Raw genomic sequence first — 141,758 nt, 5'->3', positions numbered from 1 at the left:
AGAAGATTGTGTCGTCCTGTGACTTTCCCGCGCAGAAACTGAAGTGAAGATAATGACCTCTTCTGAAGAGTCATCATGTTTTTTTAATCCTCCGTGTCCTCCTTGGCTACTAGCAACTGCGTAGAGCCAATTAAGATGAATGTAGTGGAGTAGAAAGCACAATATTTCTCTCTGAAATGTAGCGGAGTAGAAGTAGAAAGTGGCATGAAAAGACTCAAGTAAAGTAGAGTACCTCAAATTTGTACTTAAGTACAGTACTTGAGTAAATGTACTTAGTAACATTCCACCACTGCACGTGTCGATATGTTTCTAGACAGGACAGGGTCCGTCAACGAATGGAGAAGTTCCGTCAGACGCGGGAAACTAAGCGGGAGGAGAGGGAAAAGGAGAGGGCAGCAGGACGTAGCAAGCAGACTCGCATGGAGGACTTCTTTAGAGTTACCAGAAAGAGGGAGCAGGTGAGCAACAATCAGCTACAAAAATATACTTTTTATTTTGGGCCTTTTTAAAGACTATTAAATTGATTCAGATTTTGATTAATTGGAGGAAAGCTATAATTATTTAGTTAACAAAAATCTATTTAAAACTACCTTTTGAAATGTCTGGATCAATTATGATTTCAACTTCAGTTCAGCTTTCTATTTTCAGTTATGACCTGAAAAAAAAATCACTATTCATTTTTAGTACTTCCAAATGTGTGTGTGTGTCGTTGATTAGTCTGAACAGTTCTCTTTTCTTCCTCCAGACTGTGGAAGCTGCAGACTCTTCAAGCAGCAAAAGAAAGAGACCAAAGTCAAAATAAGGCTGCCACCATCTCCCGCTTGCTGCCTCCACCATCAAAGTTGGAAGTTTTCAACGCCTTTCCAAATATCTCAAACAATCATGAAAAAAACAGGCATCTTGCAAGACATTGACTTCAAGTCTTTGTTTCTGCATGGGAGAACTACCCCCCCACTGACTATACAATAATCTGATCTTGCCTTAACAGCAGTGTTTGCAACAATGCAGTTCTACCAGGAAAAGCAGAGCAGGCGATGGACGGCTATGAAAGAGAACAGTGGATCACTGTCAGGGAGGCCTTCTCTCCAGCCAGAACTGGAGACAGGGGATGTCTCATCAGTAGATATTCAATGAGCACCTGTTGTGTAAAGGGTGCCAAGGCATAGACCAAGGACTTGAATTTTAAAACATGCACCACAAAGTAGTATCATGTCAAAAAGAGATGGTGAGATGTTTAAATGAAGACATTTTTTTTTTATTATTATTTTTGAAATACTTGTAAATACAGTATACACTGTATGCTTTATATCAGGGATCTTCAACAGGGGGTCCTCAGAGTCAATGCAAGGGGGCCTCCAAATTATTGTTAATTTTATTTTATTTTTTTCAATGAATCCAACATATTATTAGCAAATATTAATTCCCACATGATAGGCTTACTGGCCTATGTAAGGTAGTCACTAAGGTAGCCATCCACAGATAGTTAATCCTGAGGATTTACTGTGCCACATGTATGTTTTAAAATGAAAACATTCATAAGGCTCAATTTTAATTTTAAACGCTTAGTATTCCATGCAAAAAATGTATGTATAAAGGCTTTAGGCTGCCCACTCAGTTTAATATGCAACTTCCTTTTATACAATATATGTAGTAGGGGGTCCCTGATCCATCTCTCTTTCAGTTAGGGGGTCCTTGGCTTTAAAAACGTTGAAGACCCCTGCTTTATATTTATTGGCATGTTTTAATTAAAATACTGTTGATGTGTATTTGTTTGTGTGATGTTCTTATGGGAAGTGTGATTGGGTAGTTTCGCTAGTGTTTTCATTGCACCATTTCTGTTTGAAATATTTCTGAATGAGTGCGTTATTCAGTGTACGAGGCATTATTCCAAACCAACAGATGGCGCCTGTGCTTGTGAAGCCGGTCTGTGTCACACAATGGCCGTGTAGAAGAAGTAGTTCGTCAGTCGCCCCAGTCTCCCCGGCAAGGAAGGTGTCTCCCCGGCCGCCGCCGCCGCCGCCACCGACAAGTTTACCCCGAAGACACCCGCCCTGTGCCGGGTCCCTTGAACAAACTTCTTCTCCTGTGATACCAGCCCGCTGTTTTCGGCCATGGCGACGAGTGCGAAGCGAAAGCAAGAGGAGACTCATTTGAAGATGCTCCGGGAAATGACTAGCCTGCCCGCGAATAGGAAATGCTTCGACTGTGACCAGCGCGGCCCGACCTATGTCAACATGACAGTGGGCTCCTTCGTCTGTACCACCTGCTCTGGGATCTTGTGAGTTTCCTTTTGGACGAAAGTATCATATTCATTGTTTTACAGTGTCCACAAGGCAAGGACAAAAGACGCCGCTGTCGGTCATGGATTTGCCCGGTCCTCAACTGACTTGCTGGTACTGTTAGCTTATTAGCTAGTGTTAAAGTCAGGACAGGTAACGTCGGTTCTGCCGTTGGTTTGGGTCGGGCAGTGTCGGCAGTTTGGTTTGTTTACAGCTTTACTTCAGTGTGAAAAGAAGTGGGGTTTAGGCAGAGTGTGAGGGGTGGTTTCAGTGACTTTAGTACCTGTGTGTGGTGTGGTCAGGTCAGGTTGCCTGTGTGGTCGTGCAAGGTTAGCACGCCCAACGTAAAAAAAATCATAATAGTCAAATATTTGATGACATCACGTCACATGTAAACCTCCTCTAGTTGAACTTTAGCTGGACCTCCGACACGGCATGTCGCAAACACACACACCTCTAGATAAGCAGGGGCAGGGTGGGTCTCTCTACTTGGGGAGTAGTTAAAAAGACGAAGTAGTACAGGGCAGTGGGTCCTTCCCCAGCTGCTGTCTGATGAAACCAGGTCTTCCTTCAGTCGTTATGAAATCATAACCAATATTAAGGCTATCGGTGGCGAGATGAAGCCTCATGAAGCATGGAAGCTTTCCAGCAAAGTGGTTCACAAAAGGGTTCATTTCTTTTCATTTGCTCACAATACCACCTATTGGTCAAAGGTTGTAAAACAGGCCGATATATTACAGATGTGTAATATCCATAGACAGTGTATATATACACTGTATCAGAAACGGGTTTTGACTGTTTGACTTAGAAATAAAAATTAAAAAAAAAAATCAATTTCCACGTAATCCATTTATATCAATATAGTGTGTATTTCCTGGTGGCATAATAAAAGTATCTAAATGAATTACAAATTCAACAACAACATAATTCATTACGCAACAGTTTCAGCCTTGAGTCTATGCGGAAGGGTCTGTATCAGCTTTGCCCCATCTGGACACTGCGGTTTTCTCCTCCGTCTTCTTTGCAAAAACTCTGAAATCACGGTCGAGTTGCAGTGAGCAGCAATTTTCAAATCCTGCCATCAATTCTGGAATGGATGGAGGCCTGGCCAGCCTCTCTGACTTGGCCACACCAGAACATTACATTGTTGGTTTTCAGCCATTCCTGTTGAAGATTGCATCAGGTTTTCCTCCAGGATGTGTCTTTAGTGTCTGACTTAACCCCTACAAGCCTTCCATGGCCTGCAGCAGCATCCCCAGAGCACGGCGCTGCCATCGCAAGCCTTAAAGGTGGTGATGGCTGGATGTGTTTTGCAATCATCTGACCAAAAAACCCGACGTCCCTTATGGCGAACACTTGCCCAGATGTCAAGGGATTTCTTTCTTTTTTCAACAGCGTTTTTGTCATTCTAACGAATCTGCCATAAAGCCGAAACTGGGGAAGCAGTAGTTGTTAACTGCAACATGTCTCCCATTTTCACAATAAAAGCTCATCCAGAATAGGCTCTTGGCCCTCTCGCGCAGACCCTCGTATATTGAGAACTGCCTGCTCGAGGCAAATTTACAGCCATTTCAAAAAAAGAGTACTTACTGTACTCTGAAATGTTTGTTGATTTTTTTTTTTTTTCCTTCAGTGTTGATAGTTGACCCTTGACAAATGTGATTTTGTGATATATAAACAAGCAATGATTCAATAATCTGGCCACAGATTTTTTTGTCGTCTTGATTTAGCTTTTGCCATAAAACTTACCAACCAGCTGTTGCAACTTCCAGCTATTCAAAGTATATTTAATCTATTGTCACTTGTCCCACCTACCGTTACACACAGGGGATTTCAATTTGGCTCATTATGTGACTTCTTAAAACAGTTGGCTGCTACGGTGTGACTTTTATGTTACAAACTGCAAAGACTTACGCAATTAGTTGTTTTGTGTTAGTACTTGGCTTGGATCAATTGGTAGAGATCTTTTTGAACTTTTATTACTCAAGTATGTTTTCTGTGGATCCATGTCAAAATGTTTTTTTTTTAATTAAATTCACTGTGATTCAAAACAATGAAGCATGAAGAAGTGAGTTTGAGTTCACAGCCTTTACTGACTCTATAAACATGTATAGTTATGATGTCATCTGCTATAAGTCTCTAATAACAGTGAGCACAATATCGGCAATTTCTAAGTAGGTCTGTCATTTCTAATCAAATGATATCAATTAAAATCATAAACATCTCTGATTTAACTTGTGCCTTTCATTTTGATTTTAAAGGTCCCATGAATGAAAATGTCACTTTATGAGGTTTTTTAACATTAATGTGAGTTCCCCCAGCCTGCCTATGGTCCCCCAGTGGCTAGAAATGGTGATAGGTGTAAACCGAGCCCTGGGTATCCTGCTCTGCCTTTGAGAAAATGAAAGCTCAGATGGGCCGATCTGGAATCTTCTCCTTATGAGGTCATAAGGAGCAAGGTTACCCCCCCTTTTCTGCTTTGCCCGCCCAGATAATTTGGCCCACCCATGAGAGAGAGACATCGTGGCTTTCAAATGAGCAAAGTGGCAGTTGGTCAAGGCCACACCCCCACTCTCCACCTTGCCCCCCCTGTCTCCTCCTCAATAGCTACAGACACAGAAATGGCACATACTAAGGAAAGCTCATTGTAGGACTGGCTCTAGTGGCTGTAATTCTGCACCAAGGCTGAATTTCAGGAAAGAGACTTCAGATACAGAATGAGGGGCCCCCCCCCTCTTTATAAAAAATACCTCCCATATAGGCCCACTAAGGTCTATATAAAAGAGACTTCAGATACAGTATTAGGGGACCACTAAGGGTCTATATAACAGAGACTTCAGATACAGTATTAGGGGACCACTAAGGTCTATATAGAAGAGACTTCAGATACAGTATTAGGGGACCACTAAGGTCTATATAGAAGAGACTTCAGATACAGTATTAGGGGACCACTAAGGTCTACATAACAGAGACTTCAGATACAGTATTAGGGGACCACTAAGGTCTATATAAAAGAGATTTCAGATACAGTATTAGGGGACCACTAAGGTCTATATAAAAGAGATTTCAGATACAGTATTAGGGGACCACTAAGGTCTATATAAAAGAGACTTCAGATACAGTATTAGGGGACCACTAAGGCCTATATAAAAGAGACTTCAGATACAGTATTAGGGGACCACTAAGGCCTATATAAAAGCATCCAAAGAGTCCCATGTCATGGGACCTTTTAAGAAATTAATATTTACAATAACATTCCCTAAGACTTAAACCAAAACTGTAAAGTCTGCGTTCTTCAATTAGAAATGTCTGACAAATGTTCATACTTGCTTACATAGTTTTTATTCCCGAAACATAAAATACACATACATGAAATAAGAAAATGTATCAATGCATCTGTGGTTGTACCTTGGTTAATATTTATACTTTTATTTACTGCATGTGTCCTGTTGTGTTTGTGTGTCTCTGTGTCAATTCTGCACTGTTTTTGTAATATTTGTTATCTGTATGCAGTATTTACGGTTTGTTAACTAAAATACCAATAAACGGGGGGGGGAAAAAGCTAAAAAATGTACCTCCTCCACCTACAGGCGAGGACTGAACCCCCACACAGAGTGAAGTCCATCTCTATGACCACATTCACACATCAGGAAATTGAGTTCCTACAGAAACACAGCAATGAGGTATCGGGCACACTTCACACCATAGGACTCGGCGCCATATTTCACATTGTTGATCAGTATTTTTATAGCCATTCTGGTTTTGATTCATCTTGGCATTTCCTGAACCCTGCATAGTCAACTTTATTGGCATTCCTCTCTCCCCACTTTTCTCTCCCATTTCTCGTCCTCCCCTCCCCCTACCCTTTTACTTCCTCTCACCTCTCTCCCGGCTTTGCCACCACCCCCACCTCAACCCCCTCTTACCTCCCACTCTCCTCATTCCTCTGCCCCCCCCTCTAGGTCTGTAAACACATCTGGTTGGGCCTCTATGACGACAGGACATTAGTTGTTCCAGATTTCCGAGAACCACTGAAAGTAAAAGAGTTCCTTCAGGAAAAATATGAAAAGAAAAGATGGTAACATAAACTTGTTGATTTTTTGCTTTGTTTGTTTGATATGTTTTGGGAAGAGTAAACCCTGTTGTCAGAAGATCACAAACCAAAATACTTATTTCAGTCCTTCACCCCTTGGATACACATAGTATAAATGGTTAGATAAACCAATGCTATAAAGTGCTATAAAGTCAATGGTGGTTCACCATATGTTTCAGTTTAATAGCATGCTCTTCCTTGTCACTTTCCTCTTTTGCATGCAGTGTTGGTGGAAAGAGAACAACTTTAAAAACTGCTTTATGAAGGAAGGTCCCATTCGATTTAAATACTTACCTTTAGCCCAATCACATAGATAATTACCCATTTGTTGTACTTGTGTAGTGCCCCAGTCAGTCAGGATCAGTTATAAAAGCCTTCCTTTTTATTTTATTTCTCTCTTTGTTGTTAATACTCTGCATTTGTGTTGGTGTTCTTTCCTGGATGCCTAGGTATGTTCCTCCAGAACAGGCAAGGGCAGTAGCTAGTGTCCAGGCCTCTGTGTCTGGCTCCTCAGCCAGCAGCACTGGTAGTACCCCAGAAGTGCAACCCCTCAAGACCCTGCAGCTCAACAAGACCCCACTGCGCCAGGTAACAGAAATGTTCTCTGAGGCTCTATTTGTCCGTTGGATAAGCGTCTACAATGTCTTTTGGAATTTGGATGGAGAAGAATTTTAACTCTTTAATTTGCGCGCCCACTGCCCAGTCTCCGGGGCTAGGTTGTTCCCAGGCTCACAGCGCTGCTCAGGAGAAGAAGTTTGACCTGCTCTCAGACCTGGGAGGAGACATCTTTGCCGCTCCACCCACTCAATCTTCCAGCTCTACCAACTTTGCCAACTTTGCACATTTTCCCAGCCAGTCAGGTAAGATAGCTATAGCTTCCTCTCAAAGGTCCCAAAAGGTCCAACATTTCACTCAGACACTCAATACACAGTAATAGAGATATTTAGCAGTGTGAAGCCTGGTATGTCATCATCCCATGCATTGCCCTGCCATTGTTTTTATTTCCACATTCATTGTTCATTTTTCCTTGTGTATGGCTGCAGCACCTCAGGGTAATTCAGATACCAACTTTGCCAACTTTGAGGCATTTGGAAACACTGCAATTCCATCCCATCTGAGCACGTCACCCCCCTCAAAGTCCTTTTCATCAGGTACCCCCCCTCCCCACCATTGTCTTTCCTCCACCCTATCCACACACACTCACCCTCATCTCAGTATTTTTCTTATTCGTTTCTTACCCACTGTGTCCACTGGGCAAGCCCTTTCTGTAATTACCTATAGATGCGTGGAGCACTGACGCTGATCATCACTACTGTTGAAAAAATTGGATGGAAGCACATTTCTCTTGGAAGATTTAAAAGGTTTTTAAACTAATGCTCAGCGCAGTGAGCTCTTAAGACATGCTACATTGTTAGCAATGTTAGAAAACACGCCGACACGTCCTTTCAATTTGAATTAATTTGACAAAAGTGCTGTGAAAGGAGACACCCATTGGACATTTAGCCCTAAACCTGTTACAAAATACCACGCTTTTCCCTGAATCTTTAGTTAAAGGAACACGCCGACTTATTGGGACTTATTGGCGCAACACCTAAAAAAAGCACCGTTGTTACTCTCTGCTCTGGGAACTATATTCTCAGAAGGCGAAGCACTGCTACTGCTGCTACTTGGGCGCAGTGATTTGCTCGCAGCGCCTGAGAAGCCCTGTGGTGAGGAGCAAAAAAAACCGAAGTAAAGCTTGTATCTCGCCAAGTAGCAGTGCTTTGCCTTCTGAGAATATAGTTCCCAGTATGTATACGGTTAGAAGACGGCTGTGTCTCATGTGACCTTGTTATTTGTACACGCTGTGACTCTACAAATCACAACATGTAAATAGGAAAAAGTTGGCGTTATTTTGTCACTTATTGGGAGCAGTAGGCTAGTTGGAGCCAGTTACCTCCAGGATCTGTGCTAAGCTAGGCTAGCGGTGGGTGCGTCAGACAGAGTTGCGACACGCACGGAGCTGAGAAGGGTATGTATGGACTGGCCCCAATAAGTCGGCATGTTCCTTTTAATTCTCTATTATTTGAGTGTGTGGTTGTGTATGCATGTGGCACTTGATTTGTGAGTATCTTATTTAAAATAAATCTTTTTTTTCCGAAAGGGGGAGGTGTGCCAATCCCGTCAATGTCTAGTGCCGTCCCTAACCAGTCCCAGACAGAGAGCCGCAGAGAGGATCGATACGCTGCTCTGGCTGAGTTGGACAATGAGCTCAGCTCCTCTGTTACCACAGCCAGCAATGTGCCAGGGTGAGAGACTGGCAGACACACACAGTAATAATAGCACTGCTAATAAATGTTTACCAGAAACTGTTAATTTCCTACACAGGGTGCCTCTGCAGACCTGGAAAGCCTACAAACACTGTATGAATACTACATGATTTGATTAATTAAGTGTGCAACGTGTGTTGTTGAATGATGTTCGTCACATGGTGAAATGGTGTAGTGGATCACTTAAACGTGGGGTATACTGGCCGCAGCCGACCTGTTGAGCGCCAGTGTGATGTCATGGGAGTGCCATAACTGCGCTTTGTAACTAGTTGTAGTCTGCTCCTGAACAGAGGTGGCGCTAATGAGGAAAGGCTACCGACTAGAAGAAGAAGAAAAAGGTAAACAACGGCAGAACTGGCAGCAGCATTGACGTCAATACTTCGATTTGATTCTATGACCTACTTCGCCAGACCAAGCCTTTCCTTCGCCATTAAAGAACTCCTCTTAACCCAGTAAGTTTACTGGGTTAAGAGGAGTTCTTTTATGACTTGCAGTCACTCTGAGAGTCCTGGCATCCGGTTGCCCTCGAGCTCGTTCATGCTTCCTGAAAAAAAGTCCTCCTGGCGCGCCAGCGAGATCTACATCATTTTGACGTCACATTGGCGCACGCCAGCTCAGCTAGGAGAATGCATACATTTGAATCCCAACTAAAATCTTCAAATCCATTTAACAGTTTCCTCTCAAATTTATGAGACCTCCTTTCACAGCTAAAGTGTTTGTTTAAAAAAAAAAAAACTATTACAGTATCGGTTCTACAGGTTAATTAATGCCTGTCATGCGTATTGCATGTGTTAAACGGATGTAACCGCATCTAATCAGGGCATTTTCTTCACAGGAACTTATTTGGACCAGTGCTTGGTTCATCGCCCGCCCAGAATCCACCTGTGTTACCCAGCATGCAGCCTGGCTTTGGAGGTGGTTATAGTGATTACCACTACAGTGATGCATACAGAATATTAATACATATTCAGACTAATTTTGCAACTTCCACCTGCATTTCATCTAGCCGTCCCATCCACAAATCCCTTCGTTGCTGCAGCCGTTGCCCCGGAGATGGCCACCAACCCTTTCCAGACCAATGGCAGAGCTCCAGCTGCGGGTGTGTGCACATTTACATTTTTGTGTATTTAATAAGACACATTTTTTAATTAAACATTGTTGTTACTTTGATGTAATTGCATTGCCAAGGAGCTTTGTGATTTGCCAACATATCTAGAGAGTGTGTGTGTGTGTGTGTTTGTGTTGTGTGTGTGTGTGTGTGTTTGTGTGTGCGTGCGTGTGCGTGCGTGCGCATGCATTTACACACATGCTGCGTGTGTCTCGTAGCCTCGTTTGGCACTGGCTCTATGAGCATGCCCGCCGGCTTTGGAAATGCATCTTCCTACTGCCTCCCGACCAGTTTCAGCGGAAACTTCCAGCAGCAATTCCCTGGCCAGGCTCCCATCCCTTACTCTCAGCCCGGCGCCTACCACCCTCAGTCTAATGGTTAGTGGCCTCCCACACCCCTCTGTCCTCTTACCCTGTTCCACCTGTGCAGTACCTTTCAGTGATTTAGGTCACGTGCAGCATTTTTTTCTTGGCATGAATTTTATGTTTCTTTGTCTACATGGTGGCCATCTGCTTTGGGAATTGTGTTTGTCTTGCTGAGGCTGCAGCACGTTAAAAGTGACTTGTCAGTGGCAGCTACTGCACAGTGATAAAAGGTTGCATTTAGGGTACAAAGCTTTAGGGTTTCTGCTCTGTGCATCACTCACAAGGCTCTGTTCACACCTTGAATGCAATCAAAACGCGCTGGGCTTGGCTCTTTTGTTGATTTTCTCCCCTCCTCTTCACAGTTTTAAGCCGCCTACACATGATACGTGATTTGCTCTCTGCGCACCGCTAGGTAGGGCGCAGAGAGCAAAGCATTAGAGAGCAAAGCGCAGCACAGGTAACGTCATCTAGGGTGGCAAGGAACCTATTTCCCATCACTGGGTAACGACGTGCTGTTATCTCATTGGTTGCACTTTCGAAAGGTCAGCGGCAACTAGGTCAGAGGTTGAAATAATTTGAATTTTGAGCGGAAATCAATGGAACGGCCAGCGCAAAGTTGTTTTGCCGCATATCATGTGTAGACGGCTTTAGTCCCTTAGTGCTTTTAAAAAATTAACTCATAATTTAGTTTAGTTTAAAAAGATAATTTATCTTTGACTCTTTATAGCCTCCTATTTTTGGCTGGTGTGTATATATAACAGTTGAAATGCAGTATATTACACATTGCTGCTGTTGGGGTTTTCCACCTCTGTGTCCCCCCTTTTGGGACAATGTGTCTGACTCCAAATAAAAGACCTACATATCCCTGCGTGTTCTTTAAATTGGAATTACATTGATCCTAAGCAAGAGCCAAATAAGACGATAAGATGAAGTCAAATACATTTGTTTAATCAGTCAAGCATCGGAGTTTCAATACACAGATCTGTGGGACAAGGCACGCAGAGACTAAGTTTCCCTAGCAACAGGCAAAAAGCCAGAGCCGGTCCACATATCTCTAGACTGTCAGACCTTGTGAGCCCCAATCTATTCTTCCCCTCATCTCTTATACTTTCTTTCTTGGGCCCCCTCTTCTTCTTCCGCACCGGGACTGCTATCTTCAAACAACACCTGCCAGGGTGGGGGCCACTGTATTATGTCTCCTCATTTGTTAGTATTACTTGTATGTACTTTGCTCCAGGCCACTGTGACCCTAACTGTCTTATACTTAGCACTTAAGCTAAACCATCTGTGCGTCAGAGTTTTCTTTGTTTGGGGAACCACCATCTCTATGACAGTACACTCTGTGCACTAAGCATACACCAAAACACACTTGGTCTCTTATGGAAACATTTTACATTCTAATTATATTTATCTGCAAATAGTAAGAACATTATTCTACACTGCTTAACTGCAGGAGAGAGCAGACAACCCTTTCCCTTTATCACCCCTAGGCCCTGCATTCCCAGTCTACGGACAGAACAAGCCCTCCATGACGCCCTTTGGGCAGCCCTTGGCTGGCCCTGGCATGTCCAATAACCCATTCATGGTGAGCATGCTTTGCCTTTTGGTTTCCCAGCTTTTGGGGTTAAAGAACGCAACAAAGGAGGTACTATGGGGGCTTTTATAAGTATTGGAAAACAATTGTTATGATTGATTTCATTGAAAACATTCCTGTTAATAACATTGATTTGAAGGGATAATCGTCTTAGAATGTTTTCTGTTGGTGTCTGACATCCATCCCTTTCTTATTCCAGGCGGGAGCCCCAGCCGGATCATTCCCTTCAGCGGGTTCAACCAACCCTTTCCTGTAGCACAACTCACAGTCCTTGCCACCAGAGGGCAGCATGCAGCACATATTCAACGCATCCCTTCCATCACGCAATTAGTGGCAGTACAGTCTTTTTTTTTTTTTTTAAACACTTTTTTTCATAAAAAGAAGTTTACAACACTATGAAGGAGTACAAATGACTATATTGGAGACTAAGGGACTGTTATGCGGAGAGAGAAAAAAAATGTACTGTTTGGACTATATACAATACATTATATGCTTTTCATTTTGTTTACAACTGTAAGCTCTGTGCATATCATAATATGTAATCACAATTAAGTACATGTTATGTATAACAAGGACTGAGTTGACAAGGGTGAGTATACACATACCTTGTTGAAAAAAAAAAAAAACACTACAAAGTGTCTAGGGGGTAAGGGTATAGACTTTAAGATTATTAACAGTGTTCCATCCAAATCCATGATCTCTGGTTTGAAGCAACCATGGTGATGCAGGTATTTCATTTTCAAAAGGGATTTCTTTTAGTTATTTCAGCATAATTGTGGCTATACTGACACTAAGGTGCAAAATGTCTTTTATTAACTTACAAGTTGCCTATAACCCAAAGCAACCAAACCCACATTTTTTTATTTTTTTTTTAAACTAAAGTAACATACCAAACAGGTGGCTGGGATACAGCATTGATCCTGGACTATTTGTTATCCTTTTAATAATATTGCCAATATTTGTGAAAATGTGAAAAGGGGCTAAATTTTGGTTTGAAACCAGGGACAGCTCCTAGAATATGAGGACTGCATAGACTTCAGATGTTTTATCCCACCAGGTAAAGGGACAAGCATACTAAAGCACAAACGGAGGAAAGAGACAAGAAATGCAGGCTAGAAGATGATTATTTCTACGTCCTGTTACCCTAACTAATCTATAACTATTGGAAAATTTGTTAAATATACTCTAAGTAACCTTTCTCCTGCTTTCAGATATTCACTATATTTAGGAAGGAAAGACTGTTAAGAAGGTTTTAGGGTTGTGGGTGTGACCCAAATTGGGTTGCGTCAAAACAAGTGAGGTAGTGATTGACATGGTTGTGGCGGGTGACTTATCCTCTTGACAGGGAATGACAGGTAATGACAGGTTTACCAGACCCTGCCTTTTAACACAAAATATTTATGAAATGTTAAGTTGTATTCACTACACTCCCTTGACATCTGTCCTTTTCTTTGCCCTCTGATGAAAAAGCTTATGGAGTGAAGATCAGGATAAGGAGAAATATTGATCTCCCTTCAGTTTCCTTTACATTATTATGGCAAGGAAAAGAACCGATTTAATTAAGGGATTATTACGTTACTTCATCAGCCTGGGACTCTGGAGAACTAGTGTCTCGATTGTGCCACCAATGACTAACAATGAATTTGACAATGTGTTTCTTGTCTTTACAAGAAGCGGTAAGGACATGTGTACATATATAAATATATGTATAAATAAATTAAAAGATTTTTAACTACAATTTTGTGTAACCATGTCTTTTGATTATTCCATCAGTGAGGTGACTAAATATGCTCAGTTGCCAGTTTATTAGGTACACTCAGTCAGGTAACACTAATTGAGACTAATACAGCTAAACAGCTGTGCTGTTCCTACCTTTGTGAAGGTTATAATAGTAATTTTGTTTGTTGAAGCTGATATGTTTTACTAGTTTCTTGTCCATTTAATTTCTGTCAGTGAGAGTAGATTGCATATTGGAAACATCTCACAACTAAACCACAAACTAATGTTAAAATATGGTTAAATAAACACCGAAACCCAACACTATAATTCCCATGAAGGTAGAATTTGTTGCAGGGCTGTTGTATTAGACTTTTAGCAAAGTGTAGTTGTAGGCAAATGAGGATATGCATTGTTGGGGTCCCATGCCCTGTTCGCCATTGTGTTCAACCCGTTTTCTTTCGTTTTCTTTGTCATTTGAATTTTGGTAAAACAAGCTAAAAAGAAATTCACCATGTAGCTAGCTATATATCTATGGTAGCTAGGTAGCTACTAGCTTGGAACTATAAAGCCATGGATGCGCCGTTGCCATGACAACACACCACTTTGACATGGCGTCCCTGTTACCAGACCTGTTGTTTGAAACTTCTGGACGCGGTCCTCCACCCAATACGAATTTTTATTCTTTCATAATCACCAAGTCAGATGTAAGTATTGATATTTTTTTCAACTGTCATAACTCTGGGTAACATTTAGTTCTCGTAATTTCTCTCGGCGTTGATAGCTTGAATTAGCTACCTATCGTTAACTTCACATTAACGTTAACGTTAGCTAAGTAGCGTAACAGTTACCTGCCACATACAACCGCATACAACCTGTATTAACGTTAGCTAGCGAACAATTTAACGGAATTTGCGTTATATAGCTATATAGTTCACGTGTTTCCCCTGTTCGTGTAACGTCAGTTCAGAAAATATTTTTAACTCCTCTTTGATAAACAGAAAATAAATGTACACTGGCAGAACGCAAAACTGAAATTTAGCTAGCTGACGTTAAATCAAAGTTTCGTTAACTGTAACGTTATTTTGCTGCTTATCATTAACATGAGAACCATAACTCACTAGCTCACTGTGTGAGGTGTAACGCTATATGAATAGCTATGTATAACTTAACAAACGTTACCATGAAAATTAAATATTTCTATGATAACTAGCTAGATAACGTTAGCTAGCTTGCTACATTTCCAAAACCGGTAGCTCAAATCAAGCAATCTGATTGGGTTATGGAGTCTGACTACCGAAGTGATGGAAGGACAGTGTCTGACTGTCCCGGGACAGTCATGGAGTCACAGGACAGTGTCTGGAAGTTACAGGACAGTGTACAGGACAGTGTCTGACTGTCCCGGGACAGTCATAGAGTCACAGGACAGTGTCTGACTGTCCCGGGACACCCTTCAGGACACTACTAACAGGACAGGACAGTTTTTGCTGCCACCGCTTCTCGTTTCTGTTCTACTTTTCTGTGGTGAGCTATTGCTTAATTTGACTGTTTCACAGTCCCTTTTTCTTTATAATATTACTGTATTATAGTGTTGAGGGTTAAACAAAAAATGCATTCAAGAAATAAGATTTGTGTTTTCATAGCTTGTGGTCAAAATATCCAACACCACACTGATCCTTTGAATGGTCACTTCCAGGTGATATGGAGATGGTGGAAGATATCCCCGAGAACTGTAGACAGGAACTCCAAACCTGGGGAGCTCAAGGAGTCTCACCAGGACTTCTTGGATGACAGTGTGCTGCAAAGTAAGGACTTATGACATAGGACATATTTAGGACTGTGCCTAGAGTTGAACACATCACACACGACTTAGCATGTTAACCTCTTAACTTGTAACTGGAGGGTAATAGACCTTTTTCAAGAACAATGTTTTTGACATGTCATAGCAGGAAAAGCAAAGGTGTAAATAAGGAAATTAATGATGGCTAAATTCCATTAAGCTGCTTCAGTTTCAGGGTCCTGGTATTGTGCATGCTGGCTCGCTGTCACATGCCTCAAGGAACACTTGAATGGAAGTCATTAATGTTATTACACTAATAACCCCCTGTGTTTTTTTGTCGATTCAAAATATCTGCTGTGAAATAGGCATATTAGTGAGTTTTCCTTTTCTCTCATCATACTTTATTCAACATACTGTAGTCAAGGCAAAAAGAGTGAGGGTTGACCTTTTCTTACTGCAGATATTTTGACTTGTCATAGCAGGACACATTACATTTGCTTATATACATTGCATATTTACAGTAAGGGCCAGCTTCTGTGGATATGTATGCATCATCTATGCTTCAATAAGCTTAGGCTTTGATAAAATATAGCATAATGCTTAGCATTGTCTGTCTACAGTAGACCTGTTCAGCAATGCATTATATAGTGCTTTATTAGGTATTTATCACATTTTATTCAGATTGTGTCTTGTGCATATTGTGTGTGAACAAATTGAATGTTTGAATATGGATGACAAGTAAAATAATGGGCTTCTTCCCAGGGGAGGTTGGTATGGTTTTCGGTGGTCGAATCTTGGAGTACATCAAGGCTTTGTGCCAAGGCCATTATGATTATCTAGAGCGCCTGTCCGACTCCTTACTTCTGCGGATAATAAATTATCTAGAACTAGAGGATGTGGGACAGCTTGGACGAACGTCACGCAGGTTCATGCAGGTGAGTTACAGAGAAATGTATCCTGAGATAAGAAACATTAAAGGTCCCATATTGTAAAAAGTGAGTTTTCATGTATCTTTTTATTGTAAAACAGATCGAGGGAATACATATTGTGAAAGTATCAAAACGCTTAAAGGTCCCATGGCATGAAAATGTCACTTTATGAGTTTTTTTAACATTAATATGAGTTCCCCCAGCCTGCCTGTGGCTAGAAATGGTGATAGGTGTAAACCGAGCCCTGGGTATCCTGCTCTGCCTTTGAGAAAATGATAGCTCAGATGGGCCAATCTGGAATCTTGCTCCTTATGAGGTCATAAGGGGGAAAGGTTACCTCTCCTTTCTCAGCTTTGCCCGCCCAGAGAATTTGGCCCACCCATGAGAGAGAGACATCATGGCTTTCAAACAAGCAAAGTGGCAGTTAGTCAAAGTCATTCCCCCCATGAATGTGAAAATTAGCATAATATGGAACCTTTAACTCCGTTATTTAAGATTTCACCATTGCTCATTTTGTCTTCTGTCCGCCTCTCATGTGAATTCATCATTATAAATATTAAATAATAATTTTTTAATAATTAAATTATTAAATCTAAAGGTATGTTCAATTCTTAGATTGTTTTAATACATTGGGAATTATATAAATGCAATGCAATCAGCTCTTATGTTTATTCTAATATTCCTTGTACTTCTATACTCCTCTCTGTTCCTCAGCTGTGTGGGTCAGAGGAGTTTTGGGAGCAGGTAGTGCAGCGGCGCTGCAACACAGTGTCGGCTGAGGTTGGATCTCTGGCGCTTGAGGTGGGCTGGCGCACCATCTTCTTCACCAACAAGCTGCAGCTGCAGAAGTTGATCAGCCGCAGGAGGCTGAAGACTGAGGAGCATCCAGAAGGACGGGCCCCTGAATCAGATACAGAGGGAGAGGAATCTCCTGATGAAAGCCCAGAGACAGAGCAGACATTCGGTTCTGAGGAGAAATCTCACCCTGCCATTATCTCCGTTGGCAATGATCCTGGTGCTGGCTTTGAGACCAGCTCTTACTGTGATGTCGACCCTGACCTTAACTCTGAACCGGAGGCTGGCTCTGATTCCAGTGTGTCTGAACCTTCCCAACTGTTTGAGGACACAAAGTGGGGTGGGAACGCCAGTGCAGAACAGGACACTGAGCAATAGTAGAGCAGAATGCCATACAGACAAGACACGGAGTTAATCCTTTTGTCTGATATTGCCGAAGTCCTGTGTTTCTGTTGTATTGATATGCCATTTTTACACATTCCTCAAACTAAAAGGAGTTGTGTATTGATTCTAATATTATCTTTTATTTGTCAAATATTAATTCTATTTTTTTTTTACGTTTGTTTGATATGATTTTTGAGTTGTCAATCCTCTACATTATATTTGGGGATATGTTCATTAGTATGTCCATTGTGCCATGACTTTTCTGACTTATACATTACCATACATTAATAACACGGACAAAAAAATACCACAGGACATTGTAGATCATATCTTTTGTTGATTGTAATATACAATATTGTAAGTTGTAGATGTAATCTACATTTAATTCTGCTGTCTGTGTCATTCATGAACTCACTCTGAATAAAACCTCAGTAACTACTTGCCACATTACGATGAGACTCAACTTTACTTGAGGGGACCCAAACATTGTAAATAGTGGTAAGATATTTTTGTTATAAGGTATGCTTAGTAACAAATCAATATGACACTTTAATTGGGTGGCTAAATAGTGAGTCATTGATATCTAGCAGTCTTCTCAAATAACATTATCTTGTTATTATTAAGTTTGACACTGATACATCTTTCCATTTTAATGTTTGTTTACCAGGTCAATGTATTTTTAACTGCTCCATCTCCTGTGAGATAGCGACGTGATATCAGCCGAGTCAGTCTGTTCTCCCATCAGCCATTGCAGAAGGGAGGTTCCTGTCATCCTTACAGGTACCCAAAGCTCCTTCATCTAGCTGCTTGTATGGAGGAGTAGCACTTTGAGACAGACAATTAAAAAAAGTAACGCTTTTAGGTTTTTAAATTCAAACGATATAAAGTTAGGATAAACACAATTTTTAGAACTGGTACAAAAATGTGTCAAGGCGAAAAGAAAAAAAATTGCTTTGTGAAAATATAAATAGAACTGTAATTTCTAAATTTAGTTGCAGTCATGGTGTCTATTTGACAAGGTCAAATTTGTCAGAGTTACATCAGGATCTGGATTCTGAGAGGACCATAGACTGTATATAAAACTAGCAGAGGACACAGATAATGTCTGTGAGTTTGATAGCATTAAGAGTGCAGTGCACACAGGAAAAACTAGGGGGCACAAGCTGCTAGTGCTAATGGTCCATCCTGTGCTCAGCTCATATTGACATCGTTAGTGTCTTTCCCTCTGCCTAGTCTTGCTTTGCTTTATGTTGGTAATGCTCTAAGTGTCTGCAAATATGTTAAGTGGAAGTGATTTTATTTATTTTTTTACTCTCCTTAATGATTTTAATTTCTGTTTATTAGATTAAAAACAAAAACAAAGTCTCGAAGTGAAGTGTATATAAAAATGCTAGAAAAGCATTGATTAAAAACATAAACAAAACTGGACTTTGACATTTCCCCCAGAAATACCTCAGAATTAGCCGGGACCTGTAACTGCACCTGTAACCGAAACCGTTTGAGCAAGGATTAGCAAGATGTGAGTAGCAGCCACCTGTGCTTCAGGCTTGCACTGCATCCAAAGGTGGAAGACGTTTTCCAGATTCCTTTATTTAAAGAACACGCTGAGATTTATTAAGATTAGACAAATTACGATACATACCCTTCTCATCTCCGTGCGTGCTGTAAAGCTGTCTGACGGCTCCAGCGGCATCAGCCCATCACAGAACATGCAGGTGAATGGTTCCAGTAATCCTACTGCTCCAAATAAGTGACAAAATAACGCCAACATGTTCTTATTTACATGTTGTGATTTGTAGAGTCACAGCGTGTACAAAAAACAATGTAACATGAGGCACAGCCATCTTCTAACCGGAAACAAACCGGAAACTATATTCTCAGGCGGAAGAATATAGTACTTGGGCGGAGTGATATGCTCGCAGCAAGCCTGTCTGAGAATATAGTTCCTGGTTTGTTTACAGTTAGAAGATGGCTGTGTCTCATGTTACGTTATTTTTTGTACACGCTGTGACTCTACAAATCACAACATGTAAATAGGAACATGTTGGCGTTATTTTGTCACAATTCGGAGCAGTAGGCTAGTTGGAACCAGTTACCTGCAGGATCTGTGCTGGGCTAAGCTAATGCTGGAGCACGCACGGAGATGAGAAGGGTATGTATCGACTTGTCTTACTCTGGGGGTTACGGTGAATAAGCTAAATTCCCAATAAGTCGGCGTATTCCTTTAAGTAAAGGTTCTAATACCACACTGTTGAAATACTCTGTTACAAGTAAAAGTCCTGCATTGAAAATATTACTTAGATAAAAGTAATCCAAATGGTTATGTCAATCAACTAAGTGTTTAATTGTCTAATCATTTCAGCTGGACTTATAATGTAATTTATAATAAAACATTGTTTTTTTTATAAAGAAAGAACGAGATCCAGGGTTCAAATGGGTATTATGGCGTCTCCCTGAGTCATCCGTGAGGAGCTCGGAGTAGAGCCGCTGCACCTTCGCGTCGAAAGGAGCCAGTTGAGGTGGTTCGGGCATCTGGTAAGGATGCCCCCTGGGCGCCTCCCTAGGGAGGTGTTCCCATTGACATATATCAAATGGACCAACAGAGCCCGTGGTTGCTCTGGACGGAGACCCATACTGTCTATGCGGAGACCAGTGAAGGATATTAGAAGCATTTTTCCGGTGAGCGCTGAGCGCTACTGCGCAGCCTCCAACTGAGAGACGACGTAAATGTGACGTGAGCAACCTGTCTGAAAGTGTGAAGTCTTCTGGTAGCTGTGCCAAGAGAAATCTCAATCATTCCCAATCTTGCAGAGACGGAGAGTGTATGTATATGTAAGCAGATAACATGGGCACAGGCTAATTATTGCTAACTAAAATGCTAGTTAACATTAGTAATTAAACCTAAACAGCTAACGTAAGTCGAAACTGCCTGCGAGCTTCTCCTGTACTATACAGTAATTCCTCTACTATGCGACAGTAAGTCGCTTGGTTATGACACAATCGTTAGCCTATTTTTACAAAAGCGTCTGCTACGGAACCATAACGTGAGATACAAGGTAATAAAGCCGTTTATACATTGACGTGTTTCTTTAGAAATAAACAATGGACAAATAGAGTCTTTAAACACTTCAGATGTAAAGTTATTCGCTGTCAAAGTGACGTCAAAATGAATGGCAATCAATGGAATGCTAATGGGAGGTGATCGTTTTGTAGCATTAAAATGGCACCATAGGAGGTTCGAGTTCTGAAGCGAACCTTACCCCCTTGGGTGTTCCAGGCACGTCTAGCTGGGAGGAGGCCTCGGGGAAGTCCTGGACTAGGTGGAGGGATTATATTTCCATCCTGGCCTGGGAACCCCTCGGGATCCCCCAGTCGGAGCTGGTTAATGTGGCTAAGGAAAGGGAAGTTTGGGGACGAAGATGGATGGATTTTATAAACTACATGTGCTTTGTGACCAAAAATCTTAAAGGGGAACTATGCAGTTTTTTTAAAACTTAATTTACCTTAAAGGTCCCATGGCATGAACATTTCACTTTATGAGGTTTTTTAACATTAATATACATTCCCCCAGCCTGCCTATGGTCCCCCAGTAGCTAGAAATGGTGATAGGTGTAAACCGAGCCCTGGGTATCCTGCTCTGCCTTTGAGAAAATGAAAGCTCAGATGGGAAGATCTGGAATCTTGCTCCTTATGAGGTCATAAGGAGCAAGGTTACCTCCCCTTTCTCTGCTTTGCCCGCCCAGACAATTTGGCCCACCCATCAGAGAGAGACATCATGGCTTTCAAACAAGCAAAATGGCAATTGGTCAAGGCCACACCCCCACCCTCCACCTTCCCCCTCTCTCCTCCTCAATAGCTACAGACACAGAAATGGCACATCCTAAGGAAAGCTCATTGTGGGACTGGCTCTAGTGGCTGTAATTCTGCACCAAGGCTGAATTTCGGGAAAGAGACTTCAGATACAGTATTGGGGGACCACTAAGGTCTATATAAAAGCATCCAAAGAGCACCATGTCATGGGACCTTTAACTGAACAGCTTCAGAGTCATTGGAATGGTTATATGACTTTTTATTCGGGTTGAATGGCGGTTGTCTCGCTCCCCCCTAGCGCCTGTGAGCGGAAAAACCACCCTCGCAACTTTGGGTTGGCTGAGCCGGCAAAATTCAATTCAATTCAATTTTATTTATAGTATCAAATCATAACAGAGTTATCTCAAGACACATTACAGATAGAGTAGGTCTAGACCACACTCTATAAATTCCAAAACCCCAACAATTACAGTAATTCCCTCAAGAGCAAGCATTAGCAGTGGCTATTGCGACAGTGGCAAGGAAAAACTCCCTTTTAATAAGAAACCTCGGCAGACCCAGACTCTTGGTAGGCGGTGTCTGACGGGGCCGGTTGGGGGTGTGATGAACAGTGGCAAATAATAGTCACATTAAAGATAATGGAATAGTGACTTCGTAGGTCATCGTGGAAGTTCATGTCAAATAAAATAGAAGCAGAAAGCTAGGAAAGCATTGTCGGAGGAACAGAGAAAGAAGAAACAGCAGAGCAGGGGGAGCTCTATAGAGAAACCTGCAAGCAAAAAAAGAAATGGCCAAAACTGCATAGCGCCCCTTTAATTTGTAAAGTAACTATTAACTAAAGCTGTACAGTAATGACAGTGGAATAAAATAACAATATTTCCCTTTTCCTGAAATGGAAGGAAGGAAGGAAAAAGTAAATGCCACAACCCCCACGACCCGCCGCTCGCCATCAGCCAAGACTGCTGCTGCCCCCTCACAGGCGAGGAGAACTAATCACTCAACGAAATCCAGACTGTTCACTGTCCTGGCTACCAAATGGTGGAATGAGCTCCCCATCGACATCAGAATGGCTGAAAGGCTACATATCTTCCGCCGAAGGAAAAAATGCTTGAACCTGCACTTTCATGTCTCTTTGTAGCTTTGCTTATTTAAAGCTAATGTACTTGCACTTACTACTTGTTGTCTCGAGTTTGAACCTTCACAGTTGAAAGCACTTAATTGTAAGTCGCTTTGGATAAAAGCGTCAGCTAAATGACATGTAAGATGTAAATGTACCTCAAATGTGTACTTAAGTAAATGTACTTAGTTACATTCCACCACTGACTGTATCTCCTTAAAAGGACATTTCAGCACTAATTCTGATTAAATGTAGTCTGTGCTGGTGACTCTCAAAATTCTTTCAGCTTTGCCTTGTGTCCAGAGAGCATATCTGTATGTTTAGAAGTTTCTCAAAATGCTTCTTCTACCTCTGAAAAATATCAAACAAACTGCTATGTAAATATATGGACAAGCAGTAATTGTGTAAATTGTAGATTTAGAAACTAGCAGTGTGAGTTATTTCATAATAATCATTTAAAAGATTTGAGATTGATGTGACATCTGAAGAAAATCTAGAAGGACCCACAATCGAGCTTTGAGGAACCTTTTTTCTGAGTCAAGCTCTTAGCAACAAGCTTGAGTATACAACCCAAAATAAGGCAACATATTAAGACAAAAATATGATAGAAGTGAAATGGGTAATGGGTTTAGACAACAACAAAAAAAAGATCACAGTAATGTTTTTAACAGTATAATCAATTCAATTTTATTTATAGTATCAAATCATAACAAGAGTTATCTCAGGACACTTTACAGATAGAGTAGGTCTAGACCACACTATAATTTACAAAGACCCAACAATTCCAGTAATTTCCCCAGAGCAAGCATTTAGTGTGACAGTGGTGAGGAAAAACTCCCTCTCAGGAAGAAACCTGGGACAGACCCAGGCTCTTGGTAGGCGGTGTCTGACGGTGCCGGTTGGGGTTATGATGAACAGTGGCAATAATAGTCACAATAAAGATAATGGAACAGTGACTACAAATGGTAGTCGTAGTAGTTCATGGCATAGCAGGGCACTGCAAGGTGTTACAGGATGTAGCATGGCACAGCAGAGCATAGTTTTTTTTTTTCCGTAGAGCATAGTTCATTGAAACGACGGTGAAGGCCGCTACTAGTGTACATTTTCTGTAATTGTTAAATACTGTTTTCTTTTAAAGCAGTACATACAGAAGTGAATCACAGAACACTACTTGATACTGGGCAATCATTTTTTAACTGCTAATGTAAGTTACGTATCAGTGCAATGCAGTTGATAGACCTGATCCTCTCTCTACAGGGATTGAATGATACAAAAAGTACATGTTTACTTCAAGATGTGACTGAGACAGGTGACAAATAGGGTGCCAAGACAAAGCTGGCAAGGGTCAAGTTTGGTTGACTTCTTGAACCAATTGTCTTGTTTTTAGTCCTACCACTGATTCTATATCAATGTTATGGGGCATTATTTGTGATAATATCAATAGCGAAATCATAAAATATGTGATAGCATAGACTGATGATTTAAAGTATCAGTCAAATCTTTGAATAATTGGTAATAAAAAAAAACTCCTTTTTAACAAATAATTTGTCTTTTTCCAGGTGTGTGCTGTTCAGGTGAAGAACACAGGCCAGATGTATGCCTGTAAGAAGTTGGATAAAAAGCGACTGAAGAAGAAGAAGGGTGAGAAGATGGCCCTGTTGGAGAAGCAGATCTTGGAGAAGGTTAACAGCCTGTTTCTGGTCAACTTGGCCTATGCCTATGACAATAAAAATGAATTTAGGGCTTAGTTGTAATAAAGGTCCTACATTTCATTAATAATGGTCTTAAAAAGTCTTAAATTTGACTTGGTAAAACTTGCAGAGACCCTGTGCTACTGCATAGCATCATATTAGTCTTCCTGCTTGTAGTGTTGGCATAGGGAGAGGCCATTAGAGGATGGAGCCAGACCGTGTAAAGACCACATAGTAAACCATGTGGGATGTTCTGTCCATCTTAACCTCTATCCTCAGGTCAGGCTAATCCTCCCATGGTTAAAGCAGCAGTCTGCTCAAAGATCATCTAAACATCTTATGCCACCTACAAATGATAGGCGGCAAAATTGCTTTGCGCTGGCCCTTCCATTGATTTCCTATTGGGAGAGGAACTATGCGCTGCACTACCCCTGGCGTCGAGCACCGCACTGATTTGCCGCTTTGCGCTGCGGTCAAAGTTCAAACTATTTCAATTTCGACCTAGTTGCCACTGACCTTTCGAAAGCGCAACCAATGAGATAATAGCTGTCGTTGCCTAGCAACGGGAAATAGCTTCCTTGCCACCCCTGATGACGTTAACCTGCGCTGCGCTTTGCTTTCTGCGCTTTGCTTTCTGCGCTTTGCTTTCTGCGCTTTGCTTTCTGCGATTTGCTTTCTGCGCCCTACCTAGCGGTACGCAGAGAGCAAATCACTTCTAATGTGTAGGCGGCTTAAAACAGAGTAGAGAAAACAAATCATAGAAATTCCTCTTATGTATGTGATGGGCCCTTAATGACAGTTACACAACTCAGCAGGTATCCCGAAGAATGACCTCTTTTCATCCACTCAGGAGGCTTAAGTGCTTTACTTACACTATGATCCATTTACAACGTGATTGACATTTGACATATTTGACATTTATGGTAGCTCCTCTTAACTGGCATGGCACCTGTATCTAAAACTAAAATTTTGAATTTCAAATTAGATTTAGGTTAAATATTAGTAAATAAGATGAAAGTTGGATTGCGATTATTATTACTAGTCGGTCCTTCCTCGATGTAACCCATCACTACTTTGTTTTTATTTTAGGATAAATCCAACCAAAATCAAAATTCCGCTGAGGAAATTGCGATCTAACTTGATTGATTACTGTGGTTTTTATTATTCCCAAAAACATTTATCCACTTCGACGCTTGTTGCTCTGTGTTGGTATTCCTGACCTGAAAAGGTCTGATTCTGGAGCTCCCTGACGGCAAGCAAAGCCCTTGATCTTGTGGAAGGCACTGAAAGCTTGAGACCATTTGAGAAAGGATGAGCTAATATTATCCAAGGTTTACCGTACTGAATTAGCCTGTATCACCACAGCGGCGTAACGTAGGGTTACTGCAAACAGCAGTCGGAAGGAAAGTGCCAATTCATCATATTACATGTGTTAAAATTAAGATCACTTCTGGTTTGTCTTAAGTGCTACAACAGTTAAAATGCAAATGTTAAATTAGTGTATATAGTGTGCATTACCGTATATATATATACAGGGTCCAAAATTTGCACCATCTACTAGCCAAATGCTGGTAAAATATGTAAGTGGCTGGTAGATTTGCTTCACTCACCAGCCAAAAAAATAAAAAGTAATCTATTGAGTGGCTAGTCAAATTTGAATATTCACTAGCCATTTGGCTGGTGGACAAATAAGTTAATTTTGGACCTGTGTATATATTTATGCCATCTAATACCAGAATTGTTATGAAATGGCAATACAGTTTATTGTATGTATGTTTTAGCTCAGTCCAAACAATACCTGTTTGCCTGAAATCTTTTGGCTTTCCTCTCTTGTGTGTGTAGTATCACTGAAGGTTACAGGTTATCACAGGTCCTCAGTTTAACCTCAGCTTGGTCACATGATTGAGGTCATACTCCTCAGGCTTTTTATAACTAATAGAAAGAAGCTCTGTTGCCACTTTGATCTGATCCTCTAAGTCTATGTGTTGTCTCTTTATTTTAACAACCACTGCTACCTGATACCTTTTACCTGGCGTTTGAAAGACGTGTACCATATGAATAGTGAAAATTATCGATTGTGGTTTTTGGGTAGGCCAAGTTAATTTTTCACTGCACTAGTTATTTGATCACTTGTGGTTGTAATTTCACTTACTGTGTCATTATTTACACTTCAGTGTACATTTCCAACACATTTGACGCTGAATATAACCTACAATCTGAAACAACATAATACACATTACAGGAGCAGGGAGAAAAAATATCTTATATTACCTCCAAACAAATAACATAAATGGTCTACCACATATCGTTTTCTAATGCTTTCAACAACCCTTTTGTGTATGTGTTTGCCTCTATGTACACATCAAAACCCACACATACTGTACACAACCAATGACAAAAACCTGTAGTACGTGCATACTGAGTTTTAAAATCTGTCTGCGCTCCAGCTCTCATGTAGCAAATAATCTTTTTGAAAAATACTTCACGTGGATGCTTTACTTTCAATGTCAAAAACATATAGCCAACAATATGTATGTTTAGTTATCTCTAATCAATATGTATATTAAACGACTCATTGTGATATCGCTCAGTTCAGTGATGTGTAAAATGGTATTTTGGATTACATTATAAATATGACATATAAATTGCCTCTTTGCTCTGCGCCCTACCTTGCGGTTTTGCTGCTTATCATGTCTAGGGTTAAAAATCTATTCATATTCTACAATGTTGTATTACGTAAATGGCCAACGAAACCTTCTGCTTCTTTTTGAGTCTTTTACTGTGTCTCGCCATTAAATGCATAGTCAAAGAACCCATTGGACCACTGTTAGAGACTACTGAACACCGTGAACAAATAGGGCTACAAAGCCTCTTAGGACAGAGCCCGCTTACGATTCCCTTTCTGTGCACAGCATCCTTGAATAGTCCACACAAAGATCCTTAAGCCAAAATCCCTCTCTGGTATTTAATTCTAAATGAGTAATTACTGGGTGTGTCTGTGTTCCTTAGGTTTGCAGGTAAGCTGGGTGAAGAAGCTCATTTGAACGCTGGCTTCGGAGCCTATTGCACTCTCAAACAGACGCGCACATTCTGAAAGACTGAGGGTATTCGTAGGGAGCCACTGAAGAACCCAGTCACTTAGGGGGACAGACCACATCCAGCTGCCAAGATGTGTGACATGGGGGGACTGGATAACCTGGTGGCCAACACGGCCTACCTAAAAGCCCAGGGTGGGGATGACAAGGAGATGAAAAAGCGCCGTCGCAGCTTGGCTCTCCCCAAGCCGGAGCAATGTGCTTCACTACGAGCTTCCCTTGACAAGGACTTTACATCGGTTTGTGAAAGGCAGCCTATTGGTAAAAAGATTTTCCGTGAATTCCTGGCAAATAAACCTGAGTATAAGCTTGCTGTCGATTTCCTGGATGAGCTGTATGACTGGGATCTGGCTGAAGGTGCAATAAAAGACAAGGCGCGCCAAAACATCCTCAACAAGTATTGCAAGGCCGACTCCAAGAGCTTCCTGTCCTTTCTTACTGACGAGCCTGCTGACAAATGCAAGAATGTGACAGATGCCACCTTTGAGGAGGTGATGAAAGGCAAAGTCCAGGATGGTGTACGAACGTATCTGCAGGGCAAACCCTTCACAGATTACCAGTCCAGCCCATTTTTTGATAAATTCCTCTCAGTTGGAAAGAGAAAAAAAAAACCAAAAAAAAAAAAAAAATTTTTAAGAATGGGAAAAAGGGGGGGGGAAAAAAAAAAAAAAAAAAAAACCCTTCTTTTTTTTTTTTTTTTTTTTTTTTTTTTTTGTCAGTGTCTTTCAAAAATATGTATTTCCATTGCATAAAAAGATAATATGCATTTTACATCTTTTGGGATTGTAATGATGGTGTTACAGTATTGAGTATTATGCTGCATGGTTAGTGTTCTAGTCTTAGGAAAACCCTTAACCCTACGGTATAGAGGTGTATTTGCTTTGAAGCATAAGAAAAGATATTGTAGGGCAAGGACCATACCTTAAATCATGAGGTCATGTTCCATACAGGCTCTTGGATTTTACAAAATCATGGCTCATGTTTCATAAAGTAACTAACACAAAGCCGCAATGCAGGAAGTAGTGGTCTTGCATTGATAGAACTAGCATCATTTAAATAACGTTTAATAGAAGCTCTTATTGAGATCAAGATCTCTTTTTCAATTCAGACATGAAAATAATAGTAGAACATGTTTGTTTTTTAAGTCAACAACTAAGAATATAAAATCATTTAACAGAAAACTGTTTCAAGATTGTCTGAAAAACAAACTGCTATGTAAATATATGGACAAGCAGTATTTGTGTAAATTGTAGATATAGAAAATGCAGTGAGTTATTTCGTAATAATCATTTAAAAGATTTGAGATTGATGTGACGTCTGTAGAAAATCCAGAAGGACCCACAATCGAGCCTTGAGGAACCTTTTTTCTGAGTCAAGTTCTTAGCAACAAGCTTGAGTATACAACCTAAAATAAGTTATATAATAAGTTTTCTTTTAAAGCAGCATGTACAGAAGTGAATCACAGAACACTACTTGATACTGGGCAATCATTTTTTAACTGCTAATGTAAGTTACTTGACCTTATCCTCTGTCTACAGGGAATGAATGATACAAAAAGTACATGTTTAGTTCAAGATGTGACTGAGACAGGTGACAAATAGGGTGCCAAGACAAAGCTGGCAAGGGTCAAGTTTGGTTGACTTCTTGAACCAATTGTCTTGTTTTTAGTCCTACCACTGATTCTATATCAATGTTATGGGGCATTATTTGTGATAATATCAATAGCGAAATCATAAAATATGTGATAGCATAGATTGGTAATAAAAAAACTCCTTTTTAACAAATTATGTCTTTTTCCAGGTGTGTGCTGTTCAGGTGAAGAACACAGGCCAGATGTATGCCTGTAAGAAGTTGGATAAAAAGCGACTGAAGAAGAAGAAGGGTGAGAAGATGGCCCTGTTGGAGAAGCAGATCTTGGAGAAGGTTAACAGCCTGTTTCTGGTTAACTTGGCCTATGCCTATGACAGCAAGACCCATCTGTGCCTTGTCATGACCCTGATGAATGGAGGAGACCTCAGATACCACATTTACCATATTGGCTATGATGGCAAGGGTGTGGACAAGGGCATTGAAATAAAGCGCATCATCCACTACACAGCGCAGATCTCCACCGGCCTTCTGCATCTGCACGAAATGAATATCGTATACCGTGACATGAAGCCGGAGAATGTGTTGCTGGATAGCCAAGGCCAGTGCAGACTTTCTGATTTAGGTCTGGCCATAGAGATGGAACCAACAAAGACCACCACCCAGATGGTGAGTAGATGTACACACAACAGTGATATTCTGCTTGAGAAGGCAAATTTCAGTTGGAAAAATACTAAAAAGAAGTGCACTAAGTACACAAAATTGCACTCTCAAAGCCATTAGGATGCCTTAAACACAAGAGCACCTAGCTGGATAATGTCAGCATTGATAATGGATATATCATAATAAGATGTTTACATCATGGTGAAAGATGTCTACCCTAAATGGCCATTTTATCTATTAGTCTTTGAAGTTGCATACACCAAAATGCAGGCAAAGACTCTCCCCTGATTGTGTTATGTGTATCTGATCTTTAAGGTTGGAGTTTAAGACCGCACATACTTACACACAAACCGCAACAGAAAGAAAATACAAAGAAACTGGTTGCTGGGTGATTTACATCTCCAGCCGGTCTATGTTCACTTATCTGAAGATGAGTTTGGAGCTAAGAATTGTCCTGAAGTCTTGTTGGGGTTTTTACTTTAAATCTGGACAGAGATTACGGGATTGCTTAAAGATCTGTGCAATGAGTCTCTGAATCTATTATGTAACTCATTTGATCCTTTAGCAGTCAGATTATAGCCTGGCCATTTATACGCCACCATTTTGTGTAGGGGCTATGTTAGAGACCTTGGAGATCCCATGCTTGTTAAAGTAGCAGTCAGTAAACGTAGGAGGGTTTCCCTCAGCAACTTGGTTGTAGAGAATTTCTGTGGAGTCGTTACTTCGAGAGTGTTGCCTCAGCTGTGCTACAGTTTCTTCCCATGACACTTTACAAAGCCTGTAAGTCTACTCGTTGCCTTGAGAAAGAGTAACACAGATATCATGTCAGCAATGACTTCAGTTTGATGTTACACCACATTGTGCTGCACATTTCTTGCATCGATCTGAGAATCACTCGACAACATGAAAAAGAAAAGGTTGTCAGTTACAGAACAACCCGATTGCCTGTCAGATCAATCCCTGAGGTGCTGACAAAAATGTATTATACAGATGGGACATGACTGCAAGCTAAAACAATTCACTAATAGAACAATCTAAGAATGACCCGGTGTACACAACACAAAATCTCCAATGTTTTTATCCCATTTTTGTCTCATAATACCTACAGTATATTTCAATAACCTACAGATGACCTAAAAAAAGATGATGGTAGCAAAGAGTAAGCTCTTAGTTCCATAAAAGTCCAGTAAGCTCATTATCTAGTATTCTGATGCTCCTCAGCCTGTCAAAGTGACTGAGCTAACCTCCTACAAGCAAGGCTGGCTTTGGTCCCCTAATCTTCTTAGTGGGCATTACACAAGTCTGTCCCTGATTAGATTGACAGACCCAGGTAAAAACCTACGCTGAATATGTTTAGACATGTTAGTTTGCAAACAAGTTGACTTTAACCCGGCTGACAAAGAGAGAGATCTGATCTTCACGACTAAAATCTGATTAATTGTGGTGATAATTCTGTAACCTGTATGATCATGGAAGAGTTTTGCCCTTTGGACTGACCAGAATGCACAGGTTCTTTATTTGTTTACAGATCCACACATTTCAGGGTGAACAGAACATAGTTACAAATTGCTGGAATTTAATAGATCTGTATGCAAGAGACATGGATGTAAGTTTTAAGAGGCATAAAGGTTGTGCATACAAACCTGCTTACGTTTGCTCAATGGAGATGTAGTATCTTGCTTCTGCTAATCAGTCAGAAGTCTTGTCACACTTGTTAAAGTAAAGGAAAGATCTTGAAGAACCATGTGTGTTTAGTGATCAAAATCTGGAACGCAAAGAGAAAGAAAAAGTGCTAAGAGCTTTTTTAATGACGCCGTGTCCGATGCCTACAGTACAACACTTCACCTCACCTGTAACCTATGGATCTCCTAAAAAAGATTTTTGTAACAGGACTTAGGCCTACTTGCAGTAGTAATAAGAGATCTCTCGGCTCCCTGCCAGTTTTCGGGGTGTGTGCAATAATTATACATTAGAGGCATGTTTATGTGTTGTGTGGATGTTACAGGAGGCTTATTCAGGAGGCTATAGCATCCAGAAATGGCCAGCCTTTATATAAGAGGCTGGACAACTCTGTCAGTGTGTAGACACACACGACGTTTGACAGGTAGTAAGCTTTGCATTAGGATTAGGGCTGCAGGTGAGGTCATACAGGGGGAGGGAGGGAGGGAAAGGCGAAAGTTACACAGGGAGAGAGAGAAAAGAGAAGACTAGAGTAAAGCTCTTAGTAACTCAGACTTATGTCACACTTGTCAATGGGGGACGTATGAAGGTTATGTCTCTCAGTTTTAAAGTTGTTCTTTACCAGTCTGTCCTAGTTTTCTGACTGACTGTTTACATTGCATGTCACTGTACTATCATCATTGCTACTACTCTCAGAGTAGAGAGCTGTCATATTAAAAAAAACACTATGCTTTTTTTTAAGTATAACATGTATTTAAAGGTTTTACAGATGTACCTCACATTAAACCCCCCTCCCCCCCTTACCTTATCCTTCTCTCTCTGTCCTCCAGGCTGGTACTGGAGCGTACATGGCCCCTGAGCTCCTGTCCAAAACTCCTTACAGGACATCAGTGGACTGGTGGGCCCTGGGCTGCAGTATCTACGAGATGGTGGCGGGCTACACACCTTTCAAAGGCCCGGAAAGCAAGAAGGAGAAGGTGGAGAAGGAGGAGGTACAGCGCCGCATTCTCAACGAGGAACCAAAGTGGGAGCACAAGTGCTTTGATGCTGTCACCAAGGACATCATCCAGCAGTTCCTCAAGAAGAAAATGGAGGAGCGCCTGGGCTTTAAGTAAGAGGCTCTTCTACCCTTTTAAGCCATAAACAAGCCATGGACTGTTTGTGTGTATGGCTTCACGCATTGGCTTAGTGAATCTGATTTCTTTTTTCAACATACTGTACTGTGACAATTTTGGGTGCCCAGATAGCTCAGTTGGTAGAGCGGGCGCCCCTATATATAGATGTTTACTCCTTGACACAGCGGCCCCAGGACTCGACTCTGACCTGCGGCCCTTTGCTGCATGTTATCCCCCCTCTCTATCCCCTTTCATTACTTCAGCTGTCCTGTCAATAAAGGCCTAAAAATGCCCGAAAAAGAATCTTAAAAAAATATATATATATATTCTTCAAAAATATATATACAGTATTTTTTTAATTCGATAGGTATTTACTGGCATTCCTGTGCAATGGATGTTAGGAAACTGAGATTGGAATAACTGCTAAGAATGAGCTGCTTCCCTGGTAGCTCACCTGGTTGAGTGTGTGCCCCATGTACCAAGGCACAGTCCTTGCTGCAGTGTCCTTGGTTCGATCCCAGCCCACGGCCTTTTCTGCATGTCGTACCTCCCTCTCTCTCCTCAGCTGTCAACTCTCCTTTCAGTTAAAGGTGCTGTAGGTAGGATTGTGAAGATCCAGGACTTATGCTGCGTTCGTGCATTCCTCGGAATAACAGGCACCGCCCCCCTGGTTACGTTGTTTTTCCGACTGGCAGCGTTCACATGGTCGGGATGCGCGTTCTTCTTCTTCTGTTATATTGGCGTTTGGCATAACAACTTTTTGCATGAATGCCACCAACGGTTGGCCGTAGCCTAGAGCATCAGGTGTGTGAAAACATGGAGGCCACAATAACAAAATATTTTCTGCTGTTTTGTTATGCGAGCATCCAAACAGCACATCGCCAGGTGTTTGTTTGTGTTATCTGCAGGACAACGAACGGGAAAAGACACGGATAATGTTTTTTTTTTATACATAGGCCTATTTATGAATAATTTGAAACATGTTATGTCTGTGTATGTTTCTTGGCAGAGGCATTTGTCCACAATAAACAGTTTATTTTCATTGAAATATGTTCAGGGAACCAAAGTCGCCTCCATCAAACGTCAGTTGTCAACAACGCGTCACCAACTGGGGAACTCGGTTAGCAAAATCCAGCCCGAGTTTCCCACCTCTGATTCCCACAGGAAGTTACGTGAATGGTGACGTTTTCACTCGGAAAAACGTTTTTCCGATGTCCATGAACGCACAGTAAGCCAAAAAATGTAAACATCGACAACTTCTCAGTCCCTCCCCCCCTTTCCGCTAAAGCCCAAAACGATCTCCTAAGCCCCTCCCCCCACAAGGGAGAATGAATGCGTGTGCATGAGCAGTGATTGACACGCAGTTAGACACCCCCCATGGCCCTGATTGGTGCATCTGAACAGGGAGCCAATTACAGGCTGGAGGTGGTGCCAGAGGAGCCGGAATTGTTTTAATGACCTGCTTTATGTAGTTCTACTGGAACATAGGGTCGGTTTCAGCAAATATGACAGAAAGTTAGTTTTATAAGGCTTACCTACTGCACCTTTAAAGGCAAAAAAAAAGCCCAAACATTTTCTTAAAAAGAAAAGAAAAAGAATGAACTGTTTGAGTAAAGGTGACAAAAACCTTAACTGTAACCGAAATGTTGCATGAATCCGCCACTCTGTTCTTGTTTTATTATATCTGACATTGTAGTTTTGAAAGTGTAATTTTTTTGCCTTCTCATTAGGAACAACCTGGAGGATCCCAGGAAGCACGAGTGGTTCAATAATATCAACTTCCCCCGTCTAGAGGCCGGGCTGGTGGATCCCCCGTGGGTGCCCAAGCCCAACGTCGTCTACGCCAAGGACACCGACGAGATCGCCGAGTTCTCCGATATCAAGGGCATCGTGCTTGACGCCAATGACGATAAATTCTTCAATGAGTTTAGCACAGGCGCCGTACCCATTCAGTGGCAGCACGAGATGATTGACACTGGACTGTTTGACGAGCTCAACGATCCCAACAGGAAAGAGGGCGGAGGAGGAGGTGGTGACGGAAAGTCCGGCACGTGTATATTGCTGTGAGTTTGATATCATGTACCAGTAATAGCACTCAATCACGTTTGTTTCCTCAGTCAGATGCACACCAACATTGATTTAAAAGATGGATCACGAAAGTGAAAGAAAGATATTACCATCCCTCTCTTTTAAGGATGCTCAAGGTTTAGAAATGCATCGCTTTCGAGGTGAGGTTCGGTAAAAATATGGAGGATGCGATGATGTATTTTTAGCAGCTTCTCTTGTTCTCATGTTGACTGCTAAGAGTCATTTTTGCAACCTTTTTATTAAGGATACTAGTGTTAGATTAGTAAATGAAAGGCCTTTGGGCCATAAAAACTATATCACTTTATGAAGAAACTGTCTAAAATCCAGTCCAGAGAAAATACTTTTTCTCACAGTGTTTGCAGTAGAATTTCCAGCTGAAGCAATGCCATTGCATTCGACATTGGGCGTCAAACAAATTGGAACAAACACATGGGAAGAAATATCTTTTAGTATCTTCTAGTGGATTGTGTGAAAGTTACAGCATTTTATAGCACTTCCCCCCCACCCTGTTACGCCATCACACAGCCACACTTTTTCTACAGTGAAAAGTGCTTTTTTTACAGCACGTGGCAGGGATAGTTTTAGTTTTTAATATTAAATGTTGTGATCCTAATCCTCATAGTTGAGTCTGATCACGGCATTTACGTCCAGGTGGTTTTCCTTCCGCCCAACATTTTAGTTTTATTAAAACTATATATATATATATATATATATATATATATATATATATATATATATATATATATATATATATATATAAAAGAGCAGTTGTATGTAATGTACATAAATAAATATATCTATGCACAGAAAGAAAAGCAAAGATGTAAGTCATCTTAAATTTAGAATTTATTTAAAAGAAAATAATACTGAACACCTCTTCACTGAGTCCTGTTGTTGGTGCTATGTGAGAAATGGAGGCAGTTTAGCCCTGGGATGCATTGGAGAAATATTGTATATGTTGTGATTGTTTTATGTGGACCCCAGGAAGAGTAGCTGCTACATAGTTAGCAGCTAATGGGGATCCGAATAAAGGAATGAGTGCAGAAACAGCAGGTGACTGCTGCATATAAAGGAGGAGGATTTAGGAGGAGTTTGACAATAAATTCCTGTACCAGGAATGTGCAGGTTGCCCTGTCCGCAGCCCTGAAACACTGTGATACTTCAGGGCTCTTTTAAAAAGGCTCCACTGTTGTGGTCATTAAGCTGAGTGAGTGTATAGACTTGGGTTAGTTCCAAAGAAAATCCTTGTTATTCTTGTTTACTTGTCTCAGGATAATTAACTGCTTAAGTTTTTAAATTTCCAAATCTTGGACAGAGTTGAGTTTTTACAGTTAATGTTAATAAGATATAAATATATATATATATATATATATATATATATATGATACACGTACTTGTAAATATAACATGAAAGGAATTGCAACTCTAGAAATGTCAGATGTAAAGCAGAAATTTCTCTGAATCTCGAATCATTTGAATAAATTAAAATATGTCTTTTAAAATGTGTCTTTTCTGTGATTATGAATATTTCTGTGTTTGTCTCGATATGTTTGTTGTAGTCTCGAGGCTTAGAAACACTTTAAAAGCACATCTACCATCAGAGAAAATGCCCCAAACTGTGCCATGTCATGCATGTTCTGTATATAACCACCACAGAGAGCGCTGCTGAGGGCTCTGGAGTAAAACCTAAAAATATAAACTGCATTAATCCCTTTCTGGATGCTGATTACAGCCAGGCTGTGCTCTAGGCCACTCCAAATTGGCAAGTTCAGCTCTTAGCTGGTAAGGCGATAACCAGCGTTATTTTTGCGCATTCTTTGCCTAAATCAGCTTCAAATCCCCTCAGGCACTGAAGCATCTCAATGGTACTGCCAAGTGACATGTCTGAGTAGAAATCAAAGCTACATTGTTCAGCTGAAAAATGTTATTTCACCACATTTTGACCTTTGATCTTTCTTTGGAGAAAGAATGCTGTATAAGTGAAATTAAAATACAATTAAAAACATCTGCTGATTGCTGTCAGTGCTGAAAAGTGAGCCAACTTAGTTGTAATAATAATAATAATAATAATAGTGGAAGATATTTTAAAACTATACATAACTTATCTTTTCAGCTCAGACTTTCAGTACTAGTGTCACTACCTGTTTACAGCATTCTGACTCAAGGACAGTATGAGTTTAGGAGGCACTAAGGTAGATTTGTGCTGCAGCTTAACCCTGAGATTATCTCCCATGTAGCAGGGCTTGGGTACAGACCACAGACTGTATATAATAGGTACAGACTGCTGCTGCTGCTGCTGCCTCAGGGCGCTGTGGGATCTGGACGGATGGACGTGCTGTGAAATTAGAGCAGACAGGAGTGATTCCACTTCTTCCAATACTGACCTGATATGTTCCGACTTGTACAGTCAACATAGTCTCTGTAGGTATAGTTACAGGTACAACCCTTCACACAATGATGACGCCTCTGGTGGCGACAATCCCTCTTGGTGCCCCCATGTATGAAAAAATGCAGCAGAATTGCCTTCTTGGATCCCCCTATGGTCAATGCCTGGTTTGCATCAAGAAAGGTGCCAGTACCCAAATTCAGCAGTTGCATGACATCAACATCGCATGTGTCTTGGATATATTTATATTTATACATATATCCTGTAGGGGTGACCGCAAATATTCGGTCTAAAGAATCCTGATTCAACTGCCAATCTCACAGTCAAATCGTCACAGTGTCTGACAATGTGGTAAAGATTTTACATAGACTTGCTTGGTTTCTCCCAATCAATCATGAGATATATATATATATATATATATATATATATATATATATATATAGACACACACTATCGGTCAAAAGTTTGGGGTCACTTCGGAATTTCCATTCCACTCCATTACAGACAGAATACCAGCTGAGCTCACTTGCATTGTTTTTCTTAATCAGGGCAGCAGTTTTCAGATTGCATTATGTGCTTACATAATTGCAAAAGGATTCTCGACTGTTATAGAAAGAAATGGCTGATCTTTAATGCAATATATACATTGCCCATTATCAGCAACCATTCATCCAATGAGAACACTTTTGCAATTATGTAAACACATAATGTAATCTGAAAACTGCTGCCCTGATTAAGAAAAACAATGCAAATGATCTCAGCTGGTATTCTGTCTGTAATGGAGTGCAATGGAAATTTCTAGTAGGTCCCCAAAGTTTTGACCGGTAGTATATATATATATATATATATATATATATATATATATATATATATATATATATACATATATACATACATACATACATACATACATCACACATATATATATATATTAAAATATATATATATATATATATATATATATATATATATATATATATACATACATACATACATACATACACATATATACATATATATATATATATATATATATATATATATATATATATATATACTGTATGTGTGTGTATATATATACAGTGCCTTGCGAAAGTATTCGGCCCCCTTGAACTTTTCGACCTTTTGCCACATTTCAGGCCTCAAACATAAAGATATAAAACTGTAATTTTTTGTGAAGAATCAACAACAAGTGGGTCCCAATTATGAAGTGGAACGAAATCCATTGGCTATTTCAAACTTTTTTAACAAATAAAAAACTGAAAAAAAAAGTGGGCGGCAAAATTATTCAGCCCCTTAAGTTAATACTTTGTAGCGCCACCTTTTGCGCGATTACAGCTGTAAGTCGCTTGGGGTATGTCTCTATCAGTTTTGCACATCGAGAGACTGACATTTTTGCCCATTCCTCCTTGCAAAACAGCTCGAGCTCAGTGAGGTTGGATGGAGAGCGTTTGTGAACAGCAGTTTTCCGTTCTTTCCACAGATTCTCGATTGGATTCAGGTCTGGACTTTGACTTGGCCATTCTAACACCTGGATATGTTTATTTGTGAACCATTCCATTGTAGATTTTGCTTTATGTTTTGGATCATTGTCTTGTTGGAAGACAAATCTCCGTCCCAGTCTCAGGTCTTTTGCAGACTCCATCAGGTTTTCTTCCAGAATGGTCCTGTATTTGGCTCCATCTATCTTCCCATCAATTTTAACCATCTTCCCTGTCCCTGCTGAAGAAAAGCAGGCCCAAACCATGATGCTGCCACCACCATGTTTGACAGTGGGGATGGTGTGTTCAGGGTGATGAGCTGTGTTGCTTTTACGCCAAACATAACGTTTTGCATTGTTGCCAAAAAGTTCGATTTTGGTTTCATCTGACCACAGCACCTTCTTCCACATGTTTGGTGTGTCTCCCAGGTGGCTTTTGGCAAACTTTAAACGACACTTTTATGGATATCTTTAAGAAATGGCTTTCTTCTTGCCACTCTTCCATAAAGGCCAGATTTGTGCAGTATACGACTGATTGTTGTCCTATGGACAGAGTCTCCCACCTCAGCTGTAGATCTCTGCAGTTCATCCAGAGTGATCATGGGCCTCTTGGCTGCATCTCTGATCAGTCTTCTCATTGTATGAGCTGAAAGTTTAGAGGGTGACGCGGGTCTTCGTAGATTTGTAGTGGTCTGATACTCCTTCCATTTCAATATTATCGCTTGCACAGTGCTCCTTGGGATGTTTAAAGCTTGGGAAATCTTTTTGTATCCAATCCGGCTTTAAACTTCTCCACAACAGTATCTCGGACCTGCCTGGTGTGTTCCTTGTTCTTCATGATGCTCTCTGCGCTTTACACGGACCTCTGAGACTATCACAGAGCAGGTGCATTTATACGGAGACTTGATTACACACAGCTGGATTCTATTTATCATCATTAGTCATTTAGGTCAACATTGGATCATTCAGAGATCCTCACTGAACTTCTGGAGAGAGTTTGCTGCACTGAAAGTAAAGGGGCTGAATAATTTTGCACGCCCACTTTTTCAGTTTTTTATTTGTTAAAAAAGTTTGAAATAGCCAATGAATTTCGTTCCACTTCATAATTGAGACCCACTTGTTGTTGATTCTTCACAAAAAATTACAGTTTTATATCTTTATGTTTGAGGCCTGAAATGTGGCAAAAGGTCGAAAAGTTCAAGGGGGCCGAATACTTTCGCAAGGCACTGTATACTGTATATATATATATATATATATATGTACTGGCTTGCACCTGACACAAGTCAGAACCAAAGGCTCACTATAGCCTACCCGGGCAACTCTTGGCATCTACCACCGAGCTCATTTCCCAGTGGCTGATCTGTGGAATCCAGTGGCACGTTTAATTATGTTCATTTGTAGATATCGATTTGTGTAGTTAGAAAAACAACAAGAGGCAGAAAAGGGAAATGTGAAATGCCTCACTGACCTCTTCAGTCTGCCGATGCCCAGTCCCTCTGCCATGCAGCACCGTGTTGGAGCCGCATATTCACAAGCAGCTTGCTCTGCCTGTCTTGTTTCTGACTCCCTCCTGTGGCTGCACATTTGTGCTACAGTTATGATGAGGATGTGACTGAGCACTTACTGATTGAGGGCTAATTATTACCAGGACACTCACTCTGTCTGCTCTCTCTCTCTGTCAAGTTAAAAACCCCATGGACAATTTGGAATTAGAATTCTTGTGTATTATGTAATTCTATTTTACATCCATATATTCATTTAAAAGGTATGTCGTTGTCCAACAGAAACCAGTGGTGGACACTAACAAGGGTGACTCAAATACTCAAATACTGTTCCTAACAGGGCTTTGAGGTACTTGCACTTCACTTGAGTATTTTTGCTACTTCATATTTCCACTCCATTACATTTCTGTGAAAGAACATGTACTTTTTACTTTACTACATTTATGTTTGGCTTGTTAATTTCTTACAAAAAGCAATGTTTAGTTAGGGCCCCATGTCATATTTCAGATGTCTATGAGTTGTTAGCAGTTTGACCAAAGAGTAATTCCCTCTCTAAACTCCTCACATGGTTTCATGTAAATAACTGTTTGAGCTCCAAAGAGGTCAAAGTAGACAATATTTCACAAGAAAGCAAATGTTTATTGGTTTTTCAGCTACAAAAGTAAAATGCTACTTTCACATTGATGCATCAGTATTATTAATTATTATCTGTCACAGGGCAAATCTTTCTAGTACTTTCCACGCTTGAAGACTATTTTGCTGATAATACTTGTAATTAGGGATGCACCGATCCAACTTTTTCAGTCCCGATACTGATGCCTGGGCTTTGTGTATCTGTCGGTACCCGATATCGACCCGATACCGTTGTTGAATTAATAATAAACTGTATACCTTCCTCCTCATACCTTCCTCACGCCATGTGGAAGAGACTAAAGGCACCAGACTTTCCTAACTAAACATTACTTTCCTAACTAAGACAAAATCACATAGATGGAATGTAATGTATTAAATTCTTATTTATTTGTACACTCAACTCTTCCAGCATGCGACACACGTGCGACAGAGGGGGAAAAAAAAACTAACAAAACTGGATCGGCCCGCGGATCTGTTCATTTTTCCAATCCCCGATCCGGCTATTTTGTCAATATCGGGACCAATATCCGGTCTTAATATCGGATCGGTGCACCCCTACCTGTAATATGGTGTAATTACTTACTATGTTTTTATTCTGAAGTAGGACTTTGTATGCAAGACTTTTACTGATGGTAAAGTAACTGATTATTACTGTCAAAAGCTACACATTAAACATTGTTTTAATAAAAAAAAAGAGGAGAAATGGTTGTTTTTCTTCAAAATCACTTTTATTCCACAATTTATTTCATCAGGTCTTAAGGCACCCTGAAGAGATGTTACAAGTTGGTCTTTCAAACGCGGGTTCCTTTCAAGACTGTGTAAACATAGCTTTGAATAAGATAATTTCCTGTAAATCTTTGCTTAAATTATTTCTTTACAGTGCACAGACATTGTGTTTTGTGACAAAAATACAGTGTGAATGAAGTAAATATGGTAGATAGTGTGTATATATATACATTGAAGAGTAATAGATTGGCAGACAATCAGATCAACAGGCTGAGAGAAGAGAGAAAACTTAACAATCTTTGAGACCCAGATAGATATACAGATCACGTAGAGATATACAGTTCAGAGTTACAGTGAACCTTTTTGTTTTTGCAGGGCCTCTCCGCCTTGTAAGCATTTTTTTTTTTTACACTGTACCTTCTTGTGTGTGTGTGTGTGTGTGTGTGTGTGTGTGTGTGTGTGTGTGTGTGTGTGTGTGTCACCTCAGCCAACATCACTACCCAGCCCAGCCCCCCTGCGAGGTGGAGCGAGACAACTGATCTTGTCCTGGAGGGCTCACCCACATGTTGGCTATTGCAGTGGAGAGGTGAGTAAACAGGAAGACGGACAGACAGACGGACATGCAGACAGACAGACAGAAAGCACAAGACTGGGTTGTGGCTACGCAGACCACAACACAAAGAACTATCTATAATTCCCTAAATATGGTAAGGATCACAACGTATTTATATGTAGAAAGGGACTTTGTAATTGACATTTCATATACAGGGATACAATGGCTATACTTGATTATCAAGGTACGTTCCTATGAAGTCTTTGTAATGTGATAATGTGAACTACTCTGGAGACGTGTTTGGAAATGTTCTACCTTCTCAATTACACTATACAGCAAGATAAAAATCCTCTCAACGCCAGCGATAATACAGTCGTTCATACAGTTTGCAGAGATGAGAATAAACACTCTTCCTGACAGCAGAAAGATCTAAAAAAAAAAAAACACATAAAAGTAGTATCCGCAATTACACAACAGCTCCAAATGGCTTGGTTGCAATAGCTATAAGTTATCTAATCACATCAATACTAAAAAAAAAAAAAAAAAAAAAAAAATCACATGTAATGATAAACTGAATGAAGAAGAATCAGTGCAACAGGTGAATGAAAGGATGGATGGGGTCCAGAGCGGAGCCTGTGTCTTGGATCTTTGACGAGATCAGGAAGGAAAGAAGGGTCAGAAAGTGTCAGCAAAGCAACATTCATATATCTGCATCTATCTGGCTCTCCTATCTACATCAAAACCGTTTTGGCCACATCCCAAAAAAAATACCGCCTTTTTGACGTATTGTGACACTTCCTTCCTCGTTAATTTCATTTTGAAAACATAAATCCTTAGCGAACGTGGGCAGCCTCTGCATCGGGTTGGCTTTTTTTTATTTATTTTTTTTTCCCACTGGCCGTCTTCTCCTTTACTCGACCACCTTGATCCTGAAGGTGACGCGGCCCAGGAACTTGTCCCGTTCGTCGTTGTTGCGCAGGTCGGTGCCCTCCACCCTGCACTCCACCGGCAGCTCCTTGTTGTAGTCCTCCTTGGTGAGCAGCAGCTTCACGGCCACCAGGGGCTGGACGTAAGACTCCTGGAGAAAGAGGAAAGAGACAGCTGTCTGTCAATAACACCAATACCGGCACCCCGGGAGAGGGTGTTAAGCAGACTCCATCTGACCAGGGTTTAAATACTTACATGGGCTTTCTTGCCGTAGTAGGGGAAATACATCTTATCAATGCGCCCCTCACTGGGGAAATACTGCATTTGAATCGGGGTGTCTCTCTGCACAGAAGAACGCGTGTTAGTCAGCGTGAATTTGACATGTAACGAAATGCATCTCATGTTAAATTTACGGAGGAGGATTAGGGCCACTGGTGAAAAATGTATTTGAGTTCTGACTTCATTCTCAGAATTCTGACTTTAAACTCTGAGTTTGAAGTCAGAATTCTGAGAATAAAGTCAGAATTCTGAACTCAAATACATTTTTCACCAGTGGCCCTAATCCTCTTCCGTATAAATTAGTAGCAAATGAGACTTTTTTTTTCCAAGATCACGAGACAGGACTTGAAAAAAAGGAAAAGCAATGGCCCTGTGTTTGTTAGTGAAGGGATTGAAATGAAGTAGAGAAAACATAACGTGTTTTTGCGCGGTAATCTGCAAATGGACATTTGTGGCTGAAAATAGCACCAGCTAGATTAAAATGACTTGGAAATGGCACTAGCATGGCTTTAGAGGCACCTGCATAATGACTTGTTACATAATAAAAAAAAATGTGTTAACACCCCTACTGGCCTTTTTCCTGATAATTTACATATATCATCTTACCCTAAAGCCGTCAGTGACAGCATGCAGAAAGAAATCGGACACAAAACAAACAAAAAGGAAAAAAATGAAAGATCAACAGAAAGAAAATATTGACACTGTTATGGTCATCAGGGCTTTTTTTTTTTTTTTTTTAAATGAAAGAAATAAAATAAAAAAATACACATACAAGCAAGTAGAACATGAGTATAATGTGAAGGAAAAAGTGTTTACTTTTACTGTGCAGTTGATGTAGGGATCCCCGCGAGGCTTCAGGCCAATGATCTATGAGGAGAGGGAAACAGGAGAGGTTGAGACTGTGTGGAAAGGCTGCTGCATTAGAAATTAATCGTTTATTTTGGGCGCTGTCGGCAAGCGAGTAAACGGATGGAGATGTGACGCTGCCTGGAATAAAAGGAATAAAAGGTTGAAATACAGACAAGTGAAAAGACAAAATTGTACATTTGTTAAAGGTGCTCTAAGCGATGGGACGCGGTTTTTTAGGCTACAACATTTTTAGTCACATACAGCAAACATCTCCCCACTGTCCACTAGCTGCCTGTCCCCTGAACACACTGTAAAAAAAACAACTGCGCCAACCTGCACCACCAAACATAACAAACAGAGTTCCAGCCAATAACCGACAAGTATGAGCTGGTTGAGCCATCACTGCAGCAGCGTTAGCACGTAGGCTACTTCCACAATGCGTATTCATGACTCAACGCTGTTTGTTATGTTTGGTGGTGCAGGTTGGCGCAGTTTGTTTGTGGTGCCGTTTGTGGAGCCTGGGCTGTCTACAGAGACCGTGGTTTTTTACAGTGTGTTCAGGGGACAGGCAGCTAGCAGGTAGTGAGGAGATGTTTGCTGTATGTGACAACAAATGTTGTAACCTAAAAAATGTATCACATCACTTAGAGCACCTTTAAGAGATTTTTTAAAGTGTATTTTAGTCATTTTCAGGTCAGTGAAAGTGTTACCCTGTTCATTTTCAGCAGTATGCAGGGCTTCCCCTCAGAATATCCAAAGTTGGTGTCAGAGAGTCCAGAGCAGAGACTCAGGAAGCCCCTCTTGAAGCGGCAAGCTTTCTTCGTCATGTCCTCGGTGTCATCCTGCATGAAATACTCCCCCCGGGGGCAGTCCTCGTTCTTCTCCTGCTCTGTATCATTATAACCTGAGAGAGAGAATCAGAATCAGAAAAGGTTTTATCGCCACAACAAGTACACTTAATGTGGAATTTGCCTTGGTGAAAGGTGCATAAACAAACAAAACAAACTAACATATTAAACATTAATATAACTACAGAAAAGCATATACAGTACAGGCCAAACATTTGGACACACCTTCTCATTCAATGAGTTTTCTTTATTTTCATGACTATTTACATTGTAAATTCTCACTGAAGGCATCAAAACTATGAATGAACACATATGGAATTATGTACTTAACAAAAAAGTGTGAAATAACTGAAAACATGTCTTATATTTTAGATTCCTCAAAGTAGCCACCCTGTGCTTTTTTGATAGCGCTGCAAACCCTTGGTGTTCTCTCAATGAGCTTCATGAGGTAGTCACCTGAAATGGTTTTCACTTCACAGGTGTGTCTTGTCAGGGTTAATTAGTGGAATTATTTCCCTTATTAATGGGGTTGGGACCATCAGTTGTGTTGTGCAGAAGTCAGGTTGATACACAGCCGACAGCCATATTGGACAACTGTTAGAATTCATATTATGGCAAGAACCAATCAGCTAAGTAAAGAGAAACGAGAGGCCATCATTACTTTCAGTAATATAGTCAGTCAGTCTGGAAAATTGCGAAAAACTTTGAATGTGTCCCCAAGTGCAGTCGCAAAAACCATCAAGCGCTACAACGAAACTGGCTCACATGAGGACCGCCCCAGGAAAGGAAGACCAAGAGTCACCTCTGCTGCTGAGGATAAGTTCATCCGAGTCACCAGCCTCAGAAATCGCAAGTTAACAGCAGCTCAGATTAGAGACCAGATGAATGCCACACAGAGTTCTAGCAGCAGACACATCTCTAGAACAACTGTTAAGAGGAGACTGCGTGAATCAGGCCTTCATGGTCAAATAGCTGCTAGGAAACCACTGCTAAGGAGAGGCAACAAGCAGAAGAGATTTGTTTGGGCCAAGAAACACAAGGAATGGACATTACACCAGTGGAAATCTGTGCTTTGGTCTGATGAGTCCAAATTTGAGATCTTTGGTTCCAACCGCCGTGTCTTTGTGTGACGCAGAAAAGGTGAACGGATGGATTCTACGTGCCTGGTTCCCATCCTGGAAGCATGGAGGAGGAGGTGTGATGGTGTGGGGGTGCTTTGCTGGTGACACTGTTGGGGATTTATTCAAAATTGAAGGCATACTGAACCAGCATGGCTACCACAGCATCCTGCAGCGACATGCCATCCCATCCGGTTTGCGTTTAGTTGGACCGTCATTTATTTTTCAACATGACAATGACCCCAAACACACCTCCAGGCTATGTAAGGGCTATTTGACCAAGAAGGAGAGTGATGGAGTGCTGCGCCAGATGACCTGGCCTCCACAGTCACCGGACCTGAACCCAATCGAGATGGTTTGGGGTGAGCTGGACCGCAGAGTGAAGGCAAAAGGGCCAACAAGTGCTAAGCATCTCTGGGAACTCCTTCAAGACTGTTGGAAAACCATTTCAGGTGACTACCTCTTGAAGCTCATCAAGAGAATGCCAAGAGTTTGCAAAGCAGTAATCAGAGCAAAGGGTGGCTACTTTGAAGAAACTAGAATATAAGACATGTTTTCGGTTATTTCACACTTTTTGTTAAGTACATAATTCCACGTGTTCATTCATAGTTTTGATGCCTTCAGTGAGAATCTACAATGTAAATAGAAAATAAAGGAAACACATTGAATGAGGAGGTGTGTCCAAACTTTTGGCCTGTACTGTATATATACATACAAAGTAAAGGAAAAAGAAAGAGAAAGGTGAACAGAAATTCATCCAGGTAAATGGAATGAATGATTGGGAAAAAGAACCAGGAGAAGGAGCACAGCATTTGTTCTAATACAGCCAGCTTTCAATCCGTTTAAAAGGGGTGTGCAAAAAAAATCGATTCACATTCGTATCGCGATCCAAACTCTACCGATTCATAGAATTCCACAAAAATGGAATATGTATTTTTTAAATTGTATGTCTACTGCAATCACATGGGAAAAGTAACTACATTTACATACTGTGTGTGTGAGAGAGAGAGAGGGGAGAATGACATGCAGCAAAGGGCCGCAGGTCGGAGTCGAACCCGGGCCCGCTGCGTCGAGGACTAAACCTCTATATATGGGCACCGACGCTACCAACTGAGCTATCCGGGCGCCCGTGAATCGTTTTTTTGAATCCAATCTCGAACCTAAAAATCGATATGAAATCGTGACATTTTCTGAATCGTGCACCCCATACCGTTTAAACATTAATTTCTCTTGGTTGTTTTTTTTTTTTTAGGGAGAAGTGCCCTTACTTCGCAGGAAGGTCTCCAGGTGCTGGACATACTTTGCATACTTCAGCGGGTCGGATTTGTTGAACGACATATCCAGTGCATTTGGACGAATCACCAACCCTGCAACAAAGATATCAAGTCAAGTCTACATTGAGTAAAATCGCAAATGACAGACAGACAGACAGGGGAAACTAATGCACCAAAGCCATCATCGGGGCTTGTCTCGAATTACAGCTGGACAGAAAGCATTTCCTAAACAAACAAGCTCCAGTGCTGACATCTCACAGGAAGAGACTTCAAAATGGATCGATACCAAACAGAGCTGTAATGTAGAACATTATTATGACAGCATCTCATTGGTGCCAGTATAAATAATGAATGCCCTAAAGAGAAGTGCTGCCAGTTTCAGTAGTTAAAAAGCCCCGTTCCCCCATATGTGCTGTTTTGCTAAGAGACACAAACCTGGATAGGGAACGCGGTCTCGGTACTTTGGCACGTAGTCGTCCAGAGTGAGCAGCATCACCCACATGGTCAGGGCGAACATACCGGCCAAGAAACAGTAGAAAACCAGGTAGAACAACAGGATGAGGGCTGGAGGGAGTTAAGAGGAACAGAATTAGAATGGAAAAGAGACATAATGAGAGACAAGAGCGGCCATGTATAATTAACTACGAGCTTTCGACCACACACGAGAACAAATGCCTTCTGTTGTTCCTCATCTGTGGGCTGAAGAAATTGTCATTTGAGTGTACGATCCCTTTGAGAGAAACCATTTTGGATAAAGGGGGGAAATGCTACTGTATATCGCTGCTCACAACTCGGAGGCCATTTTTCACTGGAGACCCCTCATATTCAAAATCATACCAGATTTAGGGCTGACACTGCTGTGCTGAAAGCATCTTTAGCCTCATTTAATGCACAATGCAGAGGGAAGAAGAGGAGCCACAGTTATGGTGAGGGGGGGAGATTACCAAAACACACTCAAATCTGTCTGGTCTCTCTCTGTGAAGTTATAAAGCACATGAACAATTTGGAATTCTTGTGTATTATGCAATTCCATTTTACTGCTATCTACTGTATATATATTCATTTAAATCACTTTACAAGTTAAGATTTTACATTCACATTCAAAAACATATATGTGCATTATTGAAGATTAAATCAGTGATTCCCAACCTTTTTGGCGCGTGGTTTCTTACAAAAAAAAGCATTGCTTAGTCAGGGCCCCGTGTCACATTTCAGATGTCTGGGAGTTGTAAGCGGTGCACAAAATGCACAAATCGGAGGCCATTTTTCACTAGAGAGCCCCTGAGTTTCAAATCACGCCACATTTAAGGTTAACACTGCAGTGCTGAAAGCACCTGAAAGCCTCATTTCATGCACAATGCACAATGCAGAGGGCTGAAAAACGAGCCACAGTTGTGGGGAACATCTGACTCAAAATGGTTCACCAGCATCCAGCTTGCACAGCACGAATGCCCTCTAAGTTGGTTGGGGGAAGAAAAAAAAAAGGGAAAAGGGATGGACCCCTCAGCTTCCTGTTGTACACCCCCCCCCCTTTCTGTCATTCCTCTCCAACAGTATCCCACAATGCACCTGCCCAGTGCGTGAAAGCGAGAGAAAGAGGAGAGAGGGAATCCCATTTGACCTTGACAGGCATGCTAATGTGGGCGGCCATGCAACTGCACTGGAGCATCCCACCGCACAGCAGCACAGCAGCACAGGGGCCCAGGCTAGCTGCTCTGTTACCACCTCGCTCTGGAAACAACTGGGCCCCCCGTCATTACATAAAATGTATGGCCTGATCAGTTATGGATATACAGCCCATGAATGCTGTAGCACACTCACATATGATTAGGTAATGATGGGGGGTGGTTTAAGTGCACTGTCAATACACAATCTCCTGATAATCCTTTTATTTATGCAGCTGATAAATATAAATACAAAAAACTAAATCTCTGCTGCTATGATGGCTCATCACCTTGCCTGGTTGGTTATTTCTGCCTATGCAGCAAAGAGACGTTGTGCACACCTTTGAAAGCATCATTCGTCTTGGTACAGGCTTCTCCTTTCCACCTTCACGTAGGCCTACGGTGGCTCCTCGACTAAGCCAATGTCAATATGGCAGTCATTTGAATTCATCCATGCACGGAAATATATACTAGGCTAATATATTCAAGAGACACACATCTTTTAATGATTTGAAAATGGTTAGCAGGGAGACACCAAATTGGGTCCGAGTCCCGTGGATGTACTGGTTCCCTAACGGGGGATCCTTACCCCAGTACTGCTCGACCCCCCCCCCCCCCCCCCCCCTTTTTTTGTGTTTTTTCTTTTTTCCAGCTGCCCCCCATGTTACTTCCGTATTGCTGATTTATCCTCGGTACTCGCCATGGTGAGAATTTTTTTTGGGGGGGTCCAAAAATGCGCGGTTTCTTCTTCCCTAACAAAATGCAGAAAGGATCAGCGGGCGATGGAATGAGGCGAAGAAGCCGGCGAGAGGAGTGGGCGGTGTAGAGAGAGAGAGAGAGAGAGAGAGAGAGAGAGAGAGAGAGAGAGAGAGAGAGAGAGAGAGAGAGAGGGAGAGGGAGAGCCGAAGGAGAGAGATGCTCTGCTGGAACAAAAAAAAAACGAGAAGGGGAAGGTGAGGAAAGAGAAGAAGAAGAAGAAAAAAAACCTGTGACGTCCACACAAGCCCCGCCGTGGCAGCTGATGCACTGCGACCAGATGGGTGTACATTGGCCAATGGCGGAGAGACGCACCGTTACGCGCACACATTATAAATAGAGCTCACACACACACACAATCATTTCGTATCATCAATTATATTATAATGGTTACATGCGTTTGGAAACATGCAGGCCGGGATCTCCATTTGAGCGTTATTAGAGTGTCTGCAGGCTGTGGGAGCCTTCAGCAAACGCAGGAAAAACGCAGAAATGGGCCATTTTTTCAGTGTTTCTGTGGAAAATATGGTTCTACTACAGGTATTCTTACAATTTGATGGTATCACAATACTATTATGTCATCCTGGTGTGTTCATAATGGTGTGATGCTCATCATCATCATGCATACCAGTCACCAAACCAATCCTAAAAGGCAAGAGTGCATTTCAACAGCAATGGCTGTAGCTACTGCTGCTCATCAACACACAAACACACACACACACACACACACACACACACACACACACACACACACACACACACACACACACACACACACACACACACACACACACACACACACACACACACACACACACACACATTAACGCCAGTGATCAGCCTATTTGAAGCCCATGAGGATGCTATGACTGGTTGAGCAAGATATTAGGAGCATTTGCCAATCCTTGTTGCTATGGCAATTAACCACTACTGAAACTGGAATGTGTTTGTGTGTGTGAGGAGAGAGAGAGAGAGAGAGAGAGAGAGAGAGAGAGAGAGAGAGAGAGAGAGAGAGAGAGAGAGAGAAGGCCGACATAATAGAGTGCATGATTGTAAACAGACGTGTCACAGTTAACAGAATATTTTTTTGTCCTGGGGACTAATGCAAAAATGCCATCTTACTCCACCATTATTCTATATTGATCCTAAATAAGCTTCACGTGCACAGAAAATATATTTCATTTGATGAGAGTCTCTCTGTTTTTGCCAGGGTGTACACATGTATGTCGTGCCAATGACTGACTGAGCTGAGAGAGAGGAGTTAGGTGCTTAAGCAGCAGGGGGAGAGGCTAAGACACTGACAAAAAAAAAAAAAAAAAAGGAAAAAAAGACAAAAGCTTAACTTCCAACCCCCTGACACTCCAGCAAACAATCCGAATGTGTCACAGAGACTGAGGAAGGAGAAGAGAGAGTTATATAATGACCCTTGATGCAGGGTTCAGCTCGGATGGGGGGAGGGGGACTGGAGTAGTGGTCGCATTGCATCTAGCTCCTGCTGTCAGATTGAATTTGTTGCAAGGCAGGGTCCACCACCACTCACACAATGCGGCACAAAGCACAATATCAGCACGCACACACACACACCCACACACACCCACAGAGAGCATTTTACTGATTAGGGTGAGAGTTGGCAGCACTGATTCATGTGCTAGACCTGTCTGTCGGACCCACTCTAGCACATTTTTCTCTGTGAATGCACCCCACTGCAAGCCAAGCCCACTGGCAAAAAAAACCCCAACCTGCCCATGTTGGAGTGAGGAAGCCTTTGGGTGCAGGAAGCAGGGGATTGATGCAGGAAAGCTATACTGTATGGATCTGCGTGATCTACACAAAACTTCTGTTCTTCCTCTGAGAGGACAAGCACACAATCCTCCCATTGTTTAGGAAAATCCCCCTTTTCCGTGCACTCAATTAGTGTCCCCTTCACCATACCAACACCATGGGCAGGAAAACACACTCCATTTGTTCTCAGTCACTCCATCCCGCAAGCTACCATAGCAACCCCTCACAGTGAGGTTTGGTCACATCAATGCGAAGCGATCCCTACACTCGCCCAAACAGCCTGCGTTTCTGATGATTCCCCCGAGGACGAGACAAGGCAAGACATTTCCCCAGAGTCCATCAGTCCTTTAGGCAGCATCTGTTCACTCACCGTGTCGGTGACACCTATGTACGCATGAGACACTCACAACACCACACTACAAGCAACTGCTGATCATTTACAGTTTTTGTCTTTTTTTATTCTAGCTCTTTCACATCTTACAAAGTACTTGACATTTTAATGCAATTTGGTAACAACATGTACGATCACACAAATGCATAATTTGTTATTTCACAGCAGCTTGGGAGGACATCTGCCATTCAAGAACTCAATCAAGTACAAGTGTTAGAAATATAATGTATTTACGATCTGAGGTATTCATGTTTGCATTATGCATAGTGTCACTTTGCACAACATACCTTTTTTTTTTTTTTTTTTTTTTAAATAAATTGATATTACAATATTGGGAAAGGCAAAAACATAATACCCAGCAAGTAGAATACATCTAGAATAGGATTCACGGTTGACATTTTAGTCATTTGTTAGCATTTCATCGTTGTATTTGTAACTTTGTCATCAGAGTTCATCAAGTCGTGTAAAAAAAAAAAGAAAAACATTTTCATGTGACATCAACGTGGCGGTCTCCCCACGGAACAATTCAACAATAAACACTAACTAACAATGGATACACAACAGATTGACAAGAAATACACATTCTAATTATGTTTCAGGCCAGTTCAGTTAATATGTATATCCCTGATCCACTTGTTCCACAGAGCATGCTCCATAGCAAAATGTGAGATTTATGTGTCAGCTGATTTTTATTTATTTATGACAGCTATTACAGCAAGGCTAAATGTTTAAATTCCCAACACATACCGATAAAAATCCTTCTCACGGTCAACTTCAACAAACAATCTTTTCCAAATAATTCCCAATGGAGATGTGCACAGAGCAAAGCCTATACAATTAGTTTTTGTTCCATTCACATTTAAACCAGTTTAAAGATATGTTTAAGTAACTGTGTGAAGTGTGCAGCTAGAACAGGATTATAAAAATGAAGCTGCTCCAGATTACCAAAAGGCAACATGTGTGAATGAATGAAATCTAGAAAAAACAGGCACGTATAAAAAGGCAAATATTAAACAGCGTTTGCTGAATGCCTGACACAACGAAAGCTTCTTCCTATTTAGAGCTTTCCGAGTCTTGAGGCGTCATGAAAAGAAGGTTCAAGCGTCTATTGCTTTTGTCCTCACAGAGTACCATGTGCAAATCTGATATCAATGATTTCAATCCTTCTTACCATGGTTGCTATGGTGGTTTATAAATTAAAAAAATTAGTCATTAGCGCCCCCATGTGGGAAAATGTGCAAATATTATCCAAGCCAGATAAAGTACTGGAATATGAAGAGGCACCAGTGGCTTAGGATGTGGAATGAATAATGGATAAGGTTGCTCTGGCGTGAAGAAAGAAGGTGTAGTAACTTCAGTATGAGGCAGCAACAGAGGCTGGGAATGTGGCCGACGGGCGGCGCTATGGCCTGGATCTCACCTGTACTGGACCTTTCCCCACAACCTTCAGCTGTGTTTCTTTTTACAGTAGGACAACAACAAAAAATGCTGTTATTTCCCCTCAAAAGACTAAGTGGCTGCTGTTAAAAGGTTGGGCAGCACACCAAGTCACCATCACCAAATCATTTACGTATCATTTCTGTGTATCATTTAAAGGAACACGCCGACTTCCTGGGACTGTGTCTTATTCACCGTGTCCCCCAGAGTTAGATAAGTCCATACATACCCTTCTCATCTCCGTGCGTGTCGTAACTCTGTCTGACACACCCACCGCTAGCCTAGCTTAGCACAGATCCTGGAGGTAACCGGCTCCATCTAGCCTACTGCTCCCAATAAGTGACAAAATAACGCCAACTATTCTCCACAGAAGGTGAAGTACTGCTACTTGGGTGGAGTGATTTGCTCGCAGCACTTGAGAAGCCCCGTGGTGAGGAGCAGAGAGTTGCTTTTCAGCAGTGCTTCGCCTTCTGAGAATATAGTTCCCAGTATGTATACGGTTAGAAGATGGCTGTGTGTCATGTGACCTTGTTATTTGTACACGCTGTGACTCTACAAATCACAACATGTAAATAGGAAAATGTTGGTGTTATTTTGTCACTTATTGGGAGCAGTAGGCTAGTTGGAGCCGGTTACCTCCGGGATCTGTGCTAAGCTAGGCTAGCGGTGGGTGCGTCAGACAGAGTTAGGACATGCACGTAGATGAGAAGGGTATGTATGGACTTATCTAACTCTGGGGGACACGGTGAATAAGACACAGTCCCAATAAGTTGGCGTGCTCCTTTAAGATTTACCCTTAAATGAGTTTAGACACAGCTGATCGTTGTTATATCTTAAATCTAGGGCTTTACCGAATGGAATTTACATTCAAACAGTCCCTCCAGAAAAACGCGATTATGCGATCGCATAATTCAATGCATAATCAGCCAAAGTCAGCATATTTATGCGGGGGCCGCATTTTTTCAAATATGCTGCGCTTTCGCCGCATAAATTGCCGATTTTCGCGCATTATTTCATAATTCCTGCATTTTCGTTGCAAAAAAGTCACATATATCTTAGCAGAAAGTTGAAAAATGTTGTGTTTACTTCACACAAGAGCAGCCATTTTCCCCTGCTGCCATGGGAACGTTAGGAAGTAACTTAATTACGCGACATGAACATCATCAAAAAGCAGGGTGTTGGGGGAATCACTTTTTTTTCTCTTTTTCATCAAACCGCAGTTTTCGCAAGTTCCAGCAATTTCATCGCATAAAATTGCATAAATATCCCGCATATTCCAAGAAAACGTGCTGCACAATCAAGGATTTTTGACCGCAACAATCACAAAAAAACTCTTTTTTTCTGGAAGGACTGATTCAAAGCTTCTACTGAGGTTTTCGAATGAAGCTTCGAATGGCAGTGGTCGTATTTTGTGACGTCATCACCCTACATTTCTTTTTGAATAAGATAATTTGTTGGAATAAATGTCTTTTTTTTTTTTTTATTAAATCAACTAATGAATAAAGCTCGTTAGTTTTGTCAACGTACACTCATGTAGGCAGCAGGCTAATCCAATAAGGGCATAAAAATAGCAACATTATGCTAAGACAGAAACAACGCGTTATTGGAAACAATCCTACGCAGCCACCACAGGAATCTAATTCTACAAATATGTTTAATAATAATATTAATTCATAATATTATGAATGGAGCTAAATTAGTATCTGCAACTGTGGAAAAATACTGTGTTTAAACAGAATGAGTAGACATGCACAAAATGAAAGCTGCGCAGTTGATTTAGAATTTGAATGTCAACGTTATGAATGAAGCTTCGAACTATTCGGTATAGCCCTACTTACAACATTATTTTCTTCAAAAAACCATCTGCTTTAGTCTAGCCCTTGATCTCCTTGTGTGTGCACCCCGTATCAAGGCTTATACCAATTCATGGAGCGTTGGATAGCTCTCTCCCAGCTCTGGAGGACAGGGATGTATTCCTGACTGGGGCTGTGAGCACCGCTTTTTGGGGTTCCTTTGGGCAAGAAGGCCTCGTCGGTGGTCTGCAGCTTCTTCAGCTCTTCCTTGGTCTTCCAGAAGCCTGCAGTGACAGTGGAGGACAGTGGGAGATAACAAGAAGTCCTATGAATGCAGAATGAAGCAGTGTGAGTGATATAAATGAGTCTATGCAGCCAAACAAACTGCTCATCAATGGCTGAAAGTGGTTAAGAACTTCTACGTATCACCCAACACAAAAGAACTTCTCAAACACGTGCTTCACATTAATATTATCATCTGCACCACCTGCTTCTGGCATGTTATATAACGACAAGAACACATTCATCTTCCAGGTTTGATTTGATTAAGCACCGACTAATGTATAACAATCTAATTACATAACGTGCATAATTAAATGGAAAACCGGTTACATAACAAAGAGCAGCATTTCATTTGGCTTCTTGCCAGTGCCAGGATTAAAAATAGGACTTTTGATCAGAACTTTTGAAATGCAACTCAATGTCATCATGCCCGAGCGTTGTGATATTTTTAGAGAGAAAATCAAAGGGCCATATTGAAGGTACAGAGTAACATTAAACTGCTTTTCTTTTTCTTTGTGCTGAGCAGCCTCTCTTAAGACACAGCTTCACAAGGCTCACTGTTATAACCCAAAAGAACTGCAAAATGTTTGGAATTTTGATAAGCATACAGCCTAATGTACATGTGGTGGCGGGAGTGCCTGCATACCCACTCCGAGTCCAGCGACGAAAGCAGCCCCTAGACACGACATTTCGCAGTTTTGGGGTCTGGCTACCTTTCTGCCAAACAGGTTTGCAGTCAGCTGCATGACAAAGTCGTTGGAGGAAACGCCGCCATCCACCCTGAGACAGAAAGAAAAAAAAAAAAAAAAAAAAAAAGGGGGAAAAGTGGTGGAGGAAAACCGCACCTGATCTTTGTGATGGGAATGTTTTCTCTCAGCATCGTGTCATAAAGCTGCTTGTTCCTGCAAAGAATAAGACAAGTACAAGGAGACAATGAGTATGTTTACATGCACACTGATATTCCACTAATATTCCGATATTCTCGAATTTGATATCATGTAAACAGCATATTCAGTTTAGATACTCAGAATAAGGTTTTTTTCCGAATATAGCATTTTCCCGGTTAAGACGTGCGATATGCCGGTGTTGTTCTGGTTTTAGAAGCATTCTTTGAACATGTATAGAGCGCATTCAGAATCTGTGTCTCAATCAGGGTTTTTACTGTAGTTTGGGACGCTTTACAGCCTCTTGCCTGTTTACAGCTTACCGCCAGCTCTGCGCGTTGCTCTGGTTGTTGGACACAAACCAACAGTTTAGGGCTGCGGTAGAGATGCATGACCAAAAGAAAAGCTCACATCTCTGGTCAGAAGGAGAAACCCAGCTACTTTTATTATTTTTGGGGCATTTTAGGCCTTTATTTGTATAGGACAGCTGAAGTCATGAAAGGGGAGAGAGAGAGAGGGAATGACATGCAGCAAAGGGGCCGCAGGTCGGAGTCCAAACGTGTCGAGGAGAAAACCTCTATATATGGGCGCACGCTCTACAAGGTGAGCTACCCAGGCGCCCAGCTACTTTTGAATATTATATAAGTCTTGGATGTTTTTGGATATGCGCAAACATTGATACGGCGACCTTTTCAAGAAGCTGGTTGAAGAAATGAAAGAGGGATGCTGTGTTCGCACGGTCAAACAAGTCCACCGCCGGTGGAAAACTTTGAAAAAAAATCCTATTTTGCACGGCTGCGTGTAAACGAGAATATTAGTGGAATATTCACTTTTATTGGTCTAACGGCTTAGTCAAAATATTGTCTTTTTTTTTTTTTAAATAGAGGCCAAAAACTGAATATTATGTGCATGTAAACATAAGTCACTATCAGTTTGGCATGAATAAGAAAAGAAGGTCGAACAGAAACTCTCTCTTCAATATGACTCACCTGAAGGCGACAGACTCCAGAATGGCCCGGACCAGATGGCTTTTAGTGGTGGTAGGTTTGAGGCCCATGAGGGAGGCGCAAGCTTTGGGATCATTCAGAGGAGCCTTTGGTTAAATGAATACACAAACTTGTCAAATGTCTATTAAGTGAAAAACAGACCTGGTACAACAAAATCTCATGTCTTTTGCATTCAAGCGAAACCTGACAGCCTCTAGTCAGCAAGAGTGCAGCTTTACTGTTTTACATGGTTACTGTATGTAGCCTTTAAATATAAACCATTCCATTTGGTAATCACATGCATATAAAACTATGAACATCCAAGACACACACTTACAAAGGCCAGTTCACAATGGAGGGCAGAGAAGAAAAAAAAAAAGAGACACATAACCATGTTACACAGAGACAAAATAATAATTAAAAAAAGTAAATCCATACCTATATTGGTTAAAAACTATCGGTGCCAGAGAGAATACACTTATTGTTTTGCTTTGGGTCAATACAGTTATGTACATCTGTGTCATCAAAGTAAACAGATTTTTCTACCTGCAGACCACTGAAGGAAGGAACGAAACACACTCCATCTGAGTCGCTGACACTGCAGGCCATGCTGCTGGTGTCCCGGACGTCGGAGAAGAGCTCTGCAACAACAACACGCAGGTTTCACACACGCCCTCTGAATCTGTCAGTCGCTAACATGGGTAACGTTCAATGACTCCATTATTGTGTTTTTAATGTAACCTAACAAAACATTTCAGCCACAATTTCTGGCTAATAAGATGAAAAAGAAATAATCATCAGAGCTACTGTATACTACTCATTGCTCACCCAGCTCCTGTGCCCATTTGATGGCAGTGCCTGTGTCTGCTGCGTTGCCCTCCGCCAGATACACCACCTCTGAGCCGATCTTCCAACCCACCAGAGGATACAGACCTACAAAGAACAAACACTGGCGTGTAATAGTGTATGGACAAATCTTCACGCATGTGTATTGTTACATCATGATGCACCGGTTGGTTTCTATTGGCCACCGGGCTGGGGTGGGTGTGCCTTATCTGCGTCACATAGCTGAAAAGCGGCATGTTGCGGTGGTACAGCTCAGTGAGAGACTGCTGAAGAAGAGGATTGGGTTTTCTGACTTTTAGGGACGTTTCCCCACCGACTGTACGGAGACGGCAACAACAGGAACGCTGATACGGAAAGCTGACCAATCAGAGCAGACTGGGGTTTTATCAGGAGGGGGCAGGAGACAGGCGCTCCTACAGTGCGTCTCCGACAGAGGGTGAATGAAGGTGCAGCAGCCATGGGCAGTATGAGAAAGATGAAGTGTTTTTTGAACATTAAAGGATGTAAACATGTTTTAGCAGTAGAAAACAAAATACAAGTGAGAACCTGACAATGCTATATAATAGGTGCCCTTTAAGTCTGCATTTTCAAAGTCTAACAAATTGACTGCCAACTGAGTGTCAACGCTGTTTGACACCGCACCGACTGACGAGTGAAGGGAACGGGCTGCACAGCATCGAAGCTGAGGACACGTCGGGCCGAAGGACGCCAGGTAGGCCCTCTCACCCAGGGGTCTGCAACGGTTTTTTAAGCCAAGGACCCATTAACTGAAAGAGAGATGGAGCTGGGACACACCGAATTACATATATTTTATCAAATGAAGTTGCATATTAAACTGGGCCTACAATAACTTGTAGAGCGGCCTAAAGCCTTTATACATACCTTTTTTTGTATAGAATACTAAGCTATTCAAATAGCCTACTAATTGTTGGCATGATTTTGTAAATCATGTTTTAATGTTAAACATACATTAGTGACTACCTTACCTACAGGCCAGTAAGTAGTGGGGATTTATATTTGCTAATAATATGTTGGATTTATGTTTATGATTATTTTTTGGGCATTTTTAGGCCATTATTGTCAGGACAGCTGAAGAAATTAAAGGGGAGAGGGGGAGAGAGAGAGAGAGAGAGAGAGAAAGGGCCGCAGGTTGGAGTTGAACCTGGGCTCGCTGCGTCGAGGAGTAAACCTCTATATATGGGCCCCCGCTCTACCAACTGAGCTTTCCGTGCGCCCAAAACTTTCAAAAATTAACAATAATTTCGAGGCCCCTCTGCATTAACTCTGAGGACCCCCTTAGGGGTCCCGGACCCCCTGATGAAGATCCCTGCTCCAACCCTTACCTTCAGGCGGGCAGCGAAGAGGCTAGCTTTTCTAGTTTTCAAATGCACAAATAAAAACCAAGTCCTGTTATAATCCTAGACGTAACGAGGTTAGCCAAGTTTCCCCAGGGTTGGTTATGCTGTGACAGGATTTTTGCTTAACTTACCTGCTACAGATGTATGTGGTTTGCTTCCGGTGTTGATGTCCACGAAGGTGCCTGTTCCCATGGTGATTTTGACATCACCAACGTCAAAGCAGCACTCTCCAAACACGGCAGCCTGCTGGTCCGCCATCTATGGCAGAGGGTAAGAGGAAGTATATTGTAAAAACAAAACCTGAAACAGGTTGAGCCTCATCTAAGCAACACCGGAAATGATAAGGGACAATCCAAACAAATCCAATTCTGTCAATGTATATTGTTTATGTAAAGAGATATTTTTCTTCGGTTATTTTTCTACTCAGCGGTTAGTTTTATAGATTCCACTATTATTTAGCACTTTGGGACTTTAAATTGTTTCATGCTTTTGAGTACGATTTTACTTCCTGCCTTTGTCCTATATATTTCCTGTTTGTGTCTCACTTCTGGTTAGTCATCCCGAAGAAGGCCCGTGTGCCGCAACGCATTGGTGTTGTTTTTTTTTCCTCTTGCCATGCATTAGCCGTTTTAATAAAGGCTTTTTAACTTTTTCTTCAACAAGAGTGCCTTGGTTTTCACACTGTTCTAATTGCTAAGGGACAATCCAAGTTTGACTAAGAGGAAGAGAAGTCAAGTTTCAATACCTCATTATTCAAAAGGGCAGGGCATCTTTCCACCAGGAATTCTGCTTTCTGTTAAGTTATCTTCCTGTCACACACTCCTAGCTGATGATTAACTAATGGTGACTAATGACATAATGGTGGTGACATCAACTTAGCCACGCTGGCATAAAGGGAATCAAAAGGTTGCAATCAATGTTTTAATTATAAATCGCACTGTGGGTGACACCCCAGACCTTGACAACTCACCACTGACATGATAGGAATGGAGACTCCGAAGATAGACGGGTCTGTGGAACCAAAGTCCTGGCTGATGCATCATGGGGGAGAGACCAGACATAATGCATCATCTCACACTCTTCATCCACAATCATTACATCGTTGTAATGATTACAAATAACACATCAAACACAGCTCATATTATGCTCATTTTCAGGTTCATAATTGTATTTAGAGGTTATATCAGAATAGGTTGACATGGCTTAATAAAAAAAAAAACATGCACAGTGGCTAGGTAAGGACTACTAGCCAGTCAGAGTATAAGGGCGTGCCATGCTAGCAGCTAGGCGAGCATTGTAACGTGTGTTACAAAGTGACGCACGTTTGTCTCTGAACTAAAGGCTGGACTACAATAGAGCTGTTTGGAGCAGTTTGTGAACAGTGTTTTCTGTTGGAGATGGTAAGTCCCTTTGGGGTGGACTTTGGGCTTTTTCACTTTGTAAACCTATAACGTGCACAAAAAGATATAGATATATAACACAATAAAGGAAAGGCACAAGGCAAAAAGCATAATATGAGCACTTTAACTCTTACGCACACAGAAATGTGCTTTTATAGTTTTCTTTTAAAATGACTTAAAGCAATCTGACTAATGTCTAATAAGACAATGCAACTCTTAAAACTGGTGGGGCCGGGTATCATTCAAAATTTTGCAATACCGGTAGCGATACCAATACTGTAACTTTGATACCAGTTCCGGAACGATACTTTTTTTGATACCAATTTCATAAAATCTATTTTAACAACAACAACAACATTGCGGTACAAATCTTTGAAATTATTTTCCAGCTCCTACTACGTGAGCCCCATATCTCTGTGCGTAACGTAGAGTTTTTGCTGCGTGTCTCTACGTCGCATAACGTTAGACAGCCATCCTCCTCAATAGCATTTAAAGCTACAGACACAGAAATGGCACATACTAAGGAAAGCTCATTGTGGGACTGGCTCTAGTGGCTGTAATTCTGCACCAAGGCTGAATTTCAGGAAAGAGACTTCAGATACAGTATTAGGGGACCACTAAGGTCTATATAAAAGCATCCAAAAAGCAGCATGTCATAGGACCTTTAAACAATGGTTTCTATATTTTGTGTGCTTTTGACCGCTTAATACAAAGCAATATGTATTTGTCACAGGGTACATGTAGAGTTGTGAGCAATTCAACTAAAGAATGATTTAGTTTTAGAGGCCTGAAGAGGTAACATTTTTATAGTATTTTTAGAGAAACAGAATGGATGGAGTCTCAGTCTGTCTTTCGATTTTTTCCGACAACTGTTCATCTGATCGACTTCACACTTGGTGGGTGTTTTACTGAGGACCCAAGGAAGTGCAGTGTCGAGTGTGAGCTCTTGAGATCTACGAGGCATATTTATTAGTAGTGCTTTGTATAAACACTGTGTAGTTTATTGAGAGGGGACCCCTATTAACTGTTACACCGCTGAACAGCATGCTGGGTAAAGTTCGCTCTACGTTGCTCGCTACAGTTCATTCAAGAGCAGATGAAGAAAGAGAGACTGGAGATGTTACATTGCAGCATACTCAAACATTTCAAGAATCAGCATTGTTGCGTGTGACTATGTCATGGCAGTTGTATCACTCAGGACCCAAGGAAGTGCAGTGTTGAGTCAGTGTGAAGTTTTTGTTTGTTTTTCTTATTTTTTACCCTAGTAATTATCTTACAATCCTTTAAGGTGACTACACACCGAACCGATAATCGGCTGTTGGACAGTCTGGCGAGGTCAGTGACTTGAGTCTGTTCGGTGTGTTCCGTGCCGTCGTCCGTCCGATGGGCCGGTCGGCCTTCATTTTGGATTATTTGACATGTATAATCGGCGGGGTGGGCACTGCCGGCAGTCAGGCTCAAATGACCCATCGGATGGTAGAGTGCTAACCCGGAAACGGGGAGCGGAATGAGCGTGACTAGAGTCTCTCAAAATCTGATGAAAATCTTTTAAACTGTAGATCTGAAATGAAGACAGATTCAGCAACTGCACGGCCTATTTCTCACTGAAAATGTTTTCAGAAACACGTTTCGGTGAACTATTTTAGTACAATATGAGATCGTATTCTGAACAAGCTGCCATGACAGCCTGTCTTTGAATTTCCGGAGAAACCAGACCCACGTGATGCGTCCAATCAGCTGCCGGCTTTCTATTTTGGGCGACAATACAGATTAGCGCTGCCTGCTGTTATGGAGACGTATTACATCTCGCCGCTTTGGTGTGTTCCGAGGTACTTTTTTGACCAATTCGGGGAGACTGATCAGCCCAACTGCCTTTTCTGCCGAGGGTCGGCTGTCTGGTCAGTGTGTCTGGGCCTTTAGATTAATGTCACAATCACTTGTGTGGATCCTGATCCCCAAATTGAGAAACAATGACTTAAAGTGTTATATTACTTCTGACATCTGGGTTACAGGTCAAAAACTGTGAAATGCTGAGAAAGTACACTTGTGGTGAATGCGATAGAGTGTATGCTTTCATAATGAAATAAGTTTACTGACTTAGACATGACTCATGTATCAGCTGGAATTTTGAAGGAAATGGTTGACTCACCCTGTGTTTTCTACTTTGGGAAAAATAGAGAGAGGCAGAGAAACAAGAGAGCTGAGAAACCCACTCCAGCACATCTGTGAAAAAGTCACATAACACTGATATGACAAAAAAAAAAAAAAACTCACACCAACATTTAGAAAAAATGTCAATAAACTCACACCAGACCTGATAGGGGTCGAAAATTCCTGTTGAACTGGCATTAGAGTAGTCGGTGGCATGCACCTCACCTAAAACAAATTTGGTGACACAAATGAATATATCACAAAATCTGTGTACAAAAAAAAAGAAGAAAAAAAATGCAATTTTCAAACAGTGATGCAATAGGATTGGAAACACAAAAGAACATTCTTTCCAAAGCCCTATTCGCACAAGACTAGTATTACCAGGGGACCCCGTGTGATTTAGAAATGAGTCCGAGTTTCGTGCAGCCCATTTGCAGGGGATAAGCAAAGTATGTACAATTAGCAGTCAAAAGTTTGTACATTTTTTTCTCATTCAGCTGAATAGGAAAGTGTGTCCAAATTGTTGACTGGTACTGTATTTTTCTAGAATATACCAACATTATCCCTGGATATGATGTCAAGGCTCTGTGTGGCTGGGTTGGTTCAGTGGGTAGAGCAGGCGCACATATACTGAGAGGTTTATGCCTCGACGCAGAGGTCCAGGGTTCGAATCCGAAAAGCCCAAAAAGTAATCTTTAAAGGCTCTGCATAATATCCGCTTCCTGAACGACAAGAGCAATGGCTGCTCAGAAGACAACAAAAGGCATTGCATGCACAAAGAGACACTAATGGCTGTGTGGGGTGAACCGCATTACCAAAAGCAATTTGTTCAAATGGTTTTGAAAAATATTCACAAAGACCCTCTCCTTTATGCTTATGCAAAATAGGTCTCAATGCCTTTGGCCATATGAGCCTCCAGAATTTGCACCCAAAATGCTGTCAAAACTTTTCCTTTGTGATTTCCAATGCAGCCTCCATAATTCTTGACTGGGAAAGAGGCAGAAAAAAAAACTGCGTACCCCAAATCATCGAGATGCCAGATTCACACTGAACTAATAATATCAGTTTTATTATACTGTGTTTGGTGAAATATGGTAGGTAATTTCCAGTGGAATTTTGACTTGACAAATTACGGACAAAGCAGATTGGCACGGGATTAAGAACACAGACGACCTCTGTAATTATTAGTACTAGTACTAGAGGTGCACAGATAATACTAGTCCTGTGTGAATAGGGCTTAGGACTTAAAATCCAGATGGTGTGAAATGCAATCCACTGGACAAATGTTCTCAAAACAAATTGTGCTCATAGGAAGACAGCATTTGCACGAGCTTCACATATAACATGCCACACCCACCTTTGGTGAGTTTGAACAGGAGCCAGGTGTCTATTGTTCCAAAGCAGCAGTTACCTTCAGCTACTGCTTGACGAACCTAAAAGAAGAAATGACACATGATGAGGCTCAAAAAAAGAAGTGAAGGAATGAGGATTGTTCTGGTCACAAAAAACAGACTGTCCCTGTTTGCTGCAATTGCATATTTTGCATTTCCTTCTTTATAATTAACCCTTCAACACCACAGCCTGGGAGGCTTGCACTAGGTTTGAGATCCTATCAGTTCACTGCTTTAAATGTCAGCCTGACACACACCCGAACACACCTGCTTGTAGTTTGTTAGGGCCCAGACGAGGCGGAAGGTGACGTGTTGAGTGGAGAAGGTAATAAGACTTGCTGCAAGCATCCGCTTCTGCCTGGTCATAAAGTAGAGCATCCTCATCATGCCTTTGATTGCCTACAGTTGTCATGAAAAGTTAAACAGTCAAAGCCATACTGTATGAACAGAAGGCACATGATATTCAGCGCTGATCGGACGGTATGTCTCTGTCAAATAAAAGTTGTCTTTACCAAGGCTGCATTCGAATGATTTAGAAGTTCTAGTATTTCATCTCTCGCCTCTTAACTTCCAAACGTATTCACTCAAAGTACATGCGAGGCAGAGATGCAAAGCAGTCAGAGTTAAAACTCACTTTCAAGGTGCAGGAACTGTTCCAGGATTTCACCAGGTCTGCAGCCCTCTGATCCTGCCAGCTTATGAAGTTATGGAAAGGAACCCCAGTTCTTCTGTCAGAGTGAAAGAGAGGAAATAAACTGAAGCCGAGATGGAGCCAGGATGGTAAAAAACTATACGAAGGAAAGTTTGCCTACAAGTCATTTGGCTTTTTTGGAAGTAACTGGATTAATTATATTCATTTTACCTGTCCCATGTTGTGAAGGTGCCTCGTTGAGTGGAGATGCCCAGGGCGTCTATCTGATGCATTTGGACTCCTGCATCTACATCATGAGTACAGCAGCACAGGCACACACATTAAAATGGTTATGGTGAGGGACTGAAAAATATTTTTGAAATACAGACTCCGACATTGAATTTATTGACAAATGTCCCATGTAATTGGGCTGCACGATTATGGAACAAAATCACCACTGGTCAACATTGAAATCATGATTATTTAAGACTAATTGACTTTTGGAAAAATGGCACCTTTATAGAACTTAAAAAAAACAGTGAAACCATTAAACAAATCAACAGTGAAAACACCTGCAGTAGATCTGTGCAATTTCCCTTCATACTTTTCCTGTTGAACTTTTTGAATTGCCCTTCAGAACACAAAATAAGAGATCACTTGCGAAACGCAATGTGCAAAATAATGTTTTTTTTTCTCGATTATATTGTTTTTGTGATCGCTAGGAGCCAAAAGCGCAATCAAAATTTGACTAATTGCTCAGCCCTACCATGTAACAGTATCCAGGTGTACCTACAGAACTGGCATCTTAATAATGCATTAGTCAAAGGGTGTGCCTATTATCATGCATCCATTCTAACTCGTTGGTATGGTTGTGGATAGGCATGGACTTAATGTTCCCGAGAGGCAATTTGTTGTACAGTATAGGCATATTAACACATAATGCACAACACAAACATTGAACCAGACATCTACAGCAATTTATCTAACCCATGACATACACACATCAATAAATAGAATACAATAAAAATTAGTATGTTGCTCTTCCCTAAAAGGCCTAATGTCATAAATAAATTAAACTACTGCACAGTATTTCACATATATTCCTCCTCCAGTCATACCCCTCCCCACATATTATTTAATTTGGTTATTGCCATGGGAATGAATGAGATTTTTGCTTGGTTGGTTCTGATGTTAGGGTATCTATATCTATGACCAGAAGGGAGCGGCTTGAACGCCACTGAAAGTGGATGGGTTGTATCCATGCAAACCTTGTCTGCCTTTTGTGCCAATCTGCTCAGATATAGTTGGTACAGGTCTACCTGTTGCTTACCGATGATTTTCCCACAGGTTTTAACAATCTTCCCAAATTTATTCCTATGGGTGATTTTTGAATGTCCATACCAGCATACAATACAGTAGGAGAGAATACTCTCGATAAAAGTACTTGTAGGTGTAGCAACAGAAACAATTGTGCAACCATACCTTGCACAGCTCCTTTGACCACAGTGACAAACCCTTTCCATATCGCATCTGGGTCCATCTCCACATACCCTACCTCTGGATACAAGGGAACAACCTGGATACAAGCATTACCAGAATAAGAAACATGAAGATCAGCTTCAAAATATTAGATTTAGATTTAACATTTAGATCTAGTATTTAACATTTAGATTTAACATTTAACTTTTAATTTTACTTCTATAAACATATTGTTGACAATTGCATATAACGTGTTGTTTTACACAAATTTACAGTATATCTTAAATTTGAGAAAAATGAGCTTATTAATCAAAATATATCAGCTATACAACTGTATGGGGAATTGTACATTTGGCGCCCCATAGAGTTATGTGTAGCAAACAATGCAAGTATGTGGAACAAATTGATTACTATGAAGCCCAAAGGACAGACAGGATATGAATACCTTGGCGGTGCATGCTCCTTGGATTTTCGCCTCCTTGTCGTAGACCTGACATCTGATGGATGTTGTCCCGACGTCCACCGACAAAATGAAGCTTTCCTTCTTGAAACCGTTCCGCTGACACCCCATAGTAGTAACGTCTGTCCTACTCTTCCTCAGATCTGTCCCAGGTCCTCCATGCTTAATATTGGTCTTGTTTACAGCCTAGTAGATGACCCATCCCCCCGATACCTTATCTGAACCGGGTGAGCTGTCGGATTGGGGCTGTAACTCGACCTTCGCACCGCGGATTCTTCTAAATCCAGTTCTACCTGTTTTTTTACATCTAGTTTCTAGAGGCTTTGTGTGCACAATTAGAGAGAAGCAGTGGTTGGCAATTGAAATCTTAGACCTTAAGCTCCCACTAACAATGCTCGTTTAATATTATAAAAGTAGGACATCACGAAAGTTAAAGGTGGTCAAGTCAAGACCTTGCTACCACTTTGTTACCGTTTAGTCATTAATAGTACATCTATAATACACACTGTGCGTATAAAAGGTCAACGAGGTTCAGTTCTGCTAAACAACACATTGTGTACTTTAGTCGAAACACACTACGTATCCTAGTGAAATTAAAGTCAGTTTATGGTCTTGAGTGGTGGCGATATGAAATACATAGCACTTAGCTAGCTAGCTGAAGCACGAGTTGACCAATTCACAAGTCCGGTTAAGCTAGCTAGCTAACGTTAGCGGTCAAAAGATGAAATTTGAACAGTTGCCCGAAAAACACTCCCTAACATGATTTCCCCCCCTCTCAATATTATTCACTGTCTGCTACCCAAATTTACCCAATATGTGTTCATAGCAGCATAGAGATGGGCGGGTGATACCGAAGCTTGTTTCACTCATGTGAAGCGCACTGCTTCAACGTTCTCTTTCTTAATACATCCATGTTTCAACACATTAGTTTGTATCGGAACTTGTGTCAAATACGGGAATACCACGTGACTGATGACGTTCGGCGTTTCAAACGTCACTGGTGCCTCTTCGGAAAGCGCTTCATTCATATCCATGTTTATGTACTTTTTTTGTTGTTGTTGTTGTTTGTAATGTCTCTGTTATTTCTCATTTGTATTGCCTCGTATCGTCGTATGTTTCTATTTTAATTTTTTTAATTTTCATAAGTTTGTGCACTTGTTGTTCACGTGCTGTCATTCCTTACCTTTTTTTTTGTAAACTGCTTTTTGTCAATAAAAAATAAAAAAAATAAAATCATTCATATCCATGAATTTAAATTGTGGAAACTGTAGAGCTTTTTTTCCCCTGAAACCTCTGACTAATTGTAAATGTATGTTTTCATGTACCTCTTTTTATTGTTATTTTTTTTCTATGTAATGATTATCGTTTGTATTGCTTCGTATGTTTTTTTATTTTTTTTATTTTCATAAGTTTGTACACTTGATGTTCATGTGCTATTAGCTACTGTTTACCTGATTCTCTGCCTAGTACACTGCATTTCGTCAATAAAAAAAAAAAATATATATATATTCATATCCATGACCAACAACAACAACAAAAATCATGTCCATGACCTGCTAAATATTTGTCTGTTCGGTCTGTTTACAAGACACAATGTTTTAATAAAGTATTAAAAAGAAGAAGAAGAAAAATCACTTTGGCTGTAATAATCTATATTTCTCCAAATTCTTAGATATTGATAACAAATGTAATTTATGTAATAATGAACCAGCATCGTTAATTCTTATATTTCATTGAATCCTCAGGTCTCTATACAAACAATAGTTTGTGGTTGTAAAGTTTCATGAGGCTGTGATTATCATGTATCACCTATCATGTGATTAGGTCACAACAGGTAATTTTATACAGTGAGGTCAAGTTTCAGAAAATGGTCTCACAATGAAATGGCTACTAAGGATACTAATCCTCATCACGCAAATCTTTACAATGGGCTCACTGAATCCCCAAGAGTCTCAGCTTTCCAGTCACACCCAATTTATGCAACCCCAAAAGGGTTATGGGCCTAAACCATTTTAGGATAGAACAGAATAAAATAACACATTTATACTGCATAAGAAAAACTGCATGGTTTTGCCCCAAACTGCAGCATAATGCGGGCATGTCTGTAAAGGGGACACTTAAAATTTCATTTCATTTATTATACATTTTTTTAAAGTAACATTTAAAACCAGCAGGTTCCTGTTCTGCAGAAACATAGAACATAAAACACAGTTACAGCATATAAAGACAGAAACACATGTACAGGACATTAGCATGGGCTAGACAGAACAATACAGACAGTGCAAACAGTGCATACAATACATGAACAATCAATGAGTGCAAGTGTAACTGCTGAGAAGGAACAGTTTGTAGGCATATGCCTTTTTGAAACATGTGATGGATGGTAGTATTCTGATGTGATTTGGAATGTCATTCCAAATGTTGGTGTATGTATGAAAAAGGATTTCTGACCATAGTTGTGGGTACCCATAGAACCCATTTTCATTCTAATATCTTGGGTGATATGTCAGGGGTCCCATTTAAAAAAAGGCCTTGCCAGTTTTACCATCGCAAAAAAAAATCCTTATACACTGAAGTGTCTGTGACGGGGAGATTCCGAAAGTAGTTGTCGTTGAATCCGGTTGAATCCAAATATTTATAGTCTATGGTTGAATCGCATAAAATACGTGTGAGCACCCGTAGTACAGCACACGCATGCGCAGTGCGTCGTGTCGCATGTGGATGTTTTTTAGCTCAACACACGTGCATACTGGCTACGACTACTAGCTATACGTACCAGCCTGTGATCGTGTGGCGTTGCAATAGGGTCCAACAAAAAACATGGCGAAGACAGACGTAAGAATAACGTTCCTTTATATTTATTGTAACCAGGCTTCAACGTGCACTAAGTAACGTTACATTGCTAACCGTAAGCTAACAGTTGTTCGGTCGTGTTCTTTTAGCTACAAACTAACTATCGTTAGCTTACAGTTAGGAAGCTGGTTGTAAACAGGGTTCTAAATTAGCACCGTTTACCAGCCAAATGCTGGTGAAATATGCAAGTGGCTGGTAGATTTGCTTCACTCACCATCCAAACCCAATGGTAATCTATTGAATGGCTGGTAATATTTGAACATTCATTAGCCGTTTGGCTGGTAGACGAAAATGTTAATTTTGAAGCCTGGTTGTAAACACACGAGTTCTACCTACAACCACTGTTTCAACTTAGAACTGGACAACCTGTCAGTTTGTTTTAAAGTGGGAGTAACGTGTTTGCATTTAGCTAACGTTAAGTCTTAAATAGTAGTTGATTTGACAAAGGTTAAAGTCGACGATTACAAATAAATAAGCTTATTGTAAACGTGTGGGCATAATACTAAGTAATATATTTTAGTAATTATAGCTATATAGAGGTGAAAGCAGTTGTAACACAGTACACAAGTACATAAAATGTGTTCATTTATCAATTAAAAGTTGCAGTTATTTATCAAGTGAGAATATCATGCTTTCACTGATTTAAGCTTCTCAAATGTGAGGATTTGCTGCTGGTATTTACTACACAAGTATAATTTGACTGTTTTGGGGGTTTGGATGATGATACTTGTTAAGAACTTATTGACAAATTAATCAAAATTGGAAATATTTTTTGCTTGAAGGCAGCCTTTGCTCACAAGAGTATTTTTTTTTTTAAATTTTATTTAGCCTTTATTTATCCAGGTAAGTCGATTGAGAACAAATTCTCAATTGCAACCATGACCTGTCACATTCACACGGTTACACATTCATACCTGGAAGCTGCCCGGTACAACCACAGTCTGATCTGCTGGCCACTGAGCAGCTCCACTGGAGCATTTGCGGCGAAGGGCCTTGCTCAAGGGCACCTCAGTAATGAGGGAGGAACAAGCGCTGCTCTTTCACTTTCCCTACCCAGATTATTTATCCTGTCGGTCTGGGGATTGAACTGGTGACCTCCCAGTCACAAGCTTGCTTCTTTTAGGCCACAACAGGGTCATAATTTGATTTGTGTGTTTGTGTCTCTTTCAGTCGACAAGGCGTAGTAAAAGACTAAGCAAAGTTGTCACCAATGAAGTTGAAGAAAAAGAGGACAATGTTGGCAAGTCATTTCTTTTAAAATCAGTGGGAAATTCCAATGAACATGATTGTTTGGATGTAATAATGACAATAACATTAAGTCATTCAACATATGATTGTTTCAGAAGGACAGACTGAGACTGTCTCTTTAAGCAAACAAATAGTGGTAACAGAGGAGGATGCTCCCAAGAAGGACCAAGATGAACAAGGTACGGCAGACTCATTTCACATGATGTCTGATTTGAACTTCTGAACTGTGCCAGTAACAAAGCTGCCTCTTTAGATTCTCAGATGGACACTGTCATTGAAGTAAAAGGAAGTGCGACCACAGTGGCTGTATCCTGGGACAAGAAGAATGAGGATGGAGAAGTTGAGGATGCAGAAAACAGACCTAATGCAAGTGATCAGATGATGGATAGTGGTAAGGTTGTTTACCAGAATCATAAGTTACTATTGCATCACTTTTTTTCTTTTTCCTCCTTTTTTCTTTTTTTTCCTCCAGTGAAAAATATTCATCATTAACATTGCAGGTGTAAAGTTAGTCTTCATGTTTTGAACCTTAACCCTTGTGTTGTCCTTCGGGTCCCAGTGACCCGAAGGACAACACAAGGATTATGTACTTCCGTTTACTTTGTTGAGAATTGCTCTCTAAACAAGGGTTAATACAGCACCTTAGTTCTTGTTTGTACAGCATTTTGGTCAGCTTAAACTGTGTTTAAATGTGTTCTAGAAATAAACTTTACTTACTTACTTTACAAGAAACAGGGTTTAGAGAGCAATTCTCAACAAAGTAAAGGGAAGTACATAATCCTTGTGTTGTCCTTCGGGTCACTGGGACCCGAAGGACAACACAAGGGTTAAAGATGCTACTAGTTTTGTAAATAGTAGTTATTGCATCTGTTGCAGGCCATATTTTCACTTTAACTTTAAACCGATTCATAACAAACACGCTAAATTACAGCATGCCTTTAATGTAATGAATAACTCTTTTTTTTTTTTTTTTTTTTTTTTTTTTCTAATCAAATGTGTTTCTTGTCATTTAAGTCGAAGGTGTTATGTTAGTCTTTAATTGAATATGAGTCACCCATTGTTAAATCTATCTTAAAGCTCCCATATTGTAAAATGTTGAAATTTCCGTGTCTCTTTTGAATATAAAGCAGGTGGAGGTTCTATATAAATACTGTGAAAGTATCGAAACACTCACTCCAGAGAGAAGTGCACACAGCGAGATCTTTAAGTGAGATCTTTAAAGGTGCAATATGTAATACTGACAGCTAGTGTTTAAAAAAGTTACTGCAGTACAAATTCAAAATACTGTAGAGTGTCGTCTCCCCCAACCCCTCCTCCCCAGACTCGAAGTTCACAGAGGTTGCCAGGCTGAGACCGCAGCATCCACAACAATTAGACGATTGTCTCACATAGCCAGACATTACTTCACAGCACAGCGGAGTAGCTAACGGTAGATGGTGGCTATATTGACGGTCATAAAAGCCTGTGCTCATGCGGAGCTCTGCACCCAACTGACAGACCCACTTTTTCGGCTTAGAATTACAGTAGGAACCGCCAAAAACTCCACAACCTCGCCGTCCTCTCCACACGCCAGACAGGCACACTTACTCGGCTTAGAATTACAATAGGAACCGCTAAAAATATCACTACCTTGCCGACTGAACATACTTCATTGGCTTAGAATTACGGCAACAATCGCTAAGCACACTGCAAACTCACAGTCCTCTCTTCCAGATGTACAGCCCCCCCTCTCGTGGCTTAAAATAACTCACCGTTGTCGGCTCCGGCCGCTGAACTACACTTTTGCTACGTTTACACGTGGTCGGCTATTTTCATAAACTGACATTTCAACCTCTGTTTTCAGAAAAGTGTTCGTTTATATGTACCCGTGTATATTTGCTGTCAATGCCGTCAAGAGCATGCCAAACGTGCAAACAAAGTTTTCCAAAATCTCCACTTTGGCCAGAGTTTTTAGAAATAATCGTTTTCTGCGATTAAAAACGGGGTTTTCGTGTAAATGAGAGGCCAAACCGCAGGAAAATATCTGCGTCTTCCCTTCGTGTAAACGGGGCCTTAGTAAACAGCCATGGGCTGCTTACCTGGTCTTCCGGTAACGTTAGCAGTTAGCAGGGTTAGCATGGCGGCGTTAGCCAGGACTAGCCAGGACCAGTCGGGATCACTTTACTGGGTGTGTCTCAATTGTTTTTGCGAGTAACCAACTCGGGTACTCTAGCTATGTAATTCAATGTAAGTAAACAAATGTTGAAATGACATCAAATGCCCGTCCCTAGTGGCTGTGATAAATTAGCCTGAAGCTAATGCTTACCTGTTCAAGAGGAAGTTAGCCAACGCTTGGGCTCTAAGCTGTCTCCATCTTTCAAATACCTCTCCAATATTTACCCAGACAGGTTTGTTAACGTCTGTGGTCACCCAACTGTTAGAAACATGCCGTTTTTTTGTTTTAGGGCGGGTAGAATCTTTCGCAGTTTATCCCGTTCGTTTGTTTACTGCTTTCATGGCTGTACTAGCATTACATCTGTAGTGCGCTGGGTTTACATTTTTACATGTATATCTGGCAACCCGGCCTGGCTGTCAAACTGGGCAGTTGATAACGACACACAGGCCAAAACGCAAACAGAATTTCCGTCACGGAACGGAAATTTCAAAAGGAGAAAATACTGGCGTTAGCATTGTTGTCAGAAAACGTAGTATTTCAACTTAGCATGTTTCCATAATATTTGATGACGCATTGGGGTCATTTTTGGATTTATTTCAGTAAACATATTACATATTGGACCTTCTAAGCTTAAATCGAGGCTGCAAAAAAAGTGTCGTTGCTGGTTTTCAGTCTTTAAATCCAATAATGACTTATTTTTGCCAGAAGAACTGATCATCTCTTTAGCTGATGCAGTCGGCTCCACAGAGGACACTCCCAGTGAGAGTGTAGAGACAAAGATGGAGCAAGAGATGCAGGAATCTGGAGGTACTGCAAATACGACAACACACACCTGTCTTTTATTGGTGAAATTCTGAGCGGTACCAGTAACAGAGCTTCCTCTTTAGACTCTCAGATGGACATCATGGCTGGAAGTACAGCCACAGTAACTGTAACCTGGGACAAGGAGAATGAGGAGGGAAAGAGCAAAGCTGTTAATAAGGAAGCCAATGGAGGTGAACAGAAGACTGTTGAAAAAACAACAGGTAAGGATGTTTCCAAGAGTTGATGATGACAAGTCAACGATAAAACAGCTGACAGGGCTTGACATTAACTTTTTGAGGCACTTGGACGAGTACATTTACGTTTCACTTGTCCATGCACAAAAGTCACTTGTCCGGGTAAAGATTTATCATTTTATAATTTTTTTTTTTTTGCTAATGCAGAATTCGAACAAACCGTTGAAAGCATCCAAACACTATCAACATTAATAAAATGTAGTCAGGCAATAGGGCATAGTGAACACAGTGGTGCTGTGCAGAGGAAGTCTAAGCCCATACTGTGACAGCTTTCACCTCACCGTTGTCTATGCTGTCTGCGTGGAGTTTTGAAAAGCCTCAATGTCGAGCTCTGAGCTGTGTCAAGTTTCAAGTACTTTCTGTCTTTTGTTCTTTTCACTTGTCCTACTCGCACACAAAAAATCACAACATTTTTCACAGCAGTCCAGACTGCATTACATGGGGATAGTTTTCCTGATTGTGGCACTTAAGCAACACACTTAAAATGTGGAACTCTAAACGTTCAATAAAAATGTGCAGTATGTGCTGTGGCTTTCAAAGTTTTACCAAAATGTACTTGAAAGTGAGTAACACTGCAGCCTTTGGACACTATGAAGTCACTTTATTTAAACCAAAAGCTGTAAAACTTAATAAAAGCTTTCACCTCTTCTATATTTTGATAAAACTTTCATCTAAATTGCTTGTTTACCTGATCTTTGGGTAATGAATTTCAGAGACCCAGATCAATGTGGTAGATTACACTTGATATCTTGACAAAAGAAAAAGTTCATAAAGTCTTAGTGACAGGTCTGTAGAACCAAATAATGAGAAATGCATGCTACACACTGTCTGCCATTTGTACTCCCTTTATTTAGTTCTAACATTTTCTATTTGTTTGCAGTAAAAGGGAAGCGCAAGGCATGTGCTGCTGTTGAGACCTCCCCGTCAAAGAAAACGAAGCGCATCAATGACGGTATAAACTCCAAACACAGCTAAATGCCCTGTTCTGCAACGTGCCTAATATTCTTGCTCTCACACATGTCTGTCTTCTTTTTTTGTTGCAGGTTTCTGTCTTTATGTTGGCAACCTGAACAACTCCAAAACATTTGACGAAATCAAAACTTCCTTAGCAAATTACTTAATGAAACAAAGTCTCCTGGTTCAAGACATCCGATTAGACCGGTCCAAGTGAGTATGCTGTTTAACTTTGGGCAGGAAACCCTTAAGTAGGTGCATTAGATATTGTTTGTTTCATCCACTGATAAGTTTTTGTAGGATTGCTCCTACAAAAAATACTAAATGAACTCAAGAGTAATGTTTTGCTGTTGTAGAAAACATGCATTTGTAGATTTGGCCTCCGAGATGGACTTAACCAAAGGCTTGACGTTAAACGGAGAAATGATGGATGAGAAGCCATTGAGGATCGCCAAAGCAAAGGTCAAAAGTGAAGACACAGTGAAGATTAAAGCTCCAGCGGAGGACAAAAAGGGTAACTAAACTACCTTTTTGTAATCAAATAAGTATATATTTATGTTTATGGGAAACATACATGTGTACAGACAAGGCTAGCAGCAGCAGCGCCGCGTCCGACATGTTTCTGGTGTGTAAAGACATAGAAAACGCCACGCTCACGCCACACAGCTGGTGTGCAGGAGGCCTTACTTGCCATTTTGGATCCAGGTGCAGCGGTAGTGCTTGTGTGTCTAAGGCACCAGAGGGCATTCATTGTTGAGTTTATAAAACTAATGTGCATTTGGGTTTAGGGCTGTGTAATTAATCAAACTTTGATCGCGATTTTGGCTCCTAACAATCACAAAAAAACAATGTAATCGAGAAAAACATATTTTTTTTTTGCACCTTACGTTTTGCAAGTAAACTCTTATTTTGTCTTGTGTTCTGAATTACCGGTACTTTTTTTTAAATTTATTTTTTCTTTCTTTTCTCAAATGTATTTTTCAAAAAAATTCCAAAAGTATAAAGGGAAATTTCACAGTTCAAGGTGTTTTCACTGTTGATTTGGTTTTTAAGTTCAATAAATGCAACATCTTTTCAAAAGTCAACTAACATAATCATTAGGGGTGCATGATTCAGAAAATGTCAAGATTCGATTCAAAATCGATTCTCGATTTTATAAAAAAAAAAAGATTCACAGTATGTACATGTAGTTACTTTTTTCATGTGATTGCAGTAGACATACAATTTGCACACCCCTAGTAATCATGTTAAATAATCGTGATTTCCAAAATGCATTTCTTTCCATAATTGATTTTCGGGTGTGGTTTTTCTTCATTAACTGCTAAAATAATGCATCTATGATGTGATGATCTGGGAATGTAAAACATCACAGAGTCCAAGGAGGTTGGTATAGATTGAATGTCTGACTTGAGGACTGTCTATTGTGTTTTTCACAGCCAAAGATAGCAGATGTTTGTTTCTGAAAAACGTCCCATACACCGCAACAAAAGAAGACATTCTGAAAAGCTTCGGCAAGGCCATCGCCGTTAGGTTTCCTGGTGGAACCGAAGGCCCAAAGAAAGGGTGAGAGGTTAATAAAAACCTGTGTTAACCTGTTATGGTTATTTGAAAATACTCACACTTAGTGGATATTTGTAATTTCTGTATTTTTCAACAGCATTGCTTTTGTGGAGTTTCAAAATAAAGCTACTGCTAAGAAAATACAGCAGCGAAAACAAGAAGTAAAGATCCAAGGCCGGATTTTGATCGTGGACCGTGTCGGAGAAAGAAATGTGCCTGAAGTCCCCAAAGCTAAAGGCGACAAAGACAAGGCAGAAGGTAAACCACTGGACGTGTAGACGTTTACTGTCAAAAGCTGATGTGATACTATAGCTATGAAATGGAATACTTCACCCCCAAAAATGGTCATTTGTATATCAGTAACTCATCTTGTGTTACTTTGGCCAAGTTTAACAGCAGCAACACTATATCACGACTAGGGGTGGGAATCACCAGAGGCCTCACGATACGATATCATCCCGATACTTATGTCACGATACAATATTATTGCGATTTTAAACACATTGCAATATTCTGCGATATATTGCAATTTATTACCTTTCTTCCAACTTCAAATTTTTCCTGGTTTCAAATGATGTCCCCAAAGGAAAATTTTGTCAACATCTGTTTTATCTAAAAATATACATTTCTCTGTCTGTTCATCTCACTTCAATTTTATTGCTGCAAAATGGGATTGTCAAGCAGACAGACTGACTAACACATATATCATAAAAGATAAATACTTGGCGTCTGTGTATCGATACAGTATTGCCACGAAAAATATTGCGATTCTATGCTGTATCGATTTTCTTTTTTTCATTTTTTTTTTCACCCCTAATCACGACACCCTTTTACAAACTCTCACACAACTCGTGCAGTATAATCCAAGTCTCATTCATCCAGTCATGTGCTAGTTATGTCTGTAGTCTATATCGACGACGTTTCATTTCCCGGATTGTTAAGTTGCTGCCGGAAATTTCCCCGGATGTCCCTCATTACGTCCAGATATCCGTCACCGTCCTCTTTCTTTGTGTTGGCGTTCTAAACTCCGGTGGATTTCTGAGGATGATTCTCCTCAGATCTCTGCAGGAAAAATCCAGACAGCTAGCTAGACTATCTGTCGCACGACTAAAACAACTTTTGAATGTACACGTGTTCCACCAAAACAAGTTCCTTCCCGAGGCTATTTTGCAGCGGCACCATGGCTCCGTCCAAGACGATTGTGATTGGTTTAAAGAAATGCCAACAAACCAGAGCACGTTTTTCTCTCATCCCGTAATGTCGTGTGACATTAGACCCTCCTCCGCAGCGCTGTGGAGGAAGTTCTGGCAATGCGAGACTATATGCTCAGTACTTCCCAAACATTTTCATTTTTGCTATAACCTTATTTAAAACACGCAATAACAGCACAGGCACATTACAAGAATTCAAGGTAATGGTGAGTAATAGATATACAAATGATAATTTTTATGGGTGAAGTATTCCATTAAATTATGTATGTTTTTATTTTTTTAAATCTGAACATCAATTAATTACATCTGGACTGAGCGATTTACCTGTGCTGACAAAAGATTTCTTTTCTTTCTCACAGCTGCAGCTCCTCCTCCAAATGAGAGCTTATTTGTGAGCAATTTGCCTTTCAATGTGAATGAAAAAAACCTCAAGAAAGTTTTTCAGAAAGCTGTTAAAATCCAAGTACCAAAAAAGCAAGGCAAATCAATAGGGTAAGCACATGTACACTCACTGGCCACTTTTTTTTTTTTTTTTTCCCCCAATGAAAAAAGTATTTGAATAATCTCAAAAAACCACCCTCTGCAGGTTTGCGTTTGTGGAGTTTGCAGCGGTGGCAGATGCTGAAAAGGCCTTGCAGTCATCCCAAAACCTGAAAATCTTACAAAAGGAGATCAGGGTGGAATTCTCCAAAAAGCGAGCACAGTCGGAGAAGGCAAAAGGTGTGTGGGATTGTTCGTGCGTTACCTGTCGTCTAATAGGCTGCTTTATTTATTGATATTAGATAGGAAAACATTGATTTCATGCGTTTCAAGTCAGTTTGAGTAATGAAAACAGTAATACCACAATTGTCTCCCCTCCAGTCCTATCTAAAACCCTGATCGTGATGGGCCTTGCCGAGAAGACGACTGCAGAGACTCTGAAAGGGGCTTTTGAAGGGGCTTTCAGTGCAAGAGTCGCTGTAGATAAAGAGACCGGAGTTTCAAAAAGGTGGGTAGCCTAAAGTAATCTTTTTATTGTCATAATTGTAATAAGTAGGGGTGGAAATCGCACGTTTTGTCACGATACGATATATAGATTCTTTGGACAACGATACGATATTTACTGATCTCACAAAGTCTGCCACGATACGATTTCAATTGGATTCAATTCAGGGCCCTGTGACCTTCTTTTTTGTTTTGACACTATGACATTAGCTCACCATTCCCATAGATGGTGCTGCGTTGAATTCACGCTGATGCATGGGCCCTCTTGTCATAATCGGAAGAAGAACGAGTGCAGCGGAGTTAGTTTAGTCGGCGCAGACAATGGCAAACTTCACAGAATTATTCAACCTGCTCCATCCTCATTGAAGGCGAGAGTTTTGGGCACATTTCGGCTTTTATAACCTCGAGGGAAAGACTGAACTTCATAGGAATCATGCTATATGCAGGCCTTGCCAAGCGAAAGTAAAGTATTTTGGAAACACCACAAACCTCACATGGTACGCCATCTCCCAGAGATTAACATTAAAGACGTGGACGAACAACAACCTAAAGTAGCGTGCCAGTCAACCAATACACTCTATTTCAGTGCTCTAAACTCCCACCGTTGCGTCTTCTCAACTGCCGGAGACATTGTAACCGCACAGCGGAGCATGCTCGCTCCAAAACACATAGACCTGTTTCTTCAAAAGAATGTACAGATTCCAGCCAGTGGTGGACTATGAACTGGTTACACACACACACACACACACACACACACACACACACACACACACACACACACACACACACACACACACACACACACACTGCTTGAGCCCAACAGTTAGCGTTTGATTTTGACACACACACACCTAAATGTGTATCCATTATGTGATTCTGACACATCACAAAAGTTCTGTTGAATGGACTGTTGCCACAGTTCTAAAAAGAAAGGGCCTAATTTTAAGAAGTTGAATGTGCCCAGTCAAGTTCACGTTTCAACAGTCAACCTGGTAGCTGAAGTACTCCTTAAACCACATTTAGCAGTATTTTTTGTTTGATCGGAGCACTTTCAAGCTCTTTTTATTTAACAGTTTTGTACTTGAATGAAATGTATTTGAAAGCTGGCCAACTTTTGCAGTTTTTAGTTGCAAAAGTTTTTGTTTGTGTATGTATGTATGTATGTATGTATGTATGTATGTATGTATGTATGTATGTATACACAAACAAAAACTTTTGCAACTAAAAACTGCAAAAGTATATATAAAAAGTCCTATCCAACTACATTTAGTTTGTTGTGTTTCTTTTAAATTGTATCTCTACTGCAATCACATGGGAAAAGTAACTACATTTACATACTGTGAATTGTGTTTTTTTTTTTTTTTTTTTTTTAACAGAGAATTGTTTTTGAATTGAAAATCGATATTGAACCGAAACGTGAGGCTAAAAATCGGAATCGAATCGTGAAATTTTCTGAATGGTACACCCCTAATATACAACTTGGAAAAACTGCTTTGAGTTTTAGTAGACCTGACTCAGGGAACAAAATACAACACTTTCTTAAAATCAACTCACTTGTGCCTTTTTGGACTTTATAGAAATCTGATTTTGGACCTCCAGACTTCTGCTTGTAATTGCTTTACATAGTTGTATTTCTTTTGCGTCCTGATTGTCCTGATCTGTTTTCCAAATTGTTTTTGCATTTCGGAGAGAGCTTTGGTGTCTTTCTATGTTCTTATGATGGTGTTTGTTTTTGTGTTTTGGTTTTTTTTTTTTTTTGTAAATCGCTGTCATTGAAAATGAGGGCTGCCCCTCAATGATCTCTCGAGTATAAATAAAGGTTGGATGAATGAATGAAAAAATATTACAGATTATAGTGGGAATTTCAAAATAAAGGCGCATCTTAAAGATATGTATCGATATACCTCACACTGACTTGTCTCACGTTGTAATGTTCTCAGGTTTGGTTTCGTGGACTTTGAGAGTGAAGACAATTGCAAAGCTGTCAAAAAAGCCATGGAGGACTGTGAGATCGATGGCAGCAAAGTGACTGTGGCTTATGCAAAAGCCAAGGGTGTAAAAGGTCCACGATGGCCCGCCAAGCCCCCACTGGCGCCCAGTGGACCGCCTGCAGGTCAGAAGGCCGGCAGAGGCCGTCGTAAAGCCAAAGGTGAGTTCAACTGGCGTAATGAAGTCTCATCATAGTTGTGTTTTTCCTAAGTGTTCGACATAGATTACAATCTCATTTCCGTGTAAACCGTGATTTTATGCTTCTGCGTTAAATCGATGCCGTGGCTACGTACATAGGTACGTGGAGACACTGACCCTACGCCGTAGCCTGACTTGCACCTCTTGAAAAATGTAACAACACGTTGCATTCCCCCTACTCATTTCCTGGTTCTCCTTCTCCGTAAACAACATGAAATCAGGGAGAGGGTTAACTTTTCCTGTTACAGATTTCCCACCGTGGTCCGAAAGCACAGGGGAGACACTTTGTTTCTCCGCCTAGACTCTAGAGTAGCTACTCGCTCCGAAGCTAATCACGGTCACTCTCTCACTCGCTCTACCACACACTCCCCACGTACACACACACGCCCTGCTATTCCCTTAAAGAGATCAACGCACACACCAACACACAAGTGGAGTTTCCGCAGAACCATCAATCACGCTTAAGTTTCAAGCTGCGCCAATCAGTGTTTTTGTTTTTGTACATTAACAATGTATTAAATGGCTACTAGTAATGTGAAAGGGGTACGCTTGTATTGGTGAACACAGAATGATAAGTCTATATCGACGACGTTTCATTTCCGGGATTGTTCAGGTGCTGTCGGAAATTCCGCCGGATGTCCCGTCACCTTCCTCTTCCTTTGTGTTAGCATTCTAACCTCCGGTGGATTTGTGAGGACTATGGTTAACTGCTCCTCAGATCTCTGCAGGGTAAATCCAGACAGCTAGCTAGACTATCTGTCCAATCTGAGTTTTCTGTTGCACGACTAAAACAACTTTTAAACGTACACGTTCCGTCAAAACAAGTTCCTTCCTGAGGCTATTTTGCAGCGACTAAAGAAATCTAAGTTGACTAAGACCAAAACGACCGATTAGTCGACTAATCGACTAAGAGGGAGCAGCCCTAGAGTGTACTGTTTACTTTGGTCCTTGACTGGTTTGGGTTGATGGTTTTTCAGTAAAAATAAAACTGATTTTATTTTTCAGGTAAAGGACGTGGAGCCGGCACGCCACAGGATGCTGTTAAAGAAGTGGACAAGTTATAAGAATATATGTAGAAATGTTCTCCCTGTTTTATTAACAGACCTACAAGCGTGTACGAGCTCAAGAGTTTGAGTTTGGCTGAATGGGGGTGTGGAAATGTGTACAGTTGTTCTAGTCCTACATGATTGTAGGATATGTAGAGATGTTCCAATACCTTTTTTTTTTTTTTTTTTTTTTCTTTTCTTTCATTCCCTATTCCGATACCTGAACTTGCGAATTGGCCGATATCAAGTACCGATCAGATGTTGTATGGCCTGGCTCGGGTTAAACCCTTTGTAAAACATGAAAAATCCATTCAGTGAATGAATGCCATAGAACTTATTTAAGTATCTAGTTTGACAGTCAGTCATAACAGAAAACAAACATAAATCAACTACTTAGTTGTTTTTTTCGGGGGCTAAATATGTGATCTTGGATCCTTGCATAGACTAGCTTACTCACTGATACCAGCATTTTAGGCAGTATTGGAAGCTTTCCCCATATTGGTATCGGAACAACTCTACATGTGACACCTTGTCATTTTTATTTTAAAGTCATATTTTGTACTTTAATCTATGAACTTCATAACTATTATGAAAACGTATGAAAGCACCCTGACTTGTTATCACATGTTAGTTTTGTGATGTGAAAAGTTGATTTCAGATTGAACCCTTTTTATGTGATGATAAATATATTTTCAAACCACAGCAGCTGTGTCTTGAGTTCTGTTGTTAACATCTGCGATGAAGACCCAAAAGGGGTTATCTCAGGACACAGCTGAACCCTCAGCCAAGTCTTTTTATTCTGCCACTGGTCAGAAATTTAAAAACCCGGCTCACATCTAAACATGCCATTTTCGATAATCCATAATGACTAAATGTTGCATCATTGCATGGAGAGGCAGGGTAATAATAAGTTCATTACTCCACCGGTCCTTGCACAAGACGCTCGAGCTGGCAGTTCTCCGATTTTCAACTTCAGCCCGCACACTGAACTCTAGCGAACTGACCTCACATCCTGTCCCGTCCCCCGTCCCCCCCCCAACCCCACTTCCTTGTGAATGGACCGGTTTGGGACGGTCCCGTGCAGCGGCGCAGCGTGGATCCGTGTTGTGTCAGCGCGCGCCTTCACACACACACACACACGTTGGAGCCGCGCGGTGCTGCACGGGGCACGCGAGCAAACTCTTGAATGCAACACTTCCCTCGCCTGGCTATGTAACGTCTCGTGCATCGATAGAGAAGAGAACTAAGTTGAAGTAAGTTGTTAACGGGCACTAGTTAGCGCTTATTTTCCACGGTATTTTTTTTTTAATTTATTTATTTATTTTTTTTAATCCATGGCTGTCTTATATGTGAAGGTAAGTAAGGCGCGTCGCCACAGTTCAGCAGGGACTTGCTAAACCGTTCTAAGACTTTTTAAATGATTCAAGCTGCGTCTGAAAATGGCTCCTCGTTCACTATTTGGTGCAGTTAGCTCCAGTGTTGAAACTGTGTCGAAATGTTTGTTTCCTACTCGGATAGGAAACTTCTAGGTTCCACCGTTTTCGCGTTTAAAACGTGTTGCTACCAACCAGAGGCAAGTAGCACAGGACGTTATTGTTCAATGTCTATAAAAAACTATCACTTCTTGGACGTTATGTTTTATTGTTCTATAACGTTGAATTATGTCTTTAAATCTTTACAAATCCAAATGAAGTGAAATGAACGAACCATTGATTGCAGAAGTACTCGCTCAGTAAAGGCGTGACCTGAGTCTGTGTAGACAAGTTTGCACATCTGGAAGTTCTTGTATAAGCGTGTAGTATAAAGTGCTGTCAAGTTGCAACTGGGACCCTGCCATAAATTCTGGATTGAATAGAAATCAGGGCTCGACTTTGGCTGCTTCTAGGACTGCAACATAGTTGTTTTGAAGCCAGCTCCGTGTAGCTTTGGCTTTATGTTTGGGGTCTTTGTCCAGCTGGAAAATAAATCTGATCCAAAGTCCCGGTTGGCTTGCAGAGTGCAGCAGGGTTTCAAGCAGGATTTCTCTGTATTGTTGCTGCATGTATTTGACTGTCTTGTAAGGCTGCCTCGTCGAGCCTTCCAGGACCTGCTGCAGAGAAACATCAGCCCTGCGTGATGCTGCCAGCCTCCAGCTTTTCTCTATCCGGCCATAGAAAGAAGCGGTAACACTTTACTTGAAGGTATCGACATAATCGTGACACGACAGTCATAACTGACATGACACTGTTATGAACGTGTCATAATCGTTTATGACTTCTGTCATTGTCATTCGGTTTTTGTCATGACAAGTTGACATTGTTTGGGTTGTCTTGATTATGACAACTTGACATTAATCAAAGTGACATTACCAGAAGTTGTCTTGGTCATGACAAGTTGACATGACATTTGTTTGGGATGTCTTTGTAATAATAACTTAAAAAAAAAAAAAATAAAATTTTTAATTTTTTCACAAAAAAAAAAAACTTCTTATTCAATTTCAATTCAATTTTATTTATAGTTTCAAATCATAACAAGAGTTATCTCAAGCCACTTTACAGATATAGTAGGTCTAGACCACACTATAATTTACAAAGACCCAACAATTCCAGTAATTTCCCCCAAGAGCAAGCATTCAGTGTGACAGTGGCGAGGAAAAACTCCCTCTCAGGAAGAAACCTGGGACAGACCCAGGCTCAGTGACTAGAAGTAGTAGTAGTAGTTGTAGTAGTTCATGGCATAGCAGGGCACTGCAGGGCATAGGCGCCGATACCATGGGTGTCACAGGACGTAGCAGAGCACTGCAGGGCGTAGTAGGACGCAGCAGGACGTAGCAGGGCACTGCAGAGCGTAGCAGGTGTAATGTCACTTTGATTAATGTCAACTTGTCATAAGACAAAAGCCTAATGACAGAAGTCATAAACGATTGTTACTGTTTATGACACGTTCATGACAGTGTAATGTCATAGTTATGACAGTGTCATGTCACGATTATGTCGATACCTTCAAATAAAGTGTTACCAAAGAAAGTTGTTTCTTACGTTTGTACCTAATCTGGATCAAATAGTTTTCCCTTTAAAACCTATTAAAGTAATATATTTTCTGTTGATGAGGCATCAAAAATATTAATCTGGATGTAAAATTGTAATTTAAGTGTTTGCCACAAAAGTACATTTACTCAAGTACTGTACTTAAGTACAAAGTTGCTGAGGTACTTGTACTTTACTTGAATCTTTTCTTTTCATGCCACTTTCTACTTCTACTCCGCTACATTTCAGAGAGAATATTGTACTTTTTACTCCACTACATTCATCTGACAGCTTTAGTTACTAGTTACTTTACAGTACTTAACAATATAACGGCTTACGAGTCCAGCCAAAATGATTAGACCATTAAACACACAACTGTTTGGATCGTTTCCAGTTTATAAAATGTGAGGATTTTTCTGCATTGAGTACTTTTACTTTTAATACTTCAAGTACATTTTCCTGATAATACTTTCATACTTTTACTTAAGTAACATTTTCAATGCTGAATACTTCTACCATCACTAGACCTCCTACATGATGGTGCTTATTGAGAGGTGAGGTCCTATAAACTGTGAATCAAACATTATTGTAGGTGTGACTTTTATTGAACATATTAAACATGTGTATGCATGGTGCAAAGGTTTCCATGGATTAGAGCCTATCCAGCACTGGATTATTGCCTAACACCACACCACATCACACTAATCGTTAAATAACTTCACTTTTTGTCAGTAAAGTTGTCAATAAAAAAAAAAAAAGTCTGGAGTGCGCCGAAGTGCTCTTTGGAAGGGAACACAAACTTTAAAAAAAAGGAGAAAGGTCCAATGCACTCTTCTTGCAAAAAGTTAAAAAGCCTTTATTTAGATGGCTATTTCGTATGGAAATTGTTATTACATTAAAAATAGAGCTGGGTAACAACCCACACGTAGCTCTTCTTGAAGTTTGCGCTTCTTATGAATATAATGTCTTCTATTTCTGTAGCCAGAGGTTTAGTTTAGTTTTTTATTTATCTCGAACAATCAACATACTAAAGCAGGGGTCTTCAATGTGTTTTAAGCCAAGGACCCATTAACTGAAATAGAGATAGAGCTGGGACCCCCTATTACATATATTTTATAAAATGAAGTTGCATATTAAACTGGGCCTACAATAACTTGTAGGGCGGCCTAAAGCCTTTATACATACCGTCTTTTTTTTTTTTTTTTTACATAGAATACTAAGTTATTCAAATGGCCTAATAATTGTTGCCATGATTTTATAAATCATGTTTTAATGTTAAACATATATGTGGCACACATCTGTGGATGGCCTTAGTGACTACTTTACCTATAGGCCAGTAAACAGTGGGGATTTATATTTGTATAATATAATATGTTGGATTTTTGTTAAGGTGCTCATATTATGCTCATTTTCAAGTTCATAATTGTATTAAGAGGTTGTTCCAGAATAGGTTTATGTGGTTTAATTTTCAAAAAACACCATATTTTTGATGCAGCTCCTCTTTTCACCCTGTGTGTTGAGCTCTCTGTTTTAGCTAGAGAGTGAGGCATCTCACTTCTGTTCCATCTTTGTTGGGAGTTGCACATGCGCAGTACACTGCTAGCTTGTCAGTTGCAGAGTATGAGGGCGTGCCACGCTAGCAGCTAGGCGAGCATTATAACGTGAGCTACAAAGTGACGAGCGTTTGTCTCTGAAGTAAAGGCTGGACTACAGTAGAGCTGTTTGGAGCAGTTTGTGAACAGTGTTTTCTGTTGGAGATGGTAAGTCCCTTTGGGGTGGACTTTGGGCTTTTTCACTTTGTAAACCCATAACGTGCACACCAAGATATGTAACACAATAAAGTAAAGGGAAAAAGCCAAAAAGCATAATATGAGCACTTTAAGACTTTTGAAAATTTGGAAAAACTTTCAAAAATTAACAATACTTCGGAGGCCCCCCTGCATTAACTCTGAGGACCCCCTGTTGAAAATCTGTTCTAAAGTAATACACCTGAACTTAAAATGTAAGTAAAGTAAGAACTTCCTATATTAAAACAGTTTTGTGCCATAACTGCATCCATATAAACCTAATATAAAGGCTTTTTAACTTTTTGCATGAAGAGTACCTTGGACCTTTCTTTTTTTTTTTTTTTTTTTTTAAGAGTTGTCGATCAGTATGTTGACAGGTTAGTGTGTTGTGAAGCTCAGTTGAAGTCCTACGGATTGGACATGTGAATGCCCTCAATACAATCCAGCCAAAATGAGGCAGTACTTCATCTTGGCTAATCTTCCAGGAAAACGTGAGTCAACAGTATCAAGATGAGAGAAAACCACAGTGAAGGTAGCTGTTTTCTTCCTATCCCCAGAGGCTTGGGAGACTTTTATGAGGTAGGCGGGTAGGTGTTGCAGGTTGTTACTTGCAAGAGAACTTTCTCTCCTTAGACAGCTCATTGTTTACCAAGTAGATAAGGATTTCCCCTAATTATGTTTCTATGTTTAGCGCTATACAAACACATTCCACTTGTGTTTGTCTCCAGTTAGGAATATTGACTTGTATTGTATAATAGAAAGTAAATTAATAACTGACTCTCTTCCTTGTTTGGGCTTTTTTATTTGCTTCAGAAGTCATAAAAACTGAATCCTTGAACGCCCTCGACTGGGATTAGAGTTGCAACATCTCTGCTGATCAGACAGAGTCGATCTTCTATAAGAAGAAAGCTTCAGCGAGTAAAGCAGCTGTTGGAAACAGATAGTAAATAAAGTGCTCTCTTCTGTCTTACACTTTGCAGTTGTTGCACTTCAGACAGAATGAAGACGAGAGAGGTGAAGATTATAAACCAGGGTCTGGAGGATGAGATGGTAAATATCACTTCCCATTTTAATGCTGCTTCTAGAATTGTCTTTTCTATTGAACAATGCACCATCGAATGCTAACTTTTTATGTTGTAGAAGAACCGTTTGGTGTGTGAGTTTCCATTGGTTCGCTGGATACAAGCGTAATGACACGTTTGGAGGGAAATGAGCAGTGTCAATCACAAACGATGACAATTTGAGATTTGTAACATGTTGCATTTAAAAGAACATTAGTCATTTGTACATGTTTCTGTGTGGATTCAAATTAATGTAGCATTCAATTTGAAAAAAAGTGCCTTCATCATTTCAAGTGTTAATTGTTAAAAAAAAAAAAAAAAGAAGTAAATTGTTGTTTTTTAAAAAATAAAACTCAAGTGATCTGGAGTGATAGTTGAAATGTATAGTCCTGTTTTCAGAGAAGACATTTTGACATATCACAGTAGGAACATCACAGGTGTAAATATTAAAATGAATGATGGCTGAATTCATGTTTAGCTGCTTTCACCTTACTAGGACACAGGTAGGAACAGAACTCAAACAGATTGTTAATGTTTAATGTAATTAGTAACTAGGGGTCGACCGATACTGGTTTTTCCGGTTATTAGTCCTTAATGAAACCGATAACTGATATGCATTTACTGCACAGTAAAAATGAAAATATTTATAATCCCAAAATTAAAATTTTGGGATTTTACAAACTCCAACACAAAAGTTTGTTTTAATGTTTTAAGCAATCATTTAATAAAACTGAAACTTTAAACATAATACAAGTCAAAAAAGGAATAAAATAAAAACTAAAATAGCTTCCTGAAGTATTAACATGTTAGTTTGTTTGCAGGTGTTGCAGATCTGTAGCGGAGCCAAGTAGCGCACTTTTTTTAATGAATTAACTTTATTGGTCACCTGTAAAAGAAAACACTGATAAGGATAATCTCCAACCTGACAAATGTAGGCCCCGATAGTTAGACAGGCCGATGATTGGTCGATCCCTTTTGGTAACACCTGTGCTTTTCCTACTATGACCAGTCAAAAGGTGTGTTAACGTTGGTGTGTGCGCGTGCAGGAGGTGTGGGGTTACCAACCCTGCCTGTGGAAGATGATCCTGGTGGGTGTGGGTGCTGTGTGCTCGGGGGGTCTCCTGCTGCTGCTGCTCTACTGGCTGCCTGAGTGGGGCGTTAAGGTCACCTGCACATGCACCTCGCTGAGGGACGCGCACACACTGCTGCTCAGGACCACGGTAGGAAAAGACTCATACAACTCTTTCTCTGTACGTTCTTTTTTTATTCATACTATACAAAGAAAACAATGAATGCCTACCATACACTAGAAGACTTTAAAAAGACTAAGGCTACAGTTACACCGCTACGTTTTGGTTTTTAAGCAGAGTTTTGAGCCAAAAGCAATCTCTATGCACAGCAAGTATATTTCAGCTCCAGTAGAATAAGTAATCTCTTCTGGTATACTGGGCATAAACAGGAGGCAGCATTTATACGTTAGTAGCTTAGGCCCTGTTTTACATCGCGAGTGAAAACGTAAAAATATTTTATCAGAAGTGCCTTTTGTTTAGACGGCGACGGCGTTTTTGGGGCTTAAAAACACAAAAAAGTGAAACCACCCTCCAGAGTGGAAATCTTAAAAACGCTCCACCGTCGCGTTCCCGTCTAAAAGGTAAAAACGCAGAAGTCTGCAAAGAGTCTGCAGCCTCTATTGTTGTGGTGGCTGGCGACCCACCCCATATTTCGTTACATAAATCAAAATATAGAGTGATTACTCGCCCATGGCCGCTCGGCCGTTGGGTATCCACAGCCTGCCTGTACTTTGTCCGGATGGCTTTCAGCTTTGATGATATCTGACTTTTACAGATAGTGTCTTTCTCGTGTGGATACTGCTGAAGAAATTCGGTCCATATGTCTATATGTTTTTGCTGGCAGGACTCCCAGTCCACGCCCTGTTTTGGTTTGGCGCTACTAGGGAGAGAAGTAGAAGGAAGGTTCTACGCAGGTGCGCGGACTACCACCTAGCCGCCTGGTGTGCATACTACATTGAATTTCACACACTTTTGCGTCACCACACAGATTTCCCCCCTTTGCGTTTTCTCTTCAGATCGTTTCCGTCTAAACGTAGCCTAAGTCTCAGAGACCGATGAGACACAATCAGGCGGTGAAACGTCCGTGTCCGTTTGCGGCCGTTGAGACTGCATCACAACCCCGCAGATTCCAAACCAAAACGGGTCAGAAGTGTTTTCAAATTTCTCCGGTTTAGGGGATCTGAAATGCCAGAGCCGTGTGAATGCGAGGTGTAAACGTTGAAAAAGATATTCATTTTTAAACCGAAACGTAGCAATGTAAATGTAGCCTGAAGTCTCACACCATTTCACATTTAAAGACAATCTGTCATAATGTGAGTTTTTTTTTATCACAGACTAAAGAATTTTACTACCAAGACTTCAACCTTACTATAATATCAAACACGTGAGTTTTATCACCTTACACCAGACCATTGAGACGACGGGAGCGCGCCCCAATTCTAGCAAGACTCTCGTGATTTCATTCAGATATCGGAAGTTTGTCTGCGCCAACGGAAAGTAAATTCAGCATTTGTGAATGAGGCCATTGCTTTGTTCCCCTGCTAAAACAAAGAAAACAAACACAAAATTAGACTTACTATAACTTTATGTGTGTGTGTGAGTGTGTGTGTGTGTGTGTGTGTGTGTGTGTGTGTGAATCTATTTCTTCTTTCACAGAATTGTGAGTTCACTCTTGTGCTGCTGCTCACACATCATTCTGACACATGTTACATTCTTTGGCACACATACTGGATTACACTGCAAATGATAAATTCAGTGTCGACTCAACAGCCAAGGACAAAAATTAAATTCTTTATATTGTTAAACAGGATGAGTTCAGGCAGTGGTTTCGAGCCAAAGTACATGTGATTTCGGCTCCAGGGAAGAAGCCCTTAGACAGCCTGGACCTGCAGTCCACGGCTCAGCTGCCCAATGGAGACGGAGACCACGGCATCAGTGCTGTGCACCAGGAGCATCATGGGAAATGTGCCCATAGACAGCCTGTTCAGGTGCGTCAGTGGCAAACAGTTTCACCTTTTTTCATCATGTGTTGCGCTTCTGAAGCTGATTCAAGATTAATGTTCTATCGTAAATCACTGATCTGAGTACTTGATTGGTTTTAAAGCTATAGTGCGTGACTATTTTATATTAATGAACTAATGAATTTGCATTCAAGCCATTGCCAACTGAGTTGATACAAAGCTAATTAAGCCTATCAGCTCCACAAAACTCTCTCTGTATTTCTCAGTATGGCTATGTTTACTAAATGGTGTAGTCCGGCGACTTTCGCGCGCAGCAGCTTTGAGTGAAGCGTTTTACGTCAACACTGAGAAAGGACAACAGCAGCGTTCAGCTTCGGAGACGGAGAGCACTGTTGCAACAGGTGAAGGCGTGGCTGAAAACCCAAACAAGCGCCCACGACATGTTTCAATCAGCGATTGTACTGCTAAGAAAAGACCTACACGTTCAGAAGGAGGACTAAAATCCAAAAAAGAAAGTGACAGACGGACCGACCGCATTTGTATTGTATAGAAATTACAATCTTAATTACCTCTTCTCAAGGGTCCATCATGTTTTGTTTTTTTTATCCTCCGTGTCCTCCTTGATTTGACAGGATAAACGCTACTAGCAACTGCATGGAGGAGGGGTGGGGGTGGTGTGCGATCAAGGAAGGCTTGTATCATGTGGATGCTCCAACAGTGTTGTTGTCATTACTTGGAATTCCCCATGTGTGCGACAAAAACTACGCACTATAGCTTTAAATATATGCATTTAAGTTTTAGAGTCTAGCCCACTGATTGGCTGGTCTCTGTCCGTAAAGTTGTTACGCAGTCAATATGTGACCACCTTTTCCCCCTTTTAGATCCACTACTTCACCCACCACAGCACTAAATACTACTGGAATGATGTGATGCAGAACTTTGAATTGCATAAGTAAGAGTCCCACTGAAACACAATGTTATTGTACAGTATTTGGATGATGAGATGCTGACATTTATGCAGTTAATGAACTCCACTTTGTTATTGAATACTTGATACAGTATGTATATCTTTTGCTCTGTACACATTTCTTTTTGGCACTTACATGTGGCTCTTTGTAGTTTGGCTTATTTGAGGCTTATGTGCTTCTACGTGATTCTTGCTGTTCTGAGTTTGTACCTTCATGGTTGAATGCACTTATTGGAAGTCACTTTGGATAAAAGCGTCAGCTAAAAGAAATGAAATGTAATGCACAGTATAAATGGATGTGTGTGACTTTTCTAGAGGCTTGGAGGATTTGAAGGTGAGCTGTGCAAGCATCCACTCCTCCCACAGCTCCGGGCTTTCTAAAACCCTGCAGGACTACAGGTACACACATGCACACATATTTCATGTTTTCTCGTTTACTAATTAAAAAAAAAAAAGTCTCAATTTTTATTATTAACTGTAGAGGAAGCATGAGAATATGCACTTCCCCACAGGCGTGTGATCAAAACGAAGTTACAAATGGCTTCAAATTCATTTTTTTTTTTTATCAGGAGGTTGTTTTTCGGGGAGAATGAGATTGCTGTAAGAGTGCCGTCTATATTCAAGCTCCTCATAAAGGAAGTGAGTTTAGAGCTCTTTGTGTAATATCACGTCTGGCACTTCTTTTAGCACACTGTTATCAGAAATGCTAATCTCTCTCTTCCTCCATCAGGTGTTGAATCCTTTCTACATCTTCCAGCTCTTCAGTGTTGTTCTGTGGAGTGCTGAGGACTACTACTATTATGCTACCGCCATAGTTTTCATGTCTGTGATTTCAATAGCTACCTCACTGTATACCATTAAAAAGGTGAGTCATACAGTAATAGCAGTTTCGGGGGGAAATGCCCTTAATAATCCTACTCCATAATAATCTTTCCTGAGAAGTCTGTGCTCAGCATCTTCTCCATTTGTGTGAAAGTTGTGCGTTTCAGGAAGTATGTACTTTGAGATACAGTGTTCATTTTATTCCAGCAATATGTGATGCTGCATGACATGGTGGCAACACACAGCGTGGTCCGTGTCTCAGTGTGCAGAGGAAATAAAGGTATGTTTTACGTTCTGGCTATTAAGCTGCATTCATATTGCCTGGGTTGGCTGTCAGACGGTGCTGGTCAGGTCTTCAAAATCACCATCACAATTAGTTACGGCATTCCGACAGCACATGGTTTCCTTCCCGACTCTCCCAGTCTGTCCTTAAAGTGATGGTTCGGAGTAATTCACCCTATTAGTCCTTGTCGAGGAGTAGCAGAGTAAGAGTTATCGTTAGTATCTCGTAAATTACCCCACTAATAATGCCGAATGATACCAAACGTTTACTAGTACAATTTATGCACTCATAAACGATGGATTGGAAAGGTGTAGTACACCAGAAGTTTATGTAAATAACTCTTGCCTGCTGGCTTCTGCTCTCTGCTTTGTTGTTGTACTGCGTAAGACTAGTGTGTTAGGGCCGCTCATACATAACACCGAAAAGAGATGCAACAAAAATATTTATTAATTTAACTTTTTTTTTAAGTAAGTGCTGTAGTATAACTAGCAGGAGACAAGTAATAATTGAGGTAAGTTTGGAGACATTACCTTATTTAATCATTGAATTAATAAATATTTTTGTTGTAACTCTTTTCGGTGTAGTAATTTGTAGACGGCCCTAAGCACTCGTCTAACTGCATGTAGCAGCAGCAACAGAGAGCTGAGGAGAGCAGGCAAGTGTTCATAAACTTCTGGTGTACTTACAAACTTTCCAATCCATCGTTTTATGAGAGCATAACCTATTTGTACTACTTGTAGACGTTTGGTATCATTTCGGGCATTATTGGTGGGGTAACTTACAAGATACAAACGTGGGTCCATTAGCCCCTGCGCTAAGCTATTCAGCTGATAACGCTACTCTAGCTAACTCTCCCAATGTTAGACCCAGGTGAAAAAAGCTTCTGGGGGGGTGTTTGGCTCGAGGTCATGGTGCAAAGGACCCTAGGGTGAATTACTCCGAACCATCACTTTAACTTCCGTTTTTGTAATCTCTGACGCAAGTAAGCCACACCCACATCAGCCTGGGGTAGGCCAAAACAGCCAGTAGAAAAAAAGACTGTGCCTTGACAAAGCAAATATGTGTTTGCTGCTAATGTTCAAAATGTCGAGTACAGCCCCTTTAAACTGGATATAGTTGTGTGTATAAGTCCTATTATTTTTCTGTAATATGTTAACCCCATGATTGATCTCTAATAGCACCCAGCAGAGAGAGAGAGAGTGTATGATCTCATTTCCCTAATGTTGCTCCTAGATATTGAACAGGCCATGTCAACAGATCTCGTGCCCGGTGATGTCATCATTATTCCAGCGAATGGGATGATCATGCCCTGCGACGCTGTGCTCATCTGTGGGACCTGCATCATAAATGAGAGCATGCTGACAGGTCGTATTCCCTTGTACTTAACGGTTTGATTTCCTAAAAAGAATCTTAACCCGATGTGTACTTGGTAGCTTTTCCTGGAGCTTTTCACCTCGAGGTCTTCATCAGCAGATGGGATTTTCTCAGTTTTCATGAAGTTTTCCAGTCGAACGTCCTGGGAAAACCTAATAAATGGACTTTGAGTTAAGATTTTTTTTTTGTCAAACTACTAATTTCCAAAGTTCATCTTAACTGTCTTGTTATTATTTTTCAGACCCACAAGAGAGAACTGGCCCTCATTTTGTTATTGTCTTGTACTCATCATGACAAAAGTGATTTACCACTATTCTTAAAGAAATATATGCTGCCCAGCTTGTACTATTGACTCATGTTACTGGTGTAGCTGCTGTCGAGTCAAGTTTAATTACATATCCAATTTCATACGACGGCGGAAACTCAATGTGCCTTAAAATAAAAGCAAGCAAGAAAAAGTACACATAACATATAAGATAAGATAAGGAGGTATTACATGTATGGAAACTTATAAGATACGATAAAAACAAGATAAAGTAGTATTACAATAAAAATGGAATAAAATAAGTAGGTATTATCATTATTTAAAAAAAAGGAGTAATAATGATAAAAATACTGATTCTATGTTTGAAAAAATCTACCCGTTAACCACACACAACTAAAGTCTGTTTTTAAAAGCAGTACTTCCACTGCTGCTACTAATAGTAATCATGAATATCTGTCACAAATAATAATAATCCAACATAGTTAACTATGTTATGAAATCGACATGTATTGTGGGCTATCTCTGTGCTATCCAAATGTAAGCCATCCACGTAGCACATGCTGGTAATATGAATAGAGCATCCGTTCTCTCCCACAAAATTAAACCAAAACTGTGAAATTCATTAAAGTGAAAAAAACAACATCATTTTGTTACATTCCATGGCATCTTTCTCAGTTTGCCCAACACTGCGGCTTTGGTTCTATTTTTCCTTTATTTGATGTTAATTCTCCATCCCGTCTTCAGGAGAGAGTGTGCCAGTTACCAAGACAAGTCTGCCTAGTTCAGGCGAGGAGGCGGCCCTGAGCTACAATATAGAGGAGCACAAGAGACACACCCTGTTCTGTGGTACACGTGTTATCCAGACCCGCTTCTACGCTGGAGAACTGGTGAAGGCCGTTGTGGTCAGAACAGGTGAGACAGGAGAAGAACAGAGTGGGAATAACAGCTGGTGGCCTTGGTGATGAAGTGATCACCCTCAGGGTAGAGCTGGGCGATATGTAGAAAATCAAATATCCCAATATTTTTGACCAAATACCTCGATATCGATATTGTGGCGACATTGTAGGGTTGACAATTGGTGCTTTCACAAAATATGCACACAATGAGAATTTTGATAAATAATCATCAGTTATGTTGATATGATAACTATGTGGGTAAAGGCAAATAATAGAACAGCTAGAACAGTCTGGTGTGTAGAGAAAATTACATCACTTGTAATGCAGCCTATAAAACCAGGAAAAAGACAACACTTGTGTCATATCAGGATATTACGATATCCAAAATGTAAGATGATATCTAGCCTCATATATCGATATCGATATAATATCCATATATTGCCCAGCCCTACCTCAGGGTTGCACATATTCAGCCTCTGCTGTGATTACAATGTTACAAAGGCTAACCTAACCTGGGTAACACGAAGGAACACAGCTACTAAAGGTTAACCTAGCTCGTAACGTTACTCCCCCTGTCTCGTTTTCCCTTCGTGTTTGCATTCAACATGAGAATGGGACTAACTCGCCTGGATGAGTGTATGTCTTTCCTCCTTCCAGAGGGGTTGTGCTGTGTTAAACTGACTCACCCAGGATTTGCATGGTTTTGCGTCTGAAGATTGCTGCTTGCCTCGGTGACCACGGCGTGCTCCGTTGGCGTCTTCGCCAGGGCCAACCCCACTCTTCCTTGTTGTTGTAGTTCAGGGTATAAAAAGGTGTATTTGTAAAAGTTGTATTGTGGTAAAACAAGAATAGTCTTTCAGCATCTTGTCTTCAATAGTGTTCTCCGTGTAGAAAGTGTGTGGTTTTGCAGCAGTCGGCGCGCCGCTTCCACGATCGTCTCCAGCCGGAGACAATCTCTTGAATGAATCTCCTCCCACACAGCTGCAATAGACTGAGTTATCAGCGTCACACAAACAGGTTAAGTGCTGACATGTGACATAAGGGACATCGCGTCCCCTTATGTCACGTGTCAGCACTTACCCTATCAGCTAACTACTCAGATCAGATCAGAATCATTTATTTGTCATAATTCCTTGTGTACTTACATATGTAAAGAAAATCAAAAAACTGTTCTCCACCAGCCACTTGCAGTGCAACAGGAAAAGACAACAATTACACTTTGTTGCTAGGAGAGGCTGCCGCAAATGTAGGTCGAGCCGCCATATGGAAAATCACTTACTCAAAAGACACTAAACTGATATCATAACAACAAGAAGATGAAAAAAATCCAACATCATTACTTCGGTGTTCCTGCAGGCTTCAGTACAGAGAAAGGCCAACTGGTGCGCTCCATCCTCTACCCTAAACCCACAGACTTCAAGCTGTACCGCGATGCTTACCTGTTCCTGTTGTGTCTGGTGGGGGTGGCGGGGATCGGTTTCCTCTACACCATCGTCCTCAGTATCATGAACAAGGTAACCTTTCCTCTGGGACATGAAAGGCGAAGCTCAGATTTGAATGTTTCATTTATGTACTTAGAGTTTCTCCAGGATTGATTGATAGATTGATAGATTGATTGATTGATTGATTGATTGATTGATTGATCAAATCATCTCAAACAATCAACATACTGTAAAAGAAGAAGGAAAAAAACTGATAAAAACACAAAGATAAAACACAAACATAGATATATAAATCAATCCAACTCCTGTCAAAGAACAAAAAAAGGATACGTTTGGTGGCCGGGTTGGATTGGTGGTAGAGCTGGCGCACATGTACCGAGAGGTTTATGCCTCGACGCAGAGGTCCAGGGTTCAAATCCGACCTGTGATGATTTCCTGCATGTCTTCCCCCTTTCTCACCTAGCTGTCCTGTCAAAAATTAAAGGCGGAAAAGCCCAAATAATGATCTAAAAAAAAGGATAAGTTTGGAGGAGGCAGAAGCGCAATGCTTATATAGTCCTGGACTAGTCTACACATATTGACAACATTTCATTTCCGGGGTTGTTCAGGTCTATCCAGAAATTCCGCCGGATGTCTCTCATTTAGGCCAGACGTCCCTCGTTTTCCACTTCCTTTGTGTTGGCATTCTAAACTCCGGAGGATTTCTGAGGACTCTGGTTAACTGCTCCTCAGATCTCTGCAGGTTAAATCCAGACAGCTAGCTAGACTATCTGTCCAATCTGAGTTTTCTGTTGCACGACTAAAACAACTTATGAACGTACACATGTTCCACCAAAACAAGTTCCTTCCCGGGCTATTTTGCAGCAGCACCATTGCTCCGTAGATTGACGATTGTGATAGGTTTAAAGAAATGCCAATAAACCAGAGCAGGTTTTTCTCCCATCCCAGAATGCTGCATGGACTAGCCAGACCCTCCTCCGCAGCGCTGTGGAGGAAGGTCTGGCAAAGCGAGACTAGTCCTGCCCCTACTTTAAAAAATCATAATATTACAGAAGGAACTAAAAGATATGTATGTACTGCATCCAAAAATGCAGGTCATACAACAATACACTGTGACTACATTCCAATTCTTATATTCAGTTAAATTCTTTTAAAAAGGGACAGTGTACATAAATTAACATTCTTTAGGGAAAAAACATGTAAATGCAACCGAGTTAGCTTAAAAGCTAGTCGGCATCAGCAGTCCTGTCGCGTTAATAGGCATCCTAGGGTGAAAACAACATAAAAATACAAATACATGTACATCAAATAAAAGCACATTACATTGTAGTTTACAAAACATCAATTTATACACATACATAGATAAGTAATATATACAATTAAAAAAGAGAACATGTGCAATATAAAAATGAAAAGTTATGACGTTAGAAGACGTTCTGGCTGAATATGGTTTTGTCGGTGGTGATCTCTTTCTTTCTGTATTAGTCAAGTATTGTTGTCTTTAATCTATTTTTAAACAGTATAATATTATGGCTTTGTTTGATTTCATTGTTTAGTCCATTTCACAAGCTCATCCCACAAACTGAAATACACATGCTTTTTAGACTAGTTTTTACAAAAGGTTGTTTTAACATAAATGTACTTTTTTTTTTTTTTTGGGGCTTCTGTCATCCTATAGAAATCCGTCTTTGTCATTCATGGATGGTTCCTCCTTGATCTCTTCCAGGTTCCAGCTAAAACTATCATCACTGAATCTCTGGACATCATCACCATCACCGTGCCCCCGGCCTTACCGGCAGCCATGACAGCGGGCATTGTGTACGCGCAGCGTCGTCTGAAGCGCGTCGGCATCTTCTGCATCAGTCCTCAGAGGATCAACATGTGCGGTCAACTGAACCTGGTTTGCTTTGACAAGGTAGTCTGAACCGCCGATATTAGTTCTTGCACTGTGATTTTGAAGATACTTTTTGGGGCTTTTTCGCCGTTATTTGACAGGACAGCCAGGTGAGAAAGGGGAGGTAGAGAGGGGGAAGACATGCAGGTAATTGTCACAAGTCGGATTCGAACCCTGGACCTCTGCGTTGAGGCATAAACCTCTAAGCATATGTGCGCCTGCTCCACCCACTGAGCCAACCCAGCCACATGATTTTGTTTTCTTGTTAGGAATTCAGGAAATGCAGTTTACATAGTGGGATTTCAGGGTCTGTGTTCATCAGCGATCATTTCTAGGAACCATGCTTAACTTAGACTGAATAAAGTCCTGACTCAGAATGCATGAAAATTTGCTTTGAAGCATCCAAACCCACTTCCAGTTCAAGTGCAAGTACAAGGAGAATGACTTCATTGTTTTTTTTACTACGGTTAAAACCACAGAAGAAAATGAATCATGATATCTGGAGGCGTTGCTGTAGTTGAACAATGATGCCATTTAGCCACAACACCAAGCATGCATTTAAAATATGTGAATGGTATGGTATTGATTTACTTTAAAAAAAGCATACTAATCTATAATTGGACCAATAATACCATACAAGGTTATTGTGACTTAGAAATATCTACTGTAATATCTACTATACTGCGCTGCGTAATCATACTCAACCGCCCAAGACAATTGTGATTGGTTTAAAGGAATGCCAATAAACCAGAGCACGTTTTTCTCCCATCCCAGAATGCTGTGTGGACTAGCCAGACCCTCCTCCGCAGCGCTGTAGAGGAGGGTCTGGCAATGCCAGACTTGCGTGTGTGCATGCGTGTGTTAGAGGATTGGATACCCGACCCGAGCCTGAAGGGACCCGGCGGTACCCGCTGGACAGATATTTAGAAATGATGTTCGGGTTTGGGTCGGGCTCAGTCACATCAGCGCAATAAGGCATTAAACATTTTAAATTTAAAAAAGCTTGTTATGTAGGTAGCCAATGGGCCTGTTTCACTTGATGCAAAGATTCGTCTTTGTGATTAAAATAAATTAAAGATATTACCCTAACATCCGTCTTCCTGTGTGCGGAAATTTGTTTATGTATCTGTGACGAAACACGTGCATTTTAGGCTACATACCGTATACATGTATCATTAGTATGAGAAAAAAATGAGATTTTAACTGTGTCGGGCTCGGGGGGTGTGTGTGTGTGGCATAAACAGGTCAGTCCTCGACTCTCTTGAACACTGGTTGAGGTAAAAGTCCAAAAAGTAAGACAGTTCGTTGAATGATTTTGCTGTTGTGATTTTAAAAATAGGACTACTGTGGGGACTAGAATTGATTTCCTGCCCTGTGGCGTGATTAATGCAGCCTGGGTTGGTGCATTAAATTCTGTATTCTATATTTTGTTCTCCTTCAGACTGGTACTCTGACTGAAGATGGTTTGGACCTGTGGGGTGTTCAGACAGCTGAAGATGGCAGGTAAGAGAAGCTCTTTGTTGTGCCTTTTTCCCCCCAAACACATCAGTTTCCTGAGAGTGACCACAAAACAGATGAGAATCAAAAGTCCAGAGGGATGTGACTGTAGCATAGCAAATATGGTTGTAGTGCTCTTTAATTGATGAAAATAAATCAAGCTGGTTTTATTTTTCTCTCTTCAGTATTCTGAAACATTATTTGCACGTCAAAGTAGTTGTGACAATATACACTTGAGATTTATCAGCTGTCAGAGATGTTGGCATTACCTTTATATCGTCATAACAACCTTTTTAACATCTCTGGTTTAGTCATAGCCTGGTTGACACCAGACCCTTCTCAGTTGTAACTGAGAGTGGGTCTGGGCAAGGTTCATTCACAGCCCATTTCCAAAGGGGCGTCACCAACGGACGCCGCTCAAATGCCTCTGCGTGCAATTGGATAGTCCTTCAACCAATCAGACCAACGATCCAGGTGACGTGGCAACGGGTTGCTGCGCTGCCGTCATGTTGAATGTAAACAAAAAGCTGCTTGCTGTCTTTGCGCTATCGCCATCGTATAAAGCCCTCAACGGTTGTGATTGGTGCCTCGATTTGGAAAAATTGGAAATGGGTTTGAATGGGCTCTTGGCCAGACGGACTTGCAGAAAAATCTCAAATTTGCCAGAAGTTCGTTAGGGTTTTACCAGGCTAGTTTAGTCAGGCCATTGTGGGACATTTAAAAAAAAATCACTGAGCAGAGCTGCTTTATGGCAATGTTGGATTTCTAAATAATTTTTGTGGGAATGTGATTATTTTGTTTAGGTATTTAACTTGCTAGATTCGCCAACAATGGAGACACCCGTCTGGCTATTTCATAGAAATACAATGGGAGTAAAACGGACATCGAACTGATTTGCCGTGGTCATTTTAGTTAGTTACTTTGAAGAGAAAATGGCGATTGTTGTTCGTTGTTATGACGACAACACACATCTGTGGCGCTGTAACAGTTCTTTGCGAGTGTTACACATAAAAATGACAGGCGCTCTGACCATCCTGTTGAATAAAATGGAAATGGCTGTTCTAGTCTCATTCTAATTCCTATAGGCTATTTTACGTATCTATAAACAGTTTCTCAGTTGATTTTTCAGAAAGTGTACATAAGTTTACACACCTGAGGGATCTGAAAGAAGGAGATGTTCCTACTTTGGCCTACAGTACACCTACCGTCCTAAAGCACTGGAGAAAGAAACATTCACAGAGGCCTGAACCAAAATCCAAGGACTTTGTTTACTTAAATCAGTATAAGAACATTATGCTTTTCTGTGGAGGAAAAAGGATAGGGCATGTATGACCTTATATTTAATTCAACATCAGCCACTTAACACAGTATTATCCTCTTCTCCATCCTCTCTATTCCAGCTTTTCTCCCCCGGAGGCTGATGCAGCTAAAGGAAGTCTGGTTAACAGTGCATTTGTGGCCTGCATGGCTACCTGCCACTCACTGACCAAGATAGAGGGCGAGCTCTCCGGAGACCCTTTAGACCTCAAGATGTTCAACGCTACAGGCTGGGTAAGCAAAGCTCTTCCATGTTTACACCCAACCTGCTTAGTCACTGGCACCAAACGAATCATGCAGCACCTATCGCTTGGCAGAGCAAGATCGCCTTGGCTAAAATGGTTAAAGTCTGGTGCCATGGATACTCCAGAAGCTCGGACTAAGGTTAGACTTGGTAGTAGGCTACGCGCTGGATGTGAGGCTCAGCCCTTCACCTTTCTCTCTCTGTGTGTTGCCGTTCTCAAACTCCATTCGCTTCAGCAAGCTACACGCTGAAATTGTCTGAAAGTTTTAAAGAAAATTTTGATCGTGCAACCAGGCAAGGCTGCTTGGTTCTTTTGGGGAATGATTGTAAAAATTTACAAAGACTATGGTTACTACATTTATTCTCTAACTGGCACATTTTGGGACAGATTGGTGGAATTGCTGTGAATGAAATAGACACTGTAAGAGGAAATTAGGTTTAACCATGTATCCAGCTAATTTAAATAGCTCACCTTACTGTATTTAACTTCATTCAACACTCATTTAATATTGTATGTGGCGATTGCTTTTTTGGGGGTGCAAATGTTCCATCAAAACAAGTTCCTTCCCTAGACTATTTTGCAGAGCCACTGTCTGTCTGCGTCCGGAGCTTAGCTTAGACAATTGTGATTGGTTTAAAGAAATGCCTAATTTTCCTCCTATGCCAGAATGTATGTGTGGTGTAGCCAGACCTTACTCCACAGCGCTGTTGAGATAGGTCTGATAATGCCAGAATAGACTTAGTGTAATGGAGCTCAACACGTTATTAACATATTCTATGATCTCATTTTTGTTTAGATCCTAGAGGAGCCCACAGAGGAAGAGACTGCACTCCACAATCCCATAATGCCCACAGTTGTGCGACCTCCAAAGCACTCCGTCCCTGAAGCCAGTCTGAAAAATCCACTAACGCAGAACATGGTACAGTAATGATCCACATTGTTGTTTTATGATCAGTATATTTGTTTATGGCTATAAAGAAATATATTTGTAAGGTAGCGCCTGATCTCAGAATTATGCTATCATCAAATCCTTCTTTGTTCCCCCAGGAGCTGTCTGAATTTTCAGTAAGTTGGCAAATACACATATTCACTTTCCTGCAGAGTCATGTTTGTGTGTTGAATATGAAGCTACTGCCAGCCGCTGGTCATGTTATCTTAGCATAAAGACTGGATATGGGAGGAAACAGCTAGCCTGGCTCTGTCCAAAGGTTACTAAATCTGCCTACCAGCACCTCTAAAGTTCACTAATACACTGTTCCCACTGGCAAAAACAAACACTAACATGTTATATCTTGTTTGTTTAATCTGTACAAAACCCCAAGTGTAAAAATGTCACGTTGTGATTTTATGGGGCTTATACGCTGGACTATTTCTAGTGACTTCCTGTCTTTGCTGGCAGCCTCACAGTGATGACAAGACTCCAGGTGCTGGTTGGCAGATTTAGTTATTATTAGGGCTGGGTACTTTTAAGCACCGACCGAATTGCCTCCATAGTATCGAGTATCGAAAAATGCCTTGTAATTCAAAACCCAATTTCAATACTTAAAGGTCCAATGTGTGGGAATTTCTCCCATCTAGCGTCAAGATCATATATCGCAATCAACTCTCTCGCGCCACGCAGTTCAAAGTACGTATTACAGCTACGGTAGCCGTTTTGTATGATGACGCCGGTCTCTTGCTCCTTTCAATATCCTTTTACTTTTTCTGGGCGAAGAAGAAGACTCATGTTCCTGAAATTTGGATTTTGAATACGAGTGGTCCTCCATGTTTCCTTCTTCAAACTTGCCGGGGCCAGGAAGCGACGTGTGACAGCGAAAACGCAAAAGGTGGAGCAGTATGTCCCTTACTGGCTAACGTATTTCAAGATGGCGCATCATTATGGAGCGTCTACCCCAGTTAATGCAAATGCAAATGTAAAATTTCAAGCCAAAAGGAATACTTGGAATTGATGGTGGTGGTAAATATTCATGAAAAAGGACAAGTTTGTGAACGGGCAACACAGATTTTCATAATGAACAACTAAACACGTTACACACTGGACCTTTAAAGTCCAGTTCAGACGAATTTGCGACGAGACGAGTTGAAACTACTTGCATGCCCCAGTCTGCAACGTTCTGAAAGCTGCCGGTTCACACCAATGCGACGGTGTACCATCTCCATAGCAACAACTCTACTTCCATTCTAACTTCCAACTTTCCAGGCTTTCTGTAGCTGGATATATCATTTCAGAAATAAAATAGATTATCGATCATTTTATTTTATTGTAGCTGACTTTACAAGCTGACTTCGCTATTGGCTGTTGAAACATGTGACGTCTCTTACATTCTAAAAACAGCCACTGTTGATTTGACCAGTTCAGCTCTTTCCTGCAACGTTCTAAAATCGGTTTGTCTCGCTGAGAATCTTTGGTCTGTACTGGGCTTAAGGAGTAAATCTCATCCGAGTCAGTAAGCCAATAAGCACGCAGCATGCTTCTACCAAGATCTAATGATGTTTGGGATTGTTTTGGGATTGGCTGCAATGTGTAATGTTGTAATTTCTTTTTGTTTAAATGGATTTTATAAAATTGGTATTGAAAAAAAGTATTGTTTAGGAACCGGTATCAAAGTCGCGGTATTGGTACCGGTACCGGTACCGGTATAAAAATGTTTTTTTGAACGATACAGAGCCAGGTTGTTTTAATCTTGTTTCTAGCCTTTATGCTAAGCTAAGCTAGCCATCTCCTGGCCATTGCTTCATATTTACTGTACAGACATGAGAGAACAATCTTCTTATCAGCTTAGGCTCTTCCATTTACACTGAACGTGAAATGAAGAGGTGATTTGAATTTTTTTTTTCTTTTGCTCCTCAGTCCTTTGAGATTGGTATTGTGCGTCAGTTCCCCTTCTCCTCCACGCTGCAGAGGATGAGTGTGGTGGTCAGGAGGCTCGGGGAGAAACACATGAACGCTTTCTTGAAGGGAGCCCCGGAGGTGGTGGCCAGCCTCTGCAAACAGCACACAGGTCTGATGCTTCTCCTATACTGTATGTTTAAGGTTTGCATGGAGATCTCCTTTCCTTATGTGGCATCTATATGAAGATACAATAAGTAATCAACGGTAAATGAATAATATTTCAAATTACGCCCACGTTTATATCTCTTCCCTGCCTGTTATGTTATATATATATATATATATATATATATATATATATATATATATATATATATATATATATATATATATTTATAATAAAACATATTTAATAAACGACTTGTGTTTTGTGGGCAACAATCTTAATTTAATATTTCTCTCTGAAATGTAGCAGAGTAGAAGTAGAAAGTGGCATGAAAAGAAAAGACTCAAGCAAAGTACCTCAACATTTGTACTTAAGTATAGTACTTGAGTTAATGTACTTAGTTACATTCCACCACTGTAACAATCTAACAAATACTTGACTCATTTAAAAAAAACTGACTGTGTCCTTGTGTTCAGTTCCACAGAGCTTCCCAGAGACTCTGGAGAGCTACACCAGGCAGGGCTTCAGGGTTATTGCCCTGGCACATCGGCAGCTGGAGGCCAAACTCTCCTGGCACAAAGTCCAGAGCCTCAGCAGGTACCACAGATAACACTCAGTAGCAGTACACGGAGCTGAAAAAACCCTAAAACACTGTAACTACAAATCCCCTTTTGCTGACTGTAGCTTGTGCTCCCCATTTCGATATCACGAGGGCTTAGCTCTCACTTTACAAGCAATACACTGCTTTCGGTTTGTGGATGTTTACCATCATTCTGATGTTAAATAAATAAATATAAAGTATAAAATAAATACATTTTAAAATATAAATATTTTTAAATATAAATTGCTGCTGGGACACAAGTCAGGGCCTGACCAACCCTGGCTGGGTCACATGGGAGAGGGTGTCTGATGTTGCGAGACCCGAAACACATGTTGCAGCTGTAAGCAGTCCAACAAAGTGCTGCCGCGAGGGACTAAACACTAAGAGATGCATAAACACACTGTGACGCGCTCGAGATTGTATTGCAATGATTTATTCCTCCACTCTTAAAATACAACGAGCTCTGCAGTTACCAAATGTAAAGTTACTTTGTTAGTCGAAAGAAGTGCGTTGGTGCGGCGGTCAACAGAAAGTGTTCGCTCCCAGGCTCACCCCCCTCTCTGTCAAAGCCCAAAAAACCCCCAGGTGAACAGGTGAAGCAAACAAATATTTTATCATTTCCACTCAAACAGCGATGAAAACGCCCACCACCTACAATACAAGTGCACAATATCATAATCAATAAATAACATAAATGAGACCATAAACAACATACAATACGTGGCTCCTACAACACCTGATGACCCCATGTCAAATCACTGAGGATGTGTCCCAGTGCATCCAGGGGATGTTTCTTGCATAATGATAAATGTAGGAAATGAATAACCATCTGAGGTCCAAGGCCATTTTCTATTTTGATTTTTATATATCTTCTTAAATTCACCTTTTAAGGTAGCCTGACAAGCCAGACCCACATCAAGATGTTGGGTCTGGGAACTCACCATTGACCGGTCTCAATCCGAGGTGCGGAATAAATGGTCTTTCAAATTCCCTCTGCACGCAATAGGATAGCGCTACAATCAGGCAGAGCAACCAAGAATTAGCGAAGCTAGTTGATAGATTAAACTTTTGCCGTATCCGATCGGCAAAACTCCGAACACATCTTCCTTTTTTAAGAATGACTTCAGTGCCGTTCTTTGTTCTTTTCTCAAAGAAAAGCTTAACTCCAAGTCTTCCAGAAGACCGCTGTTCCCAGCAGCAGCAGCAGCCATAAGCCCACCCACCGACTCTATACACAATGTGATTGGCCTGACCAGAGTTTGGTTTTTCCAGCTCGCAAGCCAACGGAGAGTGCCTAGACCCCCCTCGCTGCAAAATAGATTTGTCTAGATTTTCTAGGCTACTTTTAAGCATATTTGCATATAACCTGATACCCATGTGTTTCATATCAAAATGTTCAGAACAAACTCAGCTTTCTGTTTAACAATAAATGTGTCCTAGAGCAATGAGTAAAGAGATAATTCGGTCCTAAAGCTGAAAAGTTGAAGTTCGCTTTTTTTTATTCTTTAAATATTTTGTGAAAACATACCTTTACTCATGCGGACGAATGGTTTTGTTACTTGAATTGAGGACGCAAAAGCAGAGACTCAATCCGGCAATATGTAAACCCCATTTCTGCGCTGTATTATTTCTGAAATATTAACATTGAAAACACATTTCCATATGTTCAGCGACAGAAGGAAAGAACTAAATTAGAAGTGAAATGGAATGTTAGCAGAAAGGAAGGATGTCACATTTTTTTATTTATTTCATCTGATGACTTGAAACATGAATTGTGTACGGTATTACGGACAAATAATATGTTTGTAATGGTAAAATGTATGACTTCTTGCTTTTAGGGACCTGATAGAAACCAACATGGAGTTCCTTGGTTTGATCATCATGCAGAACAAAATAAAAGAGGAAACTGCCGGGGTTTTACGCGAATTACGTCAAGCTAACATCCGCACTTTGATGGTCACGGGTAAATCCGTTTAGTGACTTTATTCCACTTGTTTTGAACGTTGTGTCATCATTGCATTGACGCCTGATATGAAAGAATGCAATCACAATGCAATCGTCAACTTTTTCTTTTCTCTCTCTTTTATCCTCGGTTAGGTGACAACATGTTGACGGCGATATCAGTGGCTCGAGAATGTGGGATGGTCCGCGCGCATGAGACGGTCATTATTGCGGACGCTGCGCCTCCTAAAGATTTCCACCTCGCGAGTATCACATGGCATTACACTGAAACCCCTGCTCCCACCACCAGGGACAATCAGGTGAGACAGAAATCCTCAGAGCCATTGAGAAATGAATAAACCGATATATGTAAACACAAAAAAACTATAGAGAATATTTGTACTGTCTATCAGGGGTAGTCTGGACTAGAGCTGTAATCTGGCCTTAAAAGTTAGGCCCAACAAGGCCCAAGCCTGACAGAATTCGACCCGAGCCCGACAAGTACATTTTGATCGACATCTTTTTAAAAGCCTGAACCCGTTTACAGCCCGACATTATTCAAATGTGTGCACGCACTCAGCTCTTTGCCTTTTGTTAAGAATGAGTCATTTATACATTTTTTAACATCATTTATTAATGACTAATGTAGGCTATAGGCCACTTGGAAGTTGGAACAAAGAAATAAAATAAGTCTTCCAGAGGCCAGCCTCCGTTTCACCTCCTCAGCTTCCATGTTCGCTCTAATCGAAACGCATCACCTGACCGCTCATTTACAATGATAGAAATTAAGACCGAACCTTCAGCTCTAGTCTGGATCAACGGAAGTACATTTCCAGGATAATTGCCAGAAGGTGAGGGACATCCGGGGCGTAAGCCACATGCCAGATGTCCCTCCCCTTCCGCTCTCTGTGTGTTGCTGTTCTCAAACTCAGTTCGTTTCGGGAAACGACAACAAACTTCGAGCTAGCAAGCTACACGCTGAAAATGTCAAGTTTGGATCGTGCAACAAGGCAGGTCTTCTTGGTTCTTTCGTGGGAATGATTGTAAAGATTTACAAAGAATATGTTGACGGAATTTATTCTCTAACTGGGACGTTTTGGGACCGATTGGTGGGATTGCTGTAGACAAAGTACACACGGCGATACACTGGTATGAGCAAATAAGGTTTAACCATGTATCAGCTAATTTAAATAGCTCAGGTTACTGTATTGTGTCAACAGTTAACTATTCTGCAGAGCCACCGTCGCTGCGTCCGGAGCTTAGCGCCGCCCAAGACCATTGTGATTGGTTTAAAGAAATGCTAACAACCCAGAGCGTTTTTTTTTCTCCTATCCCAGAATGCGTCTGTGGTGTAGCCAGCCCTTACTCCACAGCGCTGTGGAGATGGCTCTGGCAATGCGAGACTAATATCAGGGGTAAAGACATTTTTTGTCAGCCTGAAAAAGTCAACAACAGCGTTTGGTAGTTTTAAGGCGTTCCAGTGATATTGGCTCATCCTCTCTCCTTCAGACTGTGGAGATAAACCTGCAGGACGCGGTATATGACAAAGAGAAAGTTCCTCAGCAGGAACAACGCTATCACTTTGCCGTGACTGGCAGAGCCTTTGCTGTCATCACTGAGCACTTCCCACAGCTCGTCCAAAAGGTACAGGCCTCATCTTGAGACAGACAAACATCTACATGTTCATATTAGTATAAGGTTTTAATCAGCGTTAGAGACAATTTACACATAAATTGGTGTATGTAGTTTAGGTCTCTGTCTTACTACACCGATGTGGTTTGGATGTTGCTGTAATTCATTTGTTTCACACACATAAACACAAATGACATTGAAGAAATATAAAATGGTGGTAGAAATCTATAATGGCTTATATAAAAACCACACTCCAGGGACATACCAAATGTAGACATACAAAATCCAGTACATTTTAAGCATGAGTGTTCAAAAGTTTCATTAAAGAAAATTTTACGAAAAAGAGAAACACATGCAGAGAAGCAGAAGTAGATGCCACATTCACAGTAAAAACAACAGTTTCTAAGAGGGATCATTATTTCCAAATCAAATGTTTTAGACAGCAGGGCACTTCTAAGTCTATTTTTATACGTAGAAAACGACACAGAGGAGTCATTACATGTACATTTTCATTCCAGAAAATAACCACTAAATTTAATAGAAAATTGACCACAGGATTTTTTTTTTTTTCTTTACATAGAACATAGGGATTTTTAGCCTGTCTACTGTAGTTGGTTAATTATGGAAATCATTCTGTGTCTGTCCACACGGTGGCGCTGCAGCTGGTGCTGAGAGCCACTGTGTTTGCCCGCATGGCTCCAGACCAGAAGACTCAGCTGGTGGAAGTCCTGCAGAGCATCGAGTGAGTCTCTCATCACTTTGTTTGGCTTCAGTTAAAATCTGTCGGAGATCATATGATGATAAAGATTCATGGCCATCAGCAAACGTACTACTTTGACCCGCTGTTTTTCCTTCCAGCTACACTGTTGGGATGTGTGGGGATGGTGCTAATGACTGTGGAGTAAGTATGGATTATTTCTATTTAATATGCCCAAATCGTAACATAACAATACACGTCTTTGTCCCATCTCACACCAGACTGATGCCTCATTTGTTAAATGCCAGTGTCTGATTGGCTCTCAGGAACTCATACAAAATAAAATACAGGTAACACAGCGGTGGCAGCAGTGCTCAAATCCTTTACTAAAAAATATCCATGATCACATTTGAAAAATATTCAGCTGTCCAACAATTAAGCAACATTTTGTATGAGTGTTGACATTTTTCATACATACAGTTTACAGTTGTACATGGAATGTTTAAGCCAAGTCCATATACTGCTGGGTAATTAAAATGCTAACAAAACATATATCTGTTTTATTTATGATTGTATTACACATGATGTGTTGCATGTAAAACCTTATTTCTTCAAAGTTTCTAGTATCCAAAGTGTAAAATATAATAATGTATATATAATGTAAATATTTCCATCAGAACTGTAGAAGAGAAAAACAATCCAATGACTCAAATAAAGGTGTAGCACATTACAACTTTCACCTCTTCTTTTTTTCAATCATTTTATTTTATATTAAAATTTTTAACAGGTGTTACATAAAAAAATAAAATGAAATATGGTACGTAACATGGAAACTTAACTCAGACAACGCAAACCATACAAACAATCAGACTAACAGATAAAAATAACAAAAACAAAAGCAGGCAAAAAGGTGGGGGACAACAACACAAACATAAATCATCGTCTTCCATTTTACAAGAACATTGTCATTGTGCAGTAGAACCATACAACAAAATTTGCTTGTGCAGCCATTAAAACAATACTCACTTTCATATACACACTCACACAATAGATACAAATAAAATAAAAAATAAAATATAAAAACATTATCAAGGCATCCAATATTGCGGAGTCCCATTACATAGAATCCCTATCTAGAAAGTGCAGCTGTGCTGACTGGGGGAGTGGGGGGGGCATGATTGTTCAGTTCAACTACAATAACATCGAGATGTTACATTTGGATCCCAAAGTTACAAAACCTTTTAATATGATATCAGCATAGCATCCTCCCCAAGAAAATCTATAACAGGGCTCCATGCAGAAGAAAAAACATGAATGTCTCCTTGGAGAACACGTGTGAGCCTTTTCAAAGGGAGACGTTATCTAGCCAATTTGAAACTGATGGTTTGAAATCGTCTAGCCAACGCTGTAGGATTGATAAGCGTGCACAATACCATAATACCATTTATATGTTTTCAGTTCAGGTGAGGCAGCGTGTAGGCCTAAAATACACTGTAGGGGGATTAGGCTCAATATGACAACGTATTATGGATGATACTTCCCAAGGGGTTTTGGGCGGGCGTGTGAGAGAGAGCAAGAGAATTTTGTGAAACAGTATTAGCTCATATAGATTAAGAAATAAACATGACAATTTTATTACACAGATTTTATGAACCCAGTTGGTACCGTTGTATTTCTGAGACGGAAAACATTCCACTGCTGAATTTCTGTCTTAGAGTTGCTTCAGTTGAAATTCTTCCTGTGGAAGACAAGCTGAAAGTTCTGTGTCACATCAAATGCCATCTCTTCTTATTGATATTTGAATGCAAAGTTATTTAAATTAAGGAAGTTGTGTGTGTGTGTGTGTGTGTGTGTGTGTGTGTGTGTGTGTGTGTGTGTGTGTGTGTGTGTGTGTGTGTGTGTGTGTGTGTGTGTGTGTGTGTGTGTGTGTGTGTGTCAGGCTTTAAAGCGAGCTCACAGTGGGATCTCTCTGTCTGAGCTGGAGGCCTCTGTTGCTTCACCCTTCACCTCCTCCACCCCCAACATCTCCTGTGTCCCCAACCTCATCAGGTAGCCACTCCCTCCACTGTGTGCAATACTTTATGCTAATACTGCAGTAATAACTCAACTGTGCAATACTCCGGACATGAATACTGAATTTATTAATACTGCACAATAGATCCCATTTCTCAGCACTATCATTATTTACACATATTTTTCATTTTTACATGCATACTTCTTACTTCTATTTGGTTTACATATTTCATATTCTATTTTATTTCCTTTTTCTATTTCTTTTTTTAAAACGTATTTATATATTTCTATTTGAGAGTGGAGCATATGTAACGAACCAAATTCCTCCCTGAGGGTTAAATAAAGTAGTTGGATTGATTGATTGATAGAATATCATCCAGAATTTAGAGAATTTGACATTTCACAAACATACTATAAGGTACTCTATGTTACAGAATTGTTTAACAAACTTCTCCACATCAGTTCTGTCTGTAACCACCAGGGGTGTAACACACACACACACACACACACACACACACACACACACACACACACACACACACACACACACACACACACACGGTTCACAGTTGAACTCATAAACACTTGATGACTCATGGGTTTGATAGTGGAAAATACTTTTTTATAGTTGTGGAATAAAATGTACATTCTCATTTTTTAATTTCTTTGAGCTTTCTAACTCTGATTATTTTGAATGTTCTTTCCTTGCTAAGGGAGGGCCGAGCTGCCCTCGTTACATCATTCTGCGTGTTCAAGTTCATGGCTCTGTACAGCATCATCCAGTACCTCAGCGTCACCCTGCTGTACTCGGTAAACACACTGCTCTCTCGCACTCCGTACACTTTCACATGCAGTTGGTGAGAAATACCATTGTATTATTTGATTTACCTTAAATAAAATGAGTACGATTTTTAAGAAGGAGTAATAAGTGTAATAATTTATTTTTCCTCTTTGGTAATTGAATATTTCTTTCTTTCTTTCTTTGTTTATATCACATTAAAAAAAGGAGAAGAAGTATACAATGACACAATAAAAGTAAAAAAAACGGAGGGCTTGTAAAAGGAACCCACCTGTGGCCGGTTAGCTCAGTTGGTAGAGCAGGCACACATATGTAGAGGTTTATTCCTCGACACAGAAGGTTGAGGGTTTGAGTCTGACCTGTGACGGTTTCCTGCATGTCCTCCCCCCTCTCTCTCTCCCCTTTCATATCTCAGCTTTCCTATCCATTAAAGGCTGAAAGGCCCAAAAATAATCTTAAAAAAAAAGGGAACCCACCTAACCTTGAAATTAAAGACAAAAAACGTGTTTCTGTAGTTCAACAACGCATCTAAGCTGTGTCCAGGACTATGTTCAATTTGAAAAAAATGTATTTATTTGCAAGTAATTTTGTGACTCTGCATTTCCATTTTTACGCTTGTTTGTGTCGTGATATACAGTAGATCTTACATTGCATGCATAATGTTTCCTTAAAAGGTCTTTAAAAGTCTTACATTGTTTTTGCCTCACAAACACTGGTATGGTTCCCCCGTAACACACAGAGGGCCCTATTTTAACGATCTAAGTGCACAGTGTGAAGCGCCTGGCGCAGGTGCGTTTAGGGCGTGTCCAAATCCACTTTTGCTAGTTTGATGGCGGAAAAAAGGGTCCGTGCGCCGGGCGCATGGTTCAAAAGGGTTGTACTTAGTGTCTTAATTAATTCATAGGTGTGCTTTGGGCGTAACATCCAATGAACCAATCAGTGTCATCTCCAATTCCCTTTAAAAGCCAGGAGTGTTGGTACCTTGGCACATTGCTAATATGATGGCGGATTTGCACCGTAATATTTTTATTTGTAATCTTTTGCATGTTTGTGTGCTGCTGCACGTACCTGTGTGTGTAACAAGCATACTGTGTGCCCGCTGTGCATGAGCCTAGGCGCATTTGACTAATTTGCTGTTAAAATAACAATGAAATGCTGCGCTATTGACTTTAGACCAGGTTTTTGTTGGTCAATGGCGTGATCACTTCCCGATGCCTCAAGATAGCAATACACCAAGAATGCACCTGAACACACCTCCCTGTAAGACAAGCACGCCCATGGGCGCACAGATGGGCGCAGGTGCATTTGCTATTTAAACGAAGCAGGCGCTGGACGGGAAATTGACAACTGCGTCGGTCTTAAACTAGCAAAGACACTTGCGTCAGGCTTTGCGCTGCGCCGGGTGCGAGATAGGGCCCAGAGGGTTCATGGACAGAATAAGGAAAAGTGTGAGTGAAGGCTAAAATACGTACAATGGCTGTGGCATAATGAGATCACTTCTAGATTTCTTTATTTAGAATCCTTTATTTAAAAGGGACAATGCACATTAATGAACATGAGCACAGAGTCCAACATGTAAATGTGCCAGATTGAGTCATTGCAGATCCATTCCTCTGCTGCTGTGTGACTGTTTCATCTTTTCTGATATTGTAGATTCTCAGCAATTTGGGAGACTTCCAGTTCCTCTTCATTGACATCGCCATCATTCTCATCATTGCCTTCACAAGTGAGCACCATGAAGAGCAAAAAAATGCTTTTACTCAATGTAATGAGTCCTGGGGCTTAGACGAAAGCAATTGAATATGATAACACACAGTGATTGTGTCTGCAGTGAGTCTGAACCCGGCGTGGAAGGAGCTGGTGTGGCAGCGCCCGCCGTCCAGTCTGATCTCTGGCCCGCTGCTCTTCTCCGTCCTGACCCAGATCCTCACCAGCCTGGTCTTCCAGGTCCTGGCTTTCCTCTTAGTACAACAGCAGAGCTGGTATGAGACATGGACGCCTCAGTCAGAGTGAGTGAAACTAGCACCTGCCAAATGATGAATGAGTGAGTCACTGGTTGGTAAATATAGGTAAATGCTATTACACATCGTTTCAGCCTGCTCTCCGGCTTTGTCTCTGCTGACATAGGGCTGCACAATTAATCACACTTTTATCGAAATCGCAATATGAACTAGTGCAATATCCAAATCGCAGGAGGGCGGAATATTTGTTAAAGGCAAAATATGTGTCAAACCATTCTAAAATATAGTATTTTGGTGCTGTAGAGACGTCCCGACCTACAAATCGTATTTTGTTTGGTACAGATCCTCACAAAAAAAATCACACTTCAATCTTTTATTTGTTTATTTTTTAATATTTTTCAATGATAATAATGATACAAAAATGATAATTCCCTCCAATATCGTGAATCATATCGCAATCGCAATATCAGTCGAAATAATCACAATTAGATATTTTCCTAATATCGTGCAGCCCTATGCTGACATCTTTACACTCTTTCTAACAATGCTTACATATTATTCTCACTGTACACTAACCCTTTTTCCAAAAATGCTAATGATTTTTTGCTAATGAACAAAAATCCATTGCTTATCCATCCAACTAGATTTCATTTTAAAGGGTAATATTTTTTTGACCTGCGTGTAAGTGACTGATGGGAACAATTGGTGAAATTGGTCTAGTATTGAGCGAGAACGCTTTGATCAGCAGCCACGAACTGCACTGCAATGTAATCCTATAGTGCAAATGTGCATTATGTATTTTTTCCACTAAAAGCCACTAACAGGCTCAGATTATTATTCCAAGGGTCTGACAACATTATGGAAAGGATCCCTACAGAGATAGACCTTTTTGTTCTGAGATGGCTAAGCCTACCAGACTCCATTTAACCCTTGTGTTGTCTTCAGGTCAAATTTGACCCGTTTTCAAAATTCCTTTTTCAGAAATATGGGTTTCATTTTGACTACCCAATTTGAATTACCCAAAAATAACATGGAGGATTCCATACAACACGCCTCGCAAGTACAACAAATAATCGGATCTCTACTTTCATTGAATTTTGGGTGTTTTATTCAATTTTTTAGCATTTGAAATGTTTTTTTTGAAATGTTTAAAAACAGTATCCTAACTGACATATACCAGTCTGTGATTATCTTCATTTAATACTATTTGAAATAATTCATAATTTCTGCTTTTTTAACTGAAGAATAAGTTATAATTTCCTATAAGTAAGGTTTATTGACCATGAATTCCAAAAATACGTGTAAAACTAGTGGTAATAAGTTGGTGTTAGTGGTATTTATACATGGTCAAAGAAAAGGTGAAAAGAAGCGCTAAATGTCAAAGAAAACAAGTGTCGTCACTTCTCACAAAAACGTCAGAAAAAGTTTAGATTTTTTGACCTGGGAGGACGACAAGTGTGTTGTCCAATGGAAGACAAAACAAGGGTTAAATAGCCAGTACTTTCAGCGTGTATAGAGCCAGCATACTTCCGCATGTAAATCGGTAAAGTATGTCATAGTTTTATTTTGTGTAATTTTTCTTATGCTAAAATGACTTAGTTTAGCGATAGTAATTTCAAGAATGTTTTTATGTTTAAAAAAAAGGATCTTACTCTTTAACAGAAAGGTCGACCACCGTAGGAATCCTTCCCATAATGTTGTTAGACACTTGGAAGACGTGAATTAAAGGTAAGCATTTGCTCATTGTAGCTTGTTTCGCTGCTGCCGACTGCAGCGATCTCGCTTAACACGGGACCAATGTCAAAGATTGTTGTTCCCATCAGTCACTTAGACACAAAGCCATGGGAAAATAGGGTCCAGGTAAAAAAAAAAAACTAGGTTAACCTTTACCAATTAATTTACGAGTGAGGTTAGAATGCCTTGTTTTTATTCATGTTGTATCTGCCTGTACTGGCAAATTGTAATTGTATACAGTAGCACATTTCATATCATATAAGCTGGTCAGTAGACAAAAAGAATAAAAACAGCAGTATAAAGTGCAAAGAAGTCTGGAAACATGACATTTTTTTATCTTTTTTTTTTTTCTTGGTTTATGAATGCAGAACTTTTTTTTTTTTAATGAAATGCTGCTTCTCTCTTCTCTTCTACTGTAGTGCCTGTAATGTTTCCAGATCAAGTCTCTCTTACAGCCTGAATGTAACAAGCCCTCATGACCACAAAAACATCAGGAACTACGAGAACACCACCCTCTTCTACGTCTCCTCCTTCCAGTATTTGGCTGTGGCCATCATTTTCTCCAAGGGAAAGCCCTTCAGACAGCCCAGCTACAAGAACTGTAAGAGCAATTAAGTTCTGTTGAAGCCATGAATGGATGTCAGAATGATGCGGATGGAAAGAGAGTATTGCCAGCACAGAACGAGTTTCAATTTCCCAGTCACATATTATATACAATGCTGAAAAACATTAAAGATATATTTTTGTATTAATAAAGATAGAATATTAGATAGAAAGTTGACAGAGAAGTACCGGCTGCTGTCTGTAGCTTCATATTAACTGTACCAAAATGAGAGTGAGGGATTTTTTTTTTTTTTGTGATCATGCACAACAAAACAACACATGCACGAATTAAATTCCCCTTCCAATACCATGGATATAGAGCCACTCGGCCGTGCATGCCAAAACACTTATTTATGAACTTCCAGTGGAATATCTAATGGAAAATAATCTCAAAATGAAATAGCACAACACGGTGTCAACATAAATCACAGCGCTTTCAAGCCACTTTTCGGCGAAAACAAAATACTTTCACCCAGGAAACGCTTGTTTCTTCCTTGGGAGTTTTTTAGGTTTTAATCCTCTAACTCTCAGCAAGAAAATAAATGATTATTTCCCAAAATGACGAACAATTCCTTTTAAGATGACTGGATGTCTTACTAACTACATTATGCTACAAAATGCAACTACTTTGTTCAACATTGGACATTGAGAAGTGTATATGAGTGTCAGATGAGTCTTTTTATTCAAAGTAAATGTCATTCCTATAGACTTGCACGTTAAAGTGTAATTTTAAATTCAGTTTTCCAAATTATTATTCATTTTCCTAAATGCATCCATTCCTTTTCTAAATCCAGTTTTAATATCACTTCAATATGAGTGTGACAAACCTACATATACAGTTACAATCTCTTCTGGCATTAATCACTTCCCATATGTGTGTGATGTCCTTGCAAGTTGAAAATAACCTAATAATAATAAATTGAATCTAGCATCACTGAATGTTTTTTGTATTTTACCTTCATAAGGGCCGTTCATGCTGTCCTGCATCGGTCTGTATACTTTTCTCCTCCTCATCATGCTGTATCCTGTTCCTGCCATCGACAGCTTCCTGGAGGTAAACTTAGATCGTCTCATTTCTCCATATGTTCTTGGTGCACTGGCTGCTCTAAAAGATAGAATAAACGTCCTGGCTGTGGATTTGAACAGTAGAAACATGAAAGTAGAAACGTCAACCATCTGAAAGAAGAGTAAAGGTGTAACCGTGTCTGGAAAGTAGGGCTGCACAGTATGTTTTTTTTATCGTCATCGCGATATAAACTGGCGGAAGACACTCAGAGATTTTTTGAATTAGTTGAAAGGGAATATCAGTAGAAAACTACACTTTAAAATGTTACCGTCGTTCTTTTTTAATGTTGCTTTTTATGTTCAATTCAATGTTCAATTTGTTCAATAAAATAATGTTGGAGATTCTTTTTTTCCCATTTTTTTTTTATTCATCCAATATGATGTCTTTTTTTAGCAGAATACTGAAGGCAGCAGAAAGGCAGAACGTGATATTGTTGTTTTCACATATCGCATATTTTCCTCATATTGTGCAGCCCTGCTGGAAAGTTGCGTGTGTGTGTGTGTGAGAGACAATGTGTGTGTGTGTGTGTGTGTGTGTGTGTGTGTGTGTGTGTGTGTGTGTGTGTGTGTGTGTGTGTGTGTGTGTGTGTGTGTGTGTGTGTGTGTGTGTGTGTGTGTGTGTGTGTGGTGTTGCATTCAGTGCTCTTTTCCTGCTGCTCTGCCTCCACTCAGATCGTGTGTGTTCCCCCTGACTGGCGCGTTACACTGGCCATCATTGTCATAGTGAATGCGGCTGTGTCTTTCATGCTGGAGGTATGCTTTAGAGACATCACACCCTACAAGCTCTCTGTGACTGATCTGCTTTTTTTTTAAATTTTATTAGAAAATGGTGATTTGCATGCACTGATTTTTCCCAGTTGAATCAGATGCCCAGTAGTGCACCACTGCCTAATGAATGAAATCAGTGAATCATGATTTTTAAATTTCCTTTTGAGTTCATTTTCTCTGTACATTTCTGTGGCTGTAACCCAATCTACATGACCAGCTTATTCTCAACTTCCCACTGAAATCTCCTGTAGATTTTGATCCTTGACATCATCTTGCGGACGCTAGTTTTCAGATGCAATCAGGGGCTTAATCGCCCCACAGAGCCCCCCTCTGCTGACACACTTCAGGTTGGGAAGCTTTTCTTTTCTGCTTTCACTTTTTTAGAAAGAGTTCTGCATATATACTCTTCACTCTCCAATTTTCTTGCTTCATATTTTCTCTGATGACCTGTTACATGTTGGGACTGCTGTATAAATAATCAGTAGAGACTAAATCTAATAGAACTGAATATTAAAATTAATATTATTCAAAAGGTTATCTTTTATTCTACTACATTTCATTGGGGTCTTTGTGCTGAGAAGAATTACGCCGATTGTGGTTTATCTCATGAATCCATCAGCGTCTTTTCAGTAAAGTTCAACACATTGTTTCAGGCAACAGATGGTCGCTCAATAGTGCAAAAATCGCGCTCCAATTTGCCAAAAAAAAATGATTAATTACATGATAACGTACATCAGATTGCAGGGACCCAGGTTCCATTCAGCCCAAGAATATTTGTTCTGGGAGATGGGATGAATAAGCACATAAGAAGCTGGGTCCAAACTAGTTGAATGATAGCCAGACAGATTGTTTTAAGAGAATGGAAGAATGAAGGGGTCCAGGAGTGGGCTTGTGAGATGGCTGGAGTGGCAGAATTTAAAAAAATGTCACATAAATGGTTTGCCAGATTGGATGTCTACACAAGAAAATGGGGAAAGTACCTGAGCTGTCTGGAGGGCTCCTAAGAAGCTTTGTGCTGAGGAGAGACGCGTATGATGGGCTTATGGTGTTGTCATGTTTATTTGGTTTATGGTTTATTGACTATTTTGGGGAATATTGTAGTTACTGTCTTCTTGTCTTGATTTTTGTTTGGGTGGGTGGTGATGACGAAAATGGGGTGGATTTGTTCATGTTGCGAGTTGTTTGTTTTGTATGTTAAAAAATGAAAAATAAAAAAATTGTTTAATCACAAAAAAAGATTAATGCAGGAAAGCTCTTGATATGAATGCAATAAGTAGTGTAATGAACCAGATCGTCAATGCTTCAAACTTTGTCCAATATTTCCTGCAAATAAAAGAAAATTCTGTGCATCATCTTGCAATGTGAATACAATTTAAATAGATTAGTTGCTTTAATTTGGTTAAAAAAAATTGCTGAAGAGGCTCACTCATGCATTCAGTAGAGATAACGTGAATACATCCATGCTGTCTCACTGCCTAGTTTCTAATGTTCGTACGTCACATGTTCCCAGGAGGCCAATGACCACTGGGGCTCGTCCTTCCTCTCCTGGTTGTTCTGTCGGAGAAGCAAGCCCCCGAGGGTGCGCTACATGCACCTGGCCCTGGAGCTGCAGGACGACGCCGACTGGCCCCCAAGACCCTCCACTGTAACCTACGCCAGCGATCCACAATCCCGTACCTCTGCCCCCCTCTGACACCTGAGCAAGCAAACTGCTGCACAAACTAAACCTAAAACCTTAGCTTGAGTTGAGCTCAGAGATATGGCAGATGCTCAGAGATGTGTTTGGGACGTGGAGCCTGCTGGATGCCAGCGGCCAATCTAGGAGCCTCATAAAAGTGAGACCTCCTACTGCAAGGACTGACTGACTGACTGACTGACTGACTGTGAGCTGCTCATACATAAAGTTCTCTTTCATTTTGATTAACCTCATCCGAATAGACAAACACTTTGCACTTGTCACACTGCTGAAACTTGAGCCAGAGGCCTCTGTTAAAGGAATAGTTCAACATTTTGAGAAATACGGTACGCCTTTTGACTCTCTTGCTGAAAGTTATATGAGAAGATTGATCCCACTGTCGTATCTATGCGGTACATATGAGCAGTCGGTTAGCTTAGCTCAGCACAATGACTGGAAACGGGGACACAGCTAGCCTGGCTCTGGTCCACTGTGATGTCACAGTTATACTATATATAGGTAGAAAGTGCCGCTGCATTGCTGTTACAGTCATTCCCCGGCTGCAATGATGGTACAGAGACTCCGAGAGTGCAGATGCACAAGACCTGTAAACGCTGACCAATCAGAGCAGACTGGGCTTTTTTAGGAGGGGGGCTTAAAGCGACAGGCACTAAAACGGAGCGTTACAGACAGAAGGTGAATACAGGTACATTCAGAGAGACAGTATGTGGAAAATAATGTGTTTTTTAAAGCTTAAAGTATGTAACAATGTTCTAGTAGAAACCCAAAACACAAGTATGAACCTGAAAATGAGCATAATATGGGACCTTTAAGTCTCTGCTGGTTACCAGGCAGGCTAGCTGTTTCCTCTGTTTCCAGTCTTTGTGCTAAGCTAAGCTAAGCTAACCGGCTGCTGTCTCTAGCTTTATATTTACTGTCCAAACATGAGAGTGGTATTAAATATTCTCAGCAAGAAAACAAATTAGTACATTTTCCAAGATGTCAAACGTTTCCTTTAAGATGACAGGATGTCTTACTAACTACATTGAATTTTACTGCCAATGACATACAAAATGCAACCACAACACTGGACATTGAGAATGGTGTATAAGTGTCAGATGAGTCTTTTCATTGTTTTAAACCGCTTTTTCATTATCTGACCCAATATTTGAAATATTTAAACCATGTGCCTCGGTCTGACAGATCAGATACATCGTACAGTATTCAGCTGCTGTATGCTCAGTCAGGTCCATTTAAGGCCTAAAAGCACTGGATGGAACTTTTCTCTTCACTGTGAATAAAAACATACAGCGTTTCACTAACATTATTAGCTGTTGCAATAAAAAAATCAATTAGAACATTGTTAAAAAATAAACACAGCATTAGCTGCTGCTAAAATCTAAACGTTGTGAAACGGTATTAGCTCATATAGATTTTAATAAACATTAGACACTTTTGTGTGTCAAAACAAATTGTATGAACCCAGAAAACATTCCACTGCGGCATTTCTGTCTTAGAGTTGCTTCAGTTGAAATTCTTCCTGTGGAAGACAAGCCGAAAGTTCTGTGTCCCTTTTTTAAAATGTTACTGTGTGTGTGTGTGTGTGTGTGTGCGTGTGTATTTTTCAAGGCCAGGCCATGAAAAATAAAGACGTGATTTTAAATGTCATGTCTTTTATGTAAATTTAAACTTTGGAGCTTTTGGCTTTAACAAGGTCTCCTTCTCTAACAGATTGGTTGTTGAGATGTACATGGTTCCTGAAAAAACATCACCAAACACGCGTGATGTTTTGAATATGCAGAAAGTTTGGAACAATACAGGAGAAGAATTAATAATACCAATCATTTCCTTTACGTGAATACATTGGCACTAAAAATTGATCCAGAAAAGGCACAAATTGTTGCAGAAAAAAATCAACAGAATGCAGTTTATGCAGTGTTTGACGCTCAAAATTGTCTGGAGGACGACCGCCAGACCCCCTCGTTTGAATGTGTCTCCCGCAATGTTGAAACGTGTGTGTGTGTGTGTGTGTGTGTGTGGTAGGGGAGAGAGCAAGATAATGTGTTACTTAACAAAAGAATTAAAACCATTTCTGTGCCCTTTGATTGCATTATAAAATCTTTATGCTCTTTTTTCCGAAAAATATGACTTTCTTTTTTTAATGCAAGGGGGGAAAAATGACACAGTTTAACATCACTTAGGTACTGCACATGACTGATAGTGGTTTAATTAATTAAAGCAATTGAATTAATCCAAACGAATCAATGAGACACTTGCTGCTGTGAAAATGTTATAACCGTTGATTTTAACGTGTGATTTTTATGTAATATTTTTATGTAACTGTTACTGTATACATATTTTTCTAGTTACGGATAAAAAATGAAATAAAGGTAAAAAAAACGGTATGAGAATTAGTCACCTGAACGTCTCCTTTATTACCATAAAATTACATTTTAAAAGGGGAAATGTTTTTAAGATTTGTAATACACTATTTTTACTTATTTTCTTATTTCAATAAAATGTTTCAGTGTCCGCTAACACATCCCCCGTGTTTGCTCTGCAGAACTCCCATTACATTTCCCAATAAATCTGTATATTAAGCCACTCTTGCGTGCTTCGTGGGGGGCTGACCTTGGTCACACTTTTTCAGCCAAGACTTACTGATCAATTATGGGCTTTCCCAGCCTCCTCGCTGCCTGGCATATGGGCGCTTAAAGGCGCGAGAGTGGAGGAGAAAGAGGGGTATCATTTCATGTGGAGATCAGGGCCTACAGGCAGTGAATGGGTGGATTTAGGGGGGACGGTGAATAAGGGGAAGGGGGTCCACGCTTGTACCAAAAAGAAAAGAATCTCCCACAGATCAGGGAAGAGCCTTTTTGGGAATATTCATGATGAGGATGAGGAGGCATCATGAATTCATGTGTGTCTCCCTGACTTGCGCGGATCATCTTTTCAGTAAACACTGGTGTGTACAGAGCCGGGGATGTCTTGCTTTTCGAATCCGTGTTTGCGATGTAGTTTGGTGGATAGTGTTGCCTCTCCACAAAGCAATATGGGTTTTTGTGTACTCTCTTGCTGTATTCCTTTTGTATCGGCGGAGCAACAGATGGAGAGTGGTGGAGAGACATAAAGAAGCTAAAACACACAGCCTTTCTTCCTCACAGCCAGCTACTCGCTCAAAAAGATTTTCTCAAGCTTGTGCTCAGACGTGTGCTATTTCAAACATTTTGGACTTCATCTCCTTTCTCTTTTACCCATATGTTTTTTTGTCTGAGTCGTGTACTTTCAAGATTTGGGCCTATGCACACAGTCTTTGTTTACTGTTCCTTTACTCACGACGGTCCCCACAGAGTAATCAGACCCGCTTAGAATACATTGTAGAGTAACGGCCACGGTTACCAACTTTTGGGCACCAAAAATGGTCATTTCAGGTGCTTTCTCAATGCGCCTGTTGACGCACACATGCTTTCACTTATTCTTCACAAAGCCTGCGAGCAGACGTCAATCCGCTGCAGCTTCTCTGAAGGTTTTGGACACTCATAAGGCCCTCGTCTTGATTTATAGTCGGGACACAAGGCCCACCTGATGCTCACTTATGGTTGGCCTCATTTTACAGATGACACAAAGGCACCCACGTCTGGTAAAAGGTCTGTGACCCACCAGACGGTCACAAAGCCCTTCTCCTCCCTCCTGTCCCCTAAGCATGGCTCCTTCCCCGGGTCTTCATGGCATCCCTGTCCCCCTTCCTTTATCAGTCCTTCCAGGCCTGAATGGGCTCTGTGGTTGGTCAATAAATTCAGTGATTCAGGGGGTGGACAGTTGCAGCCGTGTCAACGTTTGTTCACAGGCTTGTTGGAGGGACGGGCCCCGCCCCGCGGCTCTTTGTCTCCCATGGTCCCTCAACAGGTTAGAAGTCAATGGAGGGCCTTGTGCGGAGGTGACAGGGGCATGGATGGGGCCGCCTCTCACATGGCGTTCACACAGGGGGAGGACCGGCCCGGATCACTGTGACACTTGTTAGTGTGGGGCCACACAACATTGCCGGGGTTGCCTCTCTTGCTGTCCCTCGAGGGCCCGTGCGATATTCAGCACTTTAAACGAACTAATGGTTGAGGCTGCAGGGTTGCGTCGGGGGTAAGACGATCTGCACTCAGAGGCCTGGAGTGACCACACTGAAAAGAAGTGCACAAGTGTATCTTACAATCTCAGCTTACAGATCAGACTCACAATAAAAATGAGGTCAGGCCTTTATTTGGTCCACAATCTGTAGTTTAAATGTATACCAGAATAGCATTAATGCACTTTTGTGGCCCCTTTAGGTGCCACACTGTTGCTGAGTTATAGCCGGTTTCTCAGGCTCAGCTGGGCCAAAGCATGGGAACAGCCACGGGGAGAAAAGAGACACAGAGAGCCATAGATAGAGCAATACACAAACAGAGGAGGGCTTTAGGAGACAGAAAGCAGCGGACAGAAAAAGACACACAGAGGCTGAAGAGGGACTTAGAGCCATGACTGAAGCCTAACTGTCATGAGAAGATGAGAGTTGCCATGGCCACCCAGGAGCCACCCAGCAAGCATGTGAGCAGGGGAGGCTCGGGGGCCAGGGGCCTGGGCCCGGGCTGGTGGATCACATGCACTAACCAGGGATTATGTGCATAAGTGATGAGCACTAAGCCAGCAGGTGAAGAAGGGAAGCCCTGGGACAAGGAGTGCGCCATCCCTCAGGACAGCTCTCCCCGTAAGAACAGGGACTTTTTTTTCCCAAGTGAGGCTGATCTCCCGTGTGAAGGGGACTCAGCCAGAGGTCCTCGAGTGCTGAAAGGGCATCCCCCAGGCTGCTTTCACTGCCTAAGTGGCCAAAATGCTGGTCTTGTGAGTCATCTTCAGTGGCAAGAATGGGCCATCTTCACATTCATAAATCCAAATGCAAACACACTCATGGGATATGGACTAATCTTGGACAAGGATAAGCACCGCATGAAAAGTGCATCAGCAGGGCTCTTGTTGAAGCTTTTTGGCATGACGCTGATATAAAACAACCAATTCTACCATCTTTTGTCCATCAGAAAGAAGAAAAAAAAAGAGCCAGTTTAAGCACTAGCTAAGGTAACTCAGCTTCAACTTCAACAACAAGGGTTGCCGATGGCCCGGTGGCAAGTAGAACGCCACGTTGGGCAAGTAAATATAACAATTAAAAAAAAAAGTTTCAATAATTTTTTCCCGATCATTATCGTATCATAAATGACGTTACCGTTCTCTATCCCTCTACAACGTTTTGTGAAGTTTGCCGTGAGCTTGAATCCAAGGCAGATAAAAGTGGATAATTTTTCCACTTTTACTTAAGATAACAAATGCCAGTGTGCCGTGATACAGTATGTCACAAAAGTGAGTACACCCCTCACATTTTAGTAAATATTTCATTATATCTTTTAATGGGACAACGCTGAAGAAATTAGACTTTGATACAATGTAAAGTATTAATTGTAAAGCTTGTATAACAGTGTAAATGTGCTGTCCCCTCAAAATAACTCAACACACAGCCATTAATGTCTAAACCGCTGGCAACTAAAGTCAGTACACCGCTATGTTAAATTCCCATAGAGGCAGGCAGATGTTTATTTTTAAAGGCCAGTTATTTCATGGATCCAGGATACTATGCATCCTGATAAAGTTCTCTTGGCCTTTGGAATTAAAATAGCCCCACATCATCATCATCATCATCATCATCATCATCATCATCATCATCATCATCATCATCATCATACCCTTCACCATACCTAGAGATTGGCATGGGTTACTTTCCATAAGATCATCTCTCAATGCAAATCAAATCAGCTATTAGGCTAACCGACATAAAACCATGCCAATCTCTAGGTATGGTGAAGGGTATGTGATGATGTGGGGCTATTTTAATTCCAAAGGCCAAGGGAACTTTATCAGGATGCATAGTATCCTGGATCCATGAAATAACTGGCCTTTAAAAATAAAAAAATCTGCATGCCTCTATGGGAATTTAACATAGCGGTGTACTCACTTTTGTTGCCAGCGGTTTAGACATTAATGGCTGTGTGTTGAGTTATTTTGATACTGTAAAAGCAAACAGCATCTCTTCCACGGCAGCTAAGAGGACAACCCCTCCTCCGAAGCCTTGCCAGTTCTTTTTACATAAACTGAACGCTGAGGCAAGTCAGGTCAAATATAAGAGTGTACTAATAAAAAAAAGACTTGTATAAGGGCCCGTAAAAATAGACTTTGGGCAAGTGAAAAAAAAACCTTAACGTTGAACCCTGTAACTTTACAGTATATATGGACAAGAGGCTCATTTTGTTGCCAGGATCAACAGGTTCATAGGTTGTTTTGCTGTGGGGAATCAATGCTCATAATATCCATGGCCTTACAGGAATGTCTTTGAACCTCGATGGCACAAAGAAATCAGATTCCCATGGTCCACCGAGAGAAAATACACAGTTAACCAACCTCCCCCCCCAACACCTTTTCAACACGATAGTATCCCTGAACATATTAACATGTAAATACACTTAGATACTTTGACAATGCACTGAAATGCATATAATCTACATGCTAACTAGTCCTTTAAAGACTTTCCACTGCTGAATGTAGTTTGGGAACACTTTCATGTCTGGGTTTTAAAAATTAAATGTGAGGCCTCTCTTAGAATCTCCAAAAGCGTTTTTTTTTTCTTCTTCAATTTGATGAGGGATAAGGCGATGACTGGGTTCCCTTTTCAAAGGGGGAGACCCAGAGTTCAATAAGACTTCAGTCTCATTGCCTTTGCCTCCAAGTTGAAGATCTAAATGCTGGCTTTTTTTTTTTTTTTTTAAGAAAGAACCCACCACGTTAGGTGACAGATGGCAGGTTGTTATGCTGAAATACCAGTTGCTATGGTCCCCTATTCCTCCGCAGCTTCCCTTGCCATATTTAAGCATCCTCTCTGCTGGTGTACTGACTTGGAATAAGCTGACTTGAAACTCTACTCAGGTTGTTGTTGACAAACATGAGCCTAGATGAGTCTCCTAATCTCCCGCTCCTTTATGCGCTCTTTATTGCCGTATAAACAGGGCTGAATACGCTAAAAAAACTAAACCTCTGTTTTCAGCCTTCTCTTATCTCGCGCAGGGTTTAATCTAACGCCCTCTACCCTTTTTACATCTCTGCCTCCGCTAAACTCGACCATATTTTTGATTCAGCACGTCACCATGGCAACCAGTTATTTCCCATCCTTGAGCCCCCCTTCCAGCTTCTCTTCTCCATTCATACCACTACCCCCCACCCCTTTCCCCTTCTTTTTTTTTTTTTTTTGTCCAAATAAAACAAAGCGCAGAGTGAATGAGCTCTGAGGTAGGTAAATGTATTCAGTGACATCAGCCAGGACGAGTCTATTCTGCCGGATTCCTGTACCACTTGTTTCCAGCCTTGTCTGGGGGCCGGACACTCTGTTGGGCCCATTGTCCCACGTGTATTGCACACAGGCCCGCAATTAATGGAGGCCTTGTCTAAGGCTTCTGGAGCAGAAACTGCTGTTGGGGAGGGGGACAAAAGGCGGGCATGCAGAGCCGGGGGTGCTGGGAGTTGCTATGGGAGGGAGGGCCCCCCTCCTTCCCTCTGTAAGGGGATTCAAAAGGGAGAAAGAAGACGGAGAGCGAGCGGAGCGCTGGATGAGATGTTTAAGTGATCCCCTGTGTCTGTGCCCTCCCCTCGTGGCCTGAGATGTTTTCATGCCAGCAGTTGAAAGACCAAGCTCGGCAGTGTTTGATGATGAGGATGGCCATTTCACTGCCCGCATTGGCGGTGCATGGCGGCTGGGTGGAGAACGCAGGGGCCACCGCTTTCAGACCAGGTGAAGATGGAGAGGAGTGTGGCAGCTGTGTGGAGACTCTGCCACTGCTTAGAGGTTTCTTCATCAGATTTGAGTCCCTTTTCTTGTAATGTTTTTTTCAGTTATACCATGCGATCTGTCAACGCTATCTCCTCCTATGCTGGCGTAAATTCCCGGGCGGTGCTGTCATGTAACACAGTACAAATACTTTGTTATCTGTGCTTTACTTTGTTATTTAGCCTATATTTCTGGAAACTTTCCCTTTCACTCTGCCACATTTCCTAAATAAGATGTATACTTTTACTCTGATACATTTCCCCTGAGCATCTTTGTTACTGCAAAATGAAATACGAAGACAATGACCACCCCGACGACAGTGATGAACTCGGTGAACGCTGATGAAGATCACACCTGTTGCTGTATTTGCGAGAACTGTTTTCGTATGTTGGAGTGCAAGATTTTTCATTACAACAAGATGAAAATTCTGTTTCTCTTTATCTCTCTGTTAATGTCAGCTCTGTCGAAATATGCAGTGTTTGGTCCTTTCACCTGGAGAAATTGTGCCTGGAAAGTCCTGGAAAAGACTTTTTAAATGGATGTTTAAGAAGGTGTGGAAACCCTGAATATTATGCTTTATAATAAGGTAGCCACAATAAAGTTCATAATCAAAGTTTCTTTTTTTTTACTTTTACTTCTTATGATTAAGAACATTTAATATCAGAAAATTACTTTTGATACTTAAGTACAGCAATAATCAGATACTTTTAAGTAATATTCTAAAAGGTGATTCATATTAATGTTTAATATGTTTGTTTGTTTATGTATGCACCTTTCACCAAGGCAAATTCCACATAAGTGTACTTAGTGTGCTAATAAAACCTTTTCTGATTCTGAACTTCTACCAAAGCCATTCTTGAACTTTTACTCACGTATTGCTTTCAGGTACTTTAAACAAGACTCCCAGGCTCATTTGATCCACAATCAAATTATTTTATAAGGTGAAAGCAACCAAGTTCTTTGTTTTTATGTGCAGATGATCCTGGTGCCTCACAGAGATAAAACACATACAAGAGCTATTAGATGACGAGTTAATTAAATAGAATAAGGACCTGGCTATCTGAGAATAGGCGTCTTTTACACATGACTAAATTTATCTTGTTTGGATGGAAGTTTAAGCTAAGGAAGGACTGACCTGGTCTTCCTGCCCCCTGTTTCAATCAACTTGTGGCTATCAGTCACATGCTGGACCTTGACAGCTTTCCAACCCCTTCCTTGGCTCGCTGGAGTTTCCCTTCAGGTCTGATACAGATCACAGCTGTGCTATAAACCTCATGTCCACATCGCCGTCCTCCGCACAATAAAGGCTTGTTTGTGGCGGAGCAGCAGGCCCAATGAAAACAGGACTGATAGGATGTAATTTATTGTTGCGTGGCCTCTTCTCCAGAAACCCTCTCATCTGCTGGGAGCAGAACCTCGGGCTGTTTCATTACATTACATTGCATTAGATTACATTACATGTCATTTAGCTGACGCTTTTATCCAAAGTGACTTACGATTGCTGTATATCAGAGGTTGCAGGCCTCTGGAGCAACTAGGGGTTAAGTGTCGTGCTCAGGGAGGCAAAGGCATGTGTTCTATCCACTGCGCCAACACCAGGCCTGTTTGTTTCAAAGGAGCATCGTGTTGAAACATCCAGTTAGAAGATTATCTCAGCACTTTATGGGATCCCAGGAGAACGGTTGGCCATAGATACAACAGCATCACTTCCCCACTCACTCTTTTCCTGAGGAAACCTTTACTTGGGGAAATGCAATCTTTTCTTTTTTTTTTTTTGGGAGGAGGGGTCTTGTGAGTTTATCCTCAAAACCTCAACAACAAGTACAACACTGTCTTTATGTTCTGGTCATGAGAGCAACACCCACCGTCCTCCTATCCTGCTGAGGATGAGTTATGAGTTATTTCAGTAAAGGAAATATCCAGTGGTGGAATGTAACTAAGTACATTTAAGTACTGTACTTAAAGGGATACGCCACCGTTTGTTGAAATAGGGCTTATCACGGTCCCCCCTAGCTGTAGGTGGGCCAATGCTTTTTTGTGCATGCTTTGTTTTAGTCCGGTGCAACACCGGCAGCGCCGCCGCTAGTTAGCTTAGCGCAGTGAATGGAAACCTATGTTAGCATGTTGTGAGTAAAAGTGAGCCAACATAAACAACAACAACCTAATTACTTGCAGGGAGACCAAAAATGCGTTGGCCCACCTATCTACAGCTAGGGAAGACCGTGATAAGCCCTATTTCAACAAAAGGTGGCGTATCCCTTTAAGTACAGATGTTGAGGTACTTGTACTTTAGTTGAGTTTTTTCTTGTGACCGGGAGGTCGCTGGTTCAATCGCCAGACCGACAGAAATAATCTGGGTGGGGAAAGTGAAAGAGCAGCGCTTGTCCCTCCCTCATCACATTGAGCAAGGCCCTTAACCTCCAACCGCTCCAGTGGAGCTGCTCAGTGGCCAGCAGGTCAGACTGGGGTTGTACCGGGCAGCTTCCAGCTATGAATGTGGAGCTGGGTGAATGTGACATGTCGTCGTTGCGAATGAGAAGTTGTTCTCAATCGACTACCTGGATAAATAAAGGTTACAAAAAAAAAAACATTTCAGAGAGAAATATTGTACTTTTTACTCCACTACATTCATCTGACAGCTTTAGTTACTAGTTACTGTTTTATTTGTATTTTATGACTCTGTGAGTTATGTACTTTATGTCTTATTTATTCTTCTGTACAGCACTTTGGTCAACTTTGGTTGTTTTAAAGTGCTCTAGAAATAAAGTTTGATTGATTTATTGAAATTAAAATGTTTGCACACAAAACACATGAGGTTTATAATATACAATGTCGGGGCACCTGGATGGCTCAGTTGGTAGAGTGGGCGCCCATGTATAGAGGTTTACTCCTCGACACAGGGGGCCCAGGTTCGACTCTGCCCTGCGGCCCTTTGCTGCGTGTCATTCCCCCTCTCTCTCCCCTTTCATTTCTTCAGCTGTCCTGTCAATAAGGGCCTAAAATGCCCAATAAATAAATAAATGAAACTAGCCAAAAATATAACGGCCTACAAGTCCAGCTGAAATGATTAGACCATTAAACGCACAACTGTTTCCAGTTTCTAAAATGTGAGGCTTGTTCTGCATTGATTACTTTTACTTCTAATACTTTAAGTCCATTTTCCTTATGATACTTACATACTTTTAATTAAGTAGCATTTTCAATGCAGGACTTTTACTTCTACAGTGTGGTATTAGGATCTAATACTTCTTCCACCAGTGGAAATAGCCACACTGATGGTCCCTTCTGTTTAAGCGTTGACTAATCTTATAATGAGTTTAGTTATCGAACAGGTTCGACCTATTTCGGCTTGACTTGATTTCACTTGACTAAATGTGGCATTGACTCGGGTCAAGAAGCCAGTGGCGCTTGAAGTTGTCTCGCTCACACAGAGAGGAAGCCATGGATGCAACCGCTGACCTGGCTTTGAGGGTCATTTCACCTCTGAGGATTTAGGAGCTTTACAGAGAGCGTTTGGGGTCTATCGGGGAGGATAGAGGCCCATGATAAACCTGGGCCAGACAGAGATGTCTGTCAGTTTATAGATCAGTGGGACTATTCAACAAGCAGCACATGTGCCCGTTTTTACATGCAATGGTCACACTACTACAGTCAATAATTATTTCTTTGTGCATTTTATACTTTCTACAGAATAAAACAATGAGCTTCAGATCAGAATAAAAAGCTTTAAAATCATCGAGCAAGGAGATTAAAAAAAACAAATAAGGAAAAGACATGTACCATTACCTCTGATATCTAAAATCGAAGACAGAAACTACATCCTCTGTATTTTTTTTTTTTTATTCTACAATCTTGCAAATGAACAGAAAGCAGCCTCATTTTAAGTTCTTGTTCCTTCTATCTCAACTGAAATTATCCTTGACCAAAACCTTTTCTAAATGTTAGTGTTGATGCAAAAACTAATTCCTGCATGTAACAACCATAGAACCCAGTTCAGTTGTGAATTTAGTCTAGAAAAAGAGGTATCTACGTGGAAATGAATTCAATTTTTGAGATTTTACTCTGTTTATTTAAAATTTTTTTTTTTTTTTTTTTTTTTTAAAAAAATGTCTGTTTGAAGAATCTGCTGTTTTTTGTACAGTAACTAGAAGAAAAGAGCTATTAAAGCATAACATCGGAGTTAAAATGGTGCCATGGTTACCTCAAGACAAAAAGAAAAAAAAATAATAAGTTTTATATTAGATACACAAACATTATTATTCAGGCCCTTACGATGAACTCATATGCATTGTAGATTTATCTTTGTATCAAAATATGTCTATAGGTTTTAATTCAAGCTGTGACATTATTTTTTCTTTTAAAAAAATTTAACAGATTCAACTGCTATTATAAAATGTCAATGAATCAATTCTGTCATTTATGGACAAAAAAGAAAAAAATACCATACTAGCAAACAACAATTCAGGTTCTCATTTTTCACAAAACAAATACACTCACCTAAAATACTTTGGAGATAAACACTTCTCGTATATTCAAATACCAGTTGAATGGTTGTGGGTCTTCACATGGTCTGAAGTAGCTCTTTAGCTTTGTTTCCTGCCCCCAACCTGAGACGACAGACGGGAGGTGTCAGAGTTCATGGCAGCGACAGGACAGCTGAGTGTGGCACAGATTTTCTTCTTCACTGGACATCAGGCCTGGAGTGTGTCTTCGCCTCAAAGTCTGAAGCACCCAATAACCCAATAAATAAAGTGTATGAGTGTGTGTTATGAAGACCTGCTGTATGCCAACGGCCCATGGTTTTGTATATGTATTTAACTCTATCTTTAATATTTATGTCCCTGTAAATGATTCCCTTCAAGTGGACTTAGCCCAAATAAATTGTTAAAATGTGTGCAATAGAGACGCACTCAGATATGAAGAACCTGTTGGATCCACAGTGGTAAGTATCTAGAAATCTTTTAAAATGTTTAATTCAACACATAGGAAAATAAATGTAATCAAGCTGTCCTGTTGCAGAGGCAGAACAGATGGTTAATTCAAGTCCACATCCATCAAAGTTAGTTTGACTTTTTTGGACAACCTTATATCAGTGTTGGTGATCCAAAATCCTTAAGTCAACTGCTGTCAACAGAGTAAAAGTGAAATTAGAATACATGTGGAACACAACTGTAATTTTCCAGTTTGGGATTTAAAAATCCATCTATCAATCGATCGATCTATCTATCTATCTATCTATCTATCTATCTATCTATCTATCTATCTATCTATCTATCTATCTATCTATCTATCTATCTATCTATCTAACTATCTATCGATCGATCGATCGATCGATCGATCTATCGATCTATCTATCTATCTATCTATCTATCTATCTATCTATCTATCTATCTATCTATCTATCTATCTATCTATCTATCTATGTGGACCATTTTCTGTGTATTCTGTTTTTTACTGTAGCCTACATCCGAAAATAAAGACACTAGGCTTATTTGAAAAAATATGATGAAAAACCGATGACATACAATTATAAACTGTGTTTTTCTGATAAAAAAAACCCATTCTTTATATGTAATGTATTTGTCATTTTATTGCATAAAGATATAATGCCCAATGAGCAGAAGATTAATCAACCGTTTAGTTGATTGACACAACCGTTTGGATCGTTTCCAGTTTCTAAAATGTGAGGATTTTTCTGCATTTAGTACTGTTACTTTTAATACTTTAAGTACATTTTCGTGAGGGAAATTATATTCTTTTACTTAAGTAACATTTTCAATGCAGGACTTTTACTTGCAACAGAGTATTAGTAGGGGAGACCAGGGACAGTTGTAAAACTTTTTGCAATTTTTAGCAATACATCAAAAACCATCTCCACTGGAATATTGTTATATTATAAACTTCAATCTGTCAACTGCTGAAACAATGTATTTAAGTAGTTTTATGAAATATGTACAGGTTGCAAAATAGATTTGAATAAAGTCTCTCCACTGTTACAACCGTCCCTGTGTACAGGGTTTTAACATGTTGCAACAGGCTGTAACATGTCTAAAATATACATAATGAATCAATCATATACTCAAAATGGAAAATATTATTTATCATTCATGTTATTGTGACTATTTATTTCATGTTTTTAAGTAATGAAGCCCTTTCCAGCACAGGAAATGGGACTCCCCTGTTTGTCTTCGTTCCCATGATCTTTTCCTTCTGTCTGTTCCAAAGGTTAGAACTGAGCTGGGAAAAAAAGGCCTTTAAGTATGCTGCTCCCTCTGCTTGGAACAAGTTACAGAAATCCATGAAACTTAATGAACTGGTCTCATTTGGTCGATTTTAAGAGGATGTTGATTGACTTGGAGGCAGCCACATCTGGCTGTAGGTGTTTTTCCTGATGTGTTTAGAATTGTGGATGACTTTGAGGGATTTGTTGTTTTATGTTTCTGGTGTTTTTGCGTATATTGTGTTTGTATGTACTCTATGTGTGCTTGTACTGCTGCCTGTCTTGGCCAGGACACTCTTGAAAAAGATATTTTTAATCTCAATGAGTCTCTTCCTGGTTAAAGGTAAAATATAAAAATAAAAATTACTATAATATCTAGGCTACAACAGTCGACCCTCTTTAATGCAGCAGGTTCTCTCCTGTCATAGATATATACTCTCCTGTGAGAGTTAACCCAGCTGATTGGCTGCAGGAGAACCACTTTTCCTCTTAACTAGAGGAACTCTCCTTTGGAACAGCATCCTGACAGCTAGCCAATAGGAGCGCCTTGTCGCACGAGCCCGTCGCCTCCCCGGGGAACTCGCACACGAGCCGCTCGCGTGCAGGCTCCGGCTCTATAAATACACCCCGAGGCTGTGGAAACAGGAGCGGACTGTGTGTCAGCTTGGCGAGGAGACAGGAGTCACTTGTGACATTTGTCATCGGTAAAGTGCTCAGTGCTGTGCCAGGAGAAGGCGGGACTCGCTGCACTGCACGGGACACACTCCCACGGTGCTGTGTGCATCATTTGGTTATTGTTTGTTATTTGTTTGGACAGTTTTTAAATTGTAAACCTGAAGATGCCAGCCGGTACTTTAGAGAGAACATCTCCATCCGCCGTGGCTGCCACACCGACAAGAGCGGACTCAACGCCGGAAAAACCCCGGAGTCTGACAGAGAACAGAAAGGTATCAGAACTGTTAAGTTTTGCAAACACTCGTCTGTCTGACATCTGTTGTTAGTAACTTCCTGTGAAAGGCTAGACGCCGAAACGCGTTGAAGTTGTTTTTAATCTGATTATATTGAGAATGTGCTAGATGTAAAGACATTTTACATTTTTGTAAATACGAGTGGGTTTTCCATTCCTTGATGGCCATCTGTAATTTTATTTTTGAAAGTTCTTCATCTGAACTGTATTTTCTTTCTATTTCAAGTCCTCCAAACCAATCATGGAAAAGCGGAGACGTGCGCGCATCAATGAGAGCCTGGGCCAGCTGAAGACCCTCATTCTGGACGCACTCAAGAAAGATGTAAGCAGCTGAACACTAAATCTCGACTTTATTCCAAGATGGATTGAAATTAGGAGCCCAAATGAAGCAAACTCAGCACTAAATCTTCACTTGTGTGTCCGTGTAGAGCTCCAGACACTCCAAACTGGAGAAGGCGGACATCCTTGAGATGACTGTGAAGCACCTCAGGAACCTGCAGCGACTTCAGATGACTGGTATGTAACTACAAATGCTGGCCGTGGCCATGTTGATGTGCTTCTGGATGTCTAACTTTAGATGGTAAACATGTTCCCACGGTCTCCCAAGATTTATTGCCCACCCACAGCTGGTGTGCTTGCCCTTAGGACTTGATTTCACAAGGCCTCAACTGAATGAAAACAATCTGTTTTGTTCATTATTTGAGCTAGCCAATTTGTCAATTATTTCTTTATATTCGTAAACTCTTAATTTCCTGATATTCACTTTACAGTATAGCCCAACAATCTATCTATCTATTGTCTGTACGTCTGTTTATAATGGAATTACATTTTTACTGGAATTGTAACTTACTTACGATATACATTGATATTAATCCATGCGTTTGTATTTTCCTCTCCAGCTGCTGTGAACACGGACCCCTCCGTCCTGGGTAAATACAGAGCCGGGTTCAGCGAGTGTGTAGGGGAGGTCACCCGTTTCTTGTCCACGTGTGAAGGGGTGAACACAGAGGTGAGGACTCGTCTCCTCAGCCACCTGGCAGCCTGCGTGAGCCAAATCAACGCCGTGAACTTCTACGCACCTCACCCAGGTGCCCTGAGACTCGGGCAGAGCGGTACACAGATTCCAGCCGCCTCCGCCCCACAGATGCCTTGCAAAAGTAGCTCAGCGATGCACACCTCCTCCTCAGAAGCGCTGAAGCTGTACGGTGGCTTCCAGGTGGTGCCAACACCGGATGGACAGTTTGCTTTTCTTGTTCCCAGTGCGGCTCTCGTGCCTCTGGGTGCACAAAACAGCCATCACATGTCACCTGTTGCACCTCCGGTCAACTTAGACTCTGTGTGGAGACCATGGTAGGAAAAATCACCTCAACTGGGGGGGAAAAGGACTATCACACAATAAAACACATTTTTGTACATTTTGTAAATGTTTTCAAAACCTACTTGAGAGGGATGTTTACACACATTTGTGTTTTTTTATATATGGACATTAAGAGATATTCTTGACCTCATTGCTTGCTGTGATTTTCTCTGTTTTTGATACAACACATTTGCCTCAGGAGGTCGAGAAAATCCTTAACAAAGCTCTTGAAAAGCACTGTATTTCTTTGAGATTAATAAAATGTTTCTATGTTTACTACAATGTTTGCTGCAATGGCGTCTTTGTCATGTCTCCCTCCCTCAAAACCCCCATCTGGTTGTCACAGTGATGTCCATTCATTTAGCCTGTGCTACCTTTTAAAGAAATGCTGTATAAGTTACATTTTGACTTCATCTCAGACCTGTGGAAAGTTTTTTCAATTAACATCCCTTGTACAGCAACCGTTTAAATATAGCCCCCTCATCCTGTGTGCCTTGGACACATGTGATCATCCCTTTTTTGCAGTGACAGGGAAACCTGCTTTCTGGCTGGAAGTACAAATACCTCTAAAATGAGCTAAGGAACCTGAGAGGTTGGGTTGAGCCCAGGAGGTGTGCTGTCGGCGCAGGGCGGAGGGTGGGGCAGGCTCCTGCCAGATGGGAAATCATACTGAAATAGGATGTGATCGTGAAGCTCGAGACGGGGCTAAATGAAGACCAGACTAAATATGATACTGGTATTACTTTTTGAGGTGTTGTCCCTGCATTATGTGCCTCCAGAAGAGCAATAACTGATATTCTGAAATTCTATTTTATTTATAGTGTCAAATCATAACCGAAGTTATCTCAGGACACTTTACAGATAAAGAAGGTCTAGACCACACTCTTATTTACAGAGACCCAAACCCCCCCCCCCCAAGAGCAAGCATTTGGTGCGACAACGGCAAGGCAAGACTTTAAGCAGGCAGAAACCTCGGACAGACCCTGACTCTTGGTGGGCTGCCATCTGCCGCTGTCGGTTGGGACACAGAGACACACTGATACAGATATACAGAAATATGATTCATAATAATTATGGCAGTTGGTATGATGAAGAGTGGCAATAGCAACAATAAAGATAATGGGACTATGACTAGAAATAATAGCAGTGCAGGGCGTCGAGCAGGACCACAGCAGCAGCTGCAAACATGATTCAGGTGCCACCCCAATCCAAGGAAATCTGCTGTCTGTAAATCCAATATAATTTGATTATATTATATGTGTGTGTATAAGTTTTGCACAATAGCTTATCAGCAGCAGCCCTGCAGAGCCAGTCCACTCGTTGTCCATTTAGTGGACAGTTGAAGAGCTGACAGTCCCAGCGTGTGTCCTGAGCGTGGTGCTCACACAGCAGGCCACAAGCAGAGCGTGACCAGAGGTCACAGGTGCCCCTCATTCACACTGCAAAGACAACGCAGCTCCAACCGCATGTTGCCCTTAATCTGGCAACTCATCAATAGACCTGGCAGCCCATCACCAGAAGACAGGGCCGTCTTTTGACAGCATCAAACGGTAGCACCTCCAGAGGCAAACACGCTCACACAATCCATGACTTTAGCTTGTTCCCTGTTTAATATTCATAGAATTTAAAGGATTATAACCCATTTTACCTCAATCGTTCTTGTTTCTCAAAGTACTGAGAAACAGGTGCACAATAGTCCGCACCAATGAGTGAATAATGTTTGTATGCGGGAACCTATTAAGGAGCAAATACTAAAGATTGTTTTTAAGATTAGATTGGATTTCAACATAGGAATCCGTGTGAATGTGAATCAAATCATCTCTTGGTCACTCTAAAAGTTGTTAAAACTCCTCACTTTGTGCAAATGATACACTCAATTAAGTTTACATCTCTGTTTTGGCACAGCCGAGAGAAGACTGGCAGTAAGGAGGACTAAAAGACAAAAATAAGAGCTCCCCCTCCTATCAGAGTGTCCTTTGAGAAGACCCTGAACACAAAAACAAAGACGGGCCCCTCAGTGGCTCAATGGCTCCTCTCTTTGTGACCCTCTCCATCATCATAAAGGGCCTTCCCCTTGTTTATCCAGGAAGAGGTTTAATGGCTGGGAGGGGGGGAGAGGACCATGCTGTCACTTTCACCGTGCTAAAGAAGTCTTATTGTTTCCCACTCCCAAAGGTCCTGCTCTTAAAGGCTTTCTGAGAACTCCTCAGGCCAGGCTGTTCAGATAAGAGGAGCAGTAAAGTGCTGACAGGTTGCTCCTACACCTATATGTGATGGAGAACCCGGAGTGGTTTTGATGGAGGAGCTTCAATAGATGACAGCCACTCTTGAGGAAATGTGCAGTGTTTACCGGTGTGGGTCCCCTCTTTCCATTTTTTGTCTAATTGTTTCTTATTCCTCCCCCTGTCCCTTCCGTATCAAAACCCCAGTTTGAGGCAGTATTTTTCTCAAACATAAAGCAGAGCGTAGTAAACATGAAGCAGGGTAGGGCCTACCCCTTCGCTGGGCTCCATGATTGATGGCCTCCCCTCACAAACACAGTGACAGGTTCCCTGCCTGTAGAGAACGTCCCTCCCCCGACACTCACCGGAAACCCTCACCGCCTCCGCCTCTGTGAGTGAATTGGCGTAGTAATGTTCTTAGGGTTGTTATGGTGCTTGATGGGGGTTGAAGTAGTCAGTGGTGGTTCACATCAAGGCTAATGAATGGATTATGCACTCGATATCTACGGTGAATGAACAACGCTCTTTGTCCCTTCACTTCGATTCATCCTTTTTGATTTAGCTGGTTGTTTTTGAAAAACTCAACAACATAGTGGTGGAAGTGCAGCTTCCGGAGCGGGGGGGGGGGGTGAATTTAGTATCAGCTTGACACATTAACACTGGAAGTGGAAAATTTATCACTTTTGACCCACACAAAGTGATGATTGTGTGACTATTAAAACCGAGTAACTCTGGTTCTACATCACAAGTCAGCACATCTTCAGAGGAGATGGGGGGAGTGGAGGCCTTGTTTTCACTTTCATTTTTTTTGGCTTGGCTATCTGACAAACCATGTGTGAGTTGTGACTGAGTCAACCTGACAGAGTTTAGAAGAATTAAAGCATGCTGAAAGGATAATTCTAGTTTATTACAACTTGGGTCTCACTTTTATGGGTGTGACATAACTCTGTCATACCCATGTGCTTCAAGAAGAACACAATCATTCCTGTGCCCAAGAAAACAAGACCATCCTGTCAAGGATTACATCTGCTCCTCACTACCCAGCACAGTGGACCCATTACAGTCTGCCTACCTTCCTAACCGATTAACGGAAGACACCATAGCACACATCCTCCACACCACGCTATATACAGTATGTGAGATTCCTGTTCATTGACTTCAGTTCAGCGTTTAACACCATAGTTCCCTCCAGGCTCGTCACAAAGCTCAAGGACCTGGGATTAACCCCTCTCTGTGCATGTGGATCCATGACTTCCTGACAGGCAGACCCCAGGTGGTGAGGGTGGGCGGGCATACCTCTTCCACCCTCATCCTTAACATCGGAGCACCCCAGGGCTGTGTTCTGAGTCCCCTGCTGTACTCCCTGTACCACTAGCAGCGCCAGGATTTTGATTGTAGGTGGGCCTCCAGAAAACTGGATGTGCCAGTTGAAATAAGCCAACAAAAAAAAACAGGTTCCCCCTGCATACAGACAGCCAGACAACATTAACGTTAGCCCAACTGTTAGCCTACTTGCCTTGCTGGTGTGAGGGGGTGGCTACGGGAGGACTTGATGGGGAGAGGGCGGCCGAGCAGGATGGTAACTCGTCACTTGTAACCGCGTTACTTAAAATGGCGAAGTTTCCTCTTCCTGCTCCTCGGAGCGTTTCTTGCTGAATTTAAATGAAAACAAGCTGCTTTGCTTTGCTTTGCGTTTCATATTAGCTAATAGCTACACTCTGTGTCTGTCTCATTGAGCTTGCTTGAAAAGCTTGCGCGCAAACATCATTCATTTTATTGGATCGCTTGCTGGTGACGATGCAGCCTGTGGGCGGGCTTAAGAGTCCACACGTGGGGAAGAAGCCGCTGATTGGCTGAGAAGCTTTCACTCAAAGCTTTCCTCGGCTGCTTATTGGATGAACTGCTAGAATAAAAATCACTCACTACTCACTATAGGCCTGGGTCAAAATGGGCGGACCCGGACCTAAAATGGGTGGGCCCAGGGCCACCCGGGTCCAATGGTAGCGCTGCGGGTGCCCTGTTCACACACACACACACACACACACACACACACACACACACACACACACACACACACACACACACACACACGTGTATCTTGTAGAGGTGACCCTGAACAGTCGACTATTCGTTCTAAGGAGTCTGACTCCACTGCCAATCTGACAGTCGAATCGTTCCAGTGTCTGAAAATGAATCAAAGGGATCATTCCATTTTGGTTATTATGGGGGTGCCAAATGTCTGATTTTACATAGAATTGCTTGGTTTTTCCCAATAAATCATGAAATATATTCTGTTTTGGTATAAATATCAGTCTAACGTATCAACCTTATTGTCATAACCTGGATCAAAGGTATGACAAAAGGTGGAGAACACACGTTTGCTCAATTAAATCAAATTTATTTAAATAAACAAAGGTAAAATCAGTTTATCAGTAATGTGTGTAGTGTATGGATGTGTGTAGATGTATCAATGTTAGAAGGCAAAAGTTACTAAACCCAAAATCCAAACAAACCAAACAGCCTTAAAGAGAAAAAAAAAAAAAAAAAAAAAAAAAAAAAAAAAAAAGAGAGAGAGACTGCCCAGGCACTCCTATTTATGGACATGTGAGCAATCAGTTGATCCTGGTGTCAATCATCAGTCCTTGTTAGCCAATCCCCAGATCCAAACAATTAAAGGGAATCAATATGTATTGAGGCCTAGGAGCCATCACATAATACTGTTATTAACAATTAGAAGTAAGGGTACTCATGTGGACAAAAATCAGAAGTGCCTGCTCAGTACCGGTGAGTACTGGCCCATTTCAGGCACTGGTGAGGACAACAACCTACTTGTGAATGTCTGCAAGACTAAAGAAGAAACAGGAAAGTATACGCCCCATTAATATCAACGGGTATCCAGTGGATAAGGTGATAGCTTCAAGTACCTTGGTGCCCAGGCCTTGGGGTCTGAACTGAGGTGCTGCCTACTGACTCAGTGGTGAGAGAAATTCTGGGTATTCCCTCAAAT

At 40.9% G+C, this 141,758-nt stretch overlaps 9 protein-coding genes across 19 annotated transcripts in view; 7 read left to right on the top strand and 2 right to left on the bottom strand.

The window, feature by feature from the left end:
• Nucleotides 1-1,418, top strand: part of zgc:110269 (probable flap endonuclease 1 homolog) — an 8,943-nt gene extending 7,525 nt beyond the window's left edge. Inside the window, exons 11-12 of the mRNA XM_039815128.1 lie at nucleotides 314-458; nucleotides 746-1,418. Coding sequence (XP_039671062.1) covers nucleotides 314-458; nucleotides 746-802 — 202 coding nt within the window. The 3' untranslated portion in view covers nucleotides 803-1,418. The remainder of the gene's footprint in view (nucleotides 1-313; nucleotides 459-745) is intronic.
• Nucleotides 1,419-1,939: 521 nt separating this feature from the next.
• On the top strand, nucleotides 1,940-13,486 carry LOC120567979 (arf-GAP domain and FG repeat-containing protein 1-like). Of its 4 annotated transcripts, XM_039815121.1 has the most exons (12): nucleotides 1,942-2,278; nucleotides 5,870-5,962; nucleotides 6,242-6,357; nucleotides 6,822-6,960; nucleotides 7,076-7,232; nucleotides 7,416-7,523; nucleotides 8,516-8,660; nucleotides 9,517-9,596; nucleotides 9,688-9,780; nucleotides 10,008-10,166; nucleotides 11,645-11,739; nucleotides 11,948-13,486. In XM_039815121.1, exons 2-12 carry the CDS (start codon nucleotides 5,909-5,911, stop codon nucleotides 12,002-12,004), a joined length of 1,203 nt encoding a protein of 400 aa, XP_039671055.1. In that variant the 5' UTR covers nucleotides 1,942-2,278; nucleotides 5,870-5,908; the 3' UTR covers nucleotides 12,005-13,486. The 4 variants fall into 4 exon arrangements, with proteins under 4 accessions (XP_039671056.1, XP_039671057.1, XP_039671055.1 ...); XM_039815122.1 differs by lacking the exon at nucleotides 7,416-7,523 and having other exon boundaries at nucleotides 1,940-2,278; XM_039815123.1 differs by lacking the exon at nucleotides 10,008-10,166 and having other exon boundaries at nucleotides 1,941-2,278.
• A 568-nt stretch (nucleotides 13,487-14,054) lies between these two features.
• fbxo36b (F-box protein 36b) lies at nucleotides 14,055-17,802 on the top strand. The gene is made up of 4 exons (XM_039814838.1): nucleotides 14,055-14,171; nucleotides 15,161-15,269; nucleotides 16,007-16,179; nucleotides 16,888-17,802. The coding sequence occupies exons 1-4, from the start codon at nucleotides 14,055-14,057 to the stop codon at nucleotides 17,344-17,346; spliced, it is 858 nt and encodes a 285-aa protein (XP_039670772.1). The 3' UTR covers nucleotides 17,347-17,802.
• Nucleotides 17,803-26,961: 9,159 nt separating this feature from the next.
• Nucleotides 26,962-34,913, top strand: grk7a (G protein-coupled receptor kinase 7a). Its single transcript, XM_039815270.1, has 4 exons — nucleotides 26,962-27,717; nucleotides 28,856-29,321; nucleotides 31,826-32,106; nucleotides 33,841-34,913. The coding sequence occupies exons 1-4, from the start codon at nucleotides 27,140-27,142 to the stop codon at nucleotides 34,175-34,177; spliced, it is 1,662 nt and encodes a 553-aa protein (XP_039671204.1). The 5' UTR covers nucleotides 26,962-27,139; the 3' UTR covers nucleotides 34,178-34,913.
• A 5,992-nt stretch (nucleotides 34,914-40,905) lies between these two features.
• On the bottom strand, nucleotides 40,906-47,504 carry atp1b3a (ATPase Na+/K+ transporting subunit beta 3a). Its single transcript, XM_039815269.1, has 6 exons — nucleotides 47,209-47,504; nucleotides 46,768-46,866; nucleotides 44,244-44,437; nucleotides 43,501-43,551; nucleotides 42,661-42,747; nucleotides 40,906-42,556 (listed from the first exon to the last, which is right to left on the bottom strand). The coding sequence occupies exons 1-6, from the start codon at nucleotides 47,288-47,290 to the stop codon at nucleotides 42,389-42,391; spliced, it is 681 nt and encodes a 226-aa protein (XP_039671203.1). The 5' UTR covers nucleotides 47,291-47,504; the 3' UTR covers nucleotides 40,906-42,388.
• A 6,721-nt stretch (nucleotides 47,505-54,225) lies between these two features.
• Nucleotides 54,226-66,575, bottom strand: gk5 (glycerol kinase 5). The gene is made up of 16 exons (XM_039815267.1): nucleotides 66,450-66,575; nucleotides 66,008-66,101; nucleotides 64,757-64,832; nucleotides 64,529-64,622; nucleotides 64,162-64,293; nucleotides 63,861-63,936; nucleotides 62,667-62,728; nucleotides 62,502-62,575; nucleotides 59,923-59,983; nucleotides 59,084-59,210; nucleotides 57,577-57,681; nucleotides 57,295-57,389; nucleotides 56,752-56,855; nucleotides 55,724-55,780; nucleotides 55,525-55,658; nucleotides 54,226-54,880 (listed from the first exon to the last, which is right to left on the bottom strand). Exons 1-16 carry the CDS (start codon nucleotides 66,573-66,575, stop codon nucleotides 54,711-54,713), a joined length of 1,587 nt encoding a protein of 528 aa, XP_039671201.1. The 3' UTR covers nucleotides 54,226-54,710.
• A 2,588-nt stretch (nucleotides 66,576-69,163) lies between these two features.
• Nucleotides 69,164-82,422, top strand: LOC120568969 (nucleolin-like). 2 transcript variants are annotated; one of them, XM_039816743.1, is made up of 16 exons: nucleotides 69,164-69,299; nucleotides 70,488-70,557; nucleotides 70,661-70,744; nucleotides 70,819-70,956; nucleotides 73,429-73,527; nucleotides 73,608-73,745; nucleotides 74,659-74,730; nucleotides 74,822-74,945; nucleotides 75,089-75,246; nucleotides 76,169-76,295; nucleotides 76,390-76,550; nucleotides 77,863-77,995; nucleotides 78,090-78,223; nucleotides 78,365-78,491; nucleotides 80,428-80,636; nucleotides 81,680-82,422. In XM_039816743.1, exons 1-16 carry the CDS (start codon nucleotides 69,285-69,287, stop codon nucleotides 81,736-81,738), a joined length of 1,848 nt encoding a protein of 615 aa, XP_039672677.1. In that variant the 5' UTR covers nucleotides 69,164-69,284; the 3' UTR covers nucleotides 81,739-82,422. The 2 variants fall into 2 exon arrangements, with proteins under 2 accessions (XP_039672677.1, XP_039672674.1); XM_039816740.1 differs by having other exon boundaries at nucleotides 73,426-73,527.
• A 332-nt stretch (nucleotides 82,423-82,754) lies between these two features.
• On the top strand, nucleotides 82,755-122,502 carry LOC120568437 (probable cation-transporting ATPase 13A3). Of its 7 annotated transcripts, none has more exons than XR_005640728.1 (33): nucleotides 82,756-82,973; nucleotides 87,493-87,562; nucleotides 88,620-88,793; nucleotides 90,452-90,631; nucleotides 91,486-91,556; nucleotides 91,887-91,970; nucleotides 92,141-92,210; nucleotides 92,302-92,436; nucleotides 92,601-92,673; nucleotides 93,910-94,041; nucleotides 95,060-95,227; nucleotides 96,568-96,725; nucleotides 98,380-98,568; nucleotides 99,989-100,050; nucleotides 101,445-101,595; nucleotides 102,403-102,525; nucleotides 102,654-102,671; nucleotides 104,458-104,608; nucleotides 105,079-105,199; nucleotides 107,042-107,166; nucleotides 107,301-107,464; nucleotides 108,654-108,788; nucleotides 109,439-109,518; nucleotides 109,635-109,677; nucleotides 111,413-111,522; nucleotides 112,200-112,296; nucleotides 113,939-114,011; nucleotides 114,117-114,294; nucleotides 116,400-116,581; nucleotides 117,549-117,637; nucleotides 118,289-118,401; nucleotides 118,668-118,763; nucleotides 119,927-119,968. XR_005640728.1 is itself a non-coding variant. In XM_039815967.1 (33 exons), exons 2-33 carry the CDS (start codon nucleotides 87,512-87,514, stop codon nucleotides 120,107-120,109), a joined length of 3,747 nt encoding a protein of 1,248 aa, XP_039671901.1. In that variant the 5' UTR covers nucleotides 82,757-82,973; nucleotides 87,493-87,511; the 3' UTR covers nucleotides 120,110-122,502. The 7 variants fall into 7 exon arrangements, 6 of the variants coding, with proteins under 6 accessions (XP_039671904.1, XP_039671902.1, XP_039671903.1 ...); XM_039815967.1 differs by having other exon boundaries at nucleotides 82,757-82,973; nucleotides 118,321-118,401; nucleotides 119,927-122,502; XM_039815971.1 differs by lacking the exon at nucleotides 82,756-82,973 and adding an exon at nucleotides 83,057-83,075 and having other exon boundaries at nucleotides 118,321-118,401; nucleotides 119,927-122,502.
• A 12,338-nt stretch (nucleotides 122,503-134,840) lies between these two features.
• Nucleotides 134,841-136,811, top strand: LOC120568460 (transcription factor HES-1-B-like). The gene is made up of 4 exons (XM_039816018.1): nucleotides 134,841-135,152; nucleotides 135,399-135,494; nucleotides 135,601-135,688; nucleotides 136,072-136,811. The coding sequence occupies exons 1-4, from the start codon at nucleotides 135,045-135,047 to the stop codon at nucleotides 136,524-136,526; spliced, it is 747 nt and encodes a 248-aa protein (XP_039671952.1). The 5' UTR covers nucleotides 134,841-135,044; the 3' UTR covers nucleotides 136,527-136,811.
• Nucleotides 136,812-141,758: the final 4,947 nt, after the last annotated feature.

The sequence above is a fragment of the Perca fluviatilis genome, chromosome 11 (assembly GCF_010015445.1).
Source record: "Perca fluviatilis chromosome 11, GENO_Pfluv_1.0, whole genome shotgun sequence".
NCBI classification, from domain to species: Eukaryota; Metazoa; Chordata; class Actinopteri; order Perciformes; family Percidae; genus Perca; species Perca fluviatilis.
This window is presented reverse-complemented; position numbering and strand designations above follow the sequence as displayed.

What these genes read in the sequence shown, in the direction of transcription:
- gk5 (XM_039815267.1), bottom strand. Translation starts at nt 66,575, where the DNA reads ATGGGGTGTCAGCGGAACGGTTTCAAGAAGGAAAGCTTCATTTTGTCG. An exon ending in CCCAAAGTAGAAAACACAGG is followed by an intron (nt 59,984 to 62,501) that starts GTGAGTCAACCA and finishes ATGATGCATCAG; the next exon opens with CCAGGACTTTGGTTCCACAG. An exon ending in CCATTCCTATCATGTCAGTG is followed by an intron (nt 59,211 to 59,922) that starts GTGAGTTGTCAA and finishes CCTCTGCCATAG; the next exon opens with ATGGCGGACCAGCAGGCTGC.
- atp1b3a (XM_039815269.1), bottom strand. Translation starts at nt 47,290, where the DNA reads ATGTTCGCCCTGACCATGTGGGTGATGCTGCTCACTCTGGACGACTAC. An exon ending in TACTGCTGAAAATGAACAGG is followed by an intron (nt 43,552 to 44,243) that starts GTAACACTTTCA and finishes CTCTCCTCATAG; the next exon opens with ATCATTGGCCTGAAGCCTCG. An exon ending in ACTACGGCAAGAAAGCCCAT is followed by an intron (nt 42,557 to 42,660) that starts GTAAGTATTTAA and finishes CTCTTTCTCCAG; the next exon opens with GAGTCTTACGTCCAGCCCCT.
- grk7a (XM_039815270.1), top strand. Translation starts at nt 27,140, where the DNA reads ATGTGTGACATGGGGGGACTGGATAACCTGGTGGCCAACACGGCCTAC. An exon ending in TTAAGAATGGGAAAAAGGGG is followed by an intron (nt 27,718 to 28,855) that starts GGGGGAAAAAAA and finishes AACAAATTATGT; the next exon opens with CTTTTTCCAGGTGTGTGCTG. An exon ending in GAGGAGCGCCTGGGCTTTAA is followed by an intron (nt 32,107 to 33,840) that starts GTAAGAGGCTCT and finishes CCTTCTCATTAG; the next exon opens with GAACAACCTGGAGGATCCCA.
- fbxo36b (XM_039814838.1), top strand. Translation starts at nt 14,055, where the DNA reads ATGACAACACACCACTTTGACATGGCGTCCCTGTTACCAGACCTGTTG. An exon ending in TCATAATCACCAAGTCAGAT is followed by an intron (nt 14,172 to 15,160) that starts GTAAGTATTGAT and finishes GGTCACTTCCAG; the next exon opens with GTGATATGGAGATGGTGGAA. An exon ending in CGTCACGCAGGTTCATGCAG is followed by an intron (nt 16,180 to 16,887) that starts GTGAGTTACAGA and finishes TCTGTTCCTCAG; the next exon opens with CTGTGTGGGTCAGAGGAGTT.
- LOC120568969 (XM_039816740.1), top strand. An exon ending in AGAGATGCAGGAATCTGGAG is followed by an intron (nt 73,528 to 73,607) that starts GTACTGCAAATA and finishes CTTCCTCTTTAG; the next exon opens with ACTCTCAGATGGACATCATG. An exon ending in GACTGTTGAAAAAACAACAG is followed by an intron (nt 73,746 to 74,658) that starts GTAAGGATGTTT and finishes ATTTGTTTGCAG; the next exon opens with TAAAAGGGAAGCGCAAGGCA.
- LOC120568437 (XM_039815967.1), top strand. Translation starts at nt 87,512, where the DNA reads ATGAAGACGAGAGAGGTGAAGATTATAAACCAGGGTCTGGAGGATGAG. An exon ending in CACTGTATACCATTAAAAAG is followed by an intron (nt 92,437 to 92,600) that starts GTGAGTCATACA and finishes ATTTTATTCCAG; the next exon opens with CAATATGTGATGCTGCATGA. An exon ending in CCGCACTTTGATGGTCACGG is followed by an intron (nt 107,167 to 107,300) that starts GTAAATCCGTTT and finishes ATCCTCGGTTAG; the next exon opens with GTGACAACATGTTGACGGCG.
- LOC120567979 (XM_039815121.1), top strand. Translation starts at nt 5,909, where the DNA reads ATGACCACATTCACACATCAGGAAATTGAGTTCCTACAGAAACACAGC. An exon ending in TACAGAAACACAGCAATGAG is followed by an intron (nt 5,963 to 6,241) that starts GTATCGGGCACA and finishes CCCCCCCTCTAG; the next exon opens with GTCTGTAAACACATCTGGTT. An exon ending in CTCAAAGTCCTTTTCATCAG is followed by an intron (nt 7,524 to 8,515) that starts GTACCCCCCCTC and finishes TTTTTCCGAAAG; the next exon opens with GGGGAGGTGTGCCAATCCCG.
- LOC120568460 (XM_039816018.1), top strand. Translation starts at nt 135,045, where the DNA reads ATGCCAGCCGGTACTTTAGAGAGAACATCTCCATCCGCCGTGGCTGCC. An exon ending in GTCTGACAGAGAACAGAAAG is followed by an intron (nt 135,153 to 135,398) that starts GTATCAGAACTG and finishes TTCTATTTCAAG; the next exon opens with TCCTCCAAACCAATCATGGA. An exon ending in GCAGCGACTTCAGATGACTG is followed by an intron (nt 135,689 to 136,071) that starts GTATGTAACTAC and finishes TTTCCTCTCCAG; the next exon opens with CTGCTGTGAACACGGACCCC.